We start from the raw sequence: 143670 nt of genomic DNA, 5'->3' as shown, positions 1-143670 counted from the left end.
TGTTTTACCAAGAATTCTGGAATCAAAGAAAATTGCCAAGTCTGGACGAACTAAACAAAAAGAAGCAGATTTAGAGTATAGTGTTGCCAAGCAGGTAGAGAAAATGATCAGGTATTGACCTTTTGGAGATAAAACTTTTTAATTTGGTTTATTTTTATAGAGAAAAATGTTTATGGCTGAGGGAATTCTATGATTTGATTTGATTGATATAGTAACACTAGGTAATGAATGATGCCAATGGTGCATGTTCAGTTTGTAATACTATCACTTTATCGGAAGATGCCTGTAAGGACTGCGATGATGCATTGGCATCTCTTTAGATTAATTACAGACTTTCCAGCTTACTCCTTTAGAACTAGAATTTAAATGCACTGAGACCAGTTTGATATCGCATCTTTACTTTTGTTTCTGATGAAATCAATATTTGGTTCTTGTTGTATGTCGTAGCTTATAGTTTTTGGCACTATGCCTAACTTACATTTAAGCTCATTGATCATGGCAGTGAAGTTCACGAGCAAGCACTGAACTCCTGTGATGCCATACACCGTGAGAGGAGAATTTTATTGAAGCAGGAGATTGGAAGGATGGTTCTTTTCTTTACTGATCAGCCTAGTTTATTAGCTCCAAACATCCAGGTATGCTGCACATTTATACATCCATATACCTATTTTCTTGATCTTCATGAGATTATCATATGGGTAGGTTGAATGATAACGAGGACATGAGAAGCCTTTTACAGGCATGATTAGTTCTATACAGGAGATGTTTGCTGTATGATGAAGCAAGATCCTTAGTAGTACAGATAAGTTAAATATATATTTTTCGCTACAATAATTTTCTTAACTGATCAACTGATAATGCTGTTTATGAGAGGTGAAATGTCAGATTTTGATCTTTGATGACTTACCTTGCTAGGCACTAGGGCACTGATTATTATGTGTATGGTTTCAATTATTTGCGTGCATGCTGATCAAGTTAATGAGTTATGTGGAGGTATGGGATGACAACAGCACATGAAAAAGTACTGGGTCAAGGGGATTGTGGTCTTATTTAATGATATTTGACGGAAACTAATAATTGTAGTCTTGCTTATTGATATATGAGGGAAATTAATTATTGTTCCGGTGAAGTGAACATGTAATAAAAGAAGTTACTAATCCTGTGCTTGTGACTGCCTATTGTTTTGCCGTGGCTTTACACTCAATGCATGGTTATTGGTGATTGTGCAGATGGTTTTTTCTGCCTTGGCCTTTGCCCAAAGTGAGGTATTATGGTACTTTCAGCATGTTGGAGTTGCATCTTCTAAATCAAAAGCAGCTCGATTTGTGCCTGTAGAAACTGTAAGAAAAAAATTCAATTGTATTTGTTACCAAAACATCTCTTTTGTGGATATTATACTCAAGATACAGAAGATGACTAGTAATATTTCTTTATCTTGATTTATAAGGTGCAACTTATCACTTTAATTTCGTTCCTTTGAATGTTCTTGATTTCAGGATCCAAATGATCCAACTATTGGGTTTTTATTAGATGGGATGGACCATCTTTGCTCTCTAGCCCGAAAATACATTGCTGGTTTGGTTCCTTTCAAGAAAAAAGATTATTAGATTTTATTGACAAGTCCGTGATCATATACGAAATATTTAAGTTTCTGGCTTGTTACTTATGTCAGCTTGCTCTCAAATGGAGTGTTCTTCAGTACAATGGTTTGGTTAGGTGCTTATTAGGTTCTCTAATCAGTTCTATTGTGAGAATAAAGATAGAATATCTGAATTTTGATGAACTATAATTTTTCATTCTAACATTACGTGGAAGCTTGCACGAAATTTACGACTTAAACCTTAAATGTCAGCATAGATACCGCTTTTACAATACATTTTGTTGGTCGATTCATCAAAGTGACATGTGTTCTACTGGTTATTAGAAATTTATACTAAGATAGAAAAGGTGTTATTTTCTCTCAGCCATTAGAGGCTATGCCTTGTCATACCTATCATCCTCTGCTGGAAGAATCCGCTTTCTGATGAGCACTCCGGGGATGGTGGCTCTCGACTTGGATGCTACCTTGAAGGGGCTTTTCCATCGGATTGTTCAGCATTTAGAGAACATACCAAAGCCTCAGGGCGAAAATATTTCTGCCATCACATGTGATTTATCAGTAAGCATTTCATCATGTATTTTGCATTTTCCATGTCAGACCTACTATTGCTCGCTCTTTTCCTTACCTGAACATTTTTCTACCATCTGTTCATATCTGCCCAGTTATCAATGTAATGATTTTAAGTATTTTTTTAAACTTGATTTAATATATTTACTGAACTGAAGTGTGACCTACACTTTACGTTGGAAATTATAAAATTGAGAATGTTAACTTGAGTTTCTCCAAATATTGGTTGGATGACTATGAGCAGATGATTACTATCGTGTATCTATTTCGGTCTCTTGATACAGGTAAATAAATATATTTGTCCCTTCAATGGATGATTCAGTATTAAAAATGGATTGGCTTCAGTGTGTTTCTTGTTTTTTATTATCAGCGAGCATTTACCTTTTTTTATGATACGCATTCTTGGCAAGCTGGTACATTACTGATTCTGAACTCTGACGACCTTTCCAATTTTCTGATCCGATGTCAAAAGGATGTTTTTTTCAAATAATTTTTGTTTCTTGAATTGTTGCTTACCCTGATCTTGCTGCTGCTGTTGGTATTTTTTGCTAATTGCTTGTATAAAATTTTTATTTCTTTTTTTAAATTCGCAGGAGTTACGGAAGGACTGGTTGTCAGTATTGATGATTGTCACTTCTGCTCGGTCGTCTATTAACATTAGGCATTTGGAAAAGGCTACGGTATCTACTGGAAAAGAGGGGTTGTTGTCAGAGGGAAATGCTACATACAATTGGTCCAGGTGCTCGCGTTTTCTGTAACAAGACTTGATATATTATAATATTAGATTCTTACTGCTAGAGTTTAACTGTCCTGGTCAGCTTCTAGCCGGAGCTTCCAGTTTTCACTGATCTGAATCTCTCTATAACGGCTCAATGTCGATCAATAGAAAAAGCAAGTCAGATGATTTTTTCTTCACAGTGCAAGAGACAGTACTAATGAATTTCTTTCCTAAAAGCAGATGTGTTGATGAGCTTGAAACTCAGTTGTCGAAGCATGGGAGTCTGAAGAAACTTTACTTTTACCATCAGCATCTCACAACTGTAAGTATGACAATGTACAATTCTTCTTAGACAACCATATGTAACTCTCATTTGACTTGTGGTATTATAGGTTTTTCGTAACACCATGTTTGGGCCCGAAGGTCGTCCACAACATTGCTGTGCCTGGCTTGGTGTTGCTAGCACTTTCCCAGAATGTGCATCAGCAGTTATCCCAGAAGAGGTATTGATCAACAATATCTAAGGTTTAATTTCTCACGGTTGTGGAAACCATAGTTTGTGGACGGTATGTTGATTGTCTTATATTGCATACTGTGCAAGAGCCATACCAGTTGGAGGGTAAAGATAAGTTTATGAACAAGAAAATTTTGAACCTTTTAGTAGAAGTTGATTTGTATCAAATTGTAAGTTTCAATATGGATTCTGACCTCTAGATTACCTGCTTCCAACTAAATGACAAGGAGCACCTTCATGCCCTCAGTTCACTCAGGGTGGAGAAATTGGAAGTTTTGTTTGATATTCTACCTTGTGTAATTTTTGTGAATGAAAATGGTGGTTGTTGACCTACAATGCCTTCAACATTTTGGGTTTCAGTTGACTAAAATCGGCCGTGACGCTGTTCTGTATGTTGAATCCCTTATTGAATCCATCATGGGAGGATTGGAAGGTTTAATAAATATTCTTGACTCAGAAGGAGGATTTGGCTCTCTGGAGATGCAGGTAGATCCTCTTCTCCATGCTGCCAAGATTCACTTAAGTTTTAGCTGGGTATATTTTTTGGACTAATTGTAAGAAAATTTCAGCTTCTTCCAGACCAAGCAGCAAATCTTATGAATTTGACATCCAGGTTGCCGGCAAAATCTCCAAAAGCTTCATATGGTTTTCATTTGCCAGGATATGAGAGCTATCCTGAAAATAATAATGCTATCAAAATGTGATTTTTCTACCTCTGTGCCCTGGAAATTTATGTTCGTCATATTGCTCTCGTTTGACTTAGTATCCGGTTGGATGACAGGTTGGAAGCTGCAATTCAACGGTTGACAAATCTATGCTCGGTATTGAATGACATGGAACCCATCTGCGTTCTAAACCATGTTTTTGTTCTTCGGGAGGTAAACGACTTATAATTTTTTTAAATTGCTCATTGAATGCAGATTCTTAATAACGTACTCAATGATTCCAAAAACAATAAATGTGAAGTTAGTAGATGGATGAGATTGTAAACCGTCAGATAATTCAGCTTTGTCAGCTTGAGAGAAGTTCTGAATCTGACCTCTGCTGCTGCTGGATAATTCAAATTTCCAGACCCCGATTACTTTGTTTGGTTGGTTAATTTTTTTTCTCAACTTTAATTTTTATGATGCAGTACATGAGAGAATGCATCCTCGGGAATTTCAAAAGGAGGCTGCTCACTGTGCTGAAAACCGATACTGATCTTCAGCGGCCTTCTGTCCTAGAATCACTTATTCACAGACATACTTCTATCGTCCACCTAGCAGAACAACATGTCAGCATGGACCTCACACAGGGTATTCGTGAAATTCTCCTTACAGAAACCTATGCTGGTCCGGTTTCTTCATTACACTTGTTTGAGAAACCTGCAGAACAGCTGACTGGGTTGGCTACCGAAGCTGTGTGCAGTTGGTATATCGATAACATTATTAAGGATGTATCGGGTGCTGGCATACTCTTTACACCGATTCATGGATGCTTCAAGAGTACAAGGCCTGTTGGTGCATATTTTGCGGAGTCTGTGACAGATCTTAAGGAATTGAAAGCCTTTGTTCGGACCTTTGGTTGCTATGGAGTTGACAGGTTGAACAGGATGCTTAAGGAGCATACAGCTGCACTTCTAAATTGCATTGACACGTCACTGAGGGTGAATCGTGAAATTTTGGAGGTGGTAGGTGGGAGTATGCATTCCGGTGATAGGATTGACACAGAAGCAAATATTAAGCAGATTGTTGATATGGACACCATGGTTAAGTTCTGTATTCAGGCAGGGCAGGCCATCACTTTTGATTCTATTTTAGCAGAAGCTTCTGGTGTCGTGCTTGAAGAAGGTGCACCTTTAATATATTCGTTGCTAGCAGGTTCTGCTAAGCATTTACCTTCTGAAATACCTGAAAAGAAAGAAATAAGGAGGATGCAAAGGGTCGCAAACGCTGTAAACATAGTTGGTGATCATGATTCCAAATGGATTATATCCATATTAGAGGATGTTGACGGGGCTAGTGATGGTTCATGGAGCTTGTTGCCATATTTATTTGCAGCATTTATGACTTCTACCATTTGGGACACTACTACCTTCAATGTAGAAACTGGAGGCTTCAGCAACAATGTTCACTGTTTGGCCAGGTCCGCATAATTTCACTGTTGTGATTTGAAGAGCATTATTATAAGAAAGATTAAATGCATAATATTTTGTTACCCGCCTGTCTCAGTTTATGTTTCAAGTTGTAATTAGCATTTTTTGCTTGGTATATGACTGAAGATATATTCAAATGAATTCTTTGATCTTTATTCTTTGCACGTACTCTGAGAATAGTTTTGATTGTGAAATTTGTCATTTAAATTTCCTTTATCAGGTGCATTTCTGCTGTGATTGTGGGTAGTGAATTCGTCAGACTTGAAAGAGAATATGAACAAAATCAATCTCTTTCAAATGGCCACGCCGGCGAAATGTTGAATCCTGCAGCACAAAACTATTTGTCAATAGAAGCAAACATAAAGTCCGTAATGCAGCTCTTCATAAAGTTCTGCGCAGGGATCATTTTGGATACCTGGAGTGAAAGCAATAGGTGAGTTCATAATCTCATCATGAGATGCAGAAGCTATATCATTTCAAGTTTTGATTGCCTCACAAAGAGATATTTGCAGTTATGGGTAATTATCACTACTCAGATGAAGAGGTTTTCATTTGATGTTACTAAGTATCTTGAAATTTTCGAAGTACCATTGACTTTTTTCTTTTGGTTCCATTGTAATGCTGATATACTCAAAAGATGGCTCACTATTTGAATAGGTCTCATCTTGTTGCGAAGCTTATCTTTCTTGATCAAATATGTGAAATGTCGCCATACCTACCGAGGAGCACATTGGAATCTCATATACCGTATGCCATTCTCCGTTCACTCTATAACCAATGCTACTCAAATTCTTCCACTCCTCTCGCGTTATTGAGTGCATCTCCTCATCATTCTCCGGCTATGTCACTGGCCCATGCATCTCCATCAATGAGGCAGCCCCGTAGCCATGCTTCACATTCTAGTGCTCATGATTCAGGTTATTTCAAGGTTACATCAGCTCATGATCAGAATCAAGATGATTCCGACAATTTCCATGCAAGAAACATAGACAAGTACAGAAACGGTAGGCGGTCTGGGCCCTTGGACTACAGTTTAAGTCGGAAGACGAAATTTGTAGAAGGATCCGCATCAGCCAGCACTGGTCCTAGTCCTTTACCAAGATTTGCAGTGTCAAGGTCTGGTCCCATATCATACAAATGAGACACGAAAACTAAATTTATGATGAAAATGTATGTTCCTGGGCTTCCGGTAACTCCAGTTGTGAAGTTGATCTTCTGGCATAGAGTATTTTATACCTGACGATTATATATTATCTGAGAAATATATCAACTTAGTGTTTGTTCTTAATTAGACAGTTCTTGTTTCTGCAATTTTGAGGTGTTCTATGTTGTTTTGTACACATCTTGCACCTGTAAAAAGCAAGTGAAGAATGGCGAGGATGTGAATAGGTACGGAATTTGGGGGCGAAAATACATATATAAGATAACTAGTCGTAAAAATGAGCCTATTATTTCACCTATTTGTTTCATCTTTTTTATATAACTCTTATAAAAGGATAAATAATTCTATTTAATTATTTTAAAAATACAATATTCATAAAAAAACATGATATATATTTATATAATTATTGTATTATATGCACAATGAATGTGCAGCAATACTAGTAGATATTAGCTATTCTGCACACGCGATGCGTGTGTGTACAGTTTTTTTTATCATTATCGATGGACTAAAGTGAAATTTAACAAATTATGGAGGGATTAAATTGATTTGAATTGTTGAAATAAAAAAAATAAAAATAAAAGTGTGTTGAATTTTTTTTAAAAAAAACAAAAAACAAAATTGTAATATTAGTATCATATAAGGGTGAAGTTGGAAGAAAAAGTTGGTGTCTTTCCTAGATGGTTACTACCATGTCTTCAACTTTAATAAAATAAATATAAAATAAATAATAATTTACGTGTATGCACAAAATAATAAACATTATTATTTTTACATTAAAATAACAAAAATGCGATCATAAAAGCAATATTAATTTAGTAGAGCAAAAAATAAAAACTAAGATTTTAAGATAAATTGTTTATATAAAAAGAGCAAGAAGATACAATATCAAAATTTTGAATCATAGTAATCTAGTATGCGAAAAACAGATAAAAAAAAACAAGAAAGATAAAATAGTGTTTTAATATTGTTACCAAAATAGTAATATATAAGTTAAAATAACAATATATGCTCATATATAATCATCATTTATCATATTTTAACTATTTTAAGTTATGTTCAACATACACCATTAATTAAATATCTAAAACGTAAATATCTTAAAAGCTCGAAGACAAAAACTCAAAGATGAAGAAGTCACGGGTAAAGAAATATGAAAATAAGGAAAATAGAAGTACGTAGGATAATTAGTTTAAGGTTTGTATTATATTTTAATTATTATTTCTTATTTCTATTCTTACAATGATTTTTACATAATAAAAAAAAAAGATACATTGAGCAATTTGCGGAGTAGAACTAGAACAGGAGTCGGTGGGGGAAGTAGGGGGCGGTGGCTGGCTCCGAAGTCGGTTTGATCAGCTACTTTAGAATGTCATTTTAGTAGTATGAATACCAGCAAACCTTCAGTAAATCTGAATCAAATTAATTCGAATAAAAAAATGGGAGGCGGGGGTTTGTTCTATTCAACGGGGCACGTGCTCTCTCCCAGTTCCGACGTTCTTCTGTTTAGGCAGGCAGGAACAAAGACTTTTGAGCTTTGTTTGCCGAAACAATATATTTGACGCCAACTCCGACAAAACAATATTATTATCTTCAATTACAGTTTGCATTATAAATCATTTTTCTTAGAAGGATAATTTTTTATCAACTAGCGATAATAATATTAAAATAATCTTTTACGTAAAATAAAATTTTGTTGTTCTTTAATCATCTTACTTAAAGAATAATTAAAAAGTGTTTTTGATGTAAAACAATTTGTTTTCACGGTAAATAAAATATCATAGTTGTAGATATATTAATCTACAAATCCACTAAAATAGATTTTTATTATATTGTTTATAAAATAAAAATGAACACCGGACCTTTTGTAATTTGAAATAGTATTAATATATTGTAATTGTAGTAGTGTAGATCTTATATAATGTTGATCTAGCTCTATGTTTTAGTTTCAAGAATATTCAACCTTAAATCGTAAAAGGTCATGTTTTTAGGATTTGGTTCAATTACGAATCTGAATCCCACGTAAGGCGTGTGTACAGATCACCGACTTTTAGTTTGAAACAGGATCAGATTATTAATATACAAAGGTTTGAAATCGCATGCAAGCAAAGAGATGAATCAGCAGGAGCGATATTATCGGAAAATTCACCAGACAGCTCTGACCTTTGACAAAGATCATACCTATCCGTATATGCATGCGAAGCTTCTAGGTTTTCAGAAAATGACTGACTCCAAATATCAGATCTATAAATACCGGCCACATTTATATGACAAACACGAAGAAAATTTACTAGCTAGGCTTCAGAGATATATTGATGGGATCGAGGGGTAATTGTGCAGCAGAGAGACTAGGAAGCTGGATGGTTCAAGCACCATGTCCCATTCCTCCCAACAATTCTTCTCAATCTAAACCCAACACAACTGCGCTTGCTACACAATTTCAAACTGATCATGTTTATAGAAACAGTACTAAGAAACGAACTAGTGCCGCGGATTTGGCCTTTGCCAACACTGGATCAATTGCACGGGAGCAAACACCAGCCCCATCCAAGACCACCGGTGCATGGACTTGGCTCCGGTCGTGACCAGCCGCGATGAAATTATATCATAAATCACATCTTTATTTTTAATTATGTTCACTGCAGTGTTCTTGTTTACGCGTTACATATAAATTGTATCAGCATTGAAGGTCTAGTTGTCAAGTGCACATGATGTTTCTTTTTTATGAAAATTTAAAATATCGTGTGGAGTTTCTTTATTTTATCAGTACATCAGTTGCTATTGCCGTTTTTTAAAATTAATTTTGTGATCGAAAAAAATAATATTTATCATCATTCAAATTAAGAAAGAATTAAATATAAATTAAAAGAAGCTAGGTAGGCTAATATACATTAATTCTCTACATCTTCATGATATATATGTGATTACATATATATTGCAAATTGGGTTTTTCGGTTGGTTTTGTGAATCTAACCAAAAAGTATACGTACATATTACAAGAAGTACTAAATATATTTGGATATAAACTTAATTTATATTGAAAGTAGATTATCTTAATATATGTAATTTCTTAAATAAAATAATGGGCTATCCTACATACGATGGATGATTAAATTAATATTCATGATCTAGTCGAATATTTAAACTCAAAATAATAAAAGTCAAAGGATGTTTGTTTGCAATTTAATATATGCTGTTGAATACAAAATTTTGAATACGTAATCATCGGGCAAAATAGTTGGACACCGTATTGTTCTGAAATTCGATTTTTTTTGTACATTAGTTGAATTTCGATTCGTTATTTTCATCAACATTCAAATGCAAAGCTTGCGAGGATCTTAAATTAACGTCGTTTCCAGCTATCTCAGAAGGTGATTTTAGTAGAACGTGTAATTTAATTTGGATAGAGGGAAATAGGAATATGCTGGAATCATCACAAAACCGGCAAACCATCCGATATACTCAGCCAAATTAATTTTATTATTGGTATTGTGTGTGTTTTGTTTAGCTTAACATAAAAGCAAATAGAAGAAAAAGTCAAGCCTCCTAATTCGTATAACATTTCATGTAAAAATGGATCGGAATAATCAGGTGTAATTTACGACCTTAACAATAATTTATTTAATATTCATCTCACGTATTATCTCATACATATTTTTCAATTTAAATCTTTTACCATCATTAATTTTGAATTTATCTTAAATACATGCAACACATTAATTCGTCGAGTGGTCTGCACATATGGCTGTTTGGTATATATATACATCACATACATATAATTTGTTGATAAATTTATTATAATATCATTCAAAATTTAAACATTATTAATGTAATCAACTTAAAATATATGTATAAGAATAAATTGTGAATAATTATAGAAACTGTGTTAATTAAAGATCCAAGTAACCCCATTCAATTAAGAATCCCGGGAAGAAAGTTGAGGTGAAATTACGCTGCATTGCATGCGTCTTCAACTCTACGTCTACGTATGTATGCATACTCAAACTGCAAACATGCATGCGCGTATGTATATGTGACCATGTCCAGGTCATAATGATCATCCATTATTCAACCTAAACAAGTCTCTCCGAGCAAGCAATCGAGCAATTTCCCAGATACTGTGGAGTTCCGAACACCTACACAGCCACACTTCCTCTGTTGTTTTGCACATCGAATGCATATGTGTAATCACGTCCTGATTTTAATAACCTTCGATCCAAGCAAGCAATCCAGCAATTTCCGAGAAGCTGTGTGGTGTATATCTTAAACGTGTAATACACAGAATGAGCGAAGATGGTGAATACATGCACGAAACTTGCGCTCCATGTTACTCCATATCTGTCGAACAGAGGCACAAAATCAAGAAATTGGCGCGTTTTGACCAACTCGTTTGATTGTGTCGCTCTAACACACCCCAACATCCGACTACTTTCAATCACACACACAATTAATTAATTTCCGTGTGTGGTGATTCTCTTTTCACACACACGAATACCGTCCCGAACATTTGAATTCCGGCAGCAATTTACACCCAATAAAATCTTCATTAGTTACGTGAATTGATGAGAATTAATATATCAAGTAATTTTGAAGGAAATTTAACATCTCTGCCGCGTGGGAAGCCGAGGATTCAAATGGAAATCACCATTACACGCCCCCCCTATAAAACCGGGAAAGGGGCAAACCTAATTTTTCACATCACATCTTTCATAATTCAAGAATTCTCAATCTTGATTACTATACAATGAGTTCGAAGAGATCTGCAGCTGAACTTCTCATGGGAACTAATCCCTGCTATGCTTCAACCAACTTTCATCAACCCAAACCAGATACAACGGTCTTAGCTTCCCAATATCCAAACCCTCCTCCTACAAACAACAATGCTCCAAAAAACCGCTCTGCCGCCGATTACACCGTCGATCATAATGTCGGAGCCACCAAGAAAAGTACTGGCCCATCCACCAGACGCAACGTTGGCCTTTGGTAACACAGTAGCTAGCTAACATAATGTAATTAATGCATTATACATATATATGTGAATAAGTTTGTGTTTTTAGTCTGTTTATATGTACTTATAGTTCTCATTCCTTTATTAGTTACACATGTATGTGAAAAGGCTGTGCGTAACTAGATCTGTTAATTAGCTTCTGAATTAAGAACATCAAATGTATTGTTATATGTAATATATATAGCATCATATTATTATTTATCTGCGTACATGTTTTTTATATTTGACTCAAATTTGTTAACAATGCCATTGTTCGGTCACAAGTTTTTGAAGATAAACTGATCAACAAGGCCCGTCTCACCAAGATTATTATATAGTTTTTGACTTGTATGAGCCCACAAAACAACAAAACCAAACATATTCTATATGTTGTCTTTATATTGAAGATAAATATAAATCTCTTTCCTTCAAAAAAAAATATATATATAAATCTCTTAGATATAATATCCTGCACGTGTAAAGAGTAAATGAAGAATGCAAAGCTTGCGAGGATACGAAATTAAAGCCGTTTCCAGATATTTCAGAAGGTCATTTTGGTAGAGCATGCGTATGATTTGATTTGGAAAGAGTGAAGCTCGGCAAATATGCTCGCAAGTCGGTGCAAATTAATTCTCTAACCGTGGAGAAAATAAATTAACGTGAAATCGGAAAACACCCAAATCTGCAGCACAAGACCGGCGAACCATTCCTAACACCCAATATTACAAATTAATTATTGTGTCTGTGTGTTTTGTGTAGCTTAACCACAAAGCAAAACCACCAAGTGATCAAGAAAAAGTCAAGCCTCCTAAATCGATCGGATAACATTTCATGTAAATATAGATCGGAATAAGAAAATAGTATAACATTAAATTCGTCAAATTTATCTAAAGAAACTCACATAATTCATTCCTAAATCTTTTTTTTTCTCCCTCATCTAAGTATTACCAGTAACTTATTTATTATTCATATCACGTATTATCTCTAGCATAATTTTCGATTTAAATCTTTTAACATCATTAAATTTTGAATCTTATAATAAAAATATATTTAAATACAAGCAACATATTCGCCGAGTGGTTTGCACACACAAAACATGCTAACTATTTGGTATATATATGCATCACATACATATATATAATTTGTTGAATGTATTATAATAACATTCATATAGGCATAGAATGAGCACAAAAACTCTTGTGAAACTACCTCACAACTCAATTATGTGAGACAAATATCTAACCCGATCAGATTAATTACAAATATTACATTTTATGCTAAAATTATTACTTTTATTTTTAAATAAGGATCGTGTTGACTCATCTCAAGAAAATAGATTATTGAGATCGTCTCATAAGAGACCAACTTGATGATAAAGTGTGAACAAATTATGAATAATAATATTATAAAGTGAACCACAAATATTTTCATATAGAGTGCAACTTTCATTCCAAAAAATAGTGAATAAATTTCATTTTTCTTCAATATATTTTATAATTTATTAATAGCTGATGACAAACAAACAAAAAATATATATTTATTATTATTATGTTAAATTTCATTAAAGATTTAGTTTTTTTTTAAAAAAATTGAGTATGAATTTTATTCCAAACAATGAAAGATAAATTTAAAATTTATACCGAAAAATGATGGTTAATTTATTTTTTATTAAATTTATTTTGGAAGCCATTAATAGCTAGAAGAAAACAAACAAAAAAAATTATTATTATTATTGTTCCAAATTTCATTAAAGAAATATGTTTTTTTTTTTAAAAAAAATGAGTATAAATTTCAAAAAATAATGAAAGATAAATTTAAAATTTATTGCAAAAAATGGTGGATATATTTTATTTTTTTCTTAAATTTAATTTAGAAGCCATTAATAGCTGGAAGAAAACAAACAAAAAAATATTTATTATTATTATCGTGCCCTTAAATTTATTTTAGAAACAATTAATAGCTGAAAGAAAACAAACAAAAAAATATTTATTATTATTATCGTGCCCTTAAATTTATTTTAGAAACCATTAATAGCCGGAAGAAAACAAACAAAAAAATTATTTTTTATTATTATATTTTTGAATTTCATTAAAGATAAGCAATTTTTTTTAAAAAAATTGAATATAAATTTCATTCAAAAAAATTAAAGATAAATTTAAATTTTTTTCCGAAAAATGATTACTAAGTTTCATTATACTTAAATTTACTTTAAAAACCATTAATAGCTGGAAGAAAACAAACAAAAACATATTTATTATTATTATCGTGCCCTTAAATTTATTTTAGAAACCATTAATAGCTGAAAGAAAACAAAAAAAATATTTATTATTATTATCGTTCCGAATTTGATTAAACATATATTTTTGTAAAAACAATTGAATGTAAATTTCATTACAAAAAATGAAAGCAAAAATTTCATGATTAATTAATAAATGAAAAACAAACAAACAAAGATATTTTAAATTTCATTAATAATTAATAGATGAAAAACAAACAAACTTTTATTAATGATTATTATTAAATGAAAATAAGGACATACATGTAAATTCACAATTGAAACTCATATATTTATAATAGATAAAATAAATAATAGATTAATAATTAATAGATGAAAAACAAAAAAAACATATATTAATGATTATTATTAAATGAAAATAAAGACATACATGTAAATTCACAATTCAAACTCATATATTTATAATAGTTGATACCCCATGGATGGTCTCACTACCCCTAGCCCATCTCCAGCCCAAATGTAAGACAGGCCCACCAATGGCCCATGTATTCTCATATAAATACCAAGTTTGAGCGTTCAGTTGATTCATTCACTATATTGTTTTCAGCAGCACCCTTAGCTGCTCCCCCATATATCCTCAGTCTCTGACTTGAGCGTCGGAGGGACTACGCCAGGACACCCTCCTGGCCCCCTTCTAACGGTCTTATTCTTGATTTCAGGTTCAGGGTAATCTTAAAGCCCACGTCTAAAATAGTGACACTCGCGGGAAACGGACCCTAAAATTTTCCGTGAGTATCACTTGGCGCCGTCTGTGGGAAATTTGAGTTGAGACGTAGAGATGGTAGGGAAGAGAGGGAGTGGGAGAGCCACTTCAGCATCATCGCGTCCTCGGAGGGGACTCGAACCATCTCATGCTGAGGCGGGACAGGAACAACCTCGTCAAGAGACAAGAACCGAGCAGCCCATTCATGAGACGAGGGTCGAGCAAGCTCGTCCCAATGAGAATATGGGGAACTTGACCTTGGAACAGCTGGGCCAATTTATTACTCAGACAGTAGACGAGGCCATGAAGAGGAACCAAGAGTCTATGTTTGCTGAAGGACAAGCCACTCGCCAGGAGCGAGAGGAGAATGCTGAGGGTCATCAGAGCAGGGTTGAAGAGACGCAATCCCTCCGGGGTGTGGAGAATCTCGAGATGGAGGAGATTTGGAAGGAAATACGGATGTTAAGACAACAACTGGGAGGTAGAGCGCCGGCACCCAAGAGAGGAAGTCCTTTTTCGCTTGCCATTCTAGAGGAAGGACTTCATCCGAATTTCCGATAGTGAAACGTTGGGGAATATGACGGGCATACAGACCCCGAAGAACACTTGGGGAGATTTGAGAATGCGGCTCTGTTACACCAATATGCAGATGGAGTCAGGTGCAGGGTGTTTCTTGGCATGTTGGTGAGGTCAGCCCAGCAATGGTTTAATACCCTGCAGCCCAACTCCATACAGTCTTTTGAGGATTTTGCTACAGCTTTCTTGCACCGATTTGCCAGCAGCAAGAGGCACGAGAGAAATTATTTGAGCCTGTTCGTGATGAAACAGCAAGAGACTGAAACTTTGCGAGAATTTGTCCAGTGTTTCAACAGTGCAGCGCTAGAGATACCGGCGGCTACCCCTGACATTATAATAAGTGCCTTTACACAAGGACTGAGGGGAGGGGAGTTTTTCAAGTCGCTGGTCAAGAAGCCTCCGTCGAGCTATGATGATCTGTTGGCTCGAGCTGAGAAATATGTCAACTTGGAGGATGCCCAACGATACAGAAGAATGGAAAATCGGCCCGGGGGAGGTAGGGTGGAGGGAGCCGAGAGAGGCGGTAAGAAGAGAGGAGGACAGAACCAGAAGTGGAGGAAAGTTCTCATCCCATGTTCCTCTGAATAGGAATCGGGATAAAGTGATGGAGGTGAGGGAGTCAGGGGAGAGGGGAGAGGGGAGAGAAGTCGCAGAGGATTGAGAGCGATGCTTGGCCTCCGCCGCGAGGTAGACAAGAAGGATCTTCATCCGGGAGTGAACTGAGATCTCACCCGTCTTCTAGGCGAGGTCGAGGTCCTCCATGGATAAATCAGAGGGTCGGGGAGCAGAGAGAGGAAGGTCGAGAACAAGATGTTCCTCAAGAGCCCGTCAAACCGAAGAGGGGAATGGATGAGGACAACCATCCTACGAGAGGAATGATTCATATGATCTCGGGGGGTGCTACTGATGGAGACTCTGGGAGAGCTCGGAAAGCGCACGGGAGGAGGTTGGAGAATTTTGAGATATCCAGAGGTACAGACTTTCCCCAAGATCCTGTCATCAGCTTCGGGCTGGAAGACCTTCGAGTTATCGTGGCTCCTAATAACGATGTTTTGGTGGTGACGGCCACCATTGCCAACTACGATGTGGCAAGGATCTTCATTGATAATGGAAGCTCCGTAAATATCTTATTCAAGAGCACATTGGATCAAATGAAAGTGGAAGGATTTGAGTTTGAGCCGGTCTCCATCCTGCTGTATGGGTTTGCAGGACACGCCGTCCCGCCTTTGGGTCAGATTGTTCTTCCCCTATCCTTGGGGACTGATTCTCGACGGGTAACAAAAATGATAGCCTTCACTGTGGTGGATACCCAGTCAGCGTATAATGGAATTCTAGGACGGCCAGTCCTGAAGGATTTTAGAGCCGTAGCTTCCAGTTATCATCAGAAGCTTAAGTTTCCTGTGGGAAAAGGAGTCGGAGTCTTGTGCGGATACCAAAAAGTCGCGCGTCGGTGTTATGAAGGGGTAGTGAGGGAGGAAGGAAAAAGAGCGCGTGTGGAGGTTAACATGATTAGGAAAAGAAGAAGTGAGTGACTTGCTCCTGTTGAAGGTACGAGAAGATCAGAGTGGAAAGTTGGACCCAGAGTGGGAGGAACTTTTCAGGGTGATTGATAAATTTAATTCTGGAGCTCGTTACTTGGAGAATGCTCAAGGAAATGCTTTAAAGAGGTCCTGGAATGCTTACCACCTTAGGGAGTATCATTCTGGATTTTATCGTTGATGTATTTCATCTTTGCATTTTCCAATGTAATCAGTTGGAATTCAATAAAATCAAGTTCTTCTTTTCAGTTCTTGAATGTTGGTGAAGTATGAAAGTGAGAAAATTTTATTTTCCTGCTAAGACATCGCCTAGCAGAGGAGCAGAGTTGGGGAGGAGAAATTTTTTTTTTCCTGCTATGACGTCGCCTAGCAGAGGAGTTAGAGGGTGAGAGTGGAGGAGAAGGATTATATTTTCCTGCGTGGCTTTCGCACACATGGAGATTATTGGTTTCCAGCCTATATACCATATTCAAATTACTGAACTAATAAAAGGAAGTATTTAATTTCCAAAATAAGAATGAGTATAAGGTTCATCTATGGCAATTTTACAAAACATAAAAGGAATTACAAAAGATATACCAGAGAAATTAAACAACATAGGATTTCCCGAAGACAACTTCAGAAACATAAATTCATAAAAAAATCACCCATAAACGCCTTAAACGCCATTTCTCGGCTAAGCAGGCTGAAGGGCTCCAACATGAATTTATGCCTCTTAATTAACTTCGAACCTTGTGTTTACTATTTCCTGATTCGTCTTCCAACCTTATGTTCAACCATTAACCTTTATATTACATCGAATTCTAAAATTTAAATGAAATCTTTTATCATTTCAATTTAATTCCAAGTTACAAATAAATAAATATCATGGTTTAGTATTGGGATGATTTAACACAAATGTTTTGGCCTGTCATTCAGGCTAATATACTGAAATATAAAAATTAAAACTGTAAATAAAAACAGAAAATAAAAACAGTAAACTTACAGAATTGTAACCAGAAGAAGAAACTTTTATACAAAAGGTTGAATCTTTTATTAAGAAGGGTTGTTTACAAGAGAGGAATAGAGGGGAGAAAACTCGACCGTGTCCTCCTAAGAACACAGAATGGTTCTATAAATAGATGGAAGTGCCGGACGTGAAACCCCGGATTCCAACTAAAAAATATAAACAGTAAATGCTTTATTAAAGCAAACAATAATATGGTTACAAAATTCAAAAAGTAAAGTGATATGCCACCCACTTTTGGCATGATTTCATGGCACGTATGAGATTCCACCTTTGATGTGATATGTCACCATCATGAAAATTAAAGATGAATATCCTAATCATCTTTAATATTATCTTTAAATGAATTTTTGAGATTTTCAAAAATATCATTGATCTGAGAAAATTGAGGAATATCATCCTCGGGATCTTGAGCATCTTGCATTTGTATTAGATGAATAAACTGATTTTCACTTGATTCGGATGCCATCGAGTTGTCAGATTTTGAATCAGAACATCCAATATTCTTGTAGAGATCTTTCTTCATCTCTTCAATGTAGATTTCTACTATTTTTTCTTTGGAGTAAATTTCTGAATATTTTTGAGTCAAAATTTTAAATGGACTCATTGCATTTTTTTCTTTTTCTTGTTGATGCTGTAAATCTTTCTGGTACGCAGAAATTTTTTCTTCCATTTGATGAAGAGTTTCTGAGCCATAAAGCTGTCCAGTTGCTGGATCTTCTCTTAAAAGTTTATCCCAATATTTAGTAGAGCTATCTCTCCATAGGCAAGGGATACCTTCATCAGTATAACCAAATTCTGGCTGCCATCTCCGGATCCATGGGATTCCAAATTCCATGAAGAATAGACATAGAGTCTTCCCATCAATCCAATGTTCAGAAAAGGATTTTTTAATGTTTGGTGAAACATTTAACCAAGTATTCATTGGTTTTATAAAAACCTCAGGCAAAATTTTTGCTGATTGATCAAAAATCTTCCACCATATGAAGAACCAATTTGGAACAGGATAATGAAAAACATATTCACAAATTTTCAGAAACCATGTATGTTTCTTTTTCTCATTTTCATAGAATAGAGTTTTATTAAAACTTTCAACATAATCCCAAAAATTAAATTTGAAACTCATTTTATGAGTATCAGAATAAAATTCTTTTTCAATCAATGGAGATATACCCCATTCTTCAATAGATATTATCTTTTTGATAATGAACTTAGAGAAGTTATAACTTGCTTTTTGTTGAGTATTACTGAAAAAGTGAGTTATATCAACACTTTTTGTTGATAATAGAAGATTTTCGTAAAATCCTCTTTGTTTATAAGAACCAAATACATATGATGTATTGGTTAAATATCTCTCCATGATAGTCCACGGAGTCTTTTCCCATTGGATATCCTTTTCTTCTATAAGAAGAATTAATTCACGATGTTTGGTCTCTGTATATAGAGCCGAATCATTATCATCTTCTTTCATGATATTAGCATATGATGCTGAAGATTGAGAATCTGTATTAGATTTCTGCTTTTGCTTCAAGAATTCTTGAAACTCATTGTATAACTCATTATTTTGCTCAGTATTACTGGCTGATGAACTAGATAAGTTCTGGGCTATTAGCCTTTGCTTGCCATGCTGTGCTATTATATTAGGGGGTTTTCCCCTACCACCTCGCCCTCTATAAGAGGACTCTCCTCTACCTCGATAATACATATCTGTAAAGAAAGACATTAAGATAAATATTCACGAGTTAAGAAATCAGGTAGGTGATTATCTTCACCTTTTTTGTAAATAATTTCAAAATCAAAAGGGGCTAAATGAGCCTGCCATCTTGCAAACATTTGCTTAAACACATAATGTTTAAAATCTTTATTAAACATAAACTTTTCAGATTTACAATCAGTTTTTATAATAAACTTTTGATTATATAAATCATCTTGAAATTTTAAAATACTTCTAACAATAGCTAAGATTTCTTTTGCCACTGTAGAATAATTCTTTTGGGCATTATTCCATTTTCCAGAATAAAAACAAATCAAATATTCCTGTTTAGTTTGGGGATCTTTTTGTTTCAAAATTACACCAAAACCTATATCAGAAGCATCTGTTTCTACAATTTTATCACATTGGGGATTAGCTAACATAAGACAAGGAAGATTTTTAACCTTTTCTTTTATAATCTGAACAGCCTTAGTATGCTTATCTATCCAGGGTAAAGGATTCTTCTTAAGTCTATCATATAAGATAGCAGAACCTTTAGTAAGATTTTGAATATAAGGAGAAATATAATTTAAACTTCCTAAAAATCTTTGTAACTGAGTTTTATCAGTTATTATATCAGGGAATTTAGAACCAAATTCTATACTTCTTTGAATAGGAATAATTTTCCCTTTTTCAATCATATGATCTAGAAATCTAATATTATTTTGAAATAAAATCATTTTAGATTTTGAAATAACAAGACCATTTTGTATAACTATATTTTTAAACATTTCTAGATGTTTAAAATGAGATTCAATATCATTAGAGAATATTAAAATATCATCGATATAAACAATTATAAAATTGTTATAACAATAAAAAAAAATATCATTCATAATTTGTTGAAATTCTGAAGGGGCATTTTTAAGTCCAAATGACATTACTGTCCATTCATAATGTCCTATAGGAACATTAAAAGCAGTTTTATATCTATCAGATTCTTGTATTTGAATCTGCCAAAATCCTGATTTTAAATCAAATTTTGAAAATATGATTGCATTGACTAATCTATCTAATAAATCTTTTTTTATTAGGAATAGGATGCCTAATCCATTTTAAAACCTTATTTAAGGGTTTATAGTTTATTACCAATCTATGTACACCTCTTTCTTGCTCAAAATGTTTATTAACATAGAAAGCAGTACATGACCAAGAAGATTGAGAAGGTGTTATTAAACCTTTTTCTAATAAAGAATGAATTTCTTTTTTTTACATAATTCTAAATATTCAGAATTCATTTGACAAGGACGAGCCTTGGTAGGAATATTTATTTCCTTAAAATCTTCTTCATATGGAAGATAGATTATATGTTTCTTTCTATTCCAAAAAGCATTTGGAAGATCATTACATATTTCTAATGAAAATTTATTATAAATAAATTTAATCTTATCCTGTAATTTAGGATTTTTTAATGTATCATCTATAGTTAGAATTTTAACTTCTGCTTTTAAAGAATTAATTTGAAAAGTTTTTCTATCAATCTTTTCTTGTAATTCATTTAAAATTCTATGAACATGTTTAGTTATAAACTGAAAAGAAATAGGATTACCTTGATAAGTTCCTATTATACCTATTTCATCAACATGCTTTAAAGGATAAATTTGATAAATAAAAGGTAAACCAAGTATTAATTGGCTAAAAATATCTTTTGTTAATAAAAAACTGGTTTGAATACAGTTTTTATCTTTGCAAATATAAGCTTTATGTAATTTATAATTTATTTCTAAAGGTTCTCCTCCTGCATGAGAGAGAGAATGAGTAGTTTTATGAAAATATTTTGTAGGAATTAATCCTTCCTGTATAACATTCAAATCTGCACCACTACCTATCATAGCAATGAAATTCTTCTTATAAGAATTATCAATTAACAAAGTAATATTCGTATATCATTTTTGAGATATGATCATACTCAAAACAGATAAATAATTATCATCATTAAATGAAATATTTTGATTATTATCAATAATGTCAGATTCTTCTTTGTTATTTTCAATAACAGAGATACGATAACTTAAATGAGTATTATTCTGATGTAAAATTTTTATTTGTTCTTTAAGATTATTAATCTCTTTTACCAAGTCTTGTATAGTAACAGGATTCTGTTTACTATATTTTTGTTGTAAAAGATTTTTTACTTCTTGCATAGAATAAGCTTGTTCTTGTTTAACAATTATATTATTTCCACTACTTGTTGAAGGAGTGTTTTTCATTTGATCTATTATAGTAGATTTTAATATTGGATCCTTAATCATTTTAAGGAATTCTAAAAGATTATTATTAGTTAAAACATTAATATTTAAATCTTTAAATTGAGACATAAGTTTATAAAACTCATCATTTTTATTATCAGTATCACTTAAATGATTGATACAAGATTCTCCTTGTATACAATTATCACATTCTTCTGGGTCTGAAGAACTGTAATTATTATCTAAAATTTCTTCTGAATTATAAAATTCTAAACTATTATCAGATTCACTATCTGAATTCTGATTAGAATCCATTATTATTTTATTGATTTTATCTTTAAGATTTTCATCAATATCTAAATTATTAATTTTTTTTAGCCCAATATTGATTAGCATGATGTCCTGGATTTTTACATTTTCTACAAATAATTATTTTATTTTTAGCTTTATAATTTTCAGCTTTTCGTAATTCACGGCTTTTTTTTCTTTTCTTCTTTCTATCTTTTTGTCTATCAGACAAATGTCTTTTCTTCCTATAAGGTCTTTCGTCTTTATCTATTATTTTCTTTTGACCTTTATTAGGTAAGTCCATACCAAATTGATCACAAAATTTACCTAGTTGTTTTCTCTCAAGTAAATTCTGTCTTTTAATCTGATTATTTAATTTTAATTCATTACAAAGAGCTAAACCCTCTTGGATACAAATACTTATTAATTTGCCATAAGTATAACTATCATAGGAAATATTTATATCATCCTTTCTTAATACCTTTCTAATTCTTTCTGCAAAGAGAAAGGGTAAACCATCTATAAATTTGGCTTTCCAAAAACTATTATTACAGTCTGGTATCTCATAAATTCTAGATAAAAAAGTATCTTTATACCATCTAAAATCAGTAAGTGTTTTACATTTTAGATTACTTAATAAAGTACGAATTTGTTCACTATTATCAGTGAATCTACCAGTAAAATGTTCAATAATTGTCGTTATTAAAGAATAAACGACATTTTCTACTTGAATATTATCTTCAATTTTTATTGAATTGAAAATATCATTTTCTGTAATTGATTTAAATAATTATCCCACCAACCTTTAAGTTGGCCAGTGAATCTTGCTATAATCATTCTAGCAATATTTTTATCAGTATTACCTGAAGTTTTACACACAGTACTATACATAAGCATTCTGTGAGCAGTATTATAAATTTGTTTATCACTAATTCCATCAACATTCCATTCATAAATACTTTTCCCATTATAACTATTGGAGAAAATATATTCTTGTTCTTCAACAAGAACATCCATGGGAGTAAGTCTATCATAATAATATTTAGTTTGGGTAGGTTTATCTGTCCATTTTATTTTATTAATTTCTTCATCAGAAAAATTATTATTATTAACAATCTCTTCATTAAGAGTATTTAAATTAAGATTTTAAATTTTTCTTCTAATAATTTTTCTAAATCAGAAACAGAAGATTTAAATTTAAAATTTTTAATTTCTGGAGGGGATTTAATAGAAGAACTAGCAATAGAAACAATATTAGTTTCTGGTTCTTGTATATGAACATCTGGTTTAATTTTATTAATAGCTAAAATAATTTTATCAATACGGTCTTTAAGAGTTCTTCACCTATTATCGTAAGATATAAATTTGTATAATTCTGTTTTTCAATTATTTGATTAATATGTTTAACAGTTATTTGTAACATATCATTTTCAAATAATTTTGAAAAAGCAGTAAAATTCAAAACGTTATTATTCTTTTCTATAATAAAAGATTGTTGAGAAGGATAAACAGATCTTTGAATCTGTCCAGAAGGAAATTTATAATTTCTTTCAAGAATAGAAATATAATCTATAATGAATGTTTTAAAAAACCAAGGAACAAAATGAATTAATCTATTTTGATTTTCACAGTATTTATAAAATTCTGTGACAATATATTCAAATTCTTCTTCAGAGAAACTTTTAAAATATCAATCTCTGAAAGATTTCCATTTGGGTAAATAAAATTCTGCATTAATATTTGCCCTAGCAAAAGATCCTTTAGTAAAATCAATTTTTGGTTTACTATCCATTAAATAGTAAAATTCATTTCTGAAACAGTATCAGTTTCTTTAACTTTTTGAAAGTTACATTGATGAACAATATTATTTTGATTAATAATTAAATCTTCTGCTGAAGATTCTACTTCTTCTCGTATATGAGAAGTTGAAGCTCTAGAAGTTTGTGTAACATCCACCATATAATCTAGAGGTGAAATAAAAGAATGACTAGATCTTGATCTAGCATAAATAGAAGAGGGTAATAATCTTCTTTGTTCATTGTTAAACTGTATTTGAACAGATCCTTCATTATTTTGAATAACTTGCTGTAAATCCCTATTTATTATAGGATTTCTAGGAACAACTTGTTCTATTATCCAGTTTTCTGGAAATTCTATTTCTTCCCATTTTATATATCTACGGGTTGTAATATTAGATCGATTAAAATTAATTTCTATAAGAATAGTTTCATTTAATTTTGTATCAATTCTTTTACACATAGGATTCAGTGTAAACAATGGTTTATAATAAATACGATAACAGATACATATAACTTATGTACCAGGAGTATAATTATAACCATGAGTTTTAACATTTAATGTTAAAGAGTCTAAGATATTTATATCAGACAAAGATAAAGATAAATTTAGATAAACATCAAAATATACTGGACCATGAGCTAGACTAGATTGAATTATTCCCATAAGGGATTGTTTCCAATTTAAATTTCTATCATCTCCTAAAGCTGCTATAAAGCTTTCTGGTAAACCTTCTAAAGTTAAAGGTTTAAAAGCAATTTGTATTAAACCTATATGAATAAATCTGTAATTTTTCCTATAAGGCAAAATATCTTTATTATTCAATAGTCTAATAATCATTTCTTCATTATGAAGAGGTACTGATGATTCTGTAGTTTTTACTACCTGTTTAAAACCAATTTTTTCAAATGTTCTTAATTTATAGATAATTTTAGATTCTATTTTAGGAATAGTCCATTTATTTAATAAATCTAAATTTTCAGGTAAATCATATTCTTCATTTAAACTGTTTTTATACAGTTTCTTTCATACTGAAAATATTCATTTGAATAAACAGTGTTAAATCATTAACCAAAACTATTTACATGGCTCTGATACCAATATCATTCAAAATTTAATCATTATTAATGTAATCTACTTAAAATATATGCATAAGAATAAATTGTGAATAATTATAAAAACTGTGTTAATTAAAGATCCAAGTTACCCCATTCAATTAAGAAACCCCGGGAAGAAAGTTGAGGTGAAATTGCGCTGCACATTGCATGCGTCTTCAACTCTACGTACTTTCAACAGCAATACGTATCAATGTACGTATGTATGTATAATCAAACTGCAAACATGCATGCGCGTATGTATATGTGACCATGTCCTGGTCATAATGATCATCCATTATTCAACCTAAACAAGTCTCTCCGAGCAAGCAATCGAGCAATTTCCCAGATACTGTGGAGTTCCGAACACCTACACAGCCACACTTCCTCTGTTGTTTTGCACATCGAATGCATATGTGTAATCACGTCCTGATTTTAATAACCTTCGATCCAAGCAAGCAATCCAGCAATTTCCGAGAAGCTGTGTGGTGTATATCTTAAACGTGTAATACACAGAATGAGCGAAGATGGTGAATACATGCACGAAACTTGCGCTCCATGTTACTCCATATCTGTCGAACAGAGGCACAAAATCAAGAAATTGGCGCGTTTTGACCAACTCGTTTGATTGTGTCGCTCTAACACACCCCAACATCCGACTACTTTCAATCACACACACAATTAATTAATTTCCGTGTGTGGTGATTCTCTTTTCACACACACGAATACCGTCCCGAACATTTGAATTCCGGCAGCAATTTACACCCAATAAAATCTTCATTAGTTACGTGAATTGATGAGAATTAATATATCAAGTAATTTTGAAGGAAATTTAACATCTCTGCCGCGTGGGAAGCCGAGGATTCAAATGGAAATCACCATTACACGCCCCCCCTATAAAACCGGGAAAGGGGCAAACCTAATTTTTCACATCACATCTTTCATAATTCAAGAATTCTCAATCTTGATTACTATACAATGAGTTCGAAGAGATCTGCAGCTGAACTTCTCATGGGAACTAATCCCTGCTATGCTTCAACCAACTTTCATCAACCCAAACCAGATACAACGGTCTTAGCTTCCCAATATCCAAACCCTCCTCCTACAAACAACAATGCTCCAAAAAACCGCTCTGCCGCCGATTACACCGTCGATCATAATGTCGGAGCCACCAAGAAAAGTACTGGCCCATCCACCAGACGCAACGTTGGCCTTTGGTAACACAGTAGCTAGCTAACATAATGTAATTAATGCATTATACATATATATGTGAATAAGTTTGTGTTTTTAGTCTGTTTATATGTACTTATAGTTCTCATTCCTTTATTAGTTACACATGTATGTGAAAAGGCTGTGCGTAACTAGATCTGTTAATTAGCTTCTGAATTAAGAACATCAAATGTATTGTTATATGTAATATATATAGCATCATATTATTATTTATCTGCGTACATGTTTTTTATATTTGACTCAAATTTGTTAACAATGCCATTGTTCGGTCACAAGTTTTTGAAGATAAACTGATCAACAAGGCCCGTCTCACCAAGATTATTATATAGTTTTTGACTTGTATGAGCCCACAAAACAACAAAACCAAACATATTCTATATGTTGTCTTTATATTGAAGATAAATATAAATCTCTTTCCTTCAAAAAAAAATATATATATAAATCTCTTAGATATAATATCCTGCACGTGTAAAGAGTAAATGAAGAATGCAAAGCTTGCGAGGATACGAAATTAAAGCCGTTTCCAGATATTTCAGAAGGTCATTTTGGTAGAGCATGCGTATGATTTGATTTGGAAAGAGTGAAGCTCGGCAAATATGCTCGCAAGTCGGTGCAAATTAATTCTCTAACCGTGGAGAAAATAAATTAACGTGAAATCGGAAAACACCCAAATCTGCAGCACAAGACCGGCGAACCATTCCTAACACCCAATATTACAAATTAATTATTGTGTCTGTGTGTTTTGTGTAGCTTAACCACAAAGCAAAACCACCAAGTGATCAAGAAAAAGTCAACCTCCTAAATCGATCGGATAACATTTCATGTAAATATATATCGGTATCTTGTGTAACAGTCCCACGGCTCATTTTATTACCTTTGTCTCATTTAGCATCGGAGCCGTATTTTTACCCCGAAGAATTCCGGCACCATCATTGTAATTTGTAGGTTCTTATTATTCATTTGGTGATATCCTTTGTCTACAACGCGTGGCGTCACGTCTCATATGGGTTTGGCTCGCGTAACCTCGCTAACCATTCATTACTTTCCTTGCAACAATTTTTCATCATCTTAACATTTTTAAGTTATAAAATAACAATCATAAAAAAATAAATAAAAATGAGCAATAATCAACAATCAAATTGAATATCAATAAAAATGCACTATAAAATCGGACACGTGCTCGCTCCTAAAATTCACAGCGTTTGCATCTTACGACGTGCTTCTGTTTAGGCACAAAAACTTTTTAAAATTTTATTTTTTAAAATATTAATATTATTAATATTAGTATTAATATTAATATTATCACTAATAATAATAAGTTTTGGTTTGAGAATTCTCGTACCCGTCTCATTCTTGTCCCATTAATATTTTTGAAAAGATGATGAAGATTTGATCCCTGCGATAATCTCCGAACCCGAAAAAGCGGGGAGAGGATACCCTACTCTGAGAAAAGAAACAACACCGTGTGCTGTGTGTGCCATCAAATTTTTTTTTCAAATTTTTGTTTCTCTTGTTTTGGTTTGCTCAATTAATTAAACAGGACAGAATAGATAAAAATAATTATTATATATTAATTTTTAAATATTCAATTAATTCTTGTAAAATATATTACTGTTAAAAATTTAAAAAAACTTACAGAAAAATAAAATTAAACCAAAATCTCCAGATATGATAAAATTAATGATTAACTTTACTTAAAAAATAAATGTAAACAAAAAATTAACTAAAGGGTAAATTTTTAGATAATTATTTATATTAAATTTTTGTTAAATTTATTTATTATGAAATAATATTTATATATAGTTTAATTTATTTATATTAAATTTATTTTGTATAACTAAATTATAAATTTTTAAATAATTATTATATTTTGAACCTTCACTTCAGATCACACTATATCATACATTTTGAGCCTTCAATTTAGTTAACATTACATCAACATGAATTATTTATTTTTTATTCCATGTTTAAATATACTTCGAATTTTCACAAGTTTGTCTTATCTCATCTTTATACTGTTTTGAAAAAGTGAAATACGTTAAAACTAATGATGTATTTATATTATTTGTATCCGTTTATTGTTAAATTAAAATTGTTATATCATTTAATTCAGATAAATGATTGAAAAGATTGTTACAACTAGTAAAAATATTATTATTAATATAATACAATTTAATTTTAAAATCATTAAACTTAATAAAATTAAACTATATATATTATTTCATGCAAAATAAATTTATTAAAAATTTAATATAAATAATTATTTAAAAATTTACGTTTTAGTTAATTTTTTGTTTAGATTTATTTTTTAAGTAAAGCTAATCATTAATTTATCATATCTGGAGATTTCGGTTTAATTTAATTTTTCTGTAAGTATTTTTAAATTTTTAACAGTAATATATTTTGCATGAATTAATTGAATATTTAAAAATTAATATATAATAATTATTTTTATCTATCTTATCTTATTTAATTAATTGAGCAAACCAAAAGGAGGGAAACAAAAGTTAAAAAAAAAAAATTTGATGCCACACACAGCACACGGTGCTGTTTCTCTTCCCACAGTAGGGGATCATCTCCCGAAAAAGCGGGGATCTGGGTGTGTATGCGGGTATAGATGAAATTCGGGGACAGGAACGAGAATGGGGATGACAAACCAGCCCCCGTCTCGCCCCATTGCCATTCCTAGCAGTGACAGTGTTAAAATAAGATGTCATCCCATTCTGTTTTTTTCTTCTTCTATTTTAACAAATTAAATTATTAGAATAGGTGATCATACCCCGTCCAAGAATGGATGTGATTCCAAGACTATGCATATATGAGACTGTACAGTTAAGAAAGGCTTCAAAGATTTGATAGGTATTTGATATGTATTAGTTATGTCATAAATGCGATGCGAATCTTCTTTTCGAAAGCTCATCACATAAGAACTTCAAAGTTAAGCATACTTGACTTGGAGCAATTATAAGATGAGTGAACCCTGAGAAGTTTCTCAAAGTATGTGTGAGTGATGACATAATCACGCTAAAAAGACAAATGTTGATACAGTAAGGATGATCGTCGAATCTGAGGGTATAATTGTGAAGTACACATGATTTTACTATTTGTAAAAATTAAAATATCATCATGTGGAGTTTCTTTCTTTTATCCCTACATCAATTGCTATTGTCTTTTTTTTAATTAGTTTTTGTGATCGAAAAAAATATCATTTATCATCTTTTTGAAAGTAAAAAAAGACGTGTGTTTATGACCCTTGTTTGGTCATATGTTTTTAATTTCATTCAAATCAAGAAAGAATTAAATATAAATTAAAAGGAGCAATGTAGGCTAATATACATTAATTCTCTACATCTTCATGATATATATGTGATTACATATATATTGGAAATCGGGTTTTCCGGTTGGTTTTGTGAATCTAACCCGTTTAAAAGTCATAGGATGTTTGTCTGCAATTGGAGTCAAAGTAATACAAATTAATTGTGATGTCGTCATCATGATCAAATCTTAGTTTTAGTACTTGCCCGCAATAAATGCTGTTGAATACATTATCATCATTAAAAATGAATTTATGAGCATCGTTTGACTATTTTTATGTATTATTATAATCATGCACGTTAATGTCCACTGACGACATTTCGAATGAAGGCATTAATGCATCATATCCTCGATTTTAATTCACTTTCCATTTATCTTTTTCTTCCATTTCTTTTTTCGGAAAATTTTTATATTTTTTATATATATCAAACAGCCAAAGTTTCAAAATAAATCGAAATTTTCAATACTTATACAGCACAAAATTTCCCGTTAACTTCTAATTTCTTGAGGCTATTCATATAAACAAATGAGATGTAGAATATTCTATCTATATAATAATAATAATAATAAAGTGAATTCTGTGGAAGTAACACAAACAATAATAATAATCAATAAATAAATAAAAAAGATTAAAAAGTCAGGAGGATTAGATAGGACTCACGTGTTAAATAAGTCCGATGAAATTGGTTGGTTTATAAACCTGAGAGGTGTTCTGTATCAAAATGCTTGTTTATTGAGTGATGTAATATTTTGGATTTATAAGTCGTTATTTATTAATTTAATATATCAACATGAGACAATTATAAAATTTTCGACACCTTGAGAAGCCGGCATCCGTGATTGTCCAATTTAGATGGCTTTCACTCATTTTTTTTATGGTAGCTAACCTTTTTTTAGGTTGTATCTTTCAGTACGTCGACTCTCAACGAAATCATAAATGTTCTGTTATAAACCCAAGAAGTATTTCATCCCAACAGGCATGCTTATTAGAAAGTATAAATTATTGATTTTATAAATCAGTTTTTATTAGTGTAATATATCAATATGAGATAATTATAAAAAGTTAATTAAAGATCCAAGTTACCCCATTCAATTAATTAAGAAACCCGGGAAGAAAGTTGGGGCGAAATTACGCTGCATTGCATGCGTCTTCAACTCTACGTACTTTCAACAACAATACGTATCAATGTACGTATGTATGTATACTCAAACTGCAAACATGCAAGCGCGTATGTATATGTGACCATGTCCTGGCCATAATGATCATCCATTGTTCAACCTAAACAAGTCTCTCCAAGCAACTATTCAAAAAAAAACAAAACAAAACAAAAAGTCTCTCCAAGCAAGCAATCGAGCAATTTCCCAGATACTGTGGAGTTCCGAACACCTGCACAGCCACACTTCCTCTGTTGTTTTGCACATCAAATGCATATGTGTAATCATGTCGTGATTTTAATGACCTTCTCCAAGCAAGCAATCCAGCAATTTCCGAGAAGCTCTAGCTAGTGGAAAAGAAATCTAGAGTTGAAAAGTTTTTTTAAAAATAAAAACCTCCCCAATTATCCTAAAAAATAAAAAGTAGACTAATTTATTATATCAATATAATAATTTTTCCAATAAATTATATTGAATCAAAATATCAACCAATGAAATTTTAAAATTTTGGGCAGTCCAAAATCAAATCCTGAGTTTCTTAGTTATATCTATTTTGTGTCACACTTTGCAAAATATTTAGAGAAGAATATATGCGACTTTCACCATTAGTTAACACATTTTAATTAATTATTAATTAAAATATAAATGGATGAATATACAAGGCGTTCATTCTAATACATTATACACTAAATTAATCAAGATCAAGATGGATTTTAAATCTTGGTATCATACGTTACAATTCATGATCGTGATGTGCATTTCACCATCGTTGCATCATGTGGATCTCATGTGTTGTAGGCACCATGCCAGATCCATTTCAAAGATTTTCATCATCCCAACGTATTTAACTGAGTCGAATTGGGTAAGTCGACGACTTGAAGCTAAGGGCGGGGTTGATGTCGTCTTAAAATGTAAGTAATAGTAGTCGGCAGCCCTGCTGTACTGCACAAAATCTGAAAATCAACATCAACCTATCGCTTTCTGTTGACATTTAGTATATGACACGGAATCGTTAATTATTATATTATTATATGCTAATACATGATTAATTGAGAATATTTTCATTAATAGTAGAAATTGACTCCATATTCACATAAAAAAAATTTGATACGATATTACGAGTCAATTTTGTGATAGTGGTCTTTTATTTGGGTCACCTATGAAAAAGTATTATTTTTTATGCCAACATTATTACTTATTATTGTAAATGTTGGCATATTGACTCGTCTCACATATAAAGATTCGAGAGACCGTTTCACAAGAGACCTACTAATCTATATTATTGTTTCATGTTGTTTCTTCTTAAATAAATGAAATATATATTGGATTTTAATTAGCAGATTGGGGTTGAGTTGGATTTAAGTAATTGATTTCTGAATAAAAACTGGAAAACATCCCCAACATACAATATTCTAATTATGTTAAATCCCTATCAAATTCACACCCAATTAAACACCTCCTAAACACACAACAACAACTCCTCTGTGTGTATTGATATATATACATATAGTTTTATTATGTTGTTCATTAACAGTGTATATCTCTGTACTCACCACTGAAGTGACACTTACTTATTGGATATATAATTTTGATATGATTCACCACATTTAATAAGCGAGCATCGCCTCATTGGTACTGGGCACAAAGGTTGACACGATTTGTGGATAACACAACGAAAATTATAAATATTTATATATATAAAGTAAATATTTAATAAGTTCATTCCTAACAAGTTTCCTTGGATTGAACACCTCCTTTGCCCGTTTTTAGCAGTGACCAATGTTAAAATAAGATGTCATCATATTCTAATTTTTTTTTTCGCCATTTTAACAAATTAAAGTATTAGAAGAGGTGATCATACCCCGTCCAATAATGGATAGGATTCCAAGACTATGCATATATGAGACTGTATAATTGAGAATGTCTTAAAAGATTTGATAGATATTTGATATATGCTATTCATATCATCAATGTGAATCTTCTTTTCAAGATCTCGTCATATAAGAGCTTCAAAGTTAAACATACTTTACGAGGGGCAATTATGAGATGGGTGACCCTTGTGAAGTTTCTCAGGATGCGTGTAATCGAGGACATAATTAATACACTGAAAACTAAAAAGACATGTGTTGGTACAGTGACAACAATCGTCGAATTTGAGGCATTACATATGGTATCAGAGCCTGTCACGACAGGAACACTGGAAAATAAGTGTTACGTGGGACAAAGTACTACGTGGCATGGAAACCACCTTTTGAACCTGTGAGGAAAAGTGCTATACATACGGGAGCCACCTCTTAAACCTGCGAGGCAAAGCGCTACATGTACAGGAGCCGCCACCTCTAGATTTTTTACGCTGGTGGATCGATGAGATAGCCACGAAGAGGACGTCGCGTTCTAAAATATGGATGATTGTGATACCTCGTCCAAGAATGAACGAGATTCCAAGTCTGTGAAGGTATGAGACTGTACAGTTGAGGAGTATTTAAAATATTTGATATGTACTACTCATATAAAAATGTCATATTTTTTTCGAGAGCTCATCACTTAAGAACTTCAAAATTAAGCATGTTTGACTTAGAGCAATTATGGGATGAGTGATTCTCTGGGAAATTTCTCAGGGTACGTATGAGTGAAAAAATAAGCACTCTAAAAAGACATGTGTTGATACAGTGAGGACAGTCGTCAAACAAAAAAAAAGTAATGGTTAACAGGACTAGGAGTGTAAACGAACCGAATATGATGAAAATTTGATGCTCGAATTCTGCTCAAATTAGTTCTATTCGAGTTTGAGCTCGATTTGAATTTCGAAAATTTTAAAACTTTTGGCTCGAATCTGTGTGTGTGTGTGTTTTATAAGGGTAATATTACATCAAGTAAATATTTAATTATATACTTACAAGTTTCCTAAGATTGTTTCCTTGGTTTTTACGTATAATGGATTACATGGAATCATTAAATTATTATATTCTTATACAGAATTAATCGCGATTGTGTCAAATTAAAAAATGAAATTCAAAATTTAGAAGAGGTGATCAATATAGGCTAGACTTTATAAAATCAAATTACGAATATTTATGTGCATTTATTTATTACACTCTAAAAAATATTTATATTTCACTGTCATAAGAATATACTTTAAACATATCAAATCAAAACTTGTGGTAAATAAAGTCAAAGTAGCAACCGTTATCAAATCTAAGTTAGTTAGCTTCCAAGTACGTAACATCCGTCATCACCATAATTAAAAAATGAAAGATATCTGCCGTTTATATTTTAATTAACCTTCGACGTTTGATTTTCAATAATATTATGTCTGTACAATAACCGTGTTTCATTTTTTTTTTTAAGTACAAGTATGATATTGTTCTAAATTACGAAGATATAATATAAGTGAGTGCCGACACGAGATTTGCTTATCTCGGACAAAAAAAAAAGTAAAAAAAAAAAAACTAAATCTATCTAAATAAATTAAGAAAATTATCCACAATCAGCGGCGCTCGAAACCTGAGACCAACAAATCTCAGGAACTCAACCTTAACTATTGGACCAATGTCTTATCGTACTGATGATCGTGTTTTATGCACCTACACAACCACAATAAAATGTCCATTACGAGTAAATACATTAATCACGCGAGAAGTTGCATGTTTAAACATTAAATTAAATGTTGGTAGGAGACGTACGAGGTAATAGGTAGAATGAAGATGGTGATATTTAAATGCACGCTCAAAACTTGTGTTCGAAGATACCTCAAATATCTATCTGGCAGAGGGCACTCCGCGTCTTTTGTTGAATTGAGCATGACGTGTGATTTCAAGAAACACGGCGCGTTCTTGGGATTAGACTTACTCGTTTAATTAATTTTTATTTATATTTTTTTAAAAAAAAGTCAAATTGACACACCACAACATCGGGGATTCATTTGTTTCAAATATTCATACGGCAAACATATGCATGCTTGAATTTGATGCCATGTCACATAAATATAAAATTTAAAAATGACCCCGCCACCCCACCACCCCGCCACCCCACCACACTCTTCCCGTAAGGAAAAAACTGAATTTGTGTGGGATTATGATCAATCCACGTGTACATCCTTCCAATTAATCTTCAATAAGTTACGTGAGATGGATAAGAACAAGGTGATTTTGATGAAATTTTGTTAGTAGATTTCTGCCGCGTCAAAATCTCTCTATAAATAGAGCATTACCAAACCTTGGTTTTCAATTCAAACACATACCACACAGAGTTCAATACTCCCAATTAATCTTAATCACCTTACAATAGTTATGAGTTCGAAGAAATACGCGGCTCAACTGCTTGGCGTGGGAACTAATACTTACAATGCTTCTGCCAACACTACTCATCAATCCAAACCGGATTCAACGGCCTTAGCTTCCCAATATTCAAACTCTTCTTATACAAACAACAATGCTACGAGAGATCGCTCCGCCGCCAATTACATCATCGGTGATAATGCCGGAGACACCAAGAAAACAGGCCCATCCAGCAAACGCAACGTTAACCTTTGGTGACAGTAGCTAGCATAATGAAACGTGATATATAAAGAATATGATTTAAGTTTGTGTCTATGTACGTAGTTATCGTTCCTTTATTCTTTAGACTTGTTTCTGAAAAGGTTGTAATAAATTAGATGTCAAGAACGTCAAATCAAATGTATGTGTATTATATTGTTATGTGATATAGCATTTATATTATTAATCTGTGTACTAGTTTTTGATATTTGGTCAAAGTTTGTTTGTGAAGAAACTGATCAACGAGGCCTGTCTATTATTATACTTTTCGGCTTGCATGAGCCCACGAAACAACAAAACGAATCAGATTCTTGGACTTTTCGTACAATTTCGGTTTTTTTTTTTTTTTTTTTTTTTTTTTTTTTTTTTTTTTTTTTTTTTTTTTTTTTTTTTTTTTTTGATGATGATGATGATTGGTATCAATTTATAGGAAAAAATTAGCGAATTTATGAGAGTGGGGTTGTAATAATTTTTAGTTGATATTAACAAAAATTTATCATTTTTATGAGATTCATAGCTGATTAAATAGAACAGTAGGGATTCGCAGCTATTCGCGTCGGTGCTTTACGTCACCCCACCATCGCAACACAGCTCGCCTCCATATCTCTGTTTCCGCATTTCAGTCCTGGGTTACGCTGTTGCTCCGATTTGCTTGTTGATTTCTGAGTAATTTCTCTGGGATCTTTGCGGAAGAGGGCTTCCGATTATCCTTCGCCGATGGATCTAGCTTCGGAAGATCTTCAGTTCTTGAGTATTCCGGACATCCTCAAGGAATCCGTGTCGATTCCCAAACAATCCCCCAAAACGTTCTATCTGATAACCTTAACCCTTATTTTCCCTTTGTCGTTCGCCATCTTAGCCCACTCACTCTTCACACACCCCATCCTCTCCCAGCTCCAATCGGACCCAATTGGCGCCTCCGCTGACTGGTCAAAACTCCTCATTTTCCAGTTCTTCTACCTCATCTTTCTATTCGCCTTCTCTCTTCTGTCGACCGCCGCCGTCGTCTTCACCGTTGCATCCCTCTACACCTCCAAGGCCGTCTCTTTTTCGTCCACAATTGCTGCGATCCCTGGCGTTTTCAAGCGCCTCTTTATTACCTTCTTATGGGTTTCTCTCTCCATGATTGTGTACAACATCATCTTCTTGGGATTTCTTGTGCTTCTCGTTATTGCCGTGGACACTCAGAATGTTTTCTTGTTTATATTCTCGACAGTGATTGTTTTCTTGTTGTTTTTGGTTGTGCACGTTTATATAAGCGCATTGTGGCATCTTGCCAGCGTTGTGTCTGTGCTTGAGCCTGTTTATGGATTTGCGGCTATGAAGAAAAGCTATCAGTTGTTGAAGGGGATGACTGGCATGGGGTTTGTTCTCGTGTTTGGGTACTTGGCGGTTTGTGGGGTGATTAACGCATTTTTTGGGTCGATCGTGGTTCATGGTGGGGACGATTATGGGGTGTTGGCCAGGATAATGGTTGGTGGATTCCTAGTTGGCGTGTTGGTGATTGTGAATTTGATCGGTCTGTTGGTGCAGAGTGTGTTTTACTATATTTGTAAGAGCTATCATCATCAAGGGATTGATAAGAGTGCTTTGTATGATCATCTTGGTGGATATCTCGGGGAATACGTGCCACTTACGAGCAGCATTCAGATGGAAAACTTGGAAGCCTGATGATATTCTTGATTTGGTAAATTGCAGTGATTTGTTTGTTTTTCTCGGAATGGGGAAATATGAAGAGAAAGTCAGAAATTTGTGTGTGAGTATGTTTTGTGGCACTCCTGTATTTTCTTTTCTCGATTAAGAATGATTACTCGTTCTTAATTCTTGCTGTCATGTGCCTTATTATGATATCTTAATGTTGAGTTTGACTCTTTTAGATGTGTAGCTTTTGTGTTTGATGATCGTAGTTCTTCTACTCGATTTATTGAGAGTTGGAGTTTAGTGACAAAAGGTAGTGTAATCATGACAGTATGTTGCATCTTGGAACTATTAAGTGATGCAGGGTTCTAAATTTCGGCCTAGGCGGCCTAGCCGGCCGACAGCACCGAAAAGGTGCTAGTAGGCCATACTAGGCGGCGGCCTTAGGATGGTAATCTGGGGAAGTAGTCTGGATTGTACCTATTATAACCGTCCGACTTCTGAAACTATGGCCACAGCCACAGCCACGGCCACGTGTGTGGTTTGGGCTCCGGTAGCTTTGGATACGCCTGTCTTGTTGACGTGATTTCGGAGAATAATGAAGATTTCGGCGGCGGCGGCGGTCTTCCGAAATTTCTACAGCTGGTAGACATGATGAGAGTAGGAGATGAACAATTGGAATTTGGAAACTGAAGGAAGATCTAGGCTTGGGTTAGAAGGGAAAATACAAATATACAAGCTATTGGGCCAGTTAATGGGACAAACTCATTAACTTTCGAATGAGCTTAGTTCCCCGCCAAAACAAATAAAGAAATGGGTTTAGTCCCGAGACCTACCCTTTCGTTCTTTGTTTATCATGAATCATAGCTCTCCGCGTAAGCGGACGCCTAGTCCCCGCCTACGTGGGCTAGGCGCTAGTCTGGTACCTGACTATCGCCTAGCGAATTTAAGAACCTTGAAATGATGTCTAGGTTACATGAGTATCGTGTTTAGTATTGTCTTAAATCCCTAGCTGTTTTGACCAGCATTATTCAGTAGCTCTGTTGTCAGCTTGGTTGTAGTGAAAATGTCCTTGACGAAAAATAAGTGCAACTGACCCTGTATTTGTTATGCTAAGGTAACACTATTTGGTATCTTATGTTGCTTGAAGAGAACGCGGAGAATAAAAAACATTAGTTGTTGAAGTGAAAACGCCTTGATCATCTTTCTCAAGGTCGCTTTTCACAATTACATGTTTGGTCAAAGCTAACAAACCTCTTTTTCTTCAGCATAGATGGCCTGTTGATTGTGATAGAAATCTTGTTAACTGTATTTTTCTACAGCAGTCATTTTTTTAAGTTTGAGATATTAAAAGAGACAATTCTTTGGTCATTGCTCTTCTTTGTTCTTTGAAGAGAATAGATATAGTAAGGTTTGAGTGCTGTGTGGTTTAACTGAAGACTACTTTCTTCTCTTTAATCGATCTCGTTGATTTATGTAGCATAGGTGGTGTAAATGTTGTTTCAAGTTCATGATAGCAAAATTCTTGTGTGCGTACATTAATGCAAGATCAGCATTCCATTCTGTAATTCACCTAGATTGTTCCAGATGAAGATATTCATCTTTTGAGGAAATCGTTACTGTTCTGTACAGCTGAGAGAAGGGTGCTGGTAAGGAAAGAAACAAAGTCTGAGTGGCATTCTTCTACTTGTCGTCATGGATTATTTCTGAGACTCTTAAGTTAGAAGTAAGAAAGGCAAGAAAGATCTTGCAGGATAGACAGTGTGCTGTTCAAGGGTGAGTAGAAACCTATCCAAACCGAACCTGACCGTCGGTTTGGATTGGCTTTTACTTAACTATGGCTTAGATCGGTTTTAAAATCAACCAAACCGAAAGAAGTTGGTTTGGTTCGAAGTTTAGACTAAAAATAAGTCGAAACCAAAGCGATTTTTGTAAATATTAAAATTATATGATATACTTTGTTACAAATGTTTTTTTTCCAACTGATGTAGTATTTTATTTTGTTTCTTTTTAAAAATGCTTTTATTCCCTTTACTAGACCTATTTATTGATATAGGTGATGTTCAATGGTTGTAGAGTTTCTTTCCAAGTTTTTGAAATTCAAAAGAATATATTCCAAACGAAAGAAACTTCAAATTCAAAATATCACAATCCAAACAAAAGATAAAGACTTTTCTGAAGCGACAACTGAAGGCATCTGATAATAAGCAGAGTTTGGTGGTTTCTTTCATTTTGTGAATTTTTGTTTTTTTTTAATGCTAAATTTGTGATGTCATTGGCATACTTATATATTTTTAAATGTTAAACCAATAAAATTGATTTGATTCGAGTTTTTGTAAAAAAATCGAGTCAACCCGCCTTTGAGTGTTATTATTATTATTATCATTTTGAAGATGGGTGTTGTAAATCCAGCGGGATAAATAAGATGGCTCGAGTCTATGACATGCCCTTACCTTGTATGCAACACCTACACTAGCACCATGGAGAATAGAGGAGCACGTGCATTTAAAACGTGGTATCTGAAGAGTTATTTGACATTGGATCAACTGTCCTTTGGTCCCCTCATTGAATTAACATTGCCAATTGCTACGAAGTAATATGTCATATTGAATAGACAGCTAGCTAGTTGATTAATACACTTTTTTTTATTACAACACACGCGGGGAAGGAGATCTTCCGGAGAGGGAAGTCAACTAATCTTGCGGGTGAGACCATTGGACTACAAGTCCGGTCTCGATTAATAGACTTTTGACTACATGTAAAACACTAAATGTTAACAAGTCATTGTTTGATTTGATCATCTTTGTTTGTTTATTTTACTTGTGAAATTTAAAATTTTGTAGCAAAGTTTTATTTTTTTTTTTTAGTGTAGCTAAATTTTTTGAATTTATGTGAATAATTTTACCCAATGGACACACTTCTTGCTTTAATGTTTGGACCACTTTAAAAACCAAAACATAAATGTCCTTGGTTCCAGCTAGCGCACGAGAGACACATTTTGTACTATGTTTGTAAACCCTATGGACTGGCTTTTCCTTTTCCCTCATTATTGTTAGGTGGAAATGTTATCGTCTATTATCGATGGGCATCATCGATTCTTTCCGTCAATATTTTATCGGACAAACTTATTACATAAAAATTTGTATAACGTGATTTGTCTGGTTAATATAGGTTTACTCATGATTTTTAGTTTTTGCTAAATTAAATTTTATGTATTATAATAAAAATATTTATATGAAAAATCGACTCGACAAATATAGACTCCACTGAAAAAATCTGATGTATGATACAATGTGTCTTGCTGGGCTGCTCCAAGTAAATCAATCAATCAAGTCCTTAAGACATTGACGAGTTAGTAAAGTTTGGAGTGACATGGGAAGATACTTTCCTGCATTACAGGATCGATCATCGTGTGAAACATATTTCTTACTAAAATATTGTAAAAATATGTTCTGACGATTGCATTCCTCTCTCATATCCATGCTTACTCGTGAACATCCCTTTATTTACTATGTCATCCTAGTCAAGAAAGCTCCCAGGGTTTTCCATTCATGGGTAACCTGTGTGCTTCAGGTGGAAATTATTAACTAAAATTTTTTTTGAGTAAATTATTAATGAATTTTGAAACAAAATAATCAACTGTGTCGCCATTTTCTTTTCCTTGGTTAAAGCTCCAAATATCAAAAAGCTATGTTCACTTCATTCCCCACTTATCCTATATTTGTTGCTTTTTTGGATTCACTTTCTTCACCATCACTCACTGAATCCCAAGAAACAATGATTCTATCAACTGAATTATATATAATTTATATTAAAATTTTAACATTTTATTAATATATATATAATTATTAAAACAGACCATGATATCAAAGTTAGTTATTCTAAGTGTGTCAAACTTAATAAAATAGTATAGATAGGAAAAGGACCGATAAGGTATAAAGTTTACAAGTTACCCTGATATTTTCCTTTTATTTCATCTTATTAGGAAGATAATTAAAGTATTTAAATTTAAAAATGTACAACAAAATATGTATGAATATGATATAAATAGAGCTGTCAAAGGGGCTGCGAAAATAAAATCAAATCCACATATTTTTCGTGATGGGATGGACCGGCGCCACGATTCTGTCCCGTTTTGGCGATTCGAGTCATAGTTATTTATTGTTTTCTTATTATGTATTTTTTTTTCTTCAGATGACTATGTACTTTCATGCACATGTGGTGTTGCAACTGAAAGTAGATGATCCACTCATTTATTACCGCATCCACATCCGTTCTCATTAATCCATGTTAATAACTCTCCATCTCCTCAAAAATTATGGGGTCCACGAGCCACATATTCATTACATTAACACTTTCCCATTATTAACACACACCCACATTCATTTAATATCAATTTTCATTATTTATGGGTCCCACTGTCCACTTACTCATTTTTTTTATTTTTAATTATTTCAAAATCTTTTTAATATTTTTAAAATTTTACAACAAATATTACTAAAAATAAATAGTATTATTATTTTAAAAATAACTTAATTCCAATATTCATTAAAATATTTTTAAGAAATGAAAAAAAAGTTGGACTCTTTTATTTAAAATATTATTTAAAAAATGAAAAAACAACTGTTTAATAGTTTTATTGATTATTTTACGAGTTTCATTTATGTAAATTTGAAAATTTATTACAAATTTGACTGAAAGCGTACACATAGGAAACAACAGTTGAATATAATGAAAAACAACATATAAATCAAACATTTTGAAATTTGTAATAAAGTGACTTCACTAATAATTGTTGTACTCTGTCCAAATATGCTCAACTAAGTCGGCACGAAGTTGGTGATGTACTTGAGAGTCACGTAGTTCGGAATTTCTACGGAGATAATCATGAAATCCTCCGTTTGAGCCCTGGACAGGTTGTGCGGGTTCGTCACCTTCGTCGTTAGACCAATTTGTCACGTTACACCCCTCATCCTCAACAATCATGTTGTGCAAAATAATGCATGTTAACATAATATATTTTAATTTTTTTCTGTACCAATAACGAACTGGACCTCTAACAATCGCCTATCTAGATTGGAGCACTCCAAATATTTGCTCTTTTTAGCTTCAGATTTCGTATTCCTTGAGCAAATATTCTCCGTTGGTGAATAATTTTGCCGTTTGAAAAGAGCCGTGGGTGATTATGTTCGGGAGAATTTCTTCAGAACATGTCTTAATTAGCGACGATTTTTGAAAAACCGTCGCTATTGTTAAAAAACCGTCGCAATTAGCGACTTTTTTTAAAAAACCGTTGCAAGTAGCGACGCTTTTCAAGTTGCGACGGCTTACGAAAAACCGTCGCAACTTGCGAAATAATGCCGTTCATTCTAATGAATTTCTTGGCTGCCATGTCAGCCAAAATTAATAACTTCTACACCCTCATTGGTGCATGAACATTAATGGGCGTTAATAATCACCCATTAATGCACCAATGTGGGTGCCCTTATAGGAATAATATCACTACTTAATGATTAATTACGGTCAGATTTATGATGTGTGATTACACTGAATTGATAAAAGTAAAAATTCATCAAAATTAAATAATAATATGTTCAAAAAATTCATAAGTAAAAGTAAACTTTCAATTTTTATCTGCGGAATTCTGAATAAATTTTGATTGACCAATTTAAATAGTTCATAGGTACGCGTACGTCCCCAGGTCTGATCGATTGTAATTTATTTTCATATATCAAAGTCAACTTACTTATCATATTCTTCATATCTCAAAGTCAACTTACTTATTATTATTATTATTATTATTATTATTATTATTATTATTANTCAATTTTATAAATATAATTTCAATTATCTTTTTGAAACCATGTAAATACAATTATTAAACAATAAATTACTCAAATTTATTTAGAAAGTTGCTTTTGAATTTATAGATAATTGGAGAGATAATTAAAAAATTGGAAAAGGGTACAAGTTATATATTGTTAATTATAATTCTGAAGTGAGAACAATATTATTAATTATTTTATTATATATAAAGTAAGTGGAATTGAGAGAGACTCCGAACACATAGGACCATATACTTATTTATTTATTTATTATTTATTATTATTTATTTATCTTTATTATTATTATTATGTTGAAAAATAGTTATTTAATAATTTTGAATTACAGATAAGCTTTGTCATATATTCGAAACATGCGTGTACATACATACATAGCCTACCATATATATTTTTTCAAACTTATACAGCCTACCATATAATGGCGCAGATACGTGTCAACTATGGGAGAAATGTAAGCAGCATTCCGTTTCTTGCTCATTCGCGAGTCATTGTAACGACAGAGGAGGATGAAAACGAGAGCTTAGGGGGAGTAACCTCGGCAACTCGCCCACTTTCGGACATGTTTGGGTTTGTGTCAACAAACTATTCAGAAGATAGAAAAAGAGAGGAACAGACGACAATCAAAAGAAAGAAAGAAAGAAAGAAAGAAAGAAATTTGATTTTTCCTCGAGTTAACGTGGTCTACCCACCCTTTTCTAAAGAATTTTAAGACTTTCTTTCTCCTCATCAAACCCGTTCAGGTATGTTTTCTAGGAATTGTGAACTGGGAGTAAAGATTTGAGATTTACGTTGGATGTTTTGGATTAGCCTATAAGTTTTTGCCTAGTAGGCAACTTGGAAGATTGAGATGTGGTGTGGGCATTGAAAGCTTTAAGATTCTTCGGTGTGAAGTTCTTCATAGGTGGTTGTGTGGCCTAGATTGGGTTGTATATAGTAATCAAATTTCCTTCTTTGTTTATTTAGTTTCTTCTGGTTCTCGTCTGTCATTCAAATTGGGTTCTTGGGAGCTTCTTTCTCTCGCTCGGAGATTGATTATTCTACCTCAGTTAAATTAGCTATTTTTTCTATATATAAAGACTAAACAAGATGGCATCTGAAGTGGAAATCGATGAAGGCGATAATACTAAGGGGAGTATGTGGGTTTTGGAGCAAAAGCTTGATCAGCCAATGGATGAGGAGGCTGGAAGACTCAATAATATGTACAGAGAAAAGGTTAAAGGCCCTTTCTTTCATTTTTCATGTAATAAATGCCTATGACGTATGTGTGTGTGTGAGTTACTATCTCAATCCACTACAAACTAGAATCACTTACTTGGTTTGTTGCCATTAAACCAGATTCATTTGCTTTCATTCTTTTGGATGGAGTTTGTCTTTAGTTCTCTTATTTATTTGATTGCTTAGCATTGTTGTGTGATCTTTAATGCAATATTTATAGTTACTTTAAATGTCATTTTCTTTACGTTGGAAAGTTTAAAGTTTAATTTGTTATTAGCTGTTACAGTTTTAGAATATAGATTAATGTGAAAATTATATGATTACTTTGTTTCTATTGATAATGTCGTTGACATATACTTCATTCTCTTTTTTTTTAAACAGAAATTTTCTGCAATTTTGTTTTTAAGGCTTGCGTTCCAGAGCCTGGGAGTGGTATACGGAGACTTGGGTACATCGCCCTTATATGTGTTCTACAATACTTTTCCTCATGGAATTGAAGACACAGAGGATGTCATCGGTGCCCTTTCTTTGATTATATATTCTCTCACATTGATACCTCTCCTTAAATATGTATTCATTGTGTGTAGAGCAAATGATAATGGTCAAGGTAAGCTTTTGTATGCCATAAATTCTTGGTCATACCAATTTTAGTAGTGAATTTTATATTACTTGCTACGATTGTTGTGAGATTCTGGTTGGAGGAGTTAAAATTTCTTTACGCTGCTTTTCAAGCAAATGGGATTACTTTTATGTTATCACTGCACTCGTGTAAAATAATAATTTGGCAAACAAACATAATACTTGCTGGGAAACGTGAGAACATTCACATCACTGGCATGTGGAGTTTGTTCAAACACCATTATGGATATCTTGGTAAATCTAGTCGCCCGGTGTAAAACACACTTGATACAATATTGATCTGTTTTACCCCCTGTTTCAACTGTATTGGATAGGAATTTTCTTGGCATATTTAAAGGTGCATACTTACTATTTCTAGTCTGAAGTTGTTTATATGTTTGATATGCCATTTATTAGATCAGTATATATTATCTGTTATCTACAAATGAATAAAATTAGGAGGATTTTGTTTATCATCAGTTTCTGCTCCATGCTTCAAAAGTTTGCATCAGCCAGTTGCTGCTTGCCTAAAGTTTCTAGTAAATAATAATAGCACTTGTAAATCCTTGTTCTCTTGTGTTTAGGAGGAACTTTTGCTCTTTATTCATTACTTTGTCGGCATGCTAAAGTGAAAATTATTCCGAATCAGCACCGTACTGATGAGGAACTGACAACTTATAGTCGTAGCACATTCCATGAGAAATCGTTACCTGCTAAAATCAAGAAATGGCTGGAGGCACATGCTTTCAGAAGGAATGCCCTTCTTATGATAGTACTTGTTGGCACATGCATGGTGATTGGTGATGGAATTCTCACTCCTGCTATATCTGGTACTTAATCTTACGTCCCCATTTTATTCTCTGTTATATTGTTGCCATAATTTTTAAGCATCACCAATCCTGATTTATTCCGATTAACACACCAGTTATGCTTCAGTACAATTACTGTTTGCGGAAATGTGCTAATAAGCTCTAGTGGAATCTAAGTGTGATGAATAGTATCTTTGTAAACCTTCAAAAGAAAAAAGGGAATCGGAAAGGAGAGACTGCATGTATGGATGAACAAATTATTTTTCTATTTTTGACCCTGAAGAATGGTTCTTAGCCTGCCCCCTGACTCATGATTGTTAAAAGCAGTGGGGGATAGTAGTTTTTTGCGAACACTTGGGAAAGCAGATGCTTATTTATTTGATTTGGACATGATATTTCCTTCGTGATGGATATTGTTTAAATTGGTGATTCAAGATACAACATCTACGTGAGAAGATGATGATGCCCAACATGGATTGTAGTAATGCACACCAATTTTCTAGCTCTATGAATTGGTCCAACACTTGATCATAATTGGGAGATCATCACAGTCATCACGTTTCCTGTTTTATGTGATGAGTAATATTTAATTCATGTTATTTACTCTGGTAGTCGTGAATGAAATAAGATAACTTTTATTATGAAGCTGGGATAAATGTGTTTTACGTGTGTATCTTTTCGCATCTTTTCGCATTCTAGTACTCAAGAGCATGGCCCCTTAACAAATTAATTTAACATGATATACTTCCAATCAGTTTTCAAGATTCTTGCAAAATACTTGTTTGCCCATAGTTTTTTTTCTCACTTTTCCCTTGGAAAATCTTACCAAAACTTTGGAAACTTGAAAAATAATTACAAATGTTGTTTGCATATACGTTTTAGAAAAAGGTGGAAAAAGGTCGTTTTTCATGGACATGCCAGGAAACCATGATTTGACTTGTGAAATGAAAGTTAGAGAGAAAAAGGAGGTAATAGGCTTTGGGAAATTTTATGTCGAAATTTGAAATGAAAAGAGTGGAAGGAGAATTATTGTGTGGTATATTGAGAACGAAACTGCGATAAAAAGTTGGATGGATCTAAAAAAGTTTCAGCCTTTATTGATACAACATAAGGAAATAAAGCATGACATTTTTTAGTTGGAAACCCGAATAAAAATATACTTGCAAAGTTCAACAGACAAGTCTTTGTTATATAATATACAAATGCAGGACATATTGTCCTACTTTATGGGGTTTATAATCTAAATAAACCTTTGAGAATAAGGAGATTTTGGAACTAAACTTTATCCAACATATGAAATCGAGGTCATGGTAAATCTTTAGAATGAAAAATTCTTGAGCAAATGCTATGGTGGAATTGGAGTTTGTTTTTTATGTGGTTAGAATCTGTGTTGATGTGAGCATGTTGTTGATCTATTGGTTCCAGAACATGGTCCAATAGAAGCATTGGATTTATGTTTAATGAATGACTCTTTTGTTGTATTCAAAAGTAATCTGTGAGCCTGTTCAGTTGATATCAAGTATTTTGCTTGTTTGCTAGGACTGTTTAAAACCAAAATCAACAAAACACTGATGTTATTAGAAAGATACTAGTAATTTTAGTCAGCATGTATGTGTAAAACTTTCTTCTTCCCTTATTTTTCATTTTCTAAGAGATTTTTGTTTTTTTGAAAAAAATAATTGCTGCAGTTCTCTCAGCTTCTGGAGGGATCAAAGTGGACCACCCAAAGATGAGCAATGGTATGCGTAACCTACATTTGAACCATTTCCCTCTCATATATAATTATGTGTGTGTGTGTGTGTGTTTTATTAATGTTACTCTTTTTGTTCAGTAAGTTTCACCACAAAATTCTGTTTATGGCCTTAATTATGAGATTGAGCTGCGTTCTTTAATACAGATGTGGTTGTACTTGTTGCTGTATTCATATTAGTTGGTTTGTTCAGCATGCAACATTATGGCACAGATAGAGTTGGCTGGCTTTTTGCTCCAATTGTGCTTCTGTGGTTTCTCTTGATTGGAGGCATTGGTATCTTCAATATATGTATGTACGATAAATCAGTTCTGAGAGCCTTTTCGCCAGTGCACATGTATCGCTACTTCAAGAGGGGAGGGAAAGATGGTTGGACTTCCCTTGGAGGGATCATGCTCAGTATCACAGGTATATATTCCATCCTATGAATGGATTCTGTCCACTTTTTTTACACTATGTCTTCTACAGAGCAAGTATTTAATCTACCTAGGCTTCTTTTGCAGGGACTGAAGCACTTTTTGCTGATCTTTCCCATTTTCCAGTATCTACTATACAGCTGGCGTTTACTGTAGTCGTATTTCCTTGCCTTCTATTAGCTTACTCTGGGCAAGCAGCGTACCTCATGTTAAATAAAGAACACGTGGTTGATGCATTTTACCGTTCAATTCCAGGTATATATATATATGGCTGAACCTTATATTCTGACAGTTTTCTAAGAATTGCTTTAATTTAAGAGCTGCCTTGAGCATCCAGAACTGAGTGTTTGTCAAAATTTGAGATTTATTTTAATTTTTTGCAGAAAGAATATACTGGCCAGTGTTCATTATCGCTACATTAGCAGCTATAGTTGCTAGTCAAGCCACGATATCTGCTACCTTTTCAATAATCAAGCAGGCCCATGCCCTTGGTTGTTTTCCAAGAGTCAAAGTTGTGCATACCTCAAAGAAGTTTCTAGGGCAGATATACATCCCTGATATCAATTGGATTCTTATGGTTCTCTGTATTGCTGTAACAGCGGGATTTAGAAATCAAAGCCAAATTGGCAATGCCTACGGTGAGTTATAATGCATTGTTGTTAATTTATATTATTCGGTATCCAACTGTCGGTTCTTCGACCTTTGCGTATGACCTGACACAGGTACTGCAGTTGTGATTGTCATGCTTGTGACCACTCTTCTCATGACATTAATAATGTTACTGGTTTGGCACTGCCATTGGGTCCTCGTGCTACTCTTCACTTTCTTCTCTCTGGTGATCGAGTGTACATATTTCTCCGCTGTGCTTTTCAAGATCAATCAAGGTGGTTGGGTCCCGCTCGTGATTGCAGCTGCCTTTCTCATCATAATGTACGCTTGGCATTACGGTACTGTAAAACGCTATGAGTTCGAGATGCATAGCAAGGTCTCCATGGCTTGGATTTTAGGCCTCGGTCCCAGCCTTGGACTGGTCCGTGTTCCTGGGATTGGACTCGTGTACACTGAGCTAGCTAGTGGAGTCCCGCATATTTTCTCACACTTCGTCACGAACCTGCCGGCTATACATTCTGTGGTGGTGTTTGTCTGTGTGAAGTACCTCCCAGTGTACATGGTTCCAGCAGAGGAAAGATTCCTCGTGAAACGTATAGGGCCGAAGAATTTTCGCATGTTCCGTTGCGTGGCAAGATACGGTTACAAGGACCTACACAAGAGAGACGAGGAGTTCGAGAAAAAGCTGTTCGACAATCTCTTCATGTTGGTTCGGCTCGAGTCCATGATGGAGGGGTGTTCGGACTCAGATGAGTACAGTTTATACGGACAGCAAAGCCAGCAGTCAAGGGAGTATCTACTGCAAGGTAACACCGACACATCCCTTACGAATTCATCTGCAAACTGGATTGTGCCTGCTGCTGCAAGCTCAGGGTCGCATGGAGATACGGAGGTGGACGAAGTAGAGTTTCTGAGTGGGTGTAGAGATTCTGGGGTGGTACACATTCTGGGGAACACAGTAGTAAGAGCAAGGAGGGAATCCATGATACCCAAAAAGATAGTTATTGATTACATATATGCATTTCTTAGGAAGATTTGCAGGGAGAATAGTGTGATTTTTAATGTACCTCATGAAAGCCTGTTAAATGTCGGACAGGTTTTTTATGTATAATTTTTTTTTCTAACATAACAAAGTAAATTCAATGCAATCCGCTCATCAAACGATCGTTTATTTAGTTGCTAGTCAGTTTTTGATAACATTGAAATAATTTCTCGAAAACCAAATTCACCATTAAATTATTTCATTATCGAGTTATTATTTTATTACATCGCAATTTGTTTTACCAGACAGTTGTATTAAGACAGGAAAAAAAAATTCCATTTTATTTTAATTTTAAAATGTTAGACAGGAAGAAACACGAGTCCCCCTATTGAACGACAATTCGGCGTTTTGAAGTTTTCAATGCGTTTGTGGTTGTGTTTGATCACGCTATTCAATGTGTTGATAAAACTTTTTTTTTTTTTTTTTCACTTGTAGTGTTTCACTAATATATGTTGATGAGATCTATAAAAATTGAGTGAGTTGGGTAGATAATTTTTTGAGCTAAAATGTGATTCCTTGTGAGTAATCTTGACCTGATATGATGAGTTCGGGTAAGGTGATCTACACACACTCGAACAAGAAAATGTTAATGAGACGTGGAAAAGATTTTCGGCATGACCACTCCGACGCTCAAATAAATGAAATATTGACACCAAGGAAACTATAGTTTTAGAAAGTGGGTATTATAAATATTTGTGAGAATGAATTGAACTTCTTCATTTTACCTTTGTTCGGGGTATTAATAAGATGTTAAAGTCAGTAACCATCCCGAGATACTAGGGTAGTGGCCGTGATGTGAGAACGTGGCTCACGTCTCGGCCTCAGCACGATCTCGTGGACATGAGAGGATCGTGTCCCTCAATTATCGGTGGATAAAGTCCACGATCAGTTGACAGTCTTTCTTATCTTGCCCGACTAAGAACATGAGACTGCGCTTGTATGATCATTTAGTGATCTGTCTTGTTTCTCGGCTAACTCTATGCTAGGGGTGAAGACGGTGGTCGAGGTAGGGCAAACACTCACTTTACCCAGTATAGTTCCAGATGGGTCCGCTCATAGCCTCCCGTGATCCGTTCCGGGCTCTTGGTCTTTCATTTTTCACCCAAGTCCAAGGATGACCCAGGCCGACGTGCCCTCTCCGAGGCATCATATATGTTGATAAAAACAATATATCAAAGGTTGAAATTAAATATATATTAGTTATTTTTTACACGTATTACGTACTTGTACAGCTTTTTATAATTAATTTGATTTATATTAAATAAATTTAATATCATAATTATAAAAATTAATGATTGATCGTACCGCAATTTGAAATTATTACGTATTGCATTTTTATTTGATTTATTAAAATGAAAGTCATACCATAATTGTGAAAATTAGTGATTGATTAAGCTGAAACTTGGAAGTAATGAATTAAAACAGACCGTGATACTAAGTGTTAAATTGATGGTGTTAAAATTTATTAAACAAGATTGGAGTGAAATGATAAATTTATTACTTTTTTACAGGAATAATTAAACATATTACTTTAATGCATACAAAAAATGTAATTTATTATACACGTAAGTCTTACGTATTTTTGTAATTGGTATTAATAATTATTTAAACAACTCTTATGACACGATCTCACGGATTTTTATTCGTGAGACGTCCAACATTACACATATTTACAATAAAAAGTAATATTTTTGGAATAAAAAATAATATTTTTTTATAGGTGACCCAAATAAAATATATGTCTAACAAAATTGACCCGTAAGATCGTGTCAAATTAATTTACATCATAATACTTACCTTTGGTTTGAATTTTCAAAAACTTCCTTCAAAATGAATTATGTTTGTGCCTTGGTTTTTCCAGCATAAAATAATATTGTACCCAAAAAATGGAGAATCATAATTTCTTGATTTTTATTTCAGAGTTGCTCATTCTACCAACATCGATCCTTGTCGCATGCCATGTTTGTTAATTTAAAGAGAATATTTAAAATTTTGGTCGCATTTATTAATAAATATATAGTAAGTGTCATCTCTATGATGAACGTATTGTGTGTATACAAAAATAAACAACGATGGGTTGATGATATATCAAAAAGTATTCCGAGGAATAAGTATAAAAAAATAAAAAAAAGGTTGAGCTATAGTGGAAGAGAAACTTTGTTTGCTTTGCATTCAAGTTGGCAATCTCAATACCTTGTAAAATTCACATTTTTCGAAGCACCTGTTTGCACATCGATATTTAAGCCACTGAAATGACTTTATATGAAATATGTTTTTGCACTTAATTATATTATATAATTCATCACGAAAAATACTATCATAATTATATATAAATTTTTTGTTTTACCAAAATTTAGGAACACGATACGATGTGATTTGATTTATTGTACTTCAGTAATAAATAGAAGAAACAGGATGTAATATTTTCGTAAGGTCAATCGTTTTTCCATGTAAGACATTCAACCCCAAAAAAAAAAAAAGTGGAAAAAGAAAAATAAATAAATATAAATATTGCGCAACACACTGCTCCATCAATTGGTTGGACACAATTTATGTTGTTATTACAGATACTTATTAAAGTTTGGTGCTGGATGGAGAGACTAAGAATGGCGCGCCGGCAAATTGCCAGAGCAGGCCGGGAGGAGGAAGCTGCTTCTGCTTCTGCTTCTGCTGCTGCTGGAGCGGTGATTGATATGGAATTAGGTGGTGCGGCGGCGCCTGCATGGCTGCTAGGTCTGATGGCAGAGACATTCTTCTATGGTTGCGGGGTCCACCAGGATCGCAGGAAGAACGAGAAGAACATCTTCTGCCTCAAATGTTGCCAAAGCTTCTGCCCTCACTGCCTCCCTTCCCACCATCCCTCTCATCCTCTACTCCAGGTATATACATACATATATGTGTGTATACACACACACACACATATATATATAAATATTTTGTTTTTGAAATTCATCAAATTAATTAAATGCCTCGATTCAGCTAGAGTAAAATTGCAACCAAACGAATTAATAATTCGATTAATTAACTTTCAAATGAATTACTTGTGTCTTGGAATTCACCGACCTTGTAAGAAATAAACTAATCCATTTGGAAATATATCTTTTTAAGCTACATGCTCGACTACTTTTTTCAAAATTCATTTACCAATTGAAGATCAAACGGGGGATTTTAAATTATCTGTCTCTCTTACTCTTTTTCGTTATATAATTTAATTTAATTACTCTTTTAAAAAATTTCCACTTAATTCCCTTCTTAAGGTTTGTACGTTCTGTTTACGTATTGGAAAAATCAAGTAACTTCATATATAATTCTCGATTTAATTGGTTCATGCACTGGATCAATAAGTGCACTAACCATCATGAATTAATCACATTCTTCAAACCTAAGGACCATAATTCTGTTTTCCATGCATGAATTATTACAAACTGATAGTTAATTAATTCCCACTCAAATAAATAAAAAAATCATTTAATTTTGGTGAAATAAATTAATTGGGTTTAGGCTTACAACCACAAGGCATATATATATATATATATATAGTGTATTAAATTGAATATATAGTGTATTAAATTGAATTTCGAAAAAGAGAATAGTAGGGCTTTTGGATTCAACTGCACAGAGCTGTTTTTACTTTTTATAACCATTTTTGGAATGGATTGTTATGGATATGGATCCACTTGTGCTTACGAAGAAATTAAAAGCAAGCTAGCTAGGGAGCTTCTTCCTCAGCTGTTGCTTTCATTCATACACACGCAGAGTACTACAGTTTGACCCGAGTCTACTTTGTCTTTATACTTCAATTCAGTAATATGTACCCACTCATCCCTCATTTAATTCGTATAATCAAGAACTATGGATTCTACCTACCTAGCTAAGATAGCTCTCTCTCCAAAGATTTGAAGGAAAGTACGAGTATGAAATCAATTTTTTTTTTTGAGAGTAAAAACATATAATTATACATAAAAAAATATCGAAAATAATTGCGTGCAGCGGCCTGTCGACCCCATGGATAATTTTTATATCCCAGTCATGTATACCGATACCACATTTACTCTTTTTCACTCGTTTCTTTAGATAGTTGGTTGCCATATTTAATGATTTTAATTGCTATTGTGATTGAATGCATGCATGCCCTTCTTCATGAATTTAGATGAATATCATATATGTTCGCGATAAGCGAGTGATTAATAATATCCTTGTATATGTAAGATTTCGACACTGTATGAAATTAGTTCAACGGATGTGCATGCAGGTGAGGAGATATGTGTACCAAGATGTCATTAGATTGGACGACCTTGAAAAGCTCGTTGACTGCTCATGCATTCAGGTTATTGATTATACCTATTTTTATTAAATTGGTGGAACCTGCATGCCAACCTGGGGGCCAATAACTTTTATTTAAATTTGATTCAGAAAACCCAGATCTTGTTTTTGGTTTTTCGGTATCGTGTCTATCATTTTTGGGGAAAATGGGTTTTTTTCCATTAATTTGTTCCATTTTGGATTTTGATCGCAATAAATCTTCAAAGTTTGATTTTGTTAAACTAACTTTTAATTTTTAACTATTTCAGACTAATTGTTGATGTAACATCGAAAATTACTGAATTAGATGTCGTGTCACTAATTTGATCAAAATAACTTGAAATTTAAAGTTAACGTACCGAATAATCAAACTTTGAAAACTTCTTAGATAAAAAAATCATTTTCTCTAATTTTTATTGTGTATCATGATTTATGGTTTAGAGTTTGTAGTTTTAAATAAAATCAGCCAATAATTAATGTCTAACATACTAGCTAATTAATTATATGATTGTTTGGCAGCCTTACACAATAAATAGAGCGAAAGTAATATTCTTGAATCAGAGAGCACAATCAAGATCATCATCTTGCAAGCAGCTGAATGGTTCAGGCAACACTTGTTTCACCTGTGACAGAATTCTTCAGTACCCTTTTAATTTCTGTTCCCTCTCATGCAAGGTCCACTCCACCCCACCTACTAAATAATTTCCTTTTTGTATATATAAAAACATCTCCTCAACTAATTTTCGTATAGCAATCATATACAAAAAAAAGTATCGAATAATCATGGATTTTCATACTTTGAGGAAAAATAAACTAGGTACTACTTAAGTTCGTGTCTATTACTTATTACTGTTGCATGCATGCAGGTGGATCACATGGTAACACGAGGCGAAGATTTGTCTAGCATTTTATTCAGGTTTGATGAATCTGATTTTGCCATCTCACAATTCGAAGGGCTGCACATGGATGGATCGGATCATGAAGGCCAAATCACTCCGATCTCCATTTTGGAATTCCGAGGCTCCCATTATGACACGGGTAACGCCGCGAATTCGGAGGGAGAACCGTCAGGACCCGTGAGAAGAAACCCCAAGACCAAAAGGGGATTCATGAGCTTGGTCTCATTGAGCAATAGAAGAAAAGGAGCCCCACATAGGTCTCCTCTTTCTTGAATAAGTTATTATCTATACTAAAATATGAATCCTTTACCTATTTAATTTTGAGTGTCACTTATTTGATAGTTACAAATATGTGTGGCTCTGTATTATTGTTATTATCTATGTAATAAACAATATAAAATGCGATTAATTGCATTTATTTCCCCTACACTTTATTTATTTCACAATCATCTCCCTTACGGAGATGAATGCCAAAAACATACATGGGATGTGAATCCAAATTACACATTAATTAATCAATTTTGGATATAGTACAGCCAACGATGATACGATAATTAATATTCTTGACTGCTTATTCTTTTTGGTTGAAATTCTTTTATATTTTGTGTCACGTGCAGTTAATAGAAATAAATGGAATGCCATTATTAAATTTCACATTAAAAGTCTGTAAAGGTCATTGAATATCACAACGCTAATTAACATAAATAAATAAATAAAAGCCAGATCGGATATCAGAAGGAACGGGACCGTTAATTACGACATGCTGGAATGGAACGACGCTTTAAGATACGGGAGATTATCAAAATCTTTTCTAGGTTGAGGTTCTTGTTCTATATTTATTAGTAATAGTGATACACGACATGCATGATTTTATGTATAAATTCGATAAAAAAAAAAAAAAAAATTGGAATTACCTTATTGAATTTTCTGCACGTATAACAATATTTTAAAAATCAGTACAAATGAAAGAAGGCTAAAAAGTAAAGACAAAACATGAAACTGGAAGTTGAAGGAGTTTAGTGGAAGAAAAAACTGCGTTATGATTTGTAAAAGTTGGTGGAGAAAGTGGAAAACTTTTTATTACCGTTTTGCTCCTAAAAATGTGACTCTCACATAGAGATGTCAATGGGACGAGTATGAGGCGGATATGGCTAAACCCAAGACCCGCCCCGTGAAGAAAACTTTGACTCATTACTTGTCCCACTCCGGTTAAATATTCTTCGGACCCACCCCACTTCAAATACGAAATGGGGCTGGGTAGACCCGCGAGACCCGTGAGATCCAAATTTTTTTTAAATGAAAACAATAATCTTCTTATCACATGACTGAATTATAAAACAAACAAACATCTAAATACAACACTAGGGGTGGGCAATCGGATCGGGTTTTTCGGGTTTCACTCGACCCGAACCCGTTCGGGTGCAATTTTCAAGTAAAATATGACCCGAACCAGACTATATTTTAGTCAGATCGGGTTCGGGTATATAATTGGTACCCGAATTACCCGATCGGGTACCCGATTGTTTTTTTTTTTTTTTAAAAAAAATGGGCTTATAATAACCGGTCCAGTTTATGTTTACCTGTATCCATAAAATTCATTTATGGAAAAAAAAAACATATGGGCTTATAATGAGGGTTATAATGAGAAATATCTATATTGTGTTATTCTCAATATTGCCCTGAAGGAGGTGACTTCAATTAAAAAAACCATTGATAATTTGAGAATTATTACCTCAAAAATAATAAATGATTAAATAATTATTGAAAGTCTAAAAGAAATCTATATCAATATACATTAATAAATAACTATTAAAACATTAATTTTTCTATATATATTTTGTTATTTAGTATTTACAATTTTAAAAGCTAAAAAAACAATGTTATGTTGTTATAATAAACATTGTAATAATTAAATCGATTAGTTTAATTTATCCATAGTATACTAAATTATTATGTTTCCAGGATATAGTTTATGCTTGATTTAAAGATTTGTTAATTATAATACTCATTTTAAGTTTTGAGATAAATATTTGTTGTGTGACTTTTGTAGACATTCACGAGACAATATTATTTTGATAAGCTTATTCTCGTCATATATTATTTGGTAGGCACAAAATAATAAAATGTTACTTTAAAAAAAAAAAAAAAAAAAANTACCCGAAAATATCGGGTACCCGATCCGAACTACCCAAAACCCGAAAAACCCGACCCGTGCCCACCCCTCCTCGAACTACCACCGTTCAATGATTCGCACGCATACTCATTTGATAAAAATAAATTATTCAGTACTTTTGTAATCTAATAAATTATTCACTACTTTTGTAAATTGAGGCTAGAATTTTGTTTAGTTTGGTTGATAAAATTGTATAGATAAATAATATTTGATTATTAAAATATTTGAATAGACGGTGAAAGAATATTGGATAAATAATAAAAATTTTGATCTAATCGATTAAATTTGAGATTATAAATTTGTAATTTTAATAGACAAATTATCAATAACGTAAAATTGTAAAGAACATTTGATTTGATTGAATTATTAATTAATCTTATCAAGCCAACAAAGCAAAACCTGAATCGAGTAGTCACAGATGACCATCCCCAGTCTTGGAATTATTTGAAAACCCACAATTTTCAGCAAAAGTAAGTAAAATCTCAAAAAAAAAAAAAATTTACATGTAACCTAACAAGTACATGTAAATCACAAGAAAGCAATCTTCTTTAAAGATCACATTGTTCCCAATTCAATAAAATGAGTGGTGAAATTCAAGTTTTTTACAACTGGTTTAATTCGAGGGAGCTGAGATTGTGCAGCAATGGGTTGTCATGCATTATTATTTAAGAGCACCGCAAATCAATGGTTGACATGTATGTTTGGCAGAGCAAAAGCAAAGCAAAGCAAATCAAAAATTAGGAGCCGAGTGGGGATTGGGAGTTTGGGACCAACACAAAGCGGAGGGGATTCCGGGGGACATGCTTCCTCTCATTATTGTGCGTCAACTTAGATTAGTAGAGATTTTAAGCCTAAAATATTTCGAGACATAAGAATTTGGTAATATTCCTATGATGGGAGTGTGTATTGAGTATGCAAGATCATGTCGGATCCACAAAATCCAAGTGAGTCGATGTAAAATGTGGTGGCATATATCCGTCCTTTTCACGGACAGGTCCTCTTCTAAGTTGGCGGCTTATTCAAACTTCATGCATGTGAAGTCAAATGAAGGCAATGCCCACCCTCCTCCCGGGTCGTATTACCCCTCGAATGACCCCTTCCCACCATCTCTCAATGTCATGTAGTATAGTATTTATTATATCTAAAAAGTTGGATCGGAGTCCGAATACGTCTTTATGTTATGTGTAGATATATAGAAGAGTAGGAGTAGGGCGTAGACCTGCACTGAGGATAACAACTCTCATTGAAACATCCAATCCATTCTATTCTCAATTCAAACAGATGCACTGTTCAATTTCTATGTACGTATTGGGTCCCATCATTAAAATTAGATGAGCTGCATGTTGCAGGCAGCCATGTGAATTGTGATGAAAAGAGGAGCATCAAACCAGTAACACAAAAGGATATGGTACCATTATAACAAACATAAGTGATCCAACTCCCCCACTTTGAAATGGATGGCTTTAAACTTTTCAGGACAATTGGAGAGGCTCGTGATCTACTTTAGTTTGAAATTTTAGAAAAAGATGGAAACTTGAGATTGAGTTTTGATGGGGTTTTTCCCCATATGTTTTTTATTCCAATTTGTGTTCATGAATCATGATCATTGATTTGGTGCACAAAGAGTAAGGAAGCTAGATTAGAAATTGTGTTGAGACATCACAAAATGAGTCAAGACTATGTGCTCAAGCACACCCAGTGGAGATTTAACCACAAATGTTCCGGTGGAGCATAGTCTCCTCTCTTAAAATGAGAAAACATAGCAGTGTAAGATGACATATATCTTTCACACCATCTTTCATTGCTGCGGGTATAATTGCACGAGACTAAATTGTATAGATTAGATAAAATACATAACTCCGGGGGAGGCACTCGGCCATGAAAGATTCAAACTTTTCAATGGTCATTGCCCTTACGAAGATATTAAAATTGAATTAACATGATAAAACAAGAACATGGTCATTCTTCTTTTGAGTAGCACCTCTGAATCGTTGAATCTTCTCACTGGTGGTCGATCGTTCCCCTGATCTATATTCTATACGCTATCCTATAACAGCAGCTGATCAGTCCTTATTGGTGAAGTCACCAATCAATTTCATCCCGGGAACATTATGCCCAGACTTTCGATACTCAAGATACCAGCTATTGAAGGATTAAATAGTGGCTTGGGGGAATGTAGGAGAAAAGTACCTAAAAGATCCAACTACTGTTGCATCTCCACTAAAAGCTCGACGGCATTGGCTGGTTGATTAGTTCAGATATTTCATCACTTAATTATAATCAAGGGGTTATAATTTTCTAACGAATGGTCTTTCCAGAATTCAAGAATATTATCCCCGTTCTTTCTAAGGTAAGTTCTTCCATTAATTATCTTGAAATTGAAATCCACAAGCCATCTCATTACAGAGAAACATTTCATATGATTCTAAAAAAAAAAACATATTTACGCTGGATACCAAATGAAAAGTAAAAAAAATGGGCTAATACAGAGTGAGAAGGCCGTGTTCTTAAATTATTGCACTAAAGCATACTGGTTCTTCATCCCCCCTCTGATAACTTCAAAAAGACCATTTTTGGTAAATTCATAAGACACTTCTCCTTGTAACGCCAAGAACACTGCAAATGTTTCAATTGAAGTTCTATAGGAAAAGGGGACATTCTATGCTACATCCAGCGATCTTCACCAGGTGTAGTCTCCTCTTAATTGACGATTATCAGAAATATCTATAAATGTTACAAAATTTATGTTAACTGAATTTAATAGAAGTTCAAGACACATAATAGCTCAAACCATATTTCTACTTGTGATCAATCTATAAATACCAATAGAAAATAAATAGGCACTCAAAACAAGTACATGGGCAAAAACTTGTGTGAGACGGTCTCACGGGTCGTATTTGTGAGACGGATCTCTTATTTGGGTCATCCATGAAAAAGTATTACTTTTTATTGTGAATATGGGTAAGGTTGACCCGTCTCACAGATTAAGATCCGTGAGACAGTCTCACATGAGACCCACTCCAAGTACATGTTTCATCCACCCTTCATTTAAGGTGGAGTCTACACTACGGAAAGATAGCTTACTGTAACTAGTTGTTCCCCAAAGGATATCTCATGCACTAATTTACTAAGAAACTCAAAGCTTAAATTTAGTCATCCAAACCGAACCAAACCGAAATTAATGGTTTAAGTTGGTTTGGTTACAAAATTTAAATTTCATGATCTAGTTTGATTTGAAATTTGGTGAAAACGATAAAACATGGTTTAGTTCGAATTTTTATCTAAAAATGAACCAAAGCAGAGTTGAACACCCCTAATATCTGCATATTAATTTGCAATTTAAAACTATACATTTTATAGTGAGAACAGATAGAAATTAGTATTGTTCTTGTAGTCTATGACACCAAAACAATGATATACGTATTATGAAAAAATAAAAACAAAAGAAGAAGCAGATTATAATTAAAAGAAGAAGCAGTAACTTAGAGTTAGACTCGAAATATTAACAAATAATGAGAGAAAAAACGGATATGGAACGAGAAAATCATAACAAAAATAATGTTCAAAAACTTGTATCATTTTTGGATGATAGTGATACGATTAAAAATATAATTCAAGCTCTCATTGTCAACAAATTGAATGAAAAATGATAATATATATTATTGAAGATGAATACATGTAATATGGATCCAGAGATTTTTTTGTCTTGCATGCATCATGGTCCAGAAAATTTGGATAAAATTGATAAAAATATTAAGAACTTTATCACATGAATATGATACGAATAAAAATTATGTAGTTATGTTTCGAGAAACTCTTATTAATAAAAGAATAGTGGTATATTATTCAAGGAGCACAATTTTTAAGTTCGACTCATGCCTCCAAAATCCCAGATACAGCACTGGGCTGAATTAGTTGTCAATAGATATGACCACATTTCAAAAAACGGTTCCACTTATTCAAAAAAGATCGACCCTTAAATAAGGGTAACCTTGACGGTTCCGGTGCATTAACCGCGGGTTAAGCTTACGGTTCGATATTTCATTAAAAAAATATTGTTAAAAACTGAATGAAAAAAAGGGTATAAAAAGTGATTGGATATATTTATCTCATAGATTAATCATAAAATAAAAAAAATAAACTAAATCTCAAATAATCAATATATATGTGTGTGAGTATATTACACCAAGTAACCACAATAAGGTTCTACAGATCAATGGTGGAGAGTAAATTATCAAAACTGGAAGTTTAAGAGTTCAATTATACATCTACACATTGTTTTAAATCAAAGCCCGGTTTAATTTAAATCGGGGCTCGGCCTCAAACGCTGGTCTACGCCCGTGATTTTTTATTTTTTATTGTTTTGAACAAACGTGTAGATATAAGGGGAAGTTGGTGAAAAATCCCCAATCAAAATATTTCTTTGGGTTCACTCCCTACCCACAAAATTGTGGTACTATGTCATACAAAATGTGGTACACTTCATGTGGAAATGTGGTAATAAAAAAGTACTCAGGGACTGAACACAAAAAAAATCGACGGCTGAGGACTGAAGGTCAATTTCCCGTAGATATAAATTTGAACTCCCTTTGATGATTAGCTCATTAAGCTACAAGGATTTATTGTACTTATTTGGGTGTTATATATATATATATGAAAAACATGCAACCATTCGACATTCAATTTAATTTCTTATTTTATGATTAATTTATGGTGAAAACACATTCAAGCACTTTTACAACTTTTTTCGTCTCTTAACAATATTTTTTGACTTTTTAAATGAAGGATCGAACCTCAACAATTGCTTAACTGTACCCGTAACCGACGGTTCATGAACAAGAACTGGAACCATCAATTAAGGAAGAAGATGGTAAAAAAATCGAGCTTTTTGTAACATCGAACCGAACGTTTTAAACCGTGATCATGTCTAGTTCTTAGCTATTCATGTCAAACCATAGAAATTGTTTGAACTTGGTCCAAGGTGCCCTTCTCAGAAAGACACAAAGGTAATCACTTGGGTCTAAGCCCAAACGCCCAAGCACAAATGTTCATCCCAGTAGATAGTTCCATCACCCCACAGATCATTACTTTACTAATATATTGCTTAAGGAATGACACAAGATCAATATCACATGAGAAACAACTGGAATTTAGTAGAAAAGTACCTGAAATAAATTTCAGGATATGTGAAGGGAAAATAAGCATCAAATATATCCCCGCATTCAGGTTTGCATTAACTTTGTTAACAAAGTAGACAATCATAAAACCATTGAATCTAGCCCTTTACTAGGCAGGTATGCACTGGATACCTTGCTTTTCTGTCACGTGTAGGAATATCCCCGGCCCGCACATGAGAATCCCAAGGATCAAACACTGCAAAATAAATTGATTATTCAATACCAGTGCACCAGTTCTTTTCCATCTTCAGCTTTGTCTTCCTCCACGATTTCTTTACATTTTCTTCATGAAAGCGTATATTTAATAAATAGTAGATGAATTCTGGAGGAAAATATAAAGTTCTGTTCAAAGGAATCATCAGCATTGACATCATTCCCACTTAATGTTTCTAACTTCTACCAGAGATTAATTGCTTCCAAATTTATACAAGCACGAGATGAGAGCAACTAAATCTCCTTGTTTAAGATCCACTCGAACATTTTCATTTGCATAGTACCAAAATTCCCCTAGGAAAAATGAACCCAATGTCCGTGATAAACAAATCCAGAGACAAAGAGTAGCTGAGCTTGATGTACACTTGGATGGCACCTAAGAACAGTATGAGGATCATCAGAACGAACTAACTTCTAATACATTACAAATTCTGCAAGAACAAAGTATCTAATCGTACAATTGTCGGATAATAATTTTAAGGTTTTAAATTATAACAAACCTGAAAGTGAACTTTTGAAGACACTAATAATCGGTTATAATCTCGTCACAAGTTAGAAAAGACTCTTGTAACGAGTTAGCAAAGTTCAAGGGTTAAATATTTGAGGTAAGATAAGCCGTACAAGGAAAGCAGAAAATCAGTTAAGAAAACTTTAGAAATTTGCATATACAGTAATGTGAAGTATGGCAAGAAGAAATATGACTAAGGCAATTACAGTCAGTTAGCTGATTATTTTGTCTCGGTATAGGTATAGAATATATTAAGGGTGTGTTTGGTTGATGTGATTAAATAAGGATAGATGAATAATCACATACTTATCTGATGTTTGGTTAAAATTTTAAGATATATTAATAATCATTTTGACCCGGTTTAAGACTTAATTTTATGATTCATTATTTGATTGTTAATCTAACAAATTAAGTGGGATAAGTTATCAATACACCACAAATTACATTTTTATCCTCTTATCTCTTATTAAAATAAATATTTATTAAATTCTTATTTATTGTGTTTAATGATTACCGTAATATTTTCAAATATATTTCTAATAAATATATTTAAATTAATTCTAATAAACATAAATTATAATTATAAATATTTAATTATCTATCACATTATTTTAAAAATATTTATAATTATTTTAAGAAAAAACAATAATATTGTAATTATTACTAAAACTTTATTTAACATAAAAATTAATATTCAAAATATTACTACTATTTTAATTACTAATTATAAATATTTAATTATCTATCAAATTATTTTAAGAATATTTATAATTATTTTAAGAAAAAACAATAATATTGTAATTATTACTAAAAATTTATTTAACATTAACATTCAAAATATTATTGCTATTAAAATAAATGCATATTTACAAATTTATTTCTAATAAATATATTTAAATTAATTTTAATAAATGTAAATTATAATTATAAATATTTAATTATCTATCCAATTATTTTAAGAATATATATTTAATTAGTATTTGAGACATTTTGATCATTACAATAAAATTTACAAAATTAATCCATCATTTTAAAATCATATCAAACACCATGTTATTTATCCTACCATACTATTAATCCATATATCTCATTTTTTAATCACTCTAATTATTAATCATTTACTTATCCTATCACACGTACCAAACGGAGCCTAAGAGAAATAAATCGGTTAAGACACTAGTCTATTCAAAAACTCCTTGCTGGATGAAATAACTTGACCGTCTCAACTAACTTCAAAAAGGGAAGCAAATCAACAACTAGAATAAATAACAGAAAACTTCAGAATCAAGTCTTGCTCCAACTTTCAAAACACTAAAATTAAGTAGAAAAATTGATGAGTAGAGTTTTCAGCTAAGATATATATTCTGCTACCAAATTTAAAATGATGTCGGATGTTGGAGACCCTCATCTATTTAAAGACGAAGAAGACAAAAGACAAATATCATCAGTTAATCAGAAGCTTTCAACACTACAAATATATCGAGTCAATCAAACTTTGTGCATTTGAAAGTCTAAGAACAATTTGTTCTTATGAATATAGAAACCTACTCATAGCTATTTTGTGGATCATTTATGAGTGATCTATCAATTCTAGGACTGGATCTTGTGAATTAGAATGTTCCACACAATCTGAGTGGGGCTAGAGTATTATAAGCTAGAAATTAGCTGGACGAAATATAAATGTCTGTTATTATATTAGGAGTTATAGTCTGTAGTGTTTTTTTGCAGGAATCAAAATTCCAAACAGAAGAAGAAAAGAAATAGAATGGTTATAACATCTTTGAAACTCTACAAAATTCCTATCTTTTGTTATTTTTCATACTTTTTCAGTTAAGTTTAATTGCTACTGTTTGCTCATCTATTCTCTCAACAGTTCTTTGCCTCACGTCTTCCGCGATGTTATTCGAAAAATCTTTTACAATCCATTCACCCCATTGTATATATTGTTTCTCTTCTTAATCGGGTCGAACAAGTGGTACCAGAATCATGAAATTTTAGGGTGTTGAGAAATATGGACAACATATTAGTTAACAAAATCCCCCATGTTTCCGAAAGAGGATTATGAGGATTAAAAAACTCGGATGTAAGCATACTCGAACTCGACCACTCATGACGATGATATTTAGCCTGTGATCACAGAAGGGCCCTACAAAATGATGAAAAGTCAACCCTTCCAGATTCTCAGTTACATTGGAAAGCTTTGCACAAAGTGCAACAATGAAGACAAGAGGAAAGCAAATTTCACGAAAGTGGCCAAGGATATACTATCCAAGACCTTGGATAAGGACAAGTTTAACAAGGTCAAAAAGTGCACAACACCATAGGAATTTAGAAGAAATTAACCTAAATATACAAGGAAACTTATGAAATTCGGTAAAACAAATTATATTTAGCTGTACAAAAACTTGAGATATTGAAACAAAACCCGGAGAAACAATGGACGAATTCGACGAAAGATTACTAATTTACTAAATGAATACTCATAACAAAAAATGAATATTCTACTATCCGTGAAATATAAATATAAATACAAAGATCTTTATCCAGAGAGAGATTAAAAAGCCATCTTTATCAACCAAAATTAACTCCAAACAATTTCTTTTCATATCTGAAGAGATGTCAATGTAATTCGCAGCCGGGAACAGAATTGAAACCATCTACCGCGAGAAAGGTATACGCGCTTTTACCAAGATTCGATTCCACATTATAAAACCTACTCGAACATCTAAATAACCAACTAAATGAAACCGAGATTCATTCAAACATCCAAGTCGCCAACCATCCTCTACAGAGACTAAACGTCGCAACCAAAGGGACGGGTTTTCGGGATGATTTGTAGGCTTCTTTGTATGGACCTTTGTTCGATTTCCCTTTTGGAGTGCTGATTTTAGCCTTGGTGTCGGCTTCTGTAAAACAAACTAATATATCGGCTTGTCTTCAGCCCATTTTAACTAACTTATAATTCAGCCTCATTCATTTTCAGCCCATAAGTTCTTAGATTAAAATATACCTAATACTGGCACAACGACATAGTGAAAGAGTTCTGTCCATCATTTTGACGGGTTGAAAAATTTTCAACCTAAACCACCTATTTATATGGTGAGGTTATGTGGGACGAGCCGACCCAACCGATCTCAATATACCTGATGACTAATTGAAGTGGAAATATTTTTTCCTCCCTATATGGTTTGCAATTGAATGGAAGAATAACGGAACGTAGTCAAACTACATTAGGTAAATTGAGGTTGCACCCCACCCCCCAATTAATAATATTCACACAAAATAATCTATCTAACCCAGCAACTCTCCGTTTCCTATCTATTGAAGCAACAAAAATAATCATTTTATCTACTCTTACGTCTCCTCCAACAACTGACATTGACATTTTAATTATTTAATTTAAATTAATATTTAAACTAAATAAACTGTGCAGTCGATCCGATTTCACCCAAAAAACAATCCATCGCGCCGTATGATGCAGTGTGGTACTGTGGTTTAGAATTTATCGTTTAGTCCTTGTTTTTTTAATAAATTACAAATATCGGTTGTGGTACAATTCGGTCAGAGCTCATCGGGCGTTTTTTACACAGTTTTGATCTCCCTTAAGACTTAAGTTATTTCCATGAAATTAAATATTTCCAAAGTTGCTAGTATGAAGTATCGTTTCTAAAGGCGCGTAAAGTGTCATAATCTTTGGGGAAAAAGAAAAAAAGAAAATTATCTGAAAATTCTACCTGTTTGTAATATATCAATTAGATGTGTCAAAATCAGATACGGTTCACCAACCCGACACGGTTCAATCCGAAAAAAATCAGGTTTGGGTTTGAGGTTTTCGGATTGGGGTCAGATCGAGTTGGACCTGATAGCTGACCCGAAAAAAATGATCGGGTTGGGTTCGGGTTGACCCGAAAATTTTAGTTTTTTTAAAAAATATAATTAATAAATATTTTCTATATTTTATATATTGTATGTCTGAAAAAATATTTTTTGTATATTTATATTATAAATTTTCATAATTTAATATTTATTTTGAACATTTTTTATTTTTTAAACAATTATTTATTTGATTTATTAAATTTATTTTATTCCTCTACATTTACACTTTCAAATTTAAATCATATATATGAGGAAGATTTTGTTATTATGTGTTTAAATTATTTTTTTTTGAATTTTATTTAATTTTCTTTAAAAAAAATTTAAAAAAATCAAAATCGGGTTGGTTCTAGTTCGGGTTCGAGTTCAAGTTCGATGAACAATTTTTGAATAGTAATATTGCTCAATCCGACCCAATCCACCCAACTCACTCTTAATATCAATTCAGGTGCAATATAATAATACATGGAAATGCACTAGCTAGTCGGCGTCCATCATAATTTGTCCCCACCCTTTCGATATCATACTGTGCATGCTTTTTTTTTTTTTTTTTTTTTTTTTTTTTTTTTTTTANATATTTAGCCAGTGGAAACTATGTCATGTTTCCAATGGATTAATGGGGCCTTTTTTCACATGTAATTGATTTACTTGTATATTACAATAATGACTAAATTTAGTTCTTTACCTCGTAAATTGGGAAGATGAGGAGTAACAACGATGACAATGATGAAAACTGAGTTTTGTTTGTATCTTTTGGTGACAAGGTAACTTTGGTCAAAAAACCAAAAATTCCATTTTCGATCAAATAACTCAATGTTAAGATTTTACTTGGTTAGATTTGAAGCGAAATCCAACATTTGGATCAATAAAGGGGAAATTTGATGTCGATGTCTTCGCGATGCATTCAATGATCCACAATTATTTATTTCAACATGTGAGATCAGTGTTAATATATTCTATTTTATTAAAGTTGAGGACATGATAGTAACTACTTACGAAAGACATCAACTTTTCTTCCAACTTTATCTTTATATGATACTAGTATTATACTTTTGTTTTTTTTTTATATTTCAACACACACTTTTATTTTTACTTTTTTATTTCAACAATTCAAATATCAATTTAGTCCCTCCTTAATTTGACAAATTTCACTTTAGTCCATCGATAATGATAAAAAAATATTGTACACACACGCATCGCGTGTGCAGAGTAACTAGTAAGATACTAACTCACGGGGTATAAATATAAGGTTGCATTTAATGATCCTTATTTATTCTCACATTTGTGATTCATACATAGAAAAAATCGTGAACATCGTGTGTAAGATCGAATTAATGTGAGTTGTTGGATATATACTTTGAGACAATATCGTAAAAGTAGGTTGAACTCTACCCTGATATCAGATTTCTAAAAACAGACATGCTATGGAGCTCAATGCATGCATTTATTGTTGGGCGTGAATTAAAGATGTTATTGTGCATATAGGCTTGCAATATTTTCCACTTGCCAACCGGTAGAGTTGAAAAGCTTTGGAGATCGAAATATGACCTTGACGGAGCTCTTTGATGATAAATTTGACTGCTTCAAAGCCGTTAGAGTTGATCTTGAGAAATTAAATTCAAAAAAATATAAAATTGCAAAAAATTTGATGATGTATTTTTAAGTTTATGCTTCATTTAATGGAGCACTAAATGAAAATTCATACTACGTTATAAGCCATAGTCTTTGTATTTCATATCCATCAATGAGTTAATAATTTATTTGTGGTTGTGTTCGGATTTATTAGTTTGAGACAAAAAATTTTAAATTCATCGACTTATTTGATTATGCAAAGTTGAACTGACTCGGCATCAGCTGATTCATCTCTCGAATATTTCTCCAAACTAGAATTAACTAATCTAAACATAAACATGAGATTATAAATTTTGTCATTTGTATTTGAGGCTTTGAAGAATTTGAAAAGTACGGATTGGAGTATTATTAAATTTGTTAAAATGATTAAAATCGAACATTTACTCAACTCTTCGGTATATTAAATTCTCAAGTACTTTGTGTAAAAACTTTTCGATATTATAATTGATGATGCAATCGACACTATAAGTAGAGTTGCCAGGGAATCTCTTTCCTGTGCAAAAAGAGGTAGAAATTTACTATTCTTTTCTATCGATAATAACAAAGAATTTCCTATTTGTTAGGATTACAGGTATTATACCGTATCGTACCGTATCATATCGAAAATCGTATATCGTATCGAAAATTATGGTATAAAAAAATTCATACCGATACCGTACCGAAAATTTCAATCGGTATACCAAAAATTTCGGTACATATAACTAGCATACCGATTATACCGAAATTGTATGGTATACCGAGATTTCGGTACGATATCGGTATATACCGTTTTATACCGAAAAAACTCTTACAGTTTAAAATTTTTATAAATTTATTGTTTTAAAATATTATATATTTTAAAATTTTTGTATATTTTTTTGGTATTTCGACAAATACCGAAAATTTCAAATTGCATACCGTTACCGTACCAAAAAATTCGGTAGTGTTACTGTACCATACCGAAATCTTCGGTATACCAAAAATTCGATAAATTCGGCATTTTTTCGATACGGTAATCTCGGTATGCCGAAAATTCGGTATTTTTTCTCACCCCTAGTTAGAATGGTAAAATAAGTTAAAGAGATTGAATGAACTCTTTAATTTTTTTAAAAAATTTGAGTTGATTTTAAGAGTTATTAGTTGTTAAAAAAATTTCTTGAACGTTTAGGTTTTGAACCAATTCAAATGATTTTGAGTGTGAAATCATATTGATCAGACTTAGTGGTAAAGAATATATTCAATCCAAACAATAATTAGCAAGGCGGCTACAAAAATGCAAGCAAACATGGTAAAGTGCATGAGTAAATGAGACATAATTTATGAATATTCGGAGATAAATACTCATACGTTACCATTCTTTCTGTTAGAAAGACTTTCTGTTAGAAAGAAATTCACTAAAAAAAACTTTGGTTTTACAATGTTACGTAATAACACATTTCGACTAAGATTTATCACTATCTAAATTGAAACTCTAAATGATATCTCAACACAAACTCTAGCTATTTAAGAACACTCGCTTCACCAGAAACTAATACAATTAATGATTAGCTTTGACAACTGGAGTTGGTAGGGTAACACAAAATTGATCCCTAGAAGATCTTACATAAACCGATATACGTGTGCTGAGTGAGTACATCATTCTGAATTTACATATTTATTCTTGAAAAGCTCCAACAGACAAAAAAATTCAAGTATCATATGTACTAACTCCCGACAGAATGATATTGTCAATCTCTCTTGATCGTAATGCTTCTTCGTTCTTTTCAACTTCTGAAAAGTCGATTGACTCTTTGACATTTTAAGAAATATCTTGTCAATCGAGAGTCGATAAGATATTATATTTTGTCATTTTTATCTGATAGTCATTGAACGGATGGATTGAATTGGAATATCCATATTGATCTGTTACTATCCGACTGATTAGAGTTGAACGGTCAAACTTTGAGCATATATTCAATAGAACGGTTTGACTTCAAACAAATTCAAGTGATGATATTATACCTACATGTTGAGCGGTTTGACTTGTCCAACTCTGGAAAAACTTATAAATGACATTGAATTCTGAAATATCTCGATATTATTATTTGTCATCATCAAAACTTAAGATTATTTACATTTTAAACCTAAATTTAGATCTAAACCTCATTTATACCAAAGACATGACTCTTGGGATTTTACATTTGTCACTGAATTAAGAGATAATTGACGAAGAAATTTACTATTTGAGTTTCTGTACTCTTGTATTGTTTTGGGGTATTTTCCATATTCTGTTATTTATTTTCTTATCACATATACTAGACTCAATAAATAAAAAATTCCACATCTCATTCCACTTGTCTAATTTTGAAAAGCTCCAACAGTTTTTTTCATGTTTCTGCGTCACTTCTTCTTCAATGACGTTACTTGATCGGATCAGAATGGTTTCGAACCAAATTAAACTTGAACCGACTTATGAAATAAAAAAATCATAAGATACCAAATTGAATTTACCGTACTAAAACTATAATAAAATTCAATACCCAAACCTATTGAGTCAGATTATTGCATCATTGGGTCGGAGCATGCAACACCCTATCCGTCCTGTCAACAGATTTGTTGGAAAGTGGGTTGATAACCAAATCAACAAAGATTAACGAATCCATTAAAATTAAATCAAGTGATTATGACGTTTGTGGGTCATCCCATCCATATGTATGTGCTGCGAAGGTTCTTTAGCCTTTTGATTTAGTCGTAGTATTCGGGTGGTTTGAGTCAAATCAAATGGTTCTGGACGGCGGCTGCAGCCGTGTCCGCCACCGTCAACCCGATGCGACCATTTCTCCGCCAAGTTATCCAAACCGCAACCCGTTCTCTTTAATTAATCAAAGTAATTACTGTATTCAATCTATGATGTATCGTCATTAACAAGATTTCCAATCACCAAACCTACCAAATTTCATGCAGTACAACTCGCTGGTGTTGGTGTAGTACAACAATTCATTCCTCTTTCAACCCTTTGCCTTGAACGATTTAATTCCACGCCCCACCCACAGATTTGTCATTCTCTTATACCTCTGCAAATATACAAGCTTTTTCAATTGGAAAATTGTATCTTTCTCCCAGCGCATCTCAAGGGTTTTTTAATGGCGCCGAGCATGACCGGCCTGCAGCTGACGGCGGCTGTCGGGAGAGATTCCGCCGATGAGGAGGAAGGGTTGCTCAGCTCATATGACCGGCATAATCCGTCTAATTTGCGTAGGATTCAGGTCAACGTCACGGGTATGACTTGTGCGGCGTGTTCTAACTCCGTTGAATCGGCTCTCAACGGTCTGAACGGGGTTGTCAAAGCATCAGTCGCCTTGCTTCAAAACAAGGCTGATGTTACCTTTGATCCTGCCTTGGTCCAGGTCTGCTCAGCTCTCCCTCCCTCCCTCGTTCCCACGATCCTCTTTAAGTGTTTGATTGATTGAATGCATATGCATGGATTGGCATTTCTGTGTGTTACTAGCTCCCAAGTAATGACTTTTTTTATTGCTGAAATTCGTTTGGGATTATCTACAATTTTGAAAGTCCTGATTGGATAGGCGGGATTAGATCAGTTGAATGCATCATTAATTCTCCTATTATAGGGGCAATAAGTTGCTTTCACTTGATTCCCTTGTGGTACGTTTCTTGGTCAGAACTGACAACTCTTTGTACGTTTGACTTGGTTAATTTAGCAAGTTTGACAGTAATACATGGTGGAATGTTCGCTTATAATTGATTACAGTTGCAAGCAAGCTTCTCTATGCTTTCGTGAGAAAAAGGGCTGTAATGAATCTTCTTCGGACTGCTGGAGTTGATGTTTGGACTGGAAAAACATTAATTTGAGATGATAAACTCCATGGAGTGGCTTTGATATTTTGCAATTGAGATTCAAGTTGTAAGCTTATGTAGAATACCACAGTTTGGTGGTCAATTGAATCCATAAATTCCGCAGTCTTCCTCTGAACGTAGTTGTTGCTCGCACTCCAATTTTCCTTCAAACGAATAAATCACACAATTCATTCAGAACTGCTAAAATGAGTCATGCTTGATCATTAAAATGCTTATATTCCTTTTCCATTTCATATTTGCACTACTTTGCTTATGTGATCAGCGGCAACCTCTTTTAGTTCATTTGACATTATTATATGTAAGGTGGAAATATTTATATAATTTTGATCATGTGGTAGTGTGATTTTTCTTTTTCTTTTTTTTATTGAATTCCTCTCAATTAATGATGTTAATTGAGCTCTGAGTTTTCCATTTCTTGTTTCAGGAAGACGATATTGCAAATGCAATTGAAGATGCTGGATTTGAGGCAGAAATCATTGCCGAACCAAGTGTATCTTGTTCTAAGCCACGTGGGATGTTAATAGGTCAGTTTACAATAGGAGGCATGACATGTGCAGCTTGCGTAAATTCCGTGGAAGGGATTCTGAAGAAGCTACCAGGTGTTGAAAAGGCTGTAGTTGCTTTGGCTACGTCTTTAGGGGAGGTTGAATATGACTCAACTGTCATCAGTAAGGATGATATAATCAATGCAATTGAAGATGCTGGATTTGAAGCTTCATTTGTTCAGAGTAATGAGCAGAATAAACTTGTGATAGGTGTTACTGGGATAACTAGTGAAATGGATGTACAGATGTTGGAAGGTGTTCTTTGCAACTTAAATGGCGTGCGGCAGTTTTATTATGATCGAACATCTAAAGAATTAGAAATCCATTTTGATCCAGAGCTTCTTAGTTCCAGAACTTTAGTTGATGGCATTGAGAGTGGCAGCCAAGGAAAATTTAAGTTTTTTGTCAAGAACCCATATACTAGAATGACTTCTAAGGATCTGCAAGAATCTTCAAACATGTTTCGACTTTTCACTGCCAGCTTGTTTCTCAGCGTGAGTTACTTCATTTCCCTAATTTGTTTACACTTAAAGAACTTGTAAAGTTTCTTTGGTATGCAATGTTAACTGGGAGCAATTTCACACTTGAAACCAATTAGATGATTGCATTTGGGATATTTGTTTTTGAAACTTGAACTTCTGATTTATTTATTTATTCCAATCAACACACTTTTTTTTTCTTTGTTAACTCATGGTCAATTTTTACCAGGTTCCTGTCATTTTAATGCGAATAGTATGCCCTCGTATACCTCTTTTATATTCTTTACTACTTTGGCGCTGTGGTCCTTTCCAAATGGGTGATTGGCTGAAATGGGGTTTGGTCACTGTTGTTCAATTTGTCATTGGTAAACGTTTCTATGTGGCTGCTTGGAGAGCACTCAGAAATGGTTCTACAAACATGGATGTCCTGGTTGCATTGGGAACTTCAGCTTCTTATTTTTACTCTGTATGTGCGTTACTCTATGGTGCAATGACTGGGTTTTGGTCTCCAACATACTTTGAAACCAGTGCAATGCTTATAACGTTCGTACTTTTTGGTAAGTACTTGGAAAGCATTGCCAAAGGGAAGACCTCAGATGCCATCAAAAAGCTCGTGGAGCTTGCTCCTGCCACTGCTATACTGCTTATCACAGACAAAGGTTTGTGTTTCGTACTTCATTATTCAAGAACTTTTTCGATGCTGTGGAATGGACTGATATTTTCGCCAACAAGGTTGTGCTGAATAAATCATTAACGTTGCAGGTGGCAAAGTAGTGGGAGAAAGAGAAATTGATGCTTTGTTGATTCAGCCTGGGGACATATTGAAAGTAATTCCAGGAACAAAGATTCCTGCTGATGGTTTGGTTGTACGGGGTTCAAGTTATGTAAATGAGAGTATGGTCACCGGTGAATCTGCTCCTGTTCTGAAGGAGGCCGGTTTGTCAGTTATCGGGGGGACGATAAACTTGCATGGTTTACTTCACATACAGGCCAACAAAGTCGGATCAAACACAATCTTAAGCCAAATTATATCCCTCGTTGAAAGCGCACAGATGTCTAAAGCTCCCATTCAGAAGTTTGCTGACTTTGTGAGTATTTTTTGTTTGAAGGTGCATTAAATTGAAAATAATATGGTATTAAGAAATGGGAAACAATTAGAGCTTCTTGCTATGTGAATAACGAATTTGGTATGACGAGACTTTCTTTGTCCGTTTGTTTCTATATATCTCTGCTGTCTCGGTTGGTTATCTTTCTGACAATTTGTCCATCCTGGAGATATTCTCAAGTTGATAAATTTGTTTATTTTTGCCATTGTTCTTTTATACAGATCGCAAGCATTTTCGTCCCTGCAGTAGTAACTCTGGCATCGTTAACATTGCTAGGATGGTAAGATTACTACATTCACACTGGTGTATTGATTAATTTTCTACAATCACAGCTATACTGCCTCTTATTGCGAATGAAATTCTTGTGGTTATTTTATATGTGTGTTTATAATATCGAAAAGATAAAGTATCAGCGTAGCAAGTTACTTCCAAATTTGGATTGTCAGAGTCTGTATTTTAGCAAAGGTGCTTTCATCTATGTACAGTGGAGTGCCAAGCATCTTTGTTGTATTTTTTACTCTCTATTTGGCAACTACTTGTAGGTATCTTGCTGGAATTCTTGGAGCTTACCCCAAAGAGTGGTTGCCAGAAAATGGCAACTATTTTGTCTTTTCCCTCATGTTCGCAATATCTGTTGTCGTAATCGCATGCCCATGTGCACTGGGGTTAGCAACACCAACTGCTGTCATGGTTGCAACAGGGGTTGGAGCTAACAATGGAGTTCTTATAAAAGGAGGAGATGCATTGGAGAGGGCACAGAAGATCAAATATGTCATTTTCGATAAGACCGGAACCTTAACCCAGGGAAAAGCCACAGTCACCACTGCAAAAGTTTTTTCTGGCATGGATCGTGCCGAATTCCTTGCATTAGTAGCTTCTGCAGAGGTATTAAAATACTCACTATTAGAATTTAAGTTGTGTTTGATTATTTGGTTTCCTGGTTTTCCGTCTTGCTATACGTATAGATTATGGAAGCTGCTGATTGGTGATCATCTTTAATACTTTATTAAGTAACTAGCTACTGCTTGCAGCATTTGGATTAGGGCAGAAAATGTACAAGTTCTCATTGAGATTGAGTAGTGGATTCTTTTGTTGGTAGATATAGTTGATCAGTCACAATGAATGTTCCTTTGGTGCAGGCTAGCAGTGAACACCCATTGGCAAAGGCGATACTTGAATATGCCCGCCATTTTCATGAATTTGATGAACCTAATACTACAGCGAATGCTCAAACTGATAGGTTGCAGTCTAAGTCCTTTGGATGGCTTCTTGATGCATCAGATTTCTCTGCTTTGCCTGGACAAGGTGTGCAGTGCTTTATTGGTGGAAAAAAGATTTTGGTGAGTTTTTTTAATGGCAACACCATTTGTTTAACCTAGTGAAGAGAGAAAAGGATCAAACTGCCCAGGAAGCATTACTTCTGCTGTGCTCATGACATGTTGTATCCACTTAACAGGTTGGTAACCGGAAGCTGATGACTGAAAATTGGATCACCATTCCAAACCACGTGGAAAATTTTGTTGTGGAGTTGGAAGAAAGTGCCAAAACTGGAATACTTGTGGCCTACGATAATGATCTAATTGGCGTTCTTGGGGTAGCAGATCCACTAAAGAGGGAAGCAGCTGTTGTTGTAGAGGGCCTCAAGAAAATGGGTGTCAATCCGGTCATGGTTACTGGTGATAATTGGAGAACAGCCAGAGCGGTCGCAAAGGAGGTTGACATCATAGCTTTTGCTTATTTTCCTTTCTCCTGTCATCGAGACCTTACCTCGCCCCATTCGCAATATTTGAATGCATTAAGCTCATTTCCCTCTCTAATTCTCCATTTAAATTGCAGGTTGGCATTACAGATGTGAGGGCAGAGGTGATGCCTGCAGGAAAAGCAGACGTGATTTGCTCATTACAGAAAGGTGGAAGTGTAGTTGCAATGGTGGGTGATGGCATTAATGATTCTCCTGCCCTGGCAGCTGCAGATGTAGGTATGGCAATTGGAGCCGGAACAGACATCGCAATAGAAGCGGCTGACTATGTGCTAATGAGAAGCAGTTTAGAAGATGTGATCACTGCTATTGATCTTTCAAGGAAGACTTTCTCCCGGATTAGATTGAATTATTTCTTCGCTATGGCATATAATGTCATTGCCATCCCAGTTGCTGCTGGGGTTCTATTTCCTTCGTTAAAACTCAAGTTGCCGCCTTGGGTTGCTGGTGCGTGCATGGCCTTTTCATCTGTAAGTGTTGTGTGCTCTTCTTTACTTCTTAGAAGATATAAAAAACCGAGACTCACGACTATACTGGAGATCACCGTAGAGTAGAAATTAGGACTATTAACGGAATGAGGAAATGTACGTCATGTGATAGCTTGATAGATCGTGTAACCCAGTTTTGCATATATATATATCCTTTTGCCTTTTTTCACCTTCTCCCCATTTTTCGTTCTTCCCATTGTATTCTTTCTTCCACTTTTATGTCGATATGTAAATGGAGCGTTATCGCAATTTTTTTTTTCTTTCTGGAATATTCGTATGTCCAGATGAACATATGTTATTGTTGTTTAAGGTATGAACTTGTGTATAATCCGGAAGTGTTTGGATGATGATTTCCATTGAGGTTTCTATAAACCATGTCTTGCATTCTCTTATATTTTCATGCTTACCAACAGTTTATAGCATCATGCTTACATAGGAGACTGGAAAACTTCTTCAGTTTGAAAATAGATAACCCCACTTTCTTCACAAAGAGCAGATATTCTTCCCATACGACTAAAGATATATTCTGCTCTTTTATCCTTCCACAATCACTACTAGTTAAGTGTGTGCTATGTTATTAATTTAATTATATTAACAGATTAAATGTTAAGATTATGAACTTAGTTTAACTTAATTCAAAAGTTAATTCAAGTTGAAGTGGTTGATTTCCAAGTCTGTATGTACAATTTTCAGAAATTTAATTCAACCGTTGTGAGATAGCTAACATATTTTTTTTCACGTTTAGGAATGAATAATTAGAACGTGTAGTTTATAAGACATTTGTGAGTGGTCTATAGGATAATTTAACACATAATGATGATTCTATACTCTAATACTATATATATATATATATATAAACAAAATTTTTCACGATTTATCGACTTCACGTAAAAGATAATTTTATAAATAAATTTTTGCGTCCAGTGTAATTGTATTTAATTATTTCTTTCGAAACAAAATTTTTATTTACGTTTTTGTTTTGTTATATTTTATATCGGAAGTATAAAATTTGAAATGTCCCAGAAGATAGTTAAATTAGAAATCTTTTTAACTAATAATTCATATGTCTCGTCTTTCCAAAATATATAGTCGAGTATCTATATTTAGTGTTATTTTATCTATTATTTCACTAATTTCCCTATATTCATTGAATTCAATAGTTCCTTCCAACAATTATTTATATACTATTCAATCACTCATTAGTCATTCACATATAAACATGAAAGAGTATGCCGTCTCTTGTGAGACGGTCTCACGAATCTTTATCTGTGAGACTGGTCAACCCTACCGATATTCATAATAAAAAATAATACTATTAGCATAAAAAATAATACTTTTTCATGGATGACCCAAATAAGATATCTGTCTTACAAAATACAACCCGTGAGACTGTCTCACACAATTTTTTGACGACACTAAATAAGTACAAAATGAAAAAGTAATTGGTGAAATTTGTTTATTCAATAATATTATTTATATACGTGAGAACACAAAAATATATATATTATATATATCGGAGGGAATAGTGACGCACTAGAAATATATATGATATAGATTAATGATAATGATACGTATAAGTCGAAAAGAAGAAAACGAATCGGTCAAAATCTTGGAAAAACAAAGAGCAGATTTGGTACGTTACCTGCTCCTCAAATTCTCTTCGTTGACTTGACCCATGCACCGCTTTACATATGTATGTCATCCTTTTTTTCACTCACCTTCCAAGAAGTTTACTGCTTTATCTAATTAATTATGATGAATTCAGCTGTCTTGGAAACAAACAGCACCATGGTATGCAAATTGTGTAATTTATATGAAACCAAATACAAAAAAAAAAAACATGCATGGAATTGGGATGGGAGATTTTTCCAGTCAAAATTAAACTGCTAGACTTGTTTGCTGCATTGATAAGGTAGAAGGTCATTTTCACATAGATATTAGCATCTCCTCCTAACTTAATGCAGGTGCGGATAAAAGTGATAATCACCATTCAACGCACCAAATTTCCGTTTATCTAAAAGTTCGACGCGAATACAGGACGATTATACCACCCTTGTATCTTGTCCAATTTATTTTTCTAATTTAAAAATGAAACAATATATGAAATTTTAAATAATTTTTTTAACTTATTTACATATTAGTTACATAAAATATAAAGATTTTAAATACCTTTAATATTAGAGTAAGTCTCTTGTAAGATGGTCTCACGAATCTTTATCTGTGAGACATGTTAATCCTACTGATATTTACAATAAAAAGTAATACTCTTAGCATAAAAAATAATAATTTTTCATGGATGACTCAAATAAGAGATCCGTCTCACAAAATACGACCTGTGAGACCGTCTCACACAAGTTTTTGCTTTAATATTATGTGAACTTGAAATCTATTATAATTAATAAAAAAACAATGTATAAATATGTAATGAGTAAATTTGAGGTTTATGAAAAATACATTTGAAATCTATAGATTTGAAATCCATCAATCCAAACGCAATCTAAAATTATGCTTGGATGAGAGAAATTCATCCAATACAAACAATCAAATGAATTTGAAATTCATATTTTCCTCCATAACAACGTTTGTTTTTCTTTATCTATTTTTTAAAAATTTTAAATTACTATCCTAATTATTAAAAATATGGAAAATAAAATAACAGAACGATATTATGTTTGAATAAATATTCAAATTATATAAGTATGTGTTAAATAATTATTCTAATGGTATAAATACGGAATACATACATAAGGCCATTAGTATATGTTTTTTATCTATAGACCGTACACATGAGTGGAATAAAGTAATTATTTTTGGGTTCATGGTATAATTTTTTTATGTACAAAAAATATTCCTATCAAATTATAAAAATGGTCTATCTTCACTTAATAAAAAACAATTATAAAAACCTAATTTGATAAATTTGTATATATGTCATCTGTGACTACCATATCCCATATAGTTTTTAAGTTTTAAATTAAATGTCACATCTCGAAAATTTAACATACATAGTTAATTAGTTGAAACTTTATACATGTTTGTTTAATTATTATTATTAGGTGAGACCATAACATAAATTTATTAAAAAAAAAACTATTTAAAAAATAATTTTAAATTTTAATATAATCTCTAAATTGTTCAAACAAAATATTTAAGATCTAATACAAAATCTCTTGTGATTTATTTTTATAATAAAAAATAATATTTTTCATCAACTCGATGTTACCGCAAACGCACGTGTTTCTTGACTCTTAATTATATCGATGACAAAGCATTCCCATTGATTGCCATAACTCGTATTGATTCAGTGAACTTTGTAATTATTGTCATTAATTAACTATTGCTACGACTTATACATTCTCAGCTGTATTGGACCAAGAATTTATGGCAGGAATGGAGCCTGACGTCATAAAAGAAGCCTTAGTGTTTTATATATAACAATTGGATTTACCCACAAAATAGATTAATATTCACATATTTTTCAATCAATTTATATTAAATAAAAAAGATGAATACGTTAATGGTTTTGACTTAAAATCTGATATAATAGAATTATTTAAAAAAATATAAAGATAAAAAAAATTAGAAATTTAGATTAAAAGAAAGTCTATATATGACGTCTCGTCCATATACCCACCTACCCTTTTTAAACACTGTTGACAGGTATATAAGTATAGGTCTATAGGCGGTGGATATGTTTGTATCCTTAGTATACTCGAAGACCCAGAAAGTTTTTATTTTTATTTTTTTTTTTTAAAAAAGACGACCCCAGAAATAAAGAAACATGAGTAACGACCAAGCACTACCATGTTATTCCGATTATCAGTGGTGGGAATTGCAAGATGATGATCATTACGAGCAGCAGCAGCGGCTTAATTATCAGAAGATTGCCAATCCCCCTCATCCTGATCCTGATCATGATCATGATCATGATCATGCGGGCCGCCACAACGCCAAATTATCAACCTGCAGTGCCCCTCAATATCCTGATCACTTACAGTACCCCACCTCCACTGCTACTTCCGTTTCTCCAGACAATTCGACGAAGCCGCCGATACAAGTAACCGGCACGGTGGCAAGACCGAAACGAAGGCGGGGAAGAGGCGGCACAATGGCGACCACCACTTTTCTCAATTCAACCATCACAAATTTCAGAGAATTGGTTCAACAACATACGGGAATGATGAGCACCACGACTACTACTACTACATCTTCTTATTATGCCAGCTGCAACCAGAAAGGTCCAATCACGCTATGCTTTGCTAATTATTCCTCTTCATCATCGAATACTTCTGAATCAGCTCTTGGGTTTAATCGTGGAAACCAGTAGCTAGCTAGCTAGCCGATCGCTAGCATGCCTACGAGGAAAGGATTGTTTCTTGTTTGTACGTGGATGACGTTGGGTTCGGATCAGTTTGGGTTATAGATTGCAATTATAATTAGTGAGCTTTAGAATATCAGCAAGCCAATATATATGATCCAATGTACTGGTATGGTAGCCAGGCTATGTATAATGTATGTATATATCAAACATATTGAATTATGAAACCTATGGATAATTCTAGTTGATCATCCTTTGCTAGTTTCAGAGCTCTCCATAGCTGATGGAAGGTGGCGGTGATCTGCCGGGACGGAGCCCCGACCCGGCTGCCGTCTCTCTTCCCTTTTTTAATTTTTTTTTAAAATTATATGTTCCTAAAAATATTTTTCAACTGCAAACTGAAGTTTTCATTAATTTTATTAAAATTTAAGTTCTTTTACCTAAAAAGCTTTCTATATAAATATCATTTTCTATTATATAGAAAAACTGAATTGAAAGTCTTAAAAATTTTATATANATTTCCACGATTTTTTGCGTGTCTTCTACGTTTAAAATTAAGTTTTAAGTTTAATTTTTTAAGTTTCCACGATTTGAGATTTATTACTATGCTAAAAATCAAAGAAACAAAAAATCAAAGGAGAAAAAAGTCTTGCTGATATTTCATGAAAGCTTTTCTAGCATAAATATTAGTTCCACAAGTTTCTGTCTCATCCGACAATTAATTTACACAAGAGCACACTCCATGATCGTCAACGTCAATTATACGTAACATTTTTGGTTGTCTCCGTGTAAAAAATACACACAGAGTTGATTATAAGAAAACTATATTTTTAAGACATAAACAATTATCTTGTTACGACTTTAGCCATCTATATTGCTAAATTTAATTCTTAGTTATTATCTTTCAAATTTTTTTTAGAATTTTAGTCATTCATTTGGAGTGTCGATGTGACATTAAACGCCGTCAGAGCCATGTAGATACCACATCAGTGCCAATTCGTTGTCAGATAAAGGACTAAAATCGGAAAAAAAAAAAACACGGAGATGATAGACTAAGTAAAACTGAAATTTGATAATATAAAATACTAATATCTTAAATAGATAGATCATTTTCTTCTATCTATAACCTGAGTGCTTTATATTGATTTTAATATAATTTTTCGTATATTCTTTAGAACATGACTATTGCCATGTTTCAAGGTTCGTGCATGATAAGAGTAGGCCATGTACATGAAATCGAATTTAGTAAACGTACGCACATACCTTCGGACTGAAGAAAGCTAGTCATGCTTAATTGGGAAAAGAAGATGTATTCTAATTTTTAGCCATACCATTTGAATTAACTAAGTCAATACGTAATTAAATGAGAAAGACTGGTAAACCTGCATGACTAAGTACAACAATTTTTCCTTTTTGTTTTTAGCCAAGACCAAAAGATTCGACAACACGTGCAAGTGCTGGAGCCACGCACCCTTGTACTTTAATCCGTGTTCACATTTTAACAGCAACCAATAGGACAATTTTACTAATGGTTCCAGGCAAAATACATAGAAAAAGATAGCTTAAATTACGATTGGTTTTTGGTTATTTTTTTTTTTTTAAAAAAAACAAAATTAGGGATTTAAAATAACCGAGTCAAATAGTAGTAGACTCGAGCTCAGTTCGTTCGTTCGTTAATAACTTGTTTATCGTGTTTAAATAGTCGGTTTCGAACTCATTAAACAACCTCATTTTCGATCTCAAGCATTCTTACATCTATTTAAGAAGTGTGATTATGCTTTTATAGTTTCTAATCACTCTTAGTTAATCAACATGGGACAATACTCACAGCCCAAAAAAATAGCTCAAGAAACTAGTCGAGTTCGAGCTCGCGAGCTTACGAGCTGAATATCATTAATCTCGGCTCGATAACCTTAACAAATGATATCAAACGAGATTTTTATCGAGTTGAGTCGAACAATTTGCGAACAGTTTGATTCATTTACATCCAGCGGCAAACAGCATGCATGGCATTATTGTTGTACGAAATTGCAGCTGATCTTACTTAAATTTTTAAATTTTCATGTTCATTCTTTTAATTCAGAATATAATGGAATAATTGTATGTCATTATTAAAAGGAGAGTATATATATACAAACACACACACACACTCTTCAATCTTTTTTTTTTAACAGTTCTCGTTGAGAGTCCCTCTGCGCTTGGAATCATAAGTCTCGGCCCGTTCTCGGCTTGCCTCGGTCTCAGGTGTGTATATATATTAAAAGGCACGATTGACTTTAATTTCAAGGTAATGAAAATAAAAGATGTCAGTTGTTAATTAAGTTAAGACTCTACGTTGGAAATGGTTCGAGGTCTACCAACTTAATCACGGTACTCGGTCAACTTCTTCTCACAAAAATTAATAATTTTTTAGATTCTTAATCGCCATTATATTAATTTTGTTTTTATAATTAAGAGACGTGAATATGCATGCTAATGAATATAAAATAATTACATCGTTGAGAGCGTTAATTAATCCAAATATTGTGTACTTCAAACAAAAGTTAAGCAAGACAAGTGTATTACGTTTAAGTATATGATTTAATTTAATTAAGTTCGTAGTGCTATCTATCAGGAGTTTCCAAGAAGTGGCTCCCCGTGTAAAAGCCTTACTTTATTAATTTTCTCACGTTATCGTGATAATCATATATAGATATTGAGAAAGGGTCAACATTCAACCTTTTAGTTCCTAAGAAAAAAACCATTCAACATTAATTTTAAATATGAAAAATAATTACTATGAAAACATGAACATTTCATTTAAATATAATTTCTTGAAGTACGATTTTTTTGCCAAATGTACTTTTTTTTTTAAAAAAATAAAATAAAAAGTTGTACTTGTATGAAATTTTGAATTCAATTTTTTTTTAATACTATTTAAAGAGATTTACATTTAAAATATACAAAAACTTATTTGAGACGATCTCACTGATCGTATTCTGTGAGACAGATCTATTATTTGGGTCATCCATGAAAAAGTAATACTTTTTATGCTAAAAGTATTACTTTTTATTGTGAATATCGGTAGGGTTGATCCGTCTCACAGATAAAGATTCGTGAGACCGTCTCACAAGAGATCTAATCTTTATAAGATACAGAAAAAATGTTCTTGATCCACTACTTGTAATCCAAACTTACTCTAAACGTAATTAATTTGTGTTCCTACTATATAACTACGATTAAGCCGAGGCATGGTTTTCCCATCTCTACTCGTAATTAAGTCATATATAATACTATCTTTCCCCTTAGCACAACTCTTCATCCATTAATATAATATGCAAAGCTCTGATAATGAAACTTTGTGGCAGAAGTATCCTCAAGAAGCTCATGTTGTTAAGTGGAACACAACTTTTGATGCCTCTGATCACATGAATTTGGCTTCAAACCAGCTGCTGCCATCTAGCTGTTCTTCCGGTGGTTCATTTGATCGGAAACCTATCCGAAGGCGATCACGGGCCTCCAAGAAAACGCCGATAACGCTCTTCAATACCAACCCTAGAAATTTCCGGGCCCTGGTGCAACAATTTACGGGCTGTGGCAGTGCACCTTCAACTTATTATAAAGGCCCTGTTACCTTAAATTTCGAACGCGGTTCTAGCTGTCGTTCCGGCGACCATCAGAACTCACATAAAGAGCGATCGGAGTTTGTTTCATTCCGCACCAATTATATTAATGCGTTTACTGATGATCCTATGTTATTTAATTCTAGAGTCGCGCTGACTGAGTATGCCCCCAGTGATCAAGGAGACTCGTTGACGTTAGAGAATTTGGACATGGAAAACTTTTCGTCGCGAGACCTTCGAGGACCTGAAGTCTATAGTACTCCAATATGGGAAGCAACTGCCGCTAGGAACGATGACTCTTGGAGTCATATATAGTTAGTGTTGTAAAAAGCATGCATCAATAAATAAGGCACAGGAGATATCATATTGCTAGCTAGCTTTCGTTAGTTAAGAAGACAATTCAGTGAAAATATCTACAGTACGTCTCCTCTTTTTGTAATTGTTCAAGATCTTGTTTTCCATAAAGTGAACGACGTTGAATAACGTAACATTGCAAGAAAGGGAAGAGCTAGAGAAAATTCTCCAATATTCTTCAATTACATTAACAAATAGATATCATCGTATGCGTATGTTTTGAAGTGTGTAATACAACACAGAAAGAAAGACGTTTTAAGTTTCAAATTCACTCTCCAACCATGTTATTCTGATAACTGGAAGGAGGGAACTAACTAACAAAGGTTCCCCTTGATCTGCGGTGATATGTACACTTTGCAGAAACAGTTGTCTGTGGTTGAAACAATACTTTGTTACTCGGTATGTTTCTCAAGGCATGGACCGGGAAAGAGGCGTCATCCGCGATGAATGTGTAATATACATGCTTAATAAGGTCTGTAAACACCAGCGCCGAGTTGAAATCTGCCTCCCATAAGCTACTGTTTCCTTGCACGATTCTTCTTGCAATTGTTGATCTAAGATCAATCCCCTTCACGTTGTTCCCATCGCTCACAACTTAATCAATCTGCTTGAAAGCGCCATTCGTCTGGTATAACTGCAGCGTGTCGATTCCCTTAGGAGCCGGTGAACATGTTATCCACTATGTGCACTCCGCTCACCACACCCTTTATGGACTTGAACACAACGTATGCATCGCCGAGGAAAAAAACTATTGGAGATGGTGAGCTGCACCGGATCTTCAGCCACGATGCCGGTATAATATAAGCAGGAATTCACAATCCGTGCTTGTGCTAATCCTGGGAGTTTAATATAAATTCCGGTTCCACCAAAACCAGTGGACATGTTGTAGCAGTGGACCGCGGCTATGGTGTTGGCTTGACCTATGGCCGCAGAAAACACGACTACATCGGTGATTGAATTATCATTTCCCGCCAGTTCGACTCCTATGCCTGTAACGTTCCTCTCAGCAGGATCACCACCCGCGGTGCAAGATGTGTTGGCCCACAGTTGAGTACTGTCCGATAGAGGTTTTGTGGCCTCCGTTTACAGAGAGACACCCACGGTGTTCTAAAATGGGTGATATAATAGTTGTCAATATTTATTCTCAGAGATTTAACTACTTGAATTCCTCCACCACGAAAGTTACAATCCAGCAAAAGATCTCGTAGTGTTTCAAACTCGAAGTAATATTCTGATCCATTTGTTGAAGGGGGTGAAAGTCTATCAAATAGCTGCCATTTGGGAACTCGTTTGATGCCTTTAGTGACCCTCCTTGAATCTGTTGTCAAATGTTACATACATATTGTTGTGTGGGATATTCAAATATGTGAGGAAAACAAGAAGAAAACAATGAAAATGGTTTTGTAGAGGCAAGTGTTGAACATTTTCTCCTTAAGAAGAATTTGCCCTCACAATGTGCTAGAGTTTGTGGCAATCTTCTCCCAAGATACAACTACAATTCTTGAATAATGAGCACTCAAATATTCAAGTTCTTTCACAAGGAAATGAAGGAACTCTCTCTTTTTGAAGAAAGGAAGAAGAAGATCTGCAAAATGATGTATGTCTTTTTGATTTTCAAAATATCAAAATTTTAATGTTTTTCAAATGAAGAGACATGATCTTTCATTCATAGGGATGTCCCTTGGTCATTGTAACTGATCACAATCATCAAACAATGCCAAGGAAATGAAAAAATACAAGAAAAATCGAAGGGACACGAAAACAGCACGAAGGGGCGCGTGCAGGCGCCCGCTGCCGAGCGCTCTCGGCAGCGCTCGGCAGGCACGCGCGCCTGCGCGCAGAACTCGCGCAGCCGCGGGCCAGCTCCTGCCCTCGGCAGGCTCGGGCGCGCGGCTGCGGGCAGAAACGCACGCCAGTCACTGTTCACGAATTTTTTTTTCTTTTCTTTTCGATTTTTTTCCCCTACATGTTCTGACTACTCGTTTGAGTTTCTTTCAACATATGATAAACTCTTTCGAGTTTTATTCAGAACCGCCGAACTTAATATTCGTTCATTAAGTATCGTTTTTTTTTTCGTTTCGAATTTTTCCGATCAAACACATTGATTAATTTGCTTAATTTTCATTCATTAAGCATCAAATTTTCCAACAATCCCCCACATGAATGAAATTAATGCATGGATGCTCGTGATGCATAGGAGAGAGTATATACGAAAAATTATCACATCAGGAGAGGTGGCTTTTGGCTTTGAACCTTCCCTAGTGGAATACAATCGGATTTACTAGGCCACGAAGTGAACATGATGTCTTGAACTTCTCGGAACAGGTTCATGTAAAACCAGACAACTGTACCCACATGATAATCTTTCTTGCATTTCCATTTTGTTTTATCGGTTGTGTCCGGTTTGGCCATGGAACACATCTTGGCTTCATACGTGTTTCATGGAGGCGGCCCGTCCTCACACGTACATAGGTGATCTCCTTGTAAAAAGGGTATCCTACTTACCCCGCTTTTGCAAGCTACGGCATCATTAAAAGTACAATAATTAACCTCACTACCTTTGTAGGCAACTTCACTCATCGTCATAGGAATGAGGAGTGATTCCTCAAGTTCTCATAACTTAGTTGTCCCATTGAACCAAGATCTTGGGATCTCCAATCAACAAGGTTGGGTTGCCACTATGAAAAATTTATTTGGTAGGTTTTAAACTCATTCCTCTTGACAGACAGTACATTTGATCTCTATTTAATGCTTTTGTAAGCGGATCCGCTAAGTTATCCTTTGATTTAATATAATCAACAGATATAACTCCATTAGAGATCAACTGTCGTACAATATTATGTCTTCGACGAATGTGTCGAGACTTGCCATTGTACATACTGTTTTGCGCCCTTGCAATTGCCGACTGACTGTCGCAATGTATCATGATTTCTGGCACTGGACTTGTCCAACACGAAATGTCCTCTAGAAAGTTACGAAGCCATTCAGCTTCTTCTGCAGCTTTATCTAGCGCTATGAACTCCGATTCCATAGTAGATCTAGCAATGCAAGTTTGTTTCGATGACCTCCAAGAGATTGCTCCTCCACCAATGGTAAATACATAGCCGCTGGTGGATTTGGAATCCTTGGTGTCAGAAATCCAATTTGCATCACAGTATCCTTCCAGTACTGCAGGATACCTTGTGTAATTTAGTCCATATTCTGAGGTGTGCTTTAAATATCTAAGCACCCTTGTCAATGCCTTCCAGTGTGCATCGCTAGGATTACTTGTAAACCGACTTAACTTGTTAACCGCACAAGCAATGTCCGGTCTAGTACAGTTAGTGATGTACATAAGGCTTCCAATAATTCTGGAGTATTCCGTTGGGAAACTGGTTCTCCACGATTCTTCGCCAAATGGACATTTACGTCTAAAGGCGTTTTTACTGGGGTAGAGTCATAAGCGTTAAACTTCTTCAACACTGTTTCTACATAATGAGACTGAGATAGGATTATTGCTTCTGGAGTTCTAAAGATTTTAATCCCTTGAATTACATCAGCAATACCCATATCTTTCATATCAAAATGTTTTGTCAACATTTTCTTTGTACCCTTAATCAACTCTTGGCTATTCCTCATTATTAGCATGTCATCCACATATAAACATACTATTACATAAGATTCTCGAGTGCCTTTAATGTAAACACATTTGTCACACTCATTAATCTTAAATCCATTTGACAATACTACCTTGTCAAATTTTTCGTGTCACTGCTTGGGCGCTTGTTTAAGTCCGTATAGTGACTTAATTAAACGACAGACCTTTCTTTCTTGTCCTTTAACAATGAATCCTTCACGTTGCTCTATATATATTTCTTCTTCAAGTTCACCATTTAATAATGCCGTTTTGACATCCATTTGATGTATCTCAAGGTTATGCAAAGCTGCAATAGCAATGAGCACACGAATGGATGTTATTCTTGAAACTGGTGAATATGTGTTGAAGAAATCATGACCTTCTCTTTGTCTATAGCCTTTGGCCACAAGCCTGGCTTTGTATTTTTCAATACTTCCATCAACTCTCATTTTCTTTTTCAATATCCATTTGCATCCCAATGGCTTGGTACCAGGTGGAAGATCCACTAGTTCCCAAGTATGGTTTTGCAATATGGAATTCATTTCAGAGTTGATGGCTTCTTTCCAATAGGGAGCTTCAGGGCTAGCCAGAGCATCTTGTATGTCATTTGGTTCATTCTCCAACATAAAAGTATGGAAGTTTGGACCAAAGGACTTTGAGATTCTAGCCCTTTTACTTCTTCTTGGCTCTTGCTCCTTTGAAGAGCCTTTCAATGGTGTAGCATTTTCATTTAGAGTTGGCTCATGTGTAGGTCCTTGACCTTCATGCTCCGTCTCAAACTTTCGCTTGCTAGAACCATTTTCTTTCCTTTCTTTACAAGGATATATATTTTCAAAAAATACTGCATTTCTTGACTCAATTGTCATGCCCGTATTCATTTCTACATTTTCAGATTTGTGCACTATAAACCTATAGGCACTACTATTATGTGCATACCCGATGAATATGCAGTCGACCGTCTTTGGTCCAATTCGCTCTTGTTTAGGCTTTGGTATTTCAACCTTAGCTAGACACCCCCACACTTTAAGGTACTTGTAGGAAGGTTTGTGACCTTTCCACAATTCATAAGGTGACTTGTCATTTTTCTTGTGGGGTATCTTGTTCAGGATGTGGTTAGCCGATAGTATTGCTTCCCCCCACAAGTTTTGGGGTAGTCCTGAACTTATTAACATAGCATTCATCATATCTTTCAGAGTTCGATTCTTTCTTTCGGCAATGTCATTCGATTGTGGTGAATAAGGAGCAGTCGTTTCATGAATTATGCCCAAAGATGTGCAGAATTCATCAAACGGTTCTCCGTATTCACCCTCTCTATCGCTTCGAACTCTCTTTATTTGTTTGCCTAGTTGATTCTCAACTTCGGTCTTATAACATTTGAATGCTTCAAGAGCTTCATCTTTCGACCTCAAAAGATATACGTAACAGTACCTTGTATTATCATAAATGAATGTCACGTAGTATCTTTTCCCTCCTCTAGTTTGTACAAAATTTAAATCACCAAGATCGGTGTGTATTAGTTCTAGAGGAGTTGTACATCTTTCAATCGAGTGGTAAGGCGCTTTGGTCATTTTTGCTTCAACACATATTTCGCATTTGTGTGTTGGATCGACGTTGTGTTTAGGTAATAATTCCAATTTCATTAAATGTTGCAAGGTATTAAAATTTACATGTCCTAAACGAACATGTCATAAATGAGAACACTCAAGCAAGTAAATAGAACTTTTGTCTTTATTAGTTTCAACAACATTTTGGCGTATAGCCATTACATTTAACTTGAAAAGGTTCTCATCGAGATATCCTTTTCCAATAAAATGACCATTCTTGGTCAATACAACCTTGTTAGACTCAAATACTAGTCTAAACTCTAAACCCATGTTTGACCAACAGAGACCCCGACACGAGGTTCTTTCTTATGTCCGGTACATGAAGTGCATCAACAAGAGTTACTTCCAAACCCGATGTCATTTTCCGTACCATATTTCCCTTGCCAACCACCTCAGATGTAGCGGAGTTCCCCATGTATAGTTTTCTCCCGGTAGATTGAGTGTATGTGGAGAACATCCCCTTGTTGGAGCATATATGTCGAGTTGCTCCAGTATCAACCCACCATTCATTTGGGTTTTCCACCATATTGCTTCCAAAATAACTGCAGACAAATCGAGTTGAGAAAAATCAAATGGTACCGACCTTTCTTGAACTACGTTGGCTTGAGGATTTCCCTTCTTTGGCTTCCTACAATCCTTAGCCATGTGATTCGGTTTTCCGCAGTTATAACAAGTTCCTTTAAACTTCTTCTTGTTTGGTGATTGTTGGCCTTGTTGTGGTTGCTTCTCAAACTTCCTCTTCTTCCCTTTAAAGCTTGATTCAACAATGTTCACCCTTGCTGCCATCTTACTGGCCTTGGCCTCGGTGCTCTTGTTGTCCTCTTCTATCCTCAATCTCACAATGAGATCCTCCAATCCCATCTCCTTTCTTTTGTGTTTCAAATAATTCTTGAAATCCTTCCACAACGGAGGGAGTTTCTCGATCATAGCAGCAACTTGGAAGGACTCGCTTAGACTCATTCCTTCTGCATTAATCTCGTGCAAGATAAGTTGTAGTTCTTGCACTTGACTCATCACGGATTTTGAGTACACCATCTTGAAGTCCAAAAATCTCCCAACAATGAACTTCTTCAAGCCCGCATCCTCCGCCCTGTATTTCTTATCAAGCATATCCCAAAGTTCCTTGGAGGTCTTGACTTGACAATACACATTGTACAATGCATTGTCAAGTCCATTGAGGTTGTAGTTCTTGCATAGAAAATCACTTTGGTTCCATGCAGCCAAAGCGGCCCTCATGTTGGTGTCTGTCTCGTTTTCAGCAACGGTGGGAGGATCCTCCTTCAAGAACCTTGAAAAACTCAAGGTTGTGAGATAGAACAGCATCTTTTGAAATCCGCTCCAGAAAATTTTTCTGGTTTCTCTCCTTGTGCAATGGTTGGATGTGGTGTTGTAGATGATGATGCCATTGAAAATCTTCTTGCAAATGATCAAAAATCCAAAATTCTTCTTAAGATTGTTGTGTGGGATATTCAAATATATGAGGAAAACAAGAAAAAAACAATGAAAGTGGTTTTGTAGAGTCAAATGTTGAACACTTTCTCCTTAAGAAGAATTTGCCCTCACAATGTGCTAGAGTTTGTGGCAATCTTCTCCCAAGATACAACTACAACTCTTGAATAATGAGCACTCAAATATTCAAGTTCTTTCACAAGGAAATGAAGGAACTCTCTCTTTTTCAAGAAAGGAAAAAGAAGATATGCAAAATGATGTATGTCTTTTTGATTTTCAAAATATCAAATTTTTAATGTTTTTCAAATGAAGAGACATGATCTTTCATTCATAGGGATGTTCCTTGGCCATTGTAACTGATCACAATCATCAAACAATGCCAAGGAAATGAAAAAATACAAGAAAAATCGAATGGGCACGAAAACAGCACGAAGGGGCGCGTGCAGGCGCCCCCGCGCGCGCGGTGGCGCCCGCTGCCGAGCGCTCTAGGCGGCGCTCGGCAGGCGCGCGCGGCTGCGCGGTTGCCCTCGACAGGCGCTCGCGCGCGCCTGCGCGCAGAACTCGCGCAGCCGCGCGCCAGCTCCTGCCCTCGGCAGGCCCGGGCGCGCCAGTCACTGTTCACGAATTTTTTTTTCTTTTCTTTTCGATTTTTGTCCCCTACATGTTCTGATTACTCTTTTGAGTTTCTTTCAACATATGATAACTCTTTCGAGTTTTATTCAGAACCGTCGAACTTAATATTCGTTCATTAAGTATCGTTTTTTTTTTTTCGTTTCGAATTTTTCCAATCAAACACATTGAAAAATTTGCTTAATTTTCATTCATTAAGCATCAAATTTTCCAACACATATTTTATATTCATATCTGTGATCCGGAGGAATCATTTACTAATCAGATTAATTAGAAGAAATTCCAAAAACTACTCACAAACAGGTTTCCTCTTCCGGGGACAGGGAACTGGATCGGACGACTGATCAAGTAATTGCCACCATCAAGATCAATGCACGCGCCTCCAAGATTCACAATTCCATTAATCAAGAACCCAGTACTCGGTCCACTGAGCGCATCAGATACAGCTGCAATAATAGCATTCGTGCTGTCTGTGTTCCCTGTCGGGTCTGCTCCGTAAGATGTCACCTGATATACTTGCCCACAGAAACAGTACTTATTGAACATTAATATCATCGTATAATATCAACAAATTAGACTTCCTCTGATTTTTTTGGCCCTTGCTGTGGCGGACGGTGGCGATGCTTTATGTTTCGGCAAGTGATGGCGTCGATAAAAAAATTGTTAGAGTAGGTGTACAACAAACCAACTTGTGGCTTGAGCTTTTATTGACTCTAATGTGAAAAAGTTTTTTATTTTAACAATATTTTACAAATTTATTCAATTATTACATTGTACTTTATCTGTATACTCATGCAAGCTGTATAAATTAAGTCCTTGAATATACAATAAATACCATGAGGTCTGCGTCGCAACGTAAGATCATGAAACTCATTAGCAAGTTTATCGTATATTTTAAACAGGTTCGTAATCGATGTACTAAATATACTTTTAAAAGAGTTTTTCCAAATAAAGTAAATGCATGGATAATTTTATAATTTTAAAACGAATATATAACCATTGTGGTACATGTAACACTTTCCAAAACTAAATATAGATGAAATATGGTATTGAAATGACAACTACGCGGAAATCAAATGTGGTTACGAGGCAAACACCAGAGAGATATTAAATTAGAGAAATTGGATACCTTTGTTGCATTAAAATGCAGCTGAATAATCCTACTTTCAACATGCATGTACTGTAAATATACGTGCATATACAAGAAATAATATTTGCTTTTGTTGATGAACTTTCCTTCAATTCGACTTTCAAATTATTTTAAATTAATGGAAAATGGATAATGACCCTTTTTTTTTTAGACGGTGGAGGAGTAGTCGAGATTTCCAGAAGTTGGTAAATTGGTGTATCTTCTTAAATATTAGTAATTATTTTTCAAAAAGCATTGACTTCCATATACTGAATATTGAAAATCTCAGTTTCGCACAGCTGTTTAATTTGCATTTGATGAATTTGAAGTTGAGAATTTCAAATTCTTAATTGTTTGGTTTTTAATCCACTTGAAAATGAATTTGAAATCTCAATTAGTTATTGTTGTGATTTCATCAAATTCTTTTCAACATGGATTCATTTCAAATTATCCTCGTAAATAATTCATTTAATTCAAACGCAACCTAAAGTCATTGATGAAATGATTTAGGATTTGGAGATTGATGTTCATAAATTGCACAAGTCAAGATGGACATGCCACAAAAATTCTTGTGAGACGGTCTCACGGATCAATTTCGTAGGTCGAATCTCTTAATTGGGTCATCCATGAAAAAATATTATTTTTTATGCTAAGAGTATTATTTTTTATTGTGAATATCGGTAGAGTTGAACCGTCTCATAGATAAAGATTCGTGAAAATGTCTCACAATAGACCTACTCTGGATATAGGATATGTAGTAGCTAGTCATAGACATGAATAGAGTATCGGCAAGTGACGTTTTTCAAATTTGGTGAACGAAACAAAAACAGTTGGTATGAACAAGGACTTCAGAACAGAAAAGTGGTTTCATGATTATTATTATTATTTTTAAAAAAAATTACTGAGAAAAGAAAATATTTTTTTAAAAAACTTTAATTTAAAAAGTCATGAATAAAATTTATTTCTTAAAATAAAATTACAAATTATATTCAATATTCGTGAAATCGCAAAATTGAAACTTTAAATTTCATAATTCAATCTTTTTGGATGAATTTAATATGTTTTTGAACAAATAATTTAATGTAACTGAACATTAAATTCATGATTGAATCCATATTTCGAACTTCACTAAAAGCTAGAAAAATAATTATAAGTATTATATGCTAGTTACTTCTTTTCAAGATTTGCTGGAAAAATAAGAATAAAGATTTAAACAGATACATATAAATTTTAGAAAATCCTATGACTCAAAATTTTTGTTTTATAATAATTGCGAATCGGGTCAAAATAAAAATTTTACTTCGGACAATTGTAATAGTTCAAACGTACAAATCAACCATTCCAAACCCTAAATCTAAATCATAATTTGTAAAAATAATACAAACACTACTACAAAAACGGCAAATGACAACGGATCCGTTGTCGTAGTCATTTAAAAACTGTTGTAACTGAGGGTGTTGTTGAAAGTCCGTTCAACGACAACGGTTTTTATCCGTTGTGGAAGATCAAATTTGCGACGTTTTAAATAAAAATAACGACGGTCGTTATTTCTACCTGTCGCTAATTTAACACTAATTTTAAATTAGCGACGGTTACATTAACCGTCTCTAGTTAAATCAGCGACGGTTATATAAACCGTCGCTGATTTAAAATTAGCGACGGTGGTAATAAGGCCCGTCGTTATTTTTAGCGACGATCATCTTTCAAGAGTTCCGTCGTTAATTTGTTTCGAAAAATAAAAAAAAATACTTTAATAATTTAATAAATCTAAATGAAACTAATAATCCAAACTAAATCGTGTAAAAGAAAAAAATTTTAAGTGTTGTAAAGTAGTAAAATCGTGTAAAAGAGAAAAATTTTAAGTGTTATAAAGTGGTTAGAAAAATTTTACGTATTGTGTGAAAGTGATAAAATTGTGTAAGATAAAAAAATTTTAAGTGTTATGTGAAGTGATGAAATGGTGTAAGAGAGAAAAATTTTAAGTGTTATGAAGTGGTGAAAAAAATTTTAAGTGTTGTGTGAAGTGATGAAATGGTGTAAGAGAGAAAATTTTTAAGTGTTGTGGAGGAAAATTGAACGAAAATGGAGATATTTATAGACAGTTTGCGACAGGTTTTGGTTAAACCGTCGCTATTAGCGACGGTAAATGATAAACCGTCGCATATTTTTATTTGGCAACGGTTTGGATTTAAACTGTCGCTAAAATTAGCGACGGTTTCAAAATAATGTCTCTAAATTTAGCGACGGTTAATTTAAAACCGTCGCTAATTTAAATGTAGCGAAGGTTTTGACAAACCTGTCGCTAAATTAGCGACGGTTAATTTAAATAACCGTTGCTATATATCGCAACGTTTTTCAAAACCGTTGTTGTTTGTCAAAAAAAACCACGCTAAATTTAGCGACGGTTATGTTAAAACGGTCGCTAATTTAAACGTAGCGACGGTTTTTGAATTAACCGTCGCTAAATATTGCAACGTTTTCCAAAACCGTTGTTTGTCCAAAAAAACATGCTAAAAATAACCGTCGCGAATTTAAACGTAGCGACGGTTTTTAACGACGGTTTTTTCAATTAACCGTCGCTAAATATTGCAACGTTTTCCAAAACCGTTGTTGTTTGTCCAAAAAAACACGCTAATCGACAACAGGTCATAGAACCGTTGTCGTTGACCCAAAAAAAAACGGTCAAAACCGTTGTCTTTCACCCCAAAAAGACAACAGTTTTTAAAAACCGTTGTCAACAGTTTTTAAAAACAGTTGTCTTTGCCCCCAAAAGACAACGGTTTTCGATAAAATCGTTGTTAAAAAATGCAAAGACAACGGTTTTCGATAAAATCGTTGTTAAAAAACAAACGACAACGGTTTTTGTGAAAAATCGTTGTCGTTTGTGCGTTGTTGTATGCTGAATTTCTTGTAGTTAAATTTCAAATAAATACTTTAATTCAAAATCAAATTTTATTTTTTTTTCGAATTTCATGAAATCATAGAAACACACAGTTTAAATAAATACAAATAAAATGACATATTTTACCTCTTAAACAATCGTTTGTCACATCATAAAGATATGACCATTATGTTTCCTCATGTCATCATATTTTTTCTGCGTCAGCACAAATATCCCACAGAACCGAATGTACAAGAAATCTTATAACTGATTTGATGTAGAAAGAAAAAATTATGTGATTTTATAAATACTATAATGTTGAAATTTTATCATATATTTTTATCTCTAAGTTTTTATTTTGAAAAAAAAAATAATAACTCTTGATTTTTAAAATTAAATTTATTTTCTAATATTATCAAAACCTTACAACCTTTCTTTTTTCTTTTTACTTTACTATCTTATCCATTTTTTTCCTCTTTCCTATGCTACGTCTAGCTTTGGCATAAGGGAAGTTACATAGGGAGAAATCTATGGAGGAGTTATGTAATCAGGAGTTAACAAATGGAGGAAACAGTTTTTTGACAGCATCAATAAGATAGTAACTCATTTAAAAATAGAAATAATAATATAATTTGGTTTAAAATTAATACAACCAAGATCATGTTAAACTTTCTTTAATTCATATATNTGATCAATCCAATTCAATATAATGATAACATAGTATCCAATTATTTACTTTTTTTAAGATTTAAGATATAGAGTGCCATTTTGACGTGACGGAAGTCATCAGTTCGAGGGCGAAAAACAATTCGTTTTTTGTGGTCGTTTGATGATCATCTAAGCTTTAAACATCCTACCAAACAAGAAAGAAGAAAAAAAACTGCATTTTTCAAGAATTGAAGTCAGAGATAGACTCGTAGCTGCATGCGTCTTCGGTTATATAGCACCTAATTTAATGGTTGTACGTGGAAACTAAGTCGTTTAAGTTGCTTTGTCTGACTTCTACCGTGCTTTATGTCCTCCTATTTCAAAGCTTAATGAGTACAATAATGGACTATTAAGGATATATACTTTAATATATTTATTAATTTGTTGACCATGTAGCTATTTATTAATGTTGTTGAGCGAAGTATATATTAATTGAATAATTTGAGGGAGTTACTAATCTATCTAGATTATATTTTAGATGTTAGTTTTAATAATATCTTTCTTATTCATAAAAAAATCACGAATCTTACATACATGTAAAAATAAATATAGATTGTTCGATGGATAGCTGTGAGCATGTGCCGATACCCTAAAAAGTAAGTTGAAAACGGTATCTTGATACATTATTATACAAAATCCTACGGCTACCCTCTCGATCTTATTCAAAATTAATTAAGCTCCTTGATCCGCAGTGATGAAAACACTTGCAGGAACTGGTGCTTGTGATTGAATCACTACTTTGTTACCGGACACATTTCTCAAAACATGGACGGGGAAAGTAGCGGCGCCTGTGATGAATGTGTAATCTACACGCTTGATGAGGTTGGGAAACACCAATGCTGAGTTGAAATCTGCCACCCATGAACTGCCATTTCCTTGCACGCTTGTTCTTGCGATGGTGGACTTGAGATTCATCCCATTCACGTTATTCCCATCAATCACGATTTGGTTAATCTGCTTGAAAGGTCCCATTTTTTGGTCTAACTGCACGGTGTCAATACCCTTACCAGACCCAGAGAACATGTTGTCCACTATGTTCACTCCATTCGCCACACCCTTTATGGATTTGAGCACGATGTACGCGTCGCCGAGGAAAAAGCTGTTGGATATGGTGAGTTGCACCGGGTCTTCGGCTACGATGCCTGTGAAGTCGAAGTAAGAGTTCACGATCCGGGTCTGCGTCAATCCTGGGAGTTTGAGGTAGATTCCGGTGCCGCCGAAACCGGTGGCCTTGTTGTAGCAATGGACCTCGGATATGATGTTGGCTTGACCGGTGATCATTATCCCAAGAGCAGCGGAAAATATGACAACATCGTTGATCGAATTGTCGTTCCCTAGTAGTTCAATTCCAGTGCCTGTGAAGTTCCTCTCGCCGGGATCACCTCCAGCGGTGATGTGTTGCCCCAGATAGGAATGTCGGATGGAGGTTTCGTGGCCGCCTTTTACCGAGATACCGACGGTACTGAAATGGGTAATGTAGCAGTTATCAATATTAATTCTTACAGATTTAACGACTTGAATTCCTCCACCCCGGTAATTAGAGTCCAGCAACAGATCTCTTAGTGTTACAAATTCGTAGTAATATTCTAAACTGCTGGATGAGGCGGGTGAAAGATCTATCAAATAGCCGCCATTTGGGAAACTGTTGGATGCCTTCAGTGACCCTCCGTGAATCTGTCACCAGAAAAATCAATAGTAAATCCAAAAGTAGCTACGTAGATTGATCAAGCTGGGATGAAAAAAGGTTATTTACAAAAATTACTCACGAGCAAGTTCCCTCTTCCAGATACAGGGAATTGTATGGGACGACTGATCAAATAGCTGCCACCATCAAGATCAATCCGTGCTCCACCAAGATTCACAATTCCGTTCATCAAGAACCCGTTACCCGGAAGCTTGAGCGCGTCGGATATTGCTGCAATAATTGCATTGGTGCTGTCTACTTTTCCTGTTGGATCTGCTCCATAAGCTGTCACATGAAACACCTGAGGAGGTGCCGCATTAGCCTGCACATAGCACAACATGCTTGTCATGATCATATCAACAAATCGAATTGGTGCTCAAGGATTGGTAAGGCACTTACAGCACCCGACGCAGAAACCAACCCGCTTGAAGTTGTATTATAATCAACATCACCTTTGGCCAGCAAAGCATTCAGGTACTGATCATGTTCATACACCGCGTGTACTGTAATAAAACTGAGAAGGAGTACGGCTATTCTCGAGTTCTCCATTTCTCTGGCTTGGGAACAGACAAAGAACTTTTCGTCAATATTGATTCATAGGACATGCACAAATTATATGGACAGTACTGAAATAGCTTGCTAGCTACTTATTAGGTAGGATAAGATAGAAATATATGTAGCTATGTTAAGAAATTTGATTAACTACAACCCATGGAAAGAGACAGCACCAACTGCAACAAATTAACTAGTAATTTGGGATTCAAGGAGAGATTTATTCTTCATCATCATGCAAATGACACCTCCATTGAATTTTCTTGTAAATTAATTCGATCAACTCCCCCAAACCCCTACGTTGTTCCTAGCCAAGGAATCCCGACAAAGTTTGACAAAATAACTGCTTATATGTGTGATTGTACGATATATATATATGTAAAATAACTGCAAAATTAGCAACTCGTGAATCATTACTAGAAACCACTACACTAGTGACATTCCTCAGGCAAGAAGGCACGTAAACTAATTATACCAATATATAGTAGCTAGCATTCCTCATCAAACAGGTCACGATCAGACCTGGGTGTTAAGGAGTAGCCACCCGATGTCGACACCGACGATACGAGTAGAGAAATGGGACAGAATTAACCTGAAGGATGCTTGCTTGTTGAAAAAAATGTGGAGTGGTGTACATATTTATAGGGAATGAAATGGCAAACAATTATTCAAGTTACCGTAATACAATATTGTACTGTTGTAATAATTAGACAATCATATTCCTACAGTCTACCGTCACATGTATACACGTGTTCCATTTGAAAGATAAATCAAATTTCATTTCACGTTTAGCACGCAATATTACATGCATAATACAAGAATCATTAATTCTTTTGGATTCAAGTAAGTTAATTAAACGAGGACAACTAATTGCATATTCTCGGGCAAGAATTTGAATTCAGAAGGGTCTGGGAGAAGCATTAGCCCAACCCTATTAGGCTTTTATAGAATCTACTAGATTTCAAAAAAACTTCACATAATCTAATAGATTTATTTTGTATGATTTTTATTGACATTTGTAAATTTTTTCAAATAAACATATGTATTTTGTAATTTATTATTATTGTTATTTTAAAAAAATTTATTTGAACTAATAGTTTAACGTTAATAACTTTATTTATTTAATTTTTTTCATTTATCAATATAAATATTTTTATCTTATTGATTTAATTTATGAAATACGATAAATAGGTCAATACTAAATTTATTACTATTAAACTTCAATTATTCAAATCAATTCAACATATTTATTTAATTAATTAATATTTTAAAAAATATGTAACACTAATTTTAATATTAATAAATAAACAAACTTAAAATAATTTCATTCATTTTAAGTAATTTTTTTATAAAAAATATATTAATTTTGTTTTTGATAATATGTATAAAAAAAATAAGACAATTATTTATACCTGAAAATAGAGAATAAATATTTTAAAATAGTTTTAATTAGTATGAATTTATCAAAAAATTATATATTTAATTTAGTATAATTTAATAATTAAAAATTATTATTATTTTCAATTTATGAGATAATAAAATACTATATTTTTTATGTATTATAATAAGTTTTTATTAAATTTTTAAATAAATATAATTTTAAACTGCATGCGATTTTGTGATCAGAACACAAAAAAAATAAAAAAAATTAACGATATTAATAATTTTGATGTTAAACTATTGTTAATAATAAAAAATGGGTTTTTAAAAAGTCCGAAAAAAAATATATGATAGAGAAAATAATGAATTAATTATTGTTTATATTTATATTATTTTTAATAGAAATAAAATTGAGTATGTGAGTTTGTGATATTTTTCAATTAGATGAACATCCAAATATTTAGGTTGAATCAAAATATATTTTTTGACATTTAGTAGGTCTCTTGTGAGACGGTATCACATATATTTATTAATGAGACGTCTCAATTCTGCTCATATTTATAATAACAAATAATATTTTTCATGGATAACCAAAATAGGATATCTGTTTCATAAAATTGACTCATGAGATCACATCCCAAAAAATTTTGTGTTTGATATTTTTTAGTTGTATTTTAAACTTTAATTATTGTACTTAATAGAATTTTGTGGAGTTATTAAATATCTATTGACATTTTGAATATGACTATTGTAGAATTTTTAAAAGTAAAGTTTAAATATTACATGATTTTTTAAAATATATAAAAAATTTAGATTAAATACTTGTAGATTTTTAAACACAAGAGTAATTGGAAGTATGAGTGTAAAAATCTGACACGACTCGACAAACCGACCCGATTTGACAAAAAAAAAAAATCAGGTTTGGAATTTAGGTTTTCGAGTTTGGGTCAGATCGGATTGGACCTGATATCTGATTTGAAAAAGTAATCGGGTTCGGGTTAGATTCAAGTCAATTCAGATTGACCCAATTTTTTTTAAAAAAATATATAATTAATAAATATTATCTATATTTTTATATATTACGTTTGAAAATAATTATTATATATTTTATATCATAAATTTTTATTATTTGATATTTATTTTGTATATTTTTAAAAAATGTTTAGTTCATGTAGTTATATTTTTAATTTTTTTAATTATAATTTCAAATTTAAATAATATACTAGAGATTTTGTTATTACATGATTAAATTAAAATATTATTATTATTTAATCATTTTTTAAAAATATTTAAAAAATCAAAATTTGGTTGATCTGGTTAGTCGGGTGCAGATGAAAGTTTTCAGATTGATTTGGGTTCGAGTCTGGTTCAATTTAACCATTTTTTAAACACTATTATGCATCATCCTGAACCCAACTGATAATGGACACCCCTGATTGGAAGTCTACAACAAATTATTCTAGACTGGAAGAAAGCGCAGCAAGCGCCGAAAGAATGACCCAGTGTCGATTCATAAACCTCACTGCAAAAACCCCATTCCTCCAAAAAAACCTTCAATTCATCAAGATTCCCATCACAGTCATCTGCAAATCGAACTAATGCCCCCAAGAGTTTGAAGTTATCTGCATCATCAATGGAAGGCCAGCCGGCCCACTCGTTTGAAGCCTTGACAAGTATCGACCGGGAGAATAAGTTTATGAATGTGATCAAAGCTTCACTTTCCAGCTGTTTATCTGAGACCCATCTCCATTTAACGGTTCCTGGTCTTCAATCCAAGACCAGAGGCAAGGTTAATTTACTGTTTCGTATTCTCCACGAGACCCATTGAGGAAATTATTCTTACTGACCAGAAAAAAATGTAATCTTTGAAGGTTAGAGACATCTTTGATTGTGGAGACTATCTTGTACTTGTCACAACTGACAGACAAAGTGCTTTCGACAGAGTTCTTGCTTCAATTCCTTTCAAGGGTCAGGTACTTATATAGTGCCTTGCCCTGTGTGTGATCGACTTCATGCCCTAAATTTTCTCCGTGCTGAGCTTTAAGACAGTAACAAGGTTATTTTAGGTGTTTAATTGTACATTTTTATTTGCAGGTGCTTAATGAAACAAGTTTGTGGTGGTTTAGTAAAACTCAGCACATAATTCCTAATTCAGTTGTTTCATCTCCAGATAGGAACGTCACTATTGCAAAAAAGTGTGTTGTCTTTCCTGTTGAATTCGTCGGTGAGTTGTTCAATTGATGCTCTTTTTTCTTGTATCAGTCAGTGTTCTGGAGTGAGTTGTAAACCTTGTGCTGAGAGCTATTCCTTGTACGAAATGGAGCTATTATACTGTTTTGTATCTTGGATTATCTATTTGGAATGCCAATTGACAATGCTTCTTGTTCGAAGTTAGAGGCTATGTGACTGGAAGTACTGATACCTCACTTTGGACTGTCTACCAGAAAGGCATTCGGAACTACTGTGGAAATGTTCTTCTTGATGGTGAGGTTTGGGATTGAATAGACTATTTATGTTAATTACCTTCTTTTTACAAACAATTCTGCATTTCTCTGTTATAGATTTGGTGAAAAATCAAAAGTTGCCAGCAAATATACTCACACCACTAAAGACGTGGATCATGATGTTCCCATAACTCCTAAAGAGGTCAAGCCTGTGTACTTTGTAAATCCCTCAATATGGATATATTTCTTGAATGTCTAGATCCACCAACTATCCCGCTCTTAGGGCCTTTAAGTATGTTATGCACTTCTTTTCCTGCGAATTATATGATTGATGCTTTGGTGTAACACCGAGACAATGTCACTTTTCCATAAAAATATCATGCAGATGATGTGTCATCCGAGATTCACGGTTTGAGGGGGCGACATTCAAAAAATGGTATGCTAGATAAATAAGAGCATCTAGCTGTGGAATTGAATCTCATTGTTCGTTAAGCCAATTACAAACAAATAATTCTTTGATTGAAGTTGAAAGACGAAGGGAGTCCTTTTAGCTGTGTCTGCTTGAACAAAAGCCTAATCTTATCAAACTTTCTATCTTCCCACAAACATGTGCCAAAAAATATTGAATTGGTGCTAAAAATAAAATAATAAATACCGAAGTGTGCCAAATTTTGGCATTCAGAGGTGCTTATAAGAAGCACCTTGTAGGGAGGACTCCTTGTACGTTCAACCCTTATCCATGTTTATTACAAGCAATATTGTGTCAACTGATGTCTAGTTAGAAGTATCCCCTTATTTTCAAAATGAAAGAAGTCAGATTTGTACCAAGGCTGCCAGCCATACGAATTTAGAGCATCTAATATTGTGTGTTTGTGAGTATGCATTTGCTCATGTTCGTGATTTGCGTGACAGATTGTTTGGCGTGGACTGATGACTCAAGCTGATTATGACGAAGCAAGTGAGGCTGCATTAAAGCTGTTCGAGTACGGGCAGGTACTTAATGTTGAAATTGTTCTTGTCTTTTCCTTCTCATCTATCACCTTAAATCATAATCATTAAATTGTTCAAAAACAATTTACTACTTTTTTGTTGCTTATTGAAATTGGTTTGCATGTAATTAAGCATCATCTAAACATAATAGTCTCTTGTATAGCAGGTTTTCATTCATTCAATGGGTGTTTTATTTTTCCTGATATTTTATTGATCCCTAAAGTTTATGTTTTTGGTATTGCAGCGCATTGCCATGGAACATGGTCTGATCTTGGTTGATACCAAATATGAATTTGGAAAGGGATCTGATGGCTCCGTGGTTTTGATTGATGAGGTTATTTGTCTTATGCATGTACCTGAAATAGATGCATGTTAATGCTCAATCAATAGCATAAATTAACCGAATATTAATATGCCAAACATCAGGTTCATACACCGGACTCGAGTAGATAATGGATCGCTGATTCATACTAGGAGCGCTTTCGGAATGGTCTCGAGCCCGAAAACATTGACAAGGTTCATGATGGTGACATGATTTGGAGCCGCTACATGCTTGCTGTTAGTTGTCTCACATTGGTTGAATAAAATACCTGGGAGTTGCATATATGGACTTGGACAATCCTCCTCGAGCTAACTTTTGGGGTTGAGTTAGGATGTTCCAATCTGAACATGGTATCACACCTCATGTTCCACTGTTATGTGTTAGACCATCCATAGTTGGGCCACCCGTTCTGCCCATAGTTGGATGTTCATTCCTGGGTGTGAGGGGGTGTGTTAGTTGTCCCACATCGGTTGGATAAAATACCTGAGACTTGCATATATGGAATTAGACAATCCTCCCCTTGAGCTAATATGATTGGAACTTGGACCTAACTCAACCCAAAAGCTAGTTCAAGGGGGGAGAATTGTCCAAGTCCATATATGCAACTCCCAGATATTTTATCCAACCGATGTGGGATAAATAACACTTGCGTCCATTATAACTTTTTTTTTCTAAATCTTTGGTAGGAATTTTTGAGGCAGTGGTTCAGAGATCATTGCAACCTTTATGAAGATGAGATAAATATATGTAATTAAAGTAATCTTTTACATTAAAAGATAAGAGTACTAATATTTATTATTTCATTAAATACAAATTTATTCGAAAAACTTAAATATACAATGACACATAATAATTATGAACTATATAAGTATTTTTAATTTTTTTTGTTATTCGTTAAATTAAATAAATAAATATTATAAATAAAAAAAATTATTTGAATAAGAAAAATTATCTTAAAATTAATTACAATATATTTTGAAGAAAAAAATACTAAAAACATTGTTACTTTATAACACATAATTATGTGTTATAATACTTAAAAAATGTTATAAATCAATAGTCTAATTAAAGTGTTTGTCAACATATTTACCAAAAATTTAAACAAGGTAGCAAAAAAAATAAATTTACTTAAATTAGTTTGAGTAAATTTTCTGTGAGACGATTTCATAAATATATATTCATAATACGGGTTGGTTCGGTCTATATATGAGTGAAAAATAAAATTTTTTACATAAAACAATATTTTTTATGAGTCGGTCGATAGAAGATCTATCTCAAAAATTGACTAATCAGAAGGTGTCATAAAATTTTTTGTGTATTAGTTTTAATATATTTTTATATTTAATAAAATAAAAATATATAAAAAACTTTGTATGTTTATATTAATGTTTTAAAAAATTATATGAGAACATGTTATGTACTTTAAAGTAAAAAAAAAAAAGAAAAAAAGAAAAAAAAAGAAAGATGAATTATATTTTTTTTAAAAATGGAATGTAAATAATAAATTTATATATAACAAATATATTTTTATATATTTAGTTCTTCATATCTCTAAAATATTAAATAAACATTAAAAAAATATATAATATTATGTTTTCCAACATTTTATTGAAGAATATCATCGTGAATTTTTGATATATTTATCATCCATAAATCGATATTATTATTATTATTATTTAATTAAAACTTTATTATAATTTTAAAATATTCAAAAAATGAATACATTTTTTGATTAAAATTTTCATCTAATAAATGATTTTTAATTTTTTTGAAAAATATTATTTGCTTTTAAAAAATTTTGATAAACAGATAATATATTATTTGTTTTTCTTATTTAATATGATTTCAAATAGTATATTTTTTTACATAATAATTATATATATTCATTAGATCAATAATATTAAATAATTATTTAAATTCTCGTATTTATTAATTTTAATAATCAATGCAACACGAGTGAGATAATAAAATCGAAGAATATTTATCATCTACGATATGTGTTTATATATAATAATAATAATAATAATAAATATAATACACTAAAATAAATTTCGCCTGCAAAACATTGCCTTGGGGGGTTTGGGGGCTTTATTTAAGTCGGCCGGGGCAATTGCGAGTAGAATGAATTCCCCTCCGAAACCCTAAATTGTTCCCCTTTCTCCCAGAACCGAAACAGAAGCCAACTTTTCGAACAGGAACTCGGAGAGGAGAGAAGAATCGAATCGAACTCCAATGGGGAAAAAGAAGAAGAGAGGATCTGTAGATAAGATGTGGTGCTATTACTGCGACAGAGAGTTCGAGGACGAGAAGATATTGGTGCAGCACCAGAAGGCCAAGCACTTCAAGTGCCACGTTTGCCACAAAAAACTCTCCACCGCAAGCGGCATGGCCATACATGTCCTCCAGGTTCACAAGGAACAAGTCTCCCAGTCAGTGCCTCTCTTTTTCATCTTGTCCTCCACCCTCGCACACAAGACTTCACCATAAAGCTGTTCATATTATATAACCATGTTTGAGTTTTCTATATAGATTGTAATGCCAATTTTTTCTGTTGGGACCTGAACATTGAATCTTTTGTTTTCTTTTGTTCATTTAACTACGTTGGGGCCTAAGCCTAACTAGGGTTTCTAAATTCCTGGAAAATTGATATCGGTGATTTACTTGAGTTTTCATGCTTCCATAGGAATTCTTAACGTTGTATTTTTTTACTGATTAATATGATAACATTCCTGTCACAGAGTTCCAAATGCAAAACCTGGAAGGGAATCAACAGAGATTGAAATTTATGGAATGCAAGGAATTCCAGCTGATGTTCTCGCTGCTCATTATGGAGAGGAAGGTACGCTTTCTATGTGAATTTTCCCTTTTGGTTTGGTTTAGTATTCACCGGTGAACCATCTACAGATGATATTTTGTTTGGTTCATATTTTCCGATGCTTTGGTGCAACACCGAGACAATGTCACTTCCGGGGAAACACATACCCTCCTATTTCAAAGGACTGTCAGTGTAGATATCCATTTAATGTCTATTAAGAAATCTAGTCATTATGCAGAGCAATCTTTCTCTTCCATCTGCTATCTATATATTTCCTTTACTCAATAAACATGTCTTTTCTTTGCACTACACACGACAAAAGCTTTGTACGGATATCAGGACCCAGGAGGTCTGAACTCCAGCAGTGACTCTGGTAGATGTATTGTTCCTGTTGCTGGCTATGCCATATTTAATGGATGGGGGGTGTCCAGGGTATTTTATATTGTCTGATTTATGTTAGGTGGGATTTTTTGAAAGAGAAATAACTGAAATCAAACTGAACCAGACCATTTTTTGAATGTTTTCCTTTAGAATCTTTTTTGCTGTCAATTCAATTCATCAACATATTTAGTTCTGCTTCGAGAACCAAAGGGTTAGGTCAGTGAGCAAAAAAACCCAATTGAATCTGATTATGTGATCAGTATGAACCTCATAAGATGGACTTGCTGTAATACCTTGAAGTTAAAATTTGGAATTATGAAGTCTAAGCTATATATTATTCTTCAGTTGATAATTGATATTTTATTTTAACCTTTTTAATATTTAGAGGGCTCAGATTGACTGTTACTGAAATTACAGATATAAGTCTCCATCAGGCTCATATCTTTATGATTTTTATTATTGTTATTTTTTACAGAGCAAGAGACTCCTGCAAAAACATCCAAAGTTGATCTTGCATCATCCCAATTTGTCGGCGGTATGATTCCGGGAACAATTGGTACTGGATATCCTCCCCGCCCAACTCTGGGAACAATGCCTCCCCTGTATGCTCTCGTTTAACAAGATTTCATTGAACTTTACTTTGTTATGTATATAAAATATATTAACTTAGAGAAAGTGAAAAAAGAAAACGATCGATTGATTTTTTTTGCTTGCATGTTAGTATCTGATAATGTACCTACATCAAAAATGTTATTCTATGCTTGTAATTTGTAGAATAAGGCTACAAATAAATGTAATTTCTTTTATTCTCAAGAACATTAGTAACTTTTGGTAACATTGCCATCATTGAGCGAAAATACTTGCCTTATTGATGCAGTTATCCACGGGTTCCTATGCCTCCTGCTGGTTGGCAAGTCCCACCTCACCCACAACCTTGGTATCCACAACATCCAGCTATTTCAGTTCCTCCTGCTGCTCCTTTGCCGCAACAACCTTTATTTCCTGTGCAGAATGTGAGGCTCTCTGTACCACCTGCCATCCCCCCTGGGCATCAACAGTCATTACCAATTGCTCCTCCGGGAATGCCTGCTGCTACAGCTGCCATGTCTGTGTCTCAACCTTTGTTTCCTGTTGTTCCTAGCAATAGTGTTAATTCTCAAAGTTCTCCATTTTCTGCTACTCCAATGAGCCTGCCATCAAGTACTTTTGATATGAAGAGCGCCGAGTCCAACTTTGGAGGCAGCACATTGCCACATAATAGCTATCACACATCGGGGATTTCAGGTTTTGTGTCCTTTTCATTCTTCTTTTCCCTGTGTTTTTTACCTTGGTCTTTTTATATGGTTTGGACAATAATTACTGTTAGATTTATTCCAGGTCAGAATGAAATTATAACCTACCAGATTTTTTTAGAATGAATTTCGTTAGAATGTAACTGAAGTGCTGGCTGAGTCAAATCATGCCTTGATAACTAAACACTTCTTCCGAAACATGCTATCATGTTTTCTGTCAGTCGGCTACATTTATGAGTGATATTCATTGTGATTATATTTTATATAATTATTTTTATAATTACGATTGTTAAGGTTTTATTTCAGTTTTAATCCACGATATGGTTATTCATATCTGCTGCGAAAGATTTATATGCTGTAGTATAATTTTTCTTTGATCATACTGGAAAAACATTTGGGCTTTTTCCTATTAGTTTGTAGGAATCAACAATGTTTATACTGGTACTAAGTATGGGCAGAATGCTAATGTTTGTTTTTTTTTATTATGGCTTTACTGCTTTCTATTCCTTTAAACTTCACAACTAAATATATTTCGTGCTCTGTCTAAATTATTTTCTTGTACAATTATTTGTTACAGTTGTGACATCCGTTAATTCACATTCTTATGCATCTGGCCCGAATACTGGTGGGCCTTCTATTGGACCCCCTCCGGTAATTGCAAATAAGGCTCCAGTTACCCTGCCTGCAACAAACGAGGTTTATTTAGTGTGGGATGATGAGGCAATGTCCATGGTTAGTAGTTTTCTTTTCTTATCTGAAGTTTGTTTATGGAATACCGAATGCTCCTAGTGCTTCACCTCCATCGGACGGCAGTCATTGAACTCGCTTGTGGTGTAAATTGTTTCAGGAGGAAAGAAGAATGTCATTATCGAAGTATCAGGTGCACGATGAGAATAGCCAGGTAAGTCGTAATTGCCTAAAGCTGATATTCTTCAATGGATGATGGTTGAGTCACTCAACACAGGTGGTCCGGAATTGCATTTTGTGGTCTAAAAACTTCACTTTTTTGTTACGTTTGTATTTCTGCATGTACTTTTATTTACTCTGCTATCGCAATAAATTTTTTTTGTTACGTTTGTATTACTGCATGTACTTTTAAATACACCTTTTTCACCATTGATGTGGAGATGTTTTATCTTTGCTTGGTCATTCTCCGGTTGGCAAGCAATTCCACCAATTTTGAGGTCAACAAAGGTTCAAGTAGGTATTTTCGTTATCTTTGCTGACAAATAGTAATTTAATTTCTATAACCACTCCAGGCCTCTCGAACCTTGATAGAGATTAAGATCAGAATGTGTGCATTTACACACTAGGAATTTAATATGTTCTATTTTTTAAACTCACGTTGTGATTGATCACAAAGTCTTGGGTTTGCTGGAACTACAAATTTTCCCGTACATGTTGTACGATAATAAATCGATGTGGATTCAATAGTCCAGGTCAGCCTTTTTTGCAAAGTTTTGGTATCTGCCGACTGTAAGCTAAGCTCTGCTTTTCCATAGCTGATTATGAGAATGCCAGCTGTTTTTCTTCCCTATTAAGTTCTAACGAGGTTGTCTGTTTCAGATGAGCTCAATTGATGCAGCAATAGACAGAAGGATATCAGAGAGCAGGCTCGCAGGTCGCATGTCTTTTTAGTGATGATGCATGAGTGCAGCAGCTGGGATTGCATCTTTTCGAGTCCAATTTTTAACATCGGTTGGAGAACATGCTGTTACGGTTCTTTTAATTTATTTGTTGTATTCTTTTCGGGTCAAGGTTCAGGATAATAGCCATTTTACACTGTTGTCAAAATTAAATATATATATGTTTTGGAATTTTTAGGATCTCAAAATGATTAATCTTTTTTCGTGTTTTGCAATAAATGCCATTTTGATATCTTGTATCAGAGCAGACAGAGCTGATGCTCAAGTCTGCGCTCGTTATTTTGTATCAAATCCTGAGCGCAGCCGGAGTTACTTTTTTCCGTTCTGCTTCCCCTAACTATGTTGTATGACATTATTGTCGACTCATTCAAGATTAAGTTTTTGGTACGGTTTTATGGCTGGCTATTTTATATGAATCAGAGCAGGTGATTTATGTTTTATATTTTCACATACTTAAACCAAATCGACGCCGTTTATAAATGAGTATAGTTGGTGATATGGATTCTTGGCTCTATGTCGTTCATTAGCTGGGCGAAATGGACTGTTCTTTCTCTACCTTTTTCTTGAATTTTTCTGTTTTAATAAAATTTTTCTAAAAACGAGTATATTATCAGATTACAAATGGATTTGATTACATGAGGTGAAGAGTGTGAATTAGAAAATAGAAAGTTTATATAAAACATTATTTGGCTTGTGGTATTAGAATACAAACTTCGTATAATATATCTTATTTAGTTTGTGAGATGAGACGATAAATGATATATGATATATGATATGAATATATATATATATATATATATATATATATGTATGTATGTATGTATGTATGTATGTGTGTGTGTGTGTGTGATATTATAATTTATAATTTTAATTTTTTTTAAAACATTAGTCAAATTTAGATGAAATCTAAGATATATAATCAAAAAATCTTAATGATATATTAATTAATTCAAACAAAACCTTTTAAAAATTGAGAAATATATCTTCTTTTTTAATCAATGGATGAAATAAAAAACAAAATCAAATTGGGGATTGATTTTGTTTTTCCCATTCTCCATAAATATGACTTCAGATTAGTTAACACTTTTTTTGTTCCTTTCATTAATCATGCAAAGAGTTACAATAATCATCTAAATTTCAATCAAACAAGTCGAAAGACTAGCATAACAATAAGCAGCTTTTGTCAGAGCATCTGCTACAACATTTTCTTGTCTATAAGCAAACTGAACCAATAATGAGATTCCCTGATTCAATAGATGGCTTGCATTGGTGCACAAGAGATTCAAACTCCGTAGTATCATTGTCGGGAGATTTGATAGCATCCACAACATTTTTTGCATCAAGTTCGAAGATCACATTTGTCAAGTTCATCTCTTTGATCCAGGTTATAGCATTGAATGGAACAAGAACTTCACATTCCTTCATCATTGGATTTCCAGGGCCGTGTTGCACTCGACATGTCATAAATTCTCCATTTTCATCTCGCAAGACACAGCTAAAGCCGAATGTATTATTGTCTGTAAAGATGGCTGCATCCGTGTTGCATTTCAGGAAATGAGGGGAGGTTTGTGCCATCTTTTACAAATTGGGTCAAGGTCTGATTTTTAAAATCAGTTAACATTTCTTCTTCTTGTTTTCTCAGAATGATTAATTAATCAATTAACAAGGTCTGATTTTTAAAATCAATTACGTTTTTCTTTTACGAAATGACCATCATGCCCCAACCTTCCGCTCCAAGCCTCCGTTGTCTCTAAACCCTTCCCAATATGGAAAACCTTCCGTCCTCTGCATCTAACTACAGCACAGACGCATACATCCACACTAGATTCTGCTGATTAACGCGCGTCCATTTCTCTTCGAATTATGATAGTCGTTCGGGCGCCATTGAGAACGCTACGGGCCTCACTTTGCTCCGCTCAATTCACCCTATTCAATTCTCCCTTTCTACATCGTTTTTATTCCGCCGAGCCTCAGCAGCCTGACCCTTTTTCTCCCACAAATTCCGGTGAATTTGAAGACCCACAAGAGGCCGTGTTTGATAGCTCCCATTTTGACGACTTCAATGTTGACTTGAAATCCAATGATGGTGGGAATAATACTTGCAATGATGATGCAACGTGGTCCAATACGTACAGGGACACGATAAAAAGCAAAGTTTTTGGGGAGGATGTGTCGCATATGAGAATCTTGAGAAGGGAGGAGGAGAAGAAGAACAAGGCCGCCGCTTTGGCAAAGGCGCTACTGGAGCCTTCTTTGGATGTAGAAGATGAGGACGAGGATGTGGAGGTGAGGGAGGTCAAGGAGGAGGACCAGAAGTCTCTGTCTGTTGGCGTTATCGGGGCTCCCAATGCTGGGAAATCTGCTCTCACTAATTTCATGGTCCTTTTCTCTTTCTATTTTTTCGTTTTTGCTTTGCCTTCTGTCTACAGACCAAAAGCTTTGACCTTTGAGTTTTGGTCATGGTTGGGGGAATTTTTCAAATAATACATTCGTTGGTTAAGTTGCATCCTTGCTCTAGAGAGACTTATCCAGAGCAAGCTAACTATTGACTAGTTTATTAAGTTCTGATGCATTTGTTTATTGGCTGCTTATTTTTATTGGGATCTAAGAACAATTGCAATTGGTTCAATGTCTTTGGTAGTTTGTTCTAGAATTGTTCTTCCGTTTCATGTAGCTATGTTGGTAATTGATTCTGGCCACGTTTTTTATTTCTCTGTGTGCGTAAGGTGTGGATGAAGAGAAAACTTTAAACAGTTACCTAATTTGCCATCTTCATGACTTTTTTTTCCCAGGTTGGGACTAAAGTTTCAGCAGTTTCACGGAAGATAAATACCACAACGCATGAGGTGCTGGGAGTTTTGACTAAAGGCGATACCCAAATTGTACGTTTAGATTCGACTACTTGATTTCCTTCAGTTTTACAAGTATCATGTGAGACATATGCGTTTGACTGTGTACTTCTGGTATTTTATCACCTTGATCCGGTTTCTCAGTAAGTTTATTTTCTTTATGATGCCCATAATTAATCCCCTGGAGTGTGGTCTTATGCCTTAATCCTTACACTAGAAAGAATATAATTACTCTTGAGAAGAATATTTAATTACCCCAAATCCAACTACTACTGTTTTTGGTTTCCAACTAATTGTGATATTCTTTCAGTGTTTTTTTGATACTCCAGGTCTTATGCTCAAGAAAAGTGGATTTCCTTACAATGATATCAAAGTCCGGAATGAAAGTGCATGGAGTTCCATTTACTTATATGACGTTCTGATAGTTATTTTTGATGTGCACCGACATCTCACCAGGTTCAGCTTTTCTTTCAGTAATTTGGCTAACATCTGCTGATTATTTTGTCTGATGTTCCCCAATATCTTGTCATCCCTTTTCTAAATTTGGTGTATTGTCTTGAAGCTATACTGTAGATATTCTATGTATGAAGGATGGATTAAGTTCGTAAATAGTCTTTTTGTCGTATGATGCACATAAATTATCTATTTATGTTTATGTGTGGTGGTATCATTCAGAAAGATGTGGTTTCACATTTAGTTAACTGAAGGCTCTGTCAACACTGAAAGACGTGCATCCATTTCTCTGTGTGTGTTATTATTCAGAACAAAGTGAACTATTTTACTGACACAGATCAGGAAGTTCACAAGTTGTAATTCTAATGATGGATTATATATGAGTGTGATATTTTCAACTTGCAGTTGTTTCACCGTTTTGCTGTGGTGTATCCTTGTTTTATTATGTGGCTTTTGAATTGTGGGGGTTTGACCTGTCTTCTTATTTTTCATGAATCTAGACCTGACTCAAGAGTGGTGAGATTGATTGAAAGAATGGGGTCAATACAATACCCAAACCAAAAGCGTGTGTTATGCATGAATAAGGTTGATTTAGTCACAAAGAAGAACGAGCTTCAAAAAGTTTCTGAAGAATTCAGGGACCTTCCTGGATATGAAAGGTAAATACTTCATCTCTAGTTGACTACTCATCTAAATGATGCCTGATGTTAGTTTTACTGCTTGGTAGGTACTTCATGATTTCAGGACTGAAGGGTGCTGGAGTGAGAGATCTTACTCAATATTTAATGGAGCAGGTAGTTATTAGTTAACGGACATCAATTTTAATAAATAAAATGTTCCAACCTTTGGATGGAAAAAAGTTCGCGAAAATTTGTAGTATGTTCTGCATTTCTGTAACTTCTGTTTATTGTTTTTCTCATTTTTTTCGATCAGTGAAAATCTGTTGTATTTCCTACCTTTGTGTATGCACATAGCAAATAAACGAAACGAGAACTCCACAGAACTTTACAATTGGCTCTTACATTATTGGTTAGGGAGCCAAAAGACCTTGGGACGAAGAACCCTTGGGCATGAGTGAAGAAGTTATGAAGAACATATCACTAGAGGTTGTGAGGGAGAGATTGTTGGATCATGTGCATCAGGTAATTTAAACTTGCATTGCATTATTTGTTGTGATGCCGTATGTGGGAGACAAGTGAGTGTTTATTAACTTTCCGCAAACCTAGGAAATACCATATGACATTGAACATCGTTTGATGGGGTGGAAGGAATTGAGAGACGGTTCTCTCCGGATCGAGCAACATTTCATTACTCACAAGATGAGCCAACGCAAAATTTTAGTCGGGAGTAAAGGGTCCAAAATAGGGTGAGCATGCTTCATAATTTTTTCTCATAATTTTTTTATGTTTCTGCGAATAATAAAATAATGATGCAGGCGGATAGGCATGGAAGCTAACGAGGAGCTTCGATCCATATTCAAGAAGAATGTGCATCTTATTCTCATGGTTAGAGTTAAATGATCCGAGGAATCATCATATATGCTGTAAATTAACCAACCAGGGGGTGTGTTTACAGAAGCCAGAAGGGATTGTGAATTATACAGATTTATTTCTTAAGTTGGTTAAAGTTTTAGAAAGGAGTGGATTAGCTCAATGCCTTGAAAGAGAACTAAAGCGAAGGGTGAATACCTTGTTGAGGAAGAACCGTGAGTTTTTAGATTCACATCCAAGTATGGACTGGAAAATAATTTGTGACATGCCACACCACTTGGACTTGTACAATGATGTTTTGATAATTTAATGTCTGAATTTTACATTGAGCTAAGCCTCAAATTCATAATTATGGGATCTTTTTATACATAATATGATGCTAATTTTAATATTTTTTAGCATTTTGGATTTCCTCGTTGTTTAATAATTTGAATACAATATAATATTGTTGAAATCAAATTGAAATTTTCACGAGTTAAGCCATGCATAAAATCCACTTTATTGCCATTTCGAGTTGAGTTTTCAAATGATGGCGCGAAGTTGGACTTTTAATTGGGAATTCTTAACATTTTGATTTTACCTGGTTTTTCACTCAATCACTCATTTTGCATGTAGAGAACAAGTATATTGGTAATTTCGTATGTACAACAGATATTAATAAATTATTTAATGACAAAAACATGTGTAAGACGGTATCACGGGTCGTATTTTGTGAGATGGATATCTTATTTGGTCATTCATGAAAAATTATTACTTTTTATGATAAGAGTATTACTTTTTATTGTAGATATCGATATGATTGAACCGTCTCACATATAAAGATTCGTGATACCGTCTCATAAGAGAACTACTCTTATTTAATATCTTTATAACTTCACTTTTTCATGATAGATTAAATTTTAAGTAGAACAAAATTAATTTAGAAAACAACAAAATAAAATTAGCACGATAGTAATTTACCTGCTTCTTCTTACAATATAATAGCACTAAACAATAGAAAAATTTAGCTTATCTTTCTGAAATTTATTATATAAAAAATAGTTCAATAATTTTTTTTTAAAAATCTCTTATGTTCTTTGCTTCTTCTTGCTAGAACAATTGATAAATGGAACGGAACGGGCACAGACACTCCTACTTAAACGAGCCACAACTGCTGTAAAGACGGGGGTTCAAAGAATTGCGGGAAGATGCCGGTGGCAAAACCAGAATCATCGGATGCAAGGGTCATCGCCCACATCGACATGGACTGCTTCTATGTTCAAGGTCTTCTTTCTTTCCATAGCTCTGTACTTGTGTAAACTCACACCCACTATCAAGATTTCTTTTTTCCTTTCTGGGTAAATAGTCATATGGTTTTTACTCAAAAAGTAGTGAGCGACCTGTGAATTTTCGTGCTGTTCATATTCTCCATGGCGGCTTATTTTTTCTCATTATTTACTCGATAATTATGGTTTCCTGGGAATATCTTGTCATGCTATGCACAAAATATGGTGCAACTTCGTTACTATGTACGGACCATGCCACGTGCACCCCCAACCAGGGTTACTCCTTTTTCTGATGGTTGGCCGACAATTATGTCCTTAGGAAACAAATAAACGGATTAGAGAGTGCTGGGGTGTTTTTGGTGAAGCACCGCCCAGGCCAGGAACTTGAGAAATGTATACGTGGTAATGCTAAAAGATATGTAATTTATAAAGCAATATGTACCACATATGTAATGTTTATAGGAGTGGGCAAGAGTCAATGTCGTATGGTTGGAGGCACAGATTTACCGTTTTTCTAGTGATACGAGGCAACTTGTTTGCTTTGGCACCAAGTTACTCCGATTGTGTTGTTTTGAACCTACTATTATAGGTGAATGTCTAAATGGTTAATGCTGTCCTCTTGAGTGGAAATCCTCTGCTAGAATTTCTTTATGCATTGCATTATCATCTTATGAACCACAACACAACCAAGCTTCTGTCTTCCAAGAATCTCTCTAACTTTTTTTTTGTTTAAAAATTCTCCCTATTCACTTTGTCATAAATGGTCATTGTTTCTGTAGTTGAGCAGCGTAAACAGCCAAATCTAAGAGGTCAACCCACTGCCGTCGTACAATACAACTCCTGGAAAGGCGGAGGGCTTATTGCTGTGGGTTATGAAGCCCGTAAATTTGGGGTTAAACGGTAGATGCTCAAACTATAAAACTGCTTTTGCGAGTGAATTTTTTCGCTGCTCTTGAATGTTGAAATCTTCTGTGTGAATTTTTAAGTTCAATGAGAGGCGATGAAGCAAAGAAAATATGTCCTGAAATTCAGCTTGTCCAAGTTCCTGTGGCTCGTGGGAAAGCGGATTTGAGTGTGTATCGAAATGCTGGTTCTGAGGTCTGAAGTAATTAAAACCTTCCTTCATCATCAACCTTGTATAACACCTAATTGTATTTGAAATGTTCGCAGGTCATATCTATTCTCTCCAGGAAAGGTCGATGTGAGCGTGCTTCTATTGATGAAGTGTATCTTGATCTTACTGAAGCCGCAGAAACAATGTTAGCTGAACACCCCAATGGAATATTGGAGCTAACTGATGAAGAAGCACTTAAGTCACATGTGTTGGGGCTTCATTTGGTTGGATCATATGCTTCAATTTTTTTTTCTTGCAGCTTCAATTGTGTCGTTAGTGTTTATGATCATAGTGAGTTATGACCAAGTATGTCAAACAACCGTGCTATTAAAGTTATGATATAAGGTTGAACATGTGACTCGAATACGAAGTACCACTTTTCCTACCCCTATCCACCAATCCTGAACCCCAATGGAGCACAGGCACACACATTACATGCTGTTCACTAATCAGATACTTTGTGGCCAAAGTCAAGGTTTCGACGTGGGCATTCGGCATTCCCGTGAAGGGCAGCCTGTCTGTCATTGTGAGGCAATTTTTTTCTCTTTTTCATGGGAAAAGACTTGAGTAGAATATGTTGAGAAAACAGGAACATGCGGAATTTCCTTTCCCTTTTGTTGGCAGATTCCTTTATCTTGCATTTGTAAGAGCTGCTGTATTTGTTTTCTCACTTTGTGTCCAGGATGGGCTCAACGCTAGAGATTGTGTGAGGGAATGGTTTCTTATGAACGATGGTGATCATCGTGATAAGTTGTTAGCATGTGGAGCCCTTATTGTTGCAGAACTCAGACTGGAAGTTTTGAAAGAGACTGAATTTACATGTTCTGCGGGCATTGCTCATAATAAGGTCGGAGGATTTTTCAGCCGTATATGTATAAATGTGCTATAATTATTGACACACCCACAAAAAACTGTTTCTATCTAGACTTTAAAGGGGTATTTATGGTGTCATCAGATGCTGGCAAAATTAACAAGTGGTATGCATAAGCCTGCTCAACAAACCGTTGTGCCCTTCTCATCTGTAAAGAAGTTTCTTGAACCTCTTCACATAAAGAAAATGTATGGTGATTTGCAGCTTGTGTTTTGTAATGGTTCAAGAATATCTTCTAATATAGTTTAATTACTGTTATTGTTTTTATGCTGAATTGCCATGATTTGCTTTTTTTTTTTTTTTTTTTTTTTTTTTTTTTTTTTTTTTCAATTTTATATGTTTGTAAGCATAGTTTAACGCAGACCTTACTACAGGAAACAGCTTGGCGGAAAGCTTGGAACTTCTCTGGAAACTGAACTTGGTGTGAGTACTGTTGGAGATCTACTGCAGTTTTCAGAGGAGAACCTGCAAGAACGCTACGGAAGAAATACTGGGTTGTCTTCTACTTAACATTTGCATGATGCTCAGATTATTTTTTTATATGTGAGGAAAAATGTTGCCGTCAATGATTTGGCCATTTCCATAAATTCTGATTGATTCTTATACTTACTCAAACTGCTACTGACATCACAAGCACATTCCGTAACACGTCAAAAACTGCCATATTTGATATGATTCTTATCGTACGTAGCAGATACTCAAATTAGTTGAGATCCTTGAGAATTGTTTCTACACTTGCTTTTCAGTTTCATTTCTGATGGTTGTGGCTTTTGCCTGAATGTTAAAAGAAGGAAGAAAAGATAAAAATACTTAATTGCAGTTCATGTAACTTCTTTGCCTCTTAGTTGAGGAGTTTGTTGTGTACGTCACGACCATTTGTGGTGTAGGAGATCTTTTTCTAGACTGTAGTAAAATATTTTTTGAAATTTTCGTGCTCTTTTTGTAGAAATTCATTTTAGAATATTTTAAAGTCACAGGAAATTGGAACTTTATTACTACTGTGGGTTGTGGGAGAATTTTTCCTGCACTGTCACATTTGAATTCTGCATTTTCATTAAGCAAAACTTACCTTATTTTATGTGCAGTACTTGGTTATGGAATATTGCAAGAGGGATCTGCGGAGAAGAAGTTGAGGGTCGCCTTCTTCCCAAAAGTCATGGTTCTGGGAAGACATTTCCTGGACCTCAGGCTCTTAAAACTCTCTCGTCTGTACGTATTTTCATAAGAGATGATCCTGTTATAAGTGACTAATTGTTTCAATTTGCTAACAATACTGCAATTTATTCCTTTCACTTTATATTTTGAATTTTCCCTTCCTTATATTATGCTATAATTGCAGGTTCAAAAGTGGCTCAATGAGCTTTGTGAAGAACTAAGTGAGCGGCTGCAATCTGATCTAGAACAGAATAAACGGATCGCTCATACTCTCACACTGCATGCAAGTGCGTATAAGGTCTACGGTCTTCCTCAATGAGTTTTTTAAAATTAACATCAGTTCAAACATCTTCTTCCGAACAAATTTTATTGCCTTAAAAAATTTATGTTAGTGAACTCATCTGATAACTTTATATATTTCAAATCCAGTTGAATGACTCTGAATCATTAAAAAAATTTCCCTCAAAGTCCTGTCCATTAAGGTATGGGACTACAAAGATTCAAGAGGACTCTCTCAGCTTATTTCATACTGGTTTGCGTGAATACATTGGCATATACAATGTCAAAGCGAAGGGAAGCAACCAACATGAGTGGGCAATAACTGGTCTCTCAGTGTCAGCCAGTAAAATTGTTGCAATACCATCTGTGAGTTGAAGCAACTCTGTGTCCTGCTGCCTTTTGCTTTCTTGTGTTTGAATCTTGTTCCTTTTGTCAACTGTTTTGTCATTATCTAATCATTTGTAACCTAGTTTCTTGTAGAAACTTTTTGTTTTGTCATAAGGTTACTAGTTAATGCAACACTCAGTTGCAACACACCCAGTTTTATTTAATATACATCAGTTTATTTCGCATACACAAGCTTAATAAACTTATTATTGCTGATTAAATGAAAGAGTTTTTGAAGGTTGATTTCAAATACATCTATAGCCAAGTGGTTGATTTCTGTACACCTATAACCAAGCATGGGTTTCAAGGATGGCAAAACAAAGACCTCTGGCTGTTTGATATTTCAAGAAATAATTTTGACCAATCACTTTCAGTTTTTCCCCATTATCCATTTATTTGAGCCTGGGATCTATTTTGTGCTTTTTTGACTCCTAATACTTTCATGTCGACAGCACTTGACTGTGTCTGTTTCCCATTTCAATTATCTTTATTCGCTTCGTCTTTTATCCAACTAAGACTGTTTTATGTTTATAGTCAATTCTTTCTCATTTTTATGTTTATAGTCAATTCTTTCTCATTTTTATGTGCAATACTTTTATCAGGGGACCAACTCAATTATGAAATATTTCCACAATGAAGATCAAAATTGTACCTCCAGAAAAGAATCAGATTATGTATTCACCAATGATGCAGCATCTTTATCATCCTCAGGTTCTATATGATACCATTCTGGTCTAATTGCAACTCTTTGTTAACATGATTCCCATTCTCATCTTTCTATAAGCTATAGGTCATGGAAGCTTGGTACAATTACATTTAGCTGGTTCAGAGCTAGAACCTGGTGAGGTTGAAGCAAAGACTCAGCAGGACATGCCTGGTTTGTATCCGAAAGAAAATGGAACAGAAGTTAGCAAGGCAAGGTTTGATTTATTATTCTGAATGAAGTGTTCTTATTTGCATGAAAATGAACATGAAGCTGACATAGAGGCTTTTTTCCTATTTTTGTTTATATCAAATGTCTCCGGACAGGAAATTTCTTATCTTATTGGACTTTGACACATAATGTTTTAATCTGTAGTTTGAATGCTTTGTCCAGCAGTATTGCAGTATATGTGTTCATCTTAATATGGTTGGTGCAGGCATTATTACATTGAGGAAAGTTATGCTGCACATAGATGAAATAGGATAAGCACCAAAGAAATCATGCTAGCAAATTTTTCACTTGTACGTATGTCGACATGAATGCTTGATCCCCTGTTAAAATTTGTTGAGGCAAATGCATGATAATATAGGGTTTTTGATTGGAGAGGAGCAAGTATTCCCCTGTAAGAGCATGCGGTGAATTTGTTTCATTGAGCTCCATTATCCCTGTGATGAGTAGCAATCCCCCTTGCCACCTGTTCATCCCCTATCCATATCATTTGAATTCGGGAGCTAGAGTCACATAGAACAATTTTGTTTTGTTTGTTTTGGAAAAACGAAACACAATAATTTTTGGATGTTTAAAAGATCCCTCCCATACATTGTGTAGCCTGAATGTTCCTTGCATGTTTTACAAATAATCTCTGTTAAGAAGATGTAGTTATCGTAACAAATTGTAAAATAATCTGGTCGTCGTGAAACTTTAATGATTCTCTCAACTAATTATGAATATGTATCACATATGTATTACTAACTAAAGTCTTATTATATTGCTCTGTGATGCAGGATTCAGTTTTTGGCACAAAATTTACAGATAACCAGCCATTATCTTTCTTCCAAATGAAAGAACAAAAAGAAAGTCTCAAAGAAGAAATTTTGTTGCCACCATCCTTAGGTTTTTTCCATATCATGGTTCCCATAGCTTTAGTTTGCCCTTTTTTCCCTCTTTATTAGTTTGATTTCATAGCAATGGTAAAGCAGGTGTTCAGAGCTGGGTCGGATCAAAACCTACGCAGTCTAAAATGGAATTTGTCGAGGAAGGAAGTGGACTTAGTGTGAAATCAGGGAAACAGAAAAGGAAGTTTGACACAGAAAAGGTTTGGGTTTTCACTGTTTCTACCCTGGCACGTGTAGTTAAAAATTTCTTTATGTCTGGGACCGTTTGATACGTGAGATTTCTGTATTGGGTATTCGAGAAAATTTAAAATCGGAATTTCGTCATTTCTAATTCTATTATCCTTTGGAATTCCTTGATAGAGTGTGTGAATTCTGTTTTGTTTTGATGTTTGTTATTAAATTTCTGAGGAAGTTTTGCAAGACAACGTTGGATGAAATTCCTTCCAATTTTTGGTGTTACAGAGAACTACCCCATCAATCTTGAGATTTTTCCATAGCAATGACGAAGCATCCTCTTCCTCTGGTAATTGTTTGTGAAGCGTTCTTCAAATAGAATGTTGTATCAATCCAATCTAACATGTTTCTTGTCCATTTTCTTTGGTATTTGGTGCAGATATTGGGGCCACAACTGATGGATGCAAAGGCAATTTAGGGGAAGATGTACTAAGAAGAAGTAATTCATGGAATTACAAGAGTGATGAAATAGACCCCGTCGTCTTGAATGAGTTACCGCCGGAAATACAAGCAGAAGTGCGTGCTTCGCTTCTTCAGCCACAAACTCAGGCGAAAACTGTGAAAAGGGGTTCCAGTATTGTTCATTATTTTTTACCAACCAAAAACTCCTGACTTTTATTTTTTCTTTTACTGAAACTATACATTTAATAACTGTGTGGGTATGTTTAAGCTTGATTAATAGCGTTTGCGTATAGGAACTGTGGAACAGTTAGTTTATTGCATGGCCTTCTAATTTTTGTTCACGTTTTATTTTGTTACCACTAAAGAATGGGAAGAAAAGTGAGGTTTAATTGAGTCTGTTGGGAAACAGAAAGAGACTCCCTTTTAAAGTAGTTATCTTGGAACTTGGAAGGACCTCAAACAACTTAGATGAAAAGCCCTTGAATGAAGCATAATATAGTAAGTAGGTTTTTTTGTGAGACGATATGGTAGGTCTTTATCTGTTAGACATGTCAATCATGTCTATATTTATAATAATAAGAAATATTTTTTTACATAAAAAATAATATTTTTGGCGATCTAAATAGGAGATCTGTATCATAAAATTGACTCGTAAGACTGTCTCACAATTTTTTTTGTATATGATTTATATTTTGTTTAATTTATAGCGTTTTATATATTTTATCCAAAAACTCATTGAATTTTTAAAACTCAATCCAATGCCTATTTAAATTTTTAAAAACTTAATTTTTTTTCATTTAAACCATTGATTTTTAAATCTTAGAACAAGATACAAATTTTTTTCAGAATCCAAGGAAGAGCAAGATTTGCCACCAACACCGTCTACCAGTACCTAACAAAAAAATAATTTGTTCCCTTTATGTGTGCGTCGGGCATATTTACTATTTAAAAATAAAATATTGGTTTTTATTTATTTATGATAATGATTTGTCAGTTATTTAATTTTTTTTATAATTTGAGAATTGAAATTTTTAATCTGAGTGTAGCTTAAGGATGTCAACGAGTTCGGATTGGGGCGAGTTTGGTCAAACCTAAGATCAGCCCCGCTTTCTTATAGACCCGCCGTTTCCCCCACCCCACCTTGGCCCGCCCCGTGAACCCGGCGACGAGTTGGATCCATTGGACCCGTTAGAAATATATAATTTTATATTTATTCAATAAAAATTTTAAAAATTAAAGAATCATTAAATATATATGTCCAAATTTATATTAATAATATTCAGGACAAAAACAATATTATCATAAGTTAAAATATATCGACTTGTATTTTATTAATAACCAAAAATTATAATGATATATTTTCATTTTAAATATAAATAATAAAAGAATTTCAATCCAAAATATTATAAACTAAAATTATAGATAATGTATTAATTATTTAATATAAATAATATAATTATATAATTAATAATATATATACATATATATTTTATATTTGTAAATATATAGCATACTTTGACGGGTGGGTTCGGGGTGAGTTTAACCGAACTCGGACTCTCTTTTAGACCCGTTAGGCCGGGTCTAAACCCGTCCCAGCGGGCGAGTTTAATACGAGTATTGTGATCTTGTGGACCTGATGTGACACGATGTTTTATTTCGTCTTGCTATTTATATTTTATTTTATTTTGGTTTGATTCGTTTAAACTTTAAATAATATTTGTTTAAATATTTCATTTTATGAAATTATGTGTAATGAGATTAAATTATGAAAACGTTTTCATTGTAGTTATGGTTATTGTTATCAAAATCTCAAATATATTTTAAATGTTGTATTTTTTACTGTTTCGGTATTTTGATAGTTCTTTGAATTGTTATTTGTTGATTGTTTATGTCTTAATTAATAATTAATATATTAAGCTTCCACTTTAATTTTTGTGGATAAAGCATTTGTGATTTGTCATTTAAGTTGGTTATTTTTTTAGAATTTTGTTTTGATATAGTTTGATTGGTTATGTTTAATTAATTTTATCAATGAAATTTATGCATATTATTTGTTGTAATGTCAAAGTGAACGCACCCCAAAGTGGATGAAATCAAAGTAAAAATTTCATAATTTTTATAACAAATCAAATGATGGTCAAATTAGTGTAGACTAGAACATAATATCAATGAATTGTTTGATTTCTATTTACACCACCTTATATATTTGTCAAATTTTTTTACTTATGTGTTATGTATCTGTTTGAGCTATTAGATCTTTATTATGTATTTTGACTCTTATTTCGTTAATAATTTTGTTTTGGAAAAGTTTATAATTAGTCCTTAGTATAAACATAGAAAATTTTGTTAGACGGTCTTATGAGTCAATTTTTTGAGACAGATTTCTTTTTAGTTCACCCATAAAAAATATTTTTCTTTATACCAAAAGTTTTACTTATTATAATAAATATGGACATAGTTAATCTATTTTATAAATAAAAATTCGGGAAATTGTCTCACAAAAAACCTATTATAATATAAAAGCCAGGTCACGCCTTAGAGGATTTCGAAACGTATCCCGTATTCCCGTATCTCATAATAACTTTTTGACAAACAACTGAATATTTGCCAACAACGAGAGAGAAGCTTACATGTGTTGATATGCACCTTTCATTATTATTATTATTTTTTTTTTAAATGAACTAACCATTTATTAAAGAGGTAAAAAAAAATTATTGTACGAATATACTGGACATCTCCAAGAGATAGTAGACAGCAAATAAAACTAACAAGGTACCAACAATTACATCAATATAACAATAGTTCGGTAGCGTTCGGAATACAACGGTAAGTCTGAATCTTGATCTTCTTCGCTATTTTTTGAACATGTGGCTTCTTGCTATCAAACATCACTCTGTTCCGCAGATTCCATACATGGTAAATGGCAGCTAAAAGTGCCGCAATACTCATTTGGGTAAGTGTGGAATTACCTCTATACATAGTCTGAAAAGCCTTCAATACTGCTGCCGGTATTCCCATTGTTTTCTTCATGTGCAGCCAGTCGCGCGAATACTGTTCCAAATACTTTTAGATATAACGCACTCAAAGTATAGGTGGAGGACCGATTCATCCGATGCGTTATATAGCACACAAGATTTATCAAGCACAATATGAAGTCTATCACGAGTGAGTAATTTCTCATGAGCTAATAACCAAAATACAAATCGGTGTTTAGGTAAAAGGCAAGTTTTCTTCAGAAGTGGTTTCCATGCCCATACCCCCTACCTTGCATGAAGAAGTTATATGCTTGGGAAAGACCTTGGTTGCCTCCAAACCAACTATCTATACAGACTATGGCATCCTCCACTGAATTATGGTGTCGCACCAAATCATCACGAATGGATAAGATCTGCTTGATCAAAGGCGATTCATCTTTGTGTCAGTCCCAATACCATACATCTCCAAATCTATTATAAGTATGATTAACCCAATGAATCCAAAAACTATCTTTCTTCAAATGAATTTTCCAAAGTGTTTTCGTTAATAGTGCCTTGTTCCAAGATTTTAAGTTTTTTAAACCCATGCCACCATCCTTTAGAGGCTTACAAAGAACATCCCAAGCAATGGGTGGGTGCTTTGTTGGCCACACAAATTTTCTACACAAAGCTTTTATGCCATCAATGATGTCATTTGGAATTGGCAAAATGGAGAACTAAAAACATTCCATACCTTGTCGTACAGATCTGATAAGCTCAATTTTCCCTGCATAAGATAAGGAGTGTCGAGGCCAAGAGTTGATTTTGGTAGTCAAAGCGTCAACAAGTAGATCATAGATGGAGACTCTCAACCGTCTAGCCGGCAGTGGGACACCTAAATAGCAAACTAGTAAATTCCCAGCACCGAATCCTGTGAGCTCCAGGATCTGTTGTCTGACGACTTACATATCCATCAATACTAGCCATATAGATGTTAGATTTCAATAAATTAACTCGCAACCCTGCCATAACTCCAAACTCATTCAAGCATTTCATAACCGGTGCAACACTAGAGACTTCCCCACGCGACAATAATAGCGAGTCATCTGCATAAGCAATGTGTGTGATGCGAAAATGACCACATTTAGGGTGAAAGCCAAAAGCAGGGGATGTATACATGCATTTAAGGGATCGAGAAAGAACTTCCAGACATAATGTAAAGAGGAAGGGGGAGAGGGGGGGTCACCTTGACGTAGCCCTCTTTTGCCAACAAAGTGTCCATGAAGTGTCCCATTAATGACAAGTGAATACGATGTCAATGATACACATTCCATAATCCAATGAATACATCTAGTTGGAAAGTTCATAAAAGTAAGTACCTCGCGTCGGAACTCCCAGTCCACTGTGTCATAAGATTTTTGAATGTCAACTTTTAAAATGTATCGTGGTGAACCTCGTTTTCTAGCATACTTCCGAAGCAGTTCTTGAGCCAAATGTATATTATCGACAATTGATCGGACATGGATAAAAACAGCCTGCGCCCCATCAATTAGTTCTGCCATCACACTTCGAAGCCTACTAACCAGCATTTTTGAGATGATTTTACAAAAGATTGTGTAGCAAGAGATCGGATGATAATCATTAATTGAGGATATATTCATCGATTTCGGAACTAAGGCAATGATTGAATGGTTCCATTGTTTCAATAACCGGCCAGACACAAAGAATTCTTGCACTGCTGCAAACACATCTTGACTGATAATAGCCCATGTGGTCTTAAAAAAAGAAGAGCCAAATCCATTAGACCCTGGGGCTTTGTGACTATCTATGTCAAACAGAGCATCACGAACCTCATTCATAGATACCATAGCTGTCAAATCTGGCTATTCACTAATTGGAACACATGGTCCTGTTAATATTGCATCTCTATTCACCGCACTTCTTTCTGCTTTTTTACCCAGTAAGCCTCTGTAGTATTCAACAAAACATTGAGCAATCTCATTCGGGTCCGTAGTAATAGCACCATCCCGATTGTGAATTGCAACAATGGAGTTCTTCCTATTGTTTCTCTTGATAGGTCATGAAAGAACTTTGTACATCTATCACCATGCTGTAAATATGTAAGTCTCGCTTTCTAAGCAATAAACAACCTTTCTGCTTCCAGTAACAGCTCAGCATTACGTCTGATTTGCTTATACATGTCTGTCATGGCTCTTGATTGCAGCATTACCTCTTGCATATCTTCAAAATCCCGCTTAGAAACCTTCGCACGATAAAAAATGTGGCTGAAATTCTTACAATTCAATTTCTTCAATGGTTGCTTTTCATTCCTTTGAATAGTTGTTTAAATCTGAATTGTGTAGTACCGTGTCCTCCAAATTTCCAATTAAGTTATACCAACTCTAAAAACTCGTCACTTCGAGCCCACGTATTAAAGAATTTGAATGGTTTCCTTTTCTGTGACCGAGTTTCAAGCAACGAAACGATAGTAATTGTATGGTCTGATATACAACTCAGAGCTAAAAATTCTGCAAAACCCTCAATGTTCGATGTAGTCCAACAGTGGTTTACAAGAACTCGATCAAATTTGCTACAAACCTTTGGACTCATCCAAGTGAAGAAAAAGCCATTAAACCGGATATCCAAAAGGTCGAGCGAGACAACAAAATCTTTTGTCTCATAATTTTTAACTTCCAACCCACATTTCTTTTCACACGGTGACAAAACAATGTTGAAGTCCCCTAGTATTATCCATGGTAAGGAACAAGTAGCACCAAACGCTTTCAAGTCATCCCAAAGTACCCTTCTTTGAACTATAGTATTGAATCCATAGACAAACGAAACCACAAATGTTGTATTCGTCGTTAGACAAGCAATGCCAACATGTATGGACTGTTCACTCATATTAACAATGCTTAAGTCTACCGAGTCAGGGTTCCAAAAAACTAAAATGCGACCTTTGTTATTAAGAGAAATTTTGAGCAACTTTCAGACCTGAGCACCGGATTCTCATGATTTAACGCTTAACTAATTTTTGAGATAAAATCGAAACACGAAAAAAATTTGAGAAATGTAATTAGCACGAACAAAATTACAATGACAAAATTGAAAATAGGGCAAACCATAAAGATATGTGTGAATTATCTCTAAATATTCTAAAATAACCATTTTTGGGCTGGCTGAAAGTTATGGTCTCAGATAGGCCCAATGTTTCGGGTTTCTTGGCAATTCCGGTCGAAGTGGGACTGTCGGAGCTAATTGTCTCCGCTGTAAATCGAGCTTTCCTTGGTTTCTGGTCTAAGGTTGCGTAACCATCGGGGACCGCAGATCAAGCCCTAGTGGCTTATAGATTAATGGTGGAATTTATTCAGGTAAAACAGTAAGAGAATAATATTTTATTCAGAAGAGGAAAGAAAACGGTGATGATGAAGCTGATTCCCGGTGGAAGATTCCTCTCGATATCGTGCGTCTGATGGCTGCCGCTCCTCAATCTCAGCATCGCTGCGTATTTGGTCATTCTTGCTCTCTATAGAGTTTCTATCTCCACGTGTGTGTCTGTGTGTGTGTTTGCTCTGTAACTTTACTTAGCGACGAAAGTCACTGATGATTGTCGCATGTTTTTTGGCATCTGTGTAGTGGGGAACATACCTTATGATGCGACTGAAGAGCAGCTCATTCAAATATGCGAGGAAGTCGGTCCTGTTGTTTCTTTCAGGTGAGTCAGTTAAAAGGTGGGATTGTTGAAATTGGGATTGCTCCCTCCTTTATATTCTCTAATATGTATATAGTCGCTTCGCCTCTTCCTAAGGGAGATTTGCACGAATGAGTTTTTTGCAGAAAAACTAGAGGATCCTATTTCTGCAAAAACAAATTTTCCCTAAACCAATTTTTACGGCGCCCCCAATTCTGTCTCGTGAAATTGTGGTGACATGGGAGGATTGGCGCGTTGGTCTAATTTACTAACGAGTTGGCTGCAGTTTGTAGAGAACTTTGTTTTCAAGAACAAGATTAGGACTTCTAAAAGATACTGGTCTTTCATTGTAATAGTATCCGATACAATGATGTCAGCCTTGAAGAATGACCAAACTTTCTCCATTTTTTTCGATGTTTTCGATGGTGAATCATTTGTTCTAGGGGCCTTTTATATTTTGTTATCTAATAATTGGTGTCACTTGCTTTCTGTCAATTGACCATATAAGAAAGCCCTTCGTGATTTTCCTTTTCCTTTCTCTATCAGATTAGTTACTGATAGAGAAACTGGGAAACCGAAGGGTTATGGATTTTGTGAATATAAGGATGAAGAGACAGCTTTAAGTGCTCGTCGGAACCTTCAGGGATATGAGATAAATGGTCGACAGCTAAGAGTTGACTTTGCTGAGAATGACAAGAATGCTGACAAGAACCGAGAGCAGGTAAATCAGTTTTACAAAGGCTGGTTCATAATCTGATCCTAGTCATTAGTAAGCTTGCATTCTATTTCCTTCAATTTTATTCAGAAAAAACCATATCTCATTGTGAACTTCTTGACAAAGTATTTTTTTTTCTGCAGGGTAGAGGTGGTACCAGTATTGCTTCAAATATTGGTAAGTTCAAATTTAAAATCAATTTTTTTTATGTACACCGGAAGGGTTGAACAGTGAGGGGCTTCCAAATGTCTTCAACTGGTCAACTTGCGGTTTTTAGTTTATATTTTCAATTATCTAATTCAGACCCAGAAAAACAAGTTGGAGGCCCAGTGGCACTTGGGGATCTGAATCTTTACAGGCCATTGGGTGATTCTGTTGCCATGGCTGCTGCAACTGTCATGGCTGGAGCCATTGGAGCCGCTCAGACTGCTAACTCATCTGATCAGATCGGGTTGCAAACTCAGGCCCTATCGGGCATTGATCCTTTGACTCGGCATTTGGCCAAAATGTCTAGGAACCAGTTAACAGAGATTATGGCTGAATTAAAGGTTAGAATATGACTAAGATTCAGCCTGGATTAAAATATAATACATTCAATGGTATCAATACTTCATTTGGGTTTATTATTATTTTTCTTTGTTGAAAGCTGACTAACTAATTTAATGTCACTGTTAAGCGACAAGGTGAGTTTTGTGACTAACACTTATTGTTGCCTGAAATGAATTTACAACCATATGAAGGGTTGCAGGATTAATGCAGATAACTTATGCACCAATCATAATGTATATATTTTTTTGTGTAAGTCTGTTTCTACTCGATGAATATATGACATAATATGATTATTCAATGATGGCAGGCAATGGCTACACAAAATAAAGAAGAGGTCCGGCAGGTCTTACTTGCCATCCCGAACTTGCCAAAAGCTCTTTTTCAGGTTTTTATTGGCACTTGAGTCTTCTTGTTAACATTATGATGTCATTACGTACTGGTTCTATTGTTGGTTTTTTTAAAGTCACTGTCATATTGTTGGAATTTGTGACGCATCTATAAAGTTTATATTGTCTTTCTTCTAATTTCCTTGATCTAGGGAACATAAGAGGATATTTCTTCTACCTCTTTTCGATTTCTTCATAGTATAGCTTCTTTGCATGATTCTACTGTCTACATGAGCTGTATCTTCACAACAATGTGTTTGAGTGCAGGCCCAGATAATGCTTGGGATGGTTTCTCCGCAAATGGTTTGTTCTTTTTATCCAGAGTGTATCTTGCTATTGTCTAGTTGAAAGATCCATGGTGGAGCAATCGAGTCTTATATTATATACTGTGCAGTTGCAGATGCCAAATATTAGCCAACCCTCTGCCCAGTCAATGCAACATTTAGTGCAGAGTGGTCAAACTCTTCCTGGATTGCCTCCCCTTCCACAGAACAAACCACATTTTGGTTTGTTGCCAGCTTCACGTGAAAATCAAATGTCTGTTAGTGCACCAAAGAAGTATGCTCCGCTAACACATGTGCCTACACAATCACAACTAATGCAAAACCAAATTCCACATCAAGCTCAACTGCTTGTGCAATCTGGAGTTTCATCCCTTCCGTCTGTTCGTCCACAGTTATCGGGTGGCCTGTCAGTCAGACCACAAATTCATGTGCCAATTTCCTCTTCATTGAACCAACAAGCGCAACCTTCAATGTCGCGACAGGTGGGTCAAATTCCACCTACTGAATCAGCATGTAATGGCAGCTGATTACTCTTAATGCTAGCACTCATCTTTCTGCCTTAATACGTCTTACCCGCCTACTGATTTGGTGTGTAATGGCAGCTGATTACTCTGAATGCTAGCACTCATCTTTCTGCCTTAATACAATCCACAGATTTCAACCAACTTTAAGCCCAACTTGGCTTGAGGTGTATCAACCCAAGAAGTGATGTCACTTGACACAATTTTAGAGGGAATGAATTGTCCGTAAAATGGATTCAACTTCAAGAACAATTGGATTCAACTTGATTGAATATATTTGTTAGGGGGCATCAGAGCCTGTTTGGGTAAAAGCATTATCCACTTGTACATAGTGCTTATAGAACTGCACTTAGATGTGGTAGATTGAACCAAGCCTTGACTGAATTTCATTGGGTGCAGCTAGATTTTGAAGTTGCTACCAGTGTTCTTAACAGCTTAGTTGAGTGACATAATTATAGGTTACCATAAAAGATCCAGGGGGAACAATAATTTGCATCATTCTTCATTTCAGTAACTTCTGGGTCTTGTAAAAATTTCTATTGATGTATGTATTATATATGTGTGTGTGTATCAGCATGTGTTCACGTGGATGTTACTTTACACTGCAAAATGAGAAAAGAATTGAACGAACAGCACATGCTGAGGCTGGTTTAACTGGCATAATTTTGTGGGTGATTATTTTGGTATTGTTTGATGGATTTTTTATTGTCTGAAAGATGACTCGTTTACAAGTGTCTGCTAGCTACCATGATCTGAAAAGAGGCTTTCTTGAACTTTTTGCACCTTGTTGTATGAAAATGACATATTACAAGCCATCTCGTCAAAAATTTGTCGGCTCATGGCTTTTGCAATCAACTTCAAAATAATTTAGTTTTTCTATTTTCTGTACCAGTCTATATCCTCGGCTATGTTAGAGAGCAAGGATTCGAAAGGGCTTGCTTTGAGTTCATTGGAGAAAGCGATGATTGTGAATAATAACCAAGATCAAGCGATTAGAGCACCTAAACTGGTGAAATTGAATGATGGAAGGGGTACCTCTTTATCAGAAGACGCAAATATGCATATGCAAGTTTCTGCAGCATCCCAAATGGTTGATCTTTCCGGAAAACAAAATTTCCAAGCAGAAGAATCTTCAAAGTCTGAGAAGCAAGCCTCTAAGGTATTTAATTATTCCTAATTATTATTTTTTCAAGCTAATTCTCGTCAGCTACGAACCATCTTCTCGTATCTTTGCGTGTTCTAACAGGTTGATATTTAATCTTATAATTTAACTATGTGTGGGCAGTCTGAATTTATTATAGATCTCACTGATGTGATAGGACAAAGTTTTGGAAAGTTTTCTACTGCATAAGGTGCCCATTGGTTGTCCACAGGACCAACATTTTGTGTATGATATACCAAAGCAAAAGAGGAGTTAATTTTTTAATTTTTTTTTAATGGGATTTGTTGCTTAATCTTTGCATGCTTACTCACTTAAAGCTTTCTCTGTTCTTGTTTTAAACTTTCATTTCGGTTATAAATTGTAGAAGAATTAAAAACAATACTTTCTGGATGGTTTGATAAACTCAGTTTCAACTTGTCAAGCTGATGTCTGCTTCTATTTTATTGATTCTATTCCGTTATGTTGCAATGGTGTTATTATGGAATAGTCAGCCATGACTTGAGCATTTTGTAACCTTTATTGAAGATCCAAGTGAATTTTTAAGGAAACCTTGTAGTTTGTGAACTATGCTCTTGTATATTTTATGTGCAAGCATGCATTTGTGTATCTTCACTTATGGAAATGTTCTGAGGTGAATGTGTAAGCATGTTACAAAATATGATGAGTTTTCTTTTAAATAATACGTTAACCAAATTTTGACCATCATCTTTGCAGATGCAACTTCCCCTCGATGTAGATTCTGCGTTACTTGAGCAAGTGCTGAATCTGACCCCAGAGCAGCTGAGTTCCCTCCCGCCAGATCAGCAGCAGCAAGTTATTCAACTCCAGAAGATGCTCCGGCAAGCTGCATGATTTAAATTTTTTAAAAGCATAGAGATTCTCAGCTAACCTAAAGTGATATTGTTTGTTTTCTGCAGTTATTTTTTAATAATTTATAAGTTGTAAGTTGATGGTTTTGTGGTTGTGGGGGGGAGATCATGTTGGAGCTTCTGGATACACAAGTGAGTGGCATCGTGTAACATTCAAAGCATGCCACAGAGAATAATGTAATAGAAATTAGAAAAGAAATTTTTGCATCTTCTCCCCTGTCAGTTGATCGTTTTGTCTCATGAAAAGTCGTGATATTCAGTGAACATTGAAGGAATGTTTTGTTTTTGGTTTAATCTTGCGTTTTATGGGTATCATCTATGTATATAATCAATCATGAGACATAGCGTATAAGTTTGCTTAGTGGTGGTTGCTTGAAAACTATGGAGGCTTGTGCATGAGTATGTGCATCAGGTGTAAGATACCAGCAAGCTTGATGATTGTTTAGCAGAAGCAGCTTTTATCGATGCTCTATTATACTATACTAGTCTATAATGTAAAAAGTCGCCACAGAATTTAAAGGTCTTCTTTGATTTGGCCTTGAACATCGACAAAATTATCATCTCTTAATTACTCGAATCTCTAAAATAAGCAATTTCGATAGCTTTGTGAAAAATTGTTTAACAGATGAAAACTACATAGCTAAACTACATTCCATTTTACCCGATCAAAATTTAGACAAATCGTTTTTTACAGATAAAATTCTAATTTACTAATGAAAAATGTATATAAATGCACTGGGCGTATGCTAAACAAAGAAAATTACAAATTGAAATATAACTGTTATAATTGAATCTCAAGATGAGAAGTGAAGCATCCATACATGGGCTAAGTAAGCATGACCCCCCCCCCCCCCCTAATTTTTAATTAAAATTATTATTATACCCTTAATAATTTAATTAATATAATAAATAATATTCAAGTAATCAAGCTCTTGCACGGTTTTAACTACCTGCAGTGTGTATATTCCAGCAATGATTGTTATATTTCAAAACACAAGCTTCTTTCATGCAATGGGTGCATAAGACTCCCTTTATGTTGAATAAGTTAGTTCAATTTTTTTACAAGTTTTTTAATTTCTGTTTAATTACTAAGGGGAAAGAAGAAAAGAAATTGAAGACCAATGATTTAAAGCTACCATTTTACCGCATTACCAAATACAAGTAAATAATAAACTGAAAGGTAAAGATACTTTTACAATGAAAAATCAAAGTTAAGTCTGTCTTATTGTGGTGGTGTGTTTGCATGTCAAAATTTTACATTCAGAAACCTAACAAGGTTTCTGTCTCATTTTATGTACATGTGTTGTTGACAACTAACTAGAATATTATGTGTCCAGGAATGAGAAGCTCACTCTCTCTCTCTCTCTCTCTCTCTCTCTCATCGCTGCTCAAACGGATCTTAGAGGCTCGTCTTGGTGGTGGACAACCTGATTTTGATTCTGATTGTTGTCGAGTGGCATGTACTGAGACATGATAGCCATGATCTCCTTGTCCATATACGACTGTAAAACATACATACACACATGATAACAGTTTGTTAGTTTATTGTACTAAATAAAATATCATATTAATTACTAGTAGATACTTGCCCTCAGTCTGTATCTGTAGAATATGTAACCAGCAACTCCAACACTCAATACTACCGCTATCACCGACAAGGCAATGAATCGCCCCACTTTCGTATTAGTCCTTTCTGTTCATCCATCCAAATATAATTTCCAGTGAGTGGTACTTGAGTTTCTTATAAAAGTAAAAAGGGATTATCGGAGGTTAGCTTTACCAATACAGGTGTCTTGTTCCTTTATGTAGATTTTGCTGATCCCCTTACAGCTGCATTGAAATCCACCCCATGTATTCTTACAGCTGCAGCCATCGCACTGACAGGCCAGGTTTTCCTTGCATTCATCCACATCTGGTGTTGATTAATGGTGCATGTATTATGTATATGATCACAAGTCAGAGATGCATGAACGATCATCCATCAATTCATTTAAAGTTAACAGCTACACACGCGCGCGCACAAACACTATTTTTGTTGAAAGAAGAAGAAAATGACCTTCACATTTGTGACCATCCCCTCTAAAACCAGGAGGACACTTGCAGCCTGATACTTCAGCTTCCTGCAGAGATAGTCAGTGTGAGTCTCAGGGGTTGTATTTAGAAAATTGATCGATAGTTGTCACGAGTTAATGTCGTAATAAATAGTAATGGATTACTATGCAGGCTGAGAATGTGATCCCTTCTTTGGTATCAGACCAGCAACCTCCGTTGTTCATCCAACACCTTCCAGCTCCAACACCTAAACACAACACAAAGGAGGTGATAAGAGCATCACTATGTGTATACGTTTGTATTCGTCTCGCGTGTCTCAAGAACTTAAAAAAACTTGCCTTGACAAGATGAATATCCATCTCCTTGATATTGAACACCATTCACCAAGGGGCACTCACAAACTCTTCCCCTAAATGTGTCCTGTGATATCATCATCACATTATAGTTATAATGCACAGCCATTGCGTGAATAAATCAACTATACAATGCAGAACCGGAATTTTAACTATCAAATTTCAAATTTTCTATGTCATCGTTAAATTCATGTGTCTTATAGTTATAGCCAATTAAAAAGACTAGTATTCTGCTGTAGCAAATTTTTTGCTTTTTTTGACATTTTAGATCCATTTACATTTTAGGAAAAAAATCCCACGAGTAAATAAAAATAGACCGATAAAAATAAACTAAATATTGAATGGAGTATTTTAGTAAGCAAAATTATCCATATCAAATAAATCAAAAATGATTTCTACGGATTCTTCTTTAGCATATAGTATAAACTATTATTATTACACATACATATATAAAGGAGGTGATTATATTATTTCGTGGTTTTTACTCCTCTAATAATTAGCAATTGTGGTGTTCGGTGATGGATCCATTCATACCTTACAGGAAGTGACATTTGATGCTGGATCCTGCCAACACCCACCATTGTTCTCGAGGCACTGATTAGTCTCAATATCTGTTCATCACCGGCAACAATATTTATTATCCCTTGTAATAATTTTTCCTAAAATTCAAATTTTTTCCCCAAAACATGGATCACATCCCTTTCAAAATCTTGTGAATCGAACTGTATGCGCAAAGTGAAATGATAAATTACCTGTGCTCAAACAAATAGGAGGATCAGTGGTCTCCTTAAACCCAGCACATATGGCCTTCAATATTGCGCCGCTCTCCAACTTACCTTTATTAACGATAAGTAATTGTACTTAATAAAGTAAAGCAAGAAAAAAATATAAAAAATGACATTATTTATGAAATCTTTTTGATATATAAGTTTCTGTATTTTGTCTTGTATAAAGACAAAAATTCTAAAAATAAAACCATGTTCATAGAATAAGTGCAAGGAACAAGTAGCAGCCGCCCTGCTTGTATTAGTATACCTCTGTATTGAACATCATTTATGAGCATCGTTGGTAAGATTGTAACATCACCACGCGATCCGTGTCCGACCTGAAGATGTTGCTCTGCTTTCAGGACTTCATTTTCGCTGTCGGCTTCGGTGTCTCCCATGCACTTGTTTATCTTCTCCATTGGGAGATCTGCGTATCATCTTTTTCAGAAGATTGAATATGAGTAAGGATTAATGAATGATGTTAAATGATTACCGAGTGATTTGATGACTTTCTCTGCACATTCTTTGCTGTACTTCTTTTCCTTCATGGAGCACCTGATATGGAAATCAGTGACATAATCCCACCACACCCATGGCCTCTTGCTCTCATTCGCAACTCTGTGCACGCAGAGCTGCCTTAAGTTCTCGAACACGACATCTTTTCCTTCGTACCCCTCCCTGAAATCCTGGTCTGGGTCGGGAGCGCAATATCTCCCTCGATTTATGCACTGAGACTTGCACTGTCTGGTCTCTAGAAAAGGCTCGGGGCAGTACCATGTTATGTAGTGAGGTGTGAATTGTGTGTAACCTCCTTTCTCCAGTATTTGAGCGTGTCCCTTGAAATTCTTGATGAAATCCATCTGTTCATCGCAACGGATTCCACATTCGTCGTTGCTGTTTGTCCACAGCTCGTATTCGACCCTTTGATCTGGATGGGGCATGGACTCCGTCCAGTCTATCTTCAACACCACCTCCTCAGCACCTCTCTTCAGGGCATCCTTGAGTGTGTCGCCGAAGGACCGGTCGATCAAAGCAGAAGGGATTCCGATCTTCTCTATATATTCATTGGCATCGGAGCTCTCCTCAGGAGAATCCATGGTGAGCAGAGGTTCATCTATTATGTCAGCCACTAAAACAGCCGCTGCGCCAGCTTGCTGCCCGTTCCACACCTTCAATGCAAAGTAGCAATCACCACGCTCGAGAAGAAGAATGGTGGGGCGAGAGGAGTTAAATTTGAAGGGCTTGTCGCCATCGAAAGGAGAACATCCCATGGCTTGGGACGATTCAGGATAACGGAGAGTGCCGAACATATATCCACCATAATCAGGAACTCCAAAGTTAGCAATAGCTGCATCGTGCTTTGACCGCAAATCGTAGGGAGACACCAGGCTTACGCTGCTCTTCTCCACCACAAATCTTGCGTCCACATACTGAAACACGGCCAGTATCACCAGCGTCAAGAAAGAAGCCATGTTGAATTCAAGGGCAGTGGGGAAGAAATACAGTATTTGTTAGAGACAACGCGCGGGAGGAAGAAGACTTGGGATTTGATTATTCAAGTCCACGGATTAATAAGTTGCTTGGCTTTACAGCGGGGCGAGGTTAATTGTGACGTTAAGGAAACACACAGCACATGTAATTAAATACCTATGAATTAGCAGAAGGATCGAAAATTAATGTCATCTGCCAATATATTTGTTTAATTGCATTGACTTGGATAATAAATGCGTTTACATATATATACAAAAACCCAGACAAAAAAAAAAGATGAGCGAGTGGAATGGAGGTTTGGTGTAACACGACCGTGAAGTAGGTGAATATTTAATCAATAGTCGGGAGTTATAACTTTTTCTCGAGCGAATATCCGCACATAATTTGTCTAGTGTGATTACACGTTTGTGATAGCAAATTATTCTGTTAGTCTAAATATTTATTTGGTATAGATCGAAAAATAGTGAAAGCGATTTCTCATCTCTTAAAAAATATATAGAGAGTAACCGAATAAACCTAACATTTGAGTTCTATGTTATATTAGGTTCCAAGTGTTTTTCCGCAGAAATGACATCTTGTTGTGGGGCTTCAATTAATGCAACTTGATGATTTTTTTAAAAACCATTAATGCAACTACTCGATGTTGAAAAATCATTAAGCACGACGTGGTAAATTTTTTGTTGGTTAATTAATATCATACGAATCAAATTTATTTAAATATTGAGATCTGATTATTCAAATACTTCATACTAACGACGGGTTGGGAGGAATAATAATCAATCCAAATCAAGAATATTGCTTCATAATCCAGATGAATACAAATCAATCGATCTCTTTTAATTTATAAATTTTTTAATGACTTTAAAAAACGTTTTTTTCTTTAAAAAGTCGGAGCAATTTTATTTCGTTATTTATATAATTTAAATTAAATTGAACTATTATCATATTGTACGCGTTATGACGAGATAAATTTTCCTAAATTTTAATAGCAGACACACGTTGTTTGTGTGTTATATCACAAAAACTCATTTGAGATTGTCTCACAGATTAATTTTATGATACGGAATTCATATTCTGACAAACTTATGAAAAATATTATTTTTATACCAAAAATATTTATTTTCATCCTAGATAAGGATCAGATCAACCCGTTTCACAGATATAACTTCGTAAAATCGTCTAACATGAAACATACTCTTGTTTGATATCGACATGAGACATACTCTTGTTTGATATCGAAATAAAATAATTGTAGCAACACTCATGTGGCTTATCAAATTTATTTTTACCATATTTTTCATTTATTAATGCACACAAAGCTAGGGATGAAATCGAGTCGAGTCGAGCCGAACTCTTGAATGTTTGAGTTTAACTTGTTTATAATCGAGTCGAACTCGAGCTTTATTTAACTAATATATTCATGTTTCACGAGTTTATTCAAGCTTTTATCGAACCTAAACGAGCTTAATGAATATAAATTATAAATTTAAATCTTCATTAAATTCATTAAAAAAAATTACATATTTAAAAAAAATACAACATTCTTATTAAAATTTATAAATTAATTCTAATAAATAAATTTAATAGATTTTTCTATATATTTAATAAGTAATGTGCAAAATCAATAAATCAAATATCAAAATTATTATTTTTTAATCTAATAGATGACTCATGAACTTACTAACGAATATGTTCACGAGCTAACGAGCCGAATATTGTAAAGTTTAAGTTTGGTTCGTTTATCTTAACGAACTTTTATCGAATCGATTTTCGAATAACTTATAAACGATTTTGTTCATTTACATCAGTACATAAAAACAAGTAAGAACCACACTTGACTGAAAACAACAGGTTTAAAAACAACTAAGGAAAAACGATGGTTGCTTAGCTTAGCGTGCAAGTTTGGTAATACTAGCTACCAAATTTTTACACTTTCTTAGTCAATTTTAAATGATGATCTTTAATATTTACTCTTCACTCGTATAAAACGAAAACGGACTTTTGAAAATAGGATTAATAAAAGAAACACGATTAGTATAACTCTGAGCTAGACATTGCAATATACATTGGGTTGGGTTTGTTACGCCTTATATGTTACATCATCAAGGCACGTCAACATCAATATTGTTCAACAATCATATAACAATAAGACTGAAGAAATTGAATTTTCTTTACGACTTAAGTCCCTAAAATAATAGCGAATAAAAAAAAATATGAATGCGAAAGCGTTTTATAACTTTATTCAAATAACGGAAATTCAACGACTGGTCTTAATTGAGGAGTGATTCATCACCATCCCCACAAATACTCGTGTTCTTCTTCTTCAATTGTTCATCGTCATTATCTAAGGATGAGTGTCAATGGTTAGTATTTTATGAAATACTCAGTAAGTGAGTGTCGTTTGAGATATATAACAACATATATATTCGTAAATTTTTACCTATTAAAGTAACAAACATTTCATACTCGTTCGGATTTGTTTGACCTATTAGACCCATCACATAAACTATTCGTAAATTTTTATAATTTATTATTATTATGACGTTGAAACCTGCAATCACTATCTTTCGATACTCATTGTATAAACCTCTAGACTAATACAATGTGGTCTGCAAACTAATTTAGTCATGTAAATCATATTGGACGAGCCATATATGACAAATTCGTCTGAAAAAGTATTGATACGAAGAATTAAACTCCTCATCATTAACTAAAAATTCACGTATATACTCCACGAATTCTGACATTCTTAAAGACTTTTGATAGTTTTTAAATACTTTTCATAAAGTTCTTATTCCTTACCTAACAAAATAAGACAGCTTGATACATCTCTCGCTGAATGGCGTTGGATCCAATAAATCCCACGGCAAGTTTTCTTTTGCATCTCGACCACACTCCTTTTACCAATATTATACATATCCTTGGTATTAATTAATGAGTGGGTCTCATGTGAGACCGTCTCACGGATCTTAATCTGTGAGACAGGTCAACCCTACCCATATTCACAATAAAAAGTAATACTCTTAGCATAAAAAGTTATATTTTTTCATGGATAACCCAAATAATAGATCTGTCTCACAAATACGACCCGTGAGACCGTCTCACACAAGTTTTTGCCTTAATTAATTGTGATAGTAAAAACCAAACACACGAGGATTAATTAAATGTTGGTACTCAACTACGACGCACGATATCCTTATATTACTTTTTAATTTTGGTCAGACATGCGGAAACTGTTATTTAAATAACACATTGTTGTGGTGGTGACTATGAAATTTCTTTACTGTTTTTTTATTTGAAAAGAAAATTTCTTGGTTTTTTTTATATGTACTATGAAAATCAAACAATCTTGATTTGAATTTGGGTAACTAGCATATTATTTTGCCCAATCACATTAGTCCAATTATTTAATGAAGGCCCAGCCCATCTATTCGGGTTACGGCCCAGACCATCCCAATCATCCTCTACGTCCTGGCTCTCACCCTCTCCCCGTCTCGTACTCTGCTGTTGTTCACTGCTGCTACTGCTAGGGCTTTGGGTCTCAGCAACATCCAATTTTCTATTCACTATGCCAATGCGTGTTTGAGTACAGATTGAAGGTATCCTATTTTAATCTCTATGTATTGAATGTTCGGTGATTTTTGTTTGATGTTCATTTCACCACGTTTTTTAAATCTTCTAAGAACTGTTTGTTTCTGATATATATGTAGGTTCTTCGTTTCTAGAATCTATTACCATTTCATAGTGTCAGTGATCAACTGGGTGTGATGCGGGGATTCATTTCCTACTGAGGACTATTATATATATATATGTGTGTGTGTCTACATTTGTTCACTACTTTTTTGTGATTAAAACGAGATGGTGGGCAGTGCAACACTTTTTGTTTCAACAAGCTCGCAAGTGTTGTCTCCATGTTCTATCACCAACGCTTCAGGGAGCGGTTCGTTGAATTTGTTCCCCTGTTCAACAGCTAATCTGAGGCGTAAGGGGAAGAAACCATTTGTTATCAAAGGTTCTGCCGAACAAAATGTGTCGTCTTCTGGAACAAATAGCCCTCGCTCAGTGATCATCAACTTCACCCGGGCCATGTGGAGTCAAACTTTGAGACCCTTGAGTGATTTCGGTTTCGGTAGAAAAAGTGTATGGGAAGGTGGTGTCGGGTTGTTTCTTGTTTCAGGTACGGTTCTGTTTGTGCTTAGCTTGGCTTGGTTAAGGGGGTTCCAATTGCGATCCAAGTTCAGGAAGTATTTGGCGGTTTTTGAGTTTGATCAGGCTAGTGGCATTTGCACCGGAACGTCAGTTAGGATTCGAGGGATAAATGTTGGCACGGTGGTGTCTGTCAATCCATCATTGCGGAGTATTGAAGCTGTGGTTGAAGTGAGGCAAACTTTCTACTTATTCTACACACAGGGCTTCAATGCTTGCAGTGATATGATTATTTGTCATGATTTTCCTTTCTGACTTTTTTTATTAAAAAAAATTCAGGTTGAAGATGATAAAGTTGTAATACCGCGGAATTCATTGATTGAAGTCAATCAGTCTGGTCTGCTGATGGAAACTCTTATTGATATCACCCCTCGAGAACCCATTCCAACACCTTCTGCCGGGCCTCTAGACTTGGGTTGTGTTAAAGAGGGATTAATTGTATGTGATAGACAAAAGATAAAGGGACACCAAGGGGTGAGTTTGGATGCATTGGTTGGAATCTTTACTCGCATTGGACGTGAAATGGAAGACATTGGCGTAACAAATGCCTATGCGTTAGCTGAGCGAGTTTCTGCGGTGATTGAAGAAGCACAACCACTGCTTAGAAAGGTTTGATCTGCCCGGTCTTATGTTATTAGTCAATTTGTTTTTCTCTGGAATTGACTGTTTTTAGTTAGATTTATTGTATAATCAGTTACAAAATTATCTTGATTTTTCCCCAATATTAGTGAACTCATTCCCACAAATTGAGTTATAATTCAGTATTTCAGTTATTTCCATCTATAAAATGAAAATGTATGTATTTTCCCCAGCGCTACTCTGATTCTATATTTGAGTCATTCAGATGTGGCTTTTTCGACTTAATTGCTATACGAGTCTCTATTGATTGTCTTATTACTTCATTTAGTAAATTTTAACCAAACGAACTTGCAACTTTTGAATAATTCTGTTTAGTTATCGTTATCTTGCTTCCTTTAAATAAATTTAATAGGTACTTCGCAGCATTATAGTTTGAATATATTCTCATGCAAAATTCTATTTTTGATATAGTGACTTCTCAGATGACAGCCATGGCTGAAGATATTGAACCTTTACTGGCTGAAGTTAATAGTAGTGGTTTGCTGAAGGAAGTTGAGAATTTAACCAAAAGCCTTGCACGAGTTTCTGAGGATGTGAGGTAAGTAATATATCGAGACACCAAATCTTGATGCCAGTATATTCATATGTAAACGTATGCTTTCTTATGCCTCACAGACTTGAATTAATAGTCATCATGATACACATTATTCGATGAGCGAAGAAAGCTACAGAAAATAATAAACTTTTGAATTGTAAGAATTTTCTTTAGTACAAAAGAACGTAGTTCGATGTTATGTTGCTTTCTCTATTTACCATCTCTTTTATGTTGAACTTGGTACCGGGGCAAGATACTCAGAAATTTACGCCCTAAGTATCGCAAATATTGAAAAGC

At 34.2% G+C, this 143670-nt stretch overlaps 12 protein-coding genes, 1 long non-coding RNA gene and 2 pseudogenes across 21 annotated transcripts in view; 11 read left to right on the top strand and 4 right to left on the bottom strand.

The window, feature by feature from the left end:
- LOC140978454 (protein NAP1) overlaps positions 1-6821 on the top strand; it is a 12072-nt gene extending 5251 nt beyond the window's left edge. For both annotated transcript variants that reach the window (XM_073443530.1, XM_073443537.1), the window contains exons 11-24: positions 1-111; positions 503-635; positions 1230-1340; positions 1497-1575; positions 1965-2158; positions 2761-2906; positions 3126-3207; positions 3278-3388; positions 3760-3885; positions 3969-4099; positions 4181-4277; positions 4532-5523; positions 5754-5966; positions 6191-6821. The exon at positions 1-111 is cut by the window's left edge and continues 32 nt beyond it. In XM_073443530.1, coding sequence (XP_073299631.1) covers positions 1-111; positions 503-635; positions 1230-1340; positions 1497-1575; positions 1965-2158; positions 2761-2906; positions 3126-3207; positions 3278-3388; positions 3760-3885; positions 3969-4099; positions 4181-4277; positions 4532-5523; positions 5754-5966; positions 6191-6674 — 3010 coding nt within the window. In that variant the 3' untranslated portion in view covers positions 6675-6821. The remainder of the gene's footprint in view (positions 112-502; positions 636-1229; positions 1341-1496; positions 1576-1964; positions 2159-2760; positions 2907-3125; positions 3208-3277; positions 3389-3759; positions 3886-3968; positions 4100-4180; positions 4278-4531; positions 5524-5753; positions 5967-6190) is intronic.
- Positions 6822-35874: 29053 nt separating this feature from the next.
- On the top strand, positions 35875-38709 carry LOC140978510 (uncharacterized). Of its 2 annotated transcripts, none has more exons than XM_073443632.1 (2): positions 35875-36917; positions 38428-38709. In XM_073443632.1, exon 1 carries the CDS (start codon positions 35875-35877, stop codon positions 36826-36828), a length of 954 nt encoding a protein of 317 aa, XP_073299733.1. In that variant the 3' UTR covers positions 36829-36917; positions 38428-38709. The 2 variants fall into 2 exon arrangements, with proteins under 2 accessions (XP_073299733.1, XP_073299743.1); XM_073443642.1 differs by having other exon boundaries at positions 35875-36913; positions 38428-38708.
- Positions 38710-43048: 4339 nt separating this feature from the next.
- LOC140978451 (potassium transporter 10-like) lies at positions 43049-49223 on the top strand. 2 transcript variants are annotated; one of them, XM_073443517.1, is made up of 8 exons: positions 43049-43850; positions 44235-44370; positions 45056-45301; positions 46969-47019; positions 47178-47438; positions 47534-47701; positions 47830-48084; positions 48169-49223. In XM_073443517.1, exons 1-8 carry the CDS (start codon positions 43725-43727, stop codon positions 49164-49166), a joined length of 2241 nt encoding a protein of 746 aa, XP_073299618.1. In that variant the 5' UTR covers positions 43049-43724; the 3' UTR covers positions 49167-49223. The 2 variants fall into 2 exon arrangements, with proteins under 2 accessions (XP_073299618.1, XP_073299607.1); XM_073443506.1 differs by having other exon boundaries at positions 44235-44460.
- Positions 49224-51770: 2547 nt separating this feature from the next.
- LOC140984167 (protein RGF1 INDUCIBLE TRANSCRIPTION FACTOR 1-like) lies at positions 51771-54651 on the top strand. The gene is made up of 4 exons (XM_073451444.1): positions 51771-51976; positions 53350-53424; positions 53919-54074; positions 54266-54651. Exons 1-4 carry the CDS (start codon positions 51791-51793, stop codon positions 54569-54571), a joined length of 723 nt encoding a protein of 240 aa, XP_073307545.1. The 5' UTR covers positions 51771-51790; the 3' UTR covers positions 54572-54651.
- A 15955-nt stretch (positions 54652-70606) lies between these two features.
- Positions 70607-76398, top strand: LOC140978450 (copper-transporting ATPase RAN1). The gene is made up of 9 exons (XM_073443490.1): positions 70607-71239; positions 72133-72747; positions 72962-73391; positions 73495-73820; positions 74060-74118; positions 74381-74723; positions 74978-75178; positions 75295-75552; positions 75675-76398. The coding sequence occupies exons 1-9, from the start codon at positions 70976-70978 to the stop codon at positions 76149-76151; spliced, it is 2973 nt and encodes a 990-aa protein (XP_073299591.1). The 5' UTR covers positions 70607-70975; the 3' UTR covers positions 76152-76398.
- A 3442-nt stretch (positions 76399-79840) lies between these two features.
- LOC140984126 (uncharacterized) lies at positions 79841-80634 on the bottom strand. The gene is made up of 2 exons (XR_012176564.1): positions 80097-80634; positions 79841-80048 (listed from the first exon to the last, which is right to left on the bottom strand). It is a non-coding gene; the product is annotated as an uncharacterized lncRNA (long non-coding RNA).
- A 3980-nt stretch (positions 80635-84614) lies between these two features.
- On the bottom strand, positions 84615-92213 carry LOC140971359 (polygalacturonase QRT3-like; annotated as a pseudogene).
- A 4687-nt stretch (positions 92214-96900) lies between these two features.
- On the bottom strand, positions 96901-98942 carry LOC140984057 (polygalacturonase QRT3-like). The gene is made up of 3 exons (XM_073451256.1): positions 98460-98942; positions 98143-98382; positions 96901-98050 (listed from the first exon to the last, which is right to left on the bottom strand). Exons 1-3 carry the CDS (start codon positions 98607-98609, stop codon positions 97049-97051), a joined length of 1392 nt encoding a protein of 463 aa, XP_073307357.1. The 5' UTR covers positions 98610-98942; the 3' UTR covers positions 96901-97048.
- Positions 98943-101448: 2506 nt separating this feature from the next.
- On the top strand, positions 101449-104503 carry LOC140971283 (phosphoribosylaminoimidazole-succinocarboxamide synthase, chloroplastic-like; annotated as a pseudogene).
- Positions 104504-105833: 1330 nt separating this feature from the next.
- Positions 105834-110062, top strand: LOC140978443 (protein SUPPRESSOR OF FRI 4-like). The gene is made up of 7 exons (XM_073443476.1): positions 105834-106177; positions 106487-106587; positions 107420-107546; positions 107822-108228; positions 108814-108968; positions 109084-109137; positions 109803-110062. Exons 1-7 carry the CDS (start codon positions 105981-105983, stop codon positions 109872-109874), a joined length of 1113 nt encoding a protein of 370 aa, XP_073299577.1. The 5' UTR covers positions 105834-105980; the 3' UTR covers positions 109875-110062.
- Positions 110063-111583: 1521 nt separating this feature from the next.
- LOC140978425 (GTP-binding protein ERG-like) lies at positions 111584-115065 on the top strand. Of its 2 annotated transcripts, none has more exons than XM_073443450.1 (8): positions 111584-112261; positions 112675-112764; positions 113042-113187; positions 113685-113843; positions 113912-113978; positions 114219-114326; positions 114411-114550; positions 114628-115065. In XM_073443450.1, exons 1-8 carry the CDS (start codon positions 111746-111748, stop codon positions 114638-114640), a joined length of 1239 nt encoding a protein of 412 aa, XP_073299551.1. In that variant the 5' UTR covers positions 111584-111745; the 3' UTR covers positions 114641-115065. The 2 variants fall into 2 exon arrangements, with proteins under 2 accessions (XP_073299551.1, XP_073299542.1); XM_073443441.1 differs by having other exon boundaries at positions 111586-112261; positions 114620-115065.
- Positions 115066-115759: 694 nt separating this feature from the next.
- LOC140978438 (DNA polymerase eta) lies at positions 115760-122588 on the top strand. The gene is made up of 16 exons (XM_073443463.1): positions 115760-115937; positions 116719-116839; positions 116926-117037; positions 117110-117277; positions 117736-117900; positions 118009-118112; positions 118299-118418; positions 119010-119133; positions 119264-119377; positions 119509-119724; positions 120348-120456; positions 120536-120660; positions 121453-121561; positions 121645-121763; positions 122026-122086; positions 122177-122588. Exons 1-16 carry the CDS (start codon positions 115862-115864, stop codon positions 122407-122409), a joined length of 2076 nt encoding a protein of 691 aa, XP_073299564.1. The 5' UTR covers positions 115760-115861; the 3' UTR covers positions 122410-122588.
- A 5743-nt stretch (positions 122589-128331) lies between these two features.
- On the top strand, positions 128332-133626 carry LOC140978404 (cleavage stimulating factor 64-like). 5 transcript variants are annotated; one of them, XM_073443411.1, is made up of 10 exons: positions 128332-128665; positions 128790-128868; positions 129488-129573; positions 129708-129736; positions 129863-130107; positions 130416-130493; positions 130762-130797; positions 130889-131260; positions 132192-132458; positions 133176-133626. In XM_073443411.1, exons 2-10 carry the CDS (start codon positions 128836-128838, stop codon positions 133311-133313), a joined length of 1284 nt encoding a protein of 427 aa, XP_073299512.1. In that variant the 5' UTR covers positions 128332-128665; positions 128790-128835; the 3' UTR covers positions 133314-133626. The 5 variants fall into 5 exon arrangements, with proteins under 5 accessions (XP_073299512.1, XP_073299527.1, XP_073299518.1 ...); XM_073443426.1 differs by having other exon boundaries at positions 128333-128700; positions 129488-129565; positions 129703-129736; XM_073443417.1 differs by having other exon boundaries at positions 128333-128665; positions 129488-129565; positions 129703-129736; positions 133176-133625.
- An 826-nt stretch (positions 133627-134452) lies between these two features.
- Positions 134453-138197, bottom strand: LOC140978385 (vacuolar-sorting receptor 6-like). The gene is made up of 10 exons (XM_073443369.1): positions 136996-138197; positions 136771-136929; positions 136488-136571; positions 136270-136346; positions 135721-135802; positions 135547-135629; positions 135387-135450; positions 135111-135242; positions 134920-135023; positions 134453-134832 (listed from the first exon to the last, which is right to left on the bottom strand). The coding sequence occupies exons 1-10, from the start codon at positions 137972-137974 to the stop codon at positions 134719-134721; spliced, it is 1878 nt and encodes a 625-aa protein (XP_073299470.1). The 5' UTR covers positions 137975-138197; the 3' UTR covers positions 134453-134718.
- A 3232-nt stretch (positions 138198-141429) lies between these two features.
- Positions 141430-143670, top strand: part of LOC140978379 (protein TRIGALACTOSYLDIACYLGLYCEROL 2, chloroplastic-like) — a 4095-nt gene continuing 1854 nt past the window's right edge. The window contains exons 1-4 of the mRNA XM_073443359.1: positions 141430-141592; positions 141704-142370; positions 142479-142808; positions 143261-143376. Coding sequence (XP_073299460.1) covers positions 141852-142370; positions 142479-142808; positions 143261-143376 — 965 coding nt within the window. The 5' untranslated portion in view covers positions 141430-141592; positions 141704-141851. The remainder of the gene's footprint in view (positions 141593-141703; positions 142371-142478; positions 142809-143260; positions 143377-143670) is intronic.

The sequence above is a fragment of the Primulina huaijiensis genome, chromosome 1, assembly GCF_012295235.1.
Source record: "Primulina huaijiensis isolate GDHJ02 chromosome 1, ASM1229523v2, whole genome shotgun sequence".
Taxonomy (NCBI): domain Eukaryota; kingdom Viridiplantae; phylum Streptophyta; class Magnoliopsida; order Lamiales; family Gesneriaceae; genus Primulina; species Primulina huaijiensis.
This window is presented reverse-complemented; position numbering and strand designations above follow the sequence as displayed.

Bases quoted from the DNA above. Each gene is read 5' to 3' on its own strand.
- LOC140978510 (XM_073443632.1), top strand. From the start codon at position 35,875: ATGGATCTAGCTTCGGAAGATCTTCAGTTCTTGAGTATTCCGGACATC.
- LOC140978451 (XM_073443506.1), top strand. From the start codon at position 43,725: ATGGCATCTGAAGTGGAAATCGATGAAGGCGATAATACTAAGGGGAGT. The intron at 47,020-47,177 runs GTATGCGTAACC...TCTTTAATACAG, and splicing joins CCACCCAAAGATGAGCAATG to ATGTGGTTGTACTTGTTGCT. The intron at 48,085-48,168 runs GTGAGTTATAAT...GACCTGACACAG, and splicing joins CCAAATTGGCAATGCCTACG to GTACTGCAGTTGTGATTGTC.
- LOC140984167 (XM_073451444.1), top strand. From the start codon at position 51,791: ATGGAATTAGGTGGTGCGGCGGCGCCTGCATGGCTGCTAGGTCTGATG. The intron at 51,977-53,349 runs GTATATACATAC...ATGTGCATGCAG, and splicing joins CCTCTCATCCTCTACTCCAG to GTGAGGAGATATGTGTACCA. The intron at 54,075-54,265 runs GTCCACTCCACC...GCATGCATGCAG, and splicing joins TCTGTTCCCTCTCATGCAAG to GTGGATCACATGGTAACACG.
- LOC140978450 (XM_073443490.1), top strand. From the start codon at position 70,976: ATGGCGCCGAGCATGACCGGCCTGCAGCTGACGGCGGCTGTCGGGAGA. The intron at 72,748-72,961 runs GTGAGTTACTTC...AATTTTTACCAG, and splicing joins CTGCCAGCTTGTTTCTCAGC to GTTCCTGTCATTTTAATGCG. The intron at 73,392-73,494 runs GTTTGTGTTTCG...TTAACGTTGCAG, and splicing joins ACTGCTTATCACAGACAAAG to GTGGCAAAGTAGTGGGAGAA.
- LOC140984057 (XM_073451256.1), bottom strand. From the start codon at position 98,609: ATGGAGAACTCGAGAATAGCCGTACTCCTTCTCAGTTTTATTACAGTA. The intron at 98,383-98,459 runs GTAAGTGCCTTA...TGCTATGTGCAG, and splicing joins TGGTTTCTGCGTCGGGTGCT to GCTAATGCGGCACCTCCTCA. The intron at 98,051-98,142 runs GTGAGTAATTTT...TTCTGGTGACAG, and splicing joins CTGGAAGAGGGAACTTGCTC to ATTCACGGAGGGTCACTGAA.
- LOC140978443 (XM_073443476.1), top strand. From the start codon at position 105,981: ATGGGGAAAAAGAAGAAGAGAGGATCTGTAGATAAGATGTGGTGCTAT. The intron at 106,588-107,419 runs GTACGCTTTCTA...TATTTTTTACAG, and splicing joins TGCTCATTATGGAGAGGAAG to AGCAAGAGACTCCTGCAAAA. The intron at 109,138-109,802 runs GTAAGTCGTAAT...TGTCTGTTTCAG, and splicing joins TGCACGATGAGAATAGCCAG to ATGAGCTCAATTGATGCAGC.
- LOC140978425 (XM_073443441.1), top strand. From the start codon at position 111,746: ATGATAGTCGTTCGGGCGCCATTGAGAACGCTACGGGCCTCACTTTGC. The intron at 113,844-113,911 runs GTAAATACTTCA...ACTGCTTGGTAG, and splicing joins GACCTTCCTGGATATGAAAG to GTACTTCATGATTTCAGGAC. The intron at 114,327-114,410 runs GTAATTTAAACT...CCGCAAACCTAG, and splicing joins TGTTGGATCATGTGCATCAG to GAAATACCATATGACATTGA.
- LOC140978438 (XM_073443463.1), top strand. From the start codon at position 115,862: ATGCCGGTGGCAAAACCAGAATCATCGGATGCAAGGGTCATCGCCCAC. The intron at 115,938-116,718 runs GTCTTCTTTCTT...TTGTTTCTGTAG, and splicing joins GGACTGCTTCTATGTTCAAG to TTGAGCAGCGTAAACAGCCA. The intron at 121,562-121,644 runs GTTTTTTCCATA...GCAATGGTAAAG, and splicing joins TTTGTTGCCACCATCCTTAG to CAGGTGTTCAGAGCTGGGTC.
- LOC140978404 (XM_073443391.1), top strand. From the start codon at position 128,626: ATGGCTGCCGCTCCTCAATCTCAGCATCGCTGCGTATTTG. The intron at 129,574-129,707 runs GTTTTACAAAGG...TCTGCAGGGTAG, and splicing joins AACCGAGAGCAGGTAAATCA to AGGTGGTACCAGTATTGCTT. The intron at 130,494-130,761 runs GTTTTTATTGGC...GTTTGAGTGCAG, and splicing joins TGCCAAAAGCTCTTTTTCAG to GCCCAGATAATGCTTGGGAT.
- LOC140978385 (XM_073443369.1), bottom strand. From the start codon at position 137,974: ATGGCTTCTTTCTTGACGCTGGTGATACTGGCCGTGTTTCAGTATGTG. The intron at 136,930-136,995 runs GTAATCATTTAA...GATGATACGCAG, and splicing joins GAAAGTCATCAAATCACTCG to ATCTCCCAATGGAGAAGATA. The intron at 135,451-135,546 runs GTAATCCATTAC...CTATCTCTGCAG, and splicing joins TCACATTCTCAGCCTGCATA to GAAGCTGAAGTATCAGGCTG.